A 144179-nucleotide genomic window follows, 5' to 3' on the forward strand; every position below is an offset into this window, starting at 1 on the left:
AAAGCCAATAGTTGCCTAGGTCAATCAGAGTATGTAGTCTAACAATGTCGAGGTCATGGTTTTGTCCCTCTGTGGAATATTCTTTCAATGAATATTTATTGAATACTTGCTGTTTATAAGGCATTCTTTTCTTAACTTCAGACCATCCCTTTTACCATTGTCATATTTATATTTTGGAAACCTGTGTCAGTGATCTATGCTAAATTATGGTTGAATTGGCTCCAACCCATTCCCACAAATGGGGGGAAAAATCAAAGCAAATACACAACTGACTGTATTTTAGTAACATCATTTCCACACATATAAAAAGAAAATTCCCATTGTTATTGTAGAAAAAAAAAAAGCTTTGCCTGAAAAATAAATACAAATTCTAAATGACAGTGATTGAAAACTGAAATTCTTTCTGATCCTTCTGGTAATTTCCAAGAGATCATGTATCATCCACAAATATCCCATGTGATATAACTAATCATCATTTGAGTTTGGTATGGAAGGAGTCCCCAGCAGCTTATGTATTAATAGCCTGAAGCAGATCTTGTGATGGAGAATAATTTCTATTGCAATCTAATGAACTAGAAAGCAAGAAAAAATAGCATCAAGCACATGCAGTCACTTAATAAGCTAGAGAAGAAATTGGCAATCCTTTTTGATTTATAGGCTATTTAGAAGAGGCAAATGTAGATTGTTTTGTCTATACATATACATATAGTAAGATATCTTAAACTGTCATACACAAAAGTGCTGTTTTAATCTTCATGCATGAGAGGGCAGTTAAATTCTCCTCCCCAATCCCAAACCTAGACCAGATTCCTTATGATTCTACTAATATTTTTCACTGATAGCCCAGAGCCACAAAATAAAAGACAATACTTTAGAGTATCTTTGCTTCATTTATTTTGGCTCTAAAATGACGCATGCACTACTTTAAATATTATAATGTATCGCAATATTTACAACATTTTACATGTGCTCTTTAAAGGATGATATTTTGTTCTTCTATTATTACCTTGGGAGTATAGGAGGATAAGTTGCCTAGGATATTTAACACTTATTTGAAGTGAGAGATGACACTTCTCAAAATGAAAAGAAGATCCTAAAGAGTAAAGACTGACTATATCTCTACCCCAAGCAAACACATTGTACATTTCTTATAAATGTCATGTATATGCGTACTATATATATGATTATGTATGTCTATACATAGATATATATATATATAGATATGTAATCTGTTCAATGAAAGGAAAAGGTATCCCACCACTTCAATTCCACACCCCCTCCATTTCTGTTACAGCTGCCATAGCTATATCATATTTAATTTGTTTTCAACTTTCTCATTTTCCATCAGCATAACAGTTTTCATATGTTCGATCAGTAATATCCAAATCACAGTAACCAAAGGAAGTTGAGGACAAATGACATAGCATGATTAGGATATTCTTGATTATGGCACAAATGAATTGAGACCGATATAAAGTAAATGAGAGATTATAGTAAGTGAACTTTTAAAGGGAACATTTAAATCATCTCCCCATGGGAATCATTGAGTAAGATTCTTATAATCGCTCCATTCTTGTTTAAAGGTAAAGATAGGAAACCCAGTAGACCAGGTTGAATAAGCAGAAGGCAGTGGGAAAGAAGATCCGAGCATAGGAGTCCATTTTCGCAATGCGGATGTGTATTCTTCCATGACGCCATGCCCCCGTTCGGCAGTCTTCAAAGCAGCAGAAAAAACTGGCACAATCCTTACCATCAAGACACTCATAACCATACTCTTCATCTCGCTCCTGAAGGTGTGTGGCATTGTTCATTTGAATAGTGGCTGATCTTGGTCGAATATCAATGGTTGGTGCCTAAGAATATAATAAAAGGGAAGGAAAGAATTGATCAGAATCAGCAGAGTCTGAATTTTTTGTCTACAGCATGGTCAATGGGAATGATGATTCAGCAAATGGGGACTCAGGAAATTGCTATGACATCGTGATCTACAATGATAAAATTTAAATTATGAAGAGAGCACATTTGCATACTTCAAATTTCGAGCTAAGCAATGCAGCTGAAAATAATATTATCAAGCTAATAGCTATAGCAAGGAAATTGAACATCAAATGAACTCAAAGATCTAAAGGGTTAGACCACACAACTACATGAGACTTTATTCCACTAACTATCAGAGGTGATGTTGGAGACATGAAGGCATTGGATGGAATGGAGAATTATTTTTAATGAATACTTTCTTTGAAACCAAGGCATCTGACATGCTTATATATATGCAAATAGCCTGTTAAAATGAACAAAGATGGTGCTAATGGTAAATTCTGTTTTAACTGTATGGCAATATAGACTATCCTCAGGTTTTAACTCCATTGGATGGCTAATGCCTTAGAGAGATGAAGTATCACATTAATTAATCACTTAAGAAATATGAAAATGTTAGCCAAGTTCACCTACATGTGAATAAGAAATTTCAATGAATTTCACCATCTAGAATGGCAAAATTTTGTAAGTTTTGGTGAACAAAAATTAGTATTCCTTTCAATCCAGGATAATTGAATCCTTGCCCTTCTATTACTAATGAAAAATGAATTAGAGGACAAAGGAGTTTCTTAGCATTACCAATTCAGTTGTAGGCTTAGGAAAATTAATTGTATTGACATTTAGGAATAAACTTCCAAAAATCAAATGGAAATAGATAACTATCATCATTTACTATCTTGAATAATGGCAGTGTATTCAGAGCCAGTTACATTTTGTTGGTTGGTTGTTCAATTATAAAACCCTGAAAATTCCAGGACTTTTCTCAAAGGACTTTAATATAATTTTTATTTGCATGAAAAACATTCAAATATCTCTTAGGAGGAAAAAGTCTACGTCTTGAAATAGAATTTTCAAAGATTTCAGGGGTCCATTTGAGCTTTAAAACACCGTGTGTTGAATAGCACTGGTGGAACGGAGATTTCTAAGAAAGGAGGTCAAAGCATGGTTTAAACTACTTTAGAAAGTTTCACTTTGTTCAAGGTGTTGGCTGCTCTTAAGTTACAAATGAATTCAAAACATCTGTGACTTGGATATGGGAGCTGCTGAATCAACTCTACAAATTTATTTCTAAATCTGTAGAACTTTCTACTTCTTAGATGTATTACCTGGAGTAGAATGCTTAAATGTCTACTTAAAAAAAATCTCATTTAAGCGTTAATAGTTAAATTCAGCAGTGGCATGCAGTGAATTTCCATTCCAAAAACATTATACCTTGAAGGAAAACATCCGAAGAAGCTTTGGTTTTGTAGACAGAAAAGAGAATAACATTTTTTTTTTACAAAGAAAGGAAAACAAAGAAGAGGAAGAGACAAAATAAGATAAATTAAAGATACATACCCAAAACATAGTAAGTAAAAAAAGAACTGAAATTATAAACAAAGAAGGACAGTCCTGAACTATAATAAAACCTATGACTGATGAGAAAGAAAAATTTTTTAAATATTTTGATTGCTAGTAGATTTTCAATTGTCAGTATTATTCTAATATAATATTATCTGGATTTTAAACTACAAAACCCAGTGCACTGCAAGCTAACTTCCTCCTGCCTTTCTATCCAGCACGGAAGCAAATTTTATAATTATTTTTCTAAACCTTTTCATCAGCAAGATCTGATTTTACACAATTAGCATCAGTATAGCATCATAGGAGAATTAAATACTTCATTTACTCATTTAAAGGGTCTGGTACTTGTCAGCTCTTTTCACTAGATAACGAATTACATCATCTACTTCATTTAAAGGATAAAAAATATATTCAATAATCTCAGCAATTTATATTTTCTGTGATGGATTTTGTGAATCCTCTTCTTTTCCTGCTCATCTTTGCCCATCCTCTCTTCATCTGATCTCTCCTATTATCCAGATTTTAGAATATAAGTATTTCTTATCATTGACACAAAATTTATCATCATAGAAACTAGGATATTTCTTAGGGACTCTTTAATGACTGTTAGCACAACTTTATTGTTTTGGGAGTAATACTGAAAGGTGTTAAATAAACTAACTTATTAGGAAAAAGAAATGTAAAAGGGAAGAAGTCAGGTAAGAAACAGGACAAAGGTAAAATTGAATCAAGGAGAGAAAATGGAAAAGTAAAAAGGCAGAAGTTAAAAAAAGAAAATAAAGAATGGAGGGATAGACCTGCAAAGAGTAAGCACATTACATATCTTGGAAAGGAAAGATAAGCATTTTCTAAAGTTAATAATAGCTCTACAAGCAGTAGTACTTAATAGAAAATTAGCCTCAAAATCAGAAAGGCCTGGGTTTTAGTTCTAACTATGACATCTGCCATTTGACCCTGGGAAAGTTACTGAATCAACCAGTAATCTAGATAGCTCTTGGAAACTATAAATTCCAAAGAAGGTGCCAATTTGCATTAGTTAGATAGGAGAGAGGTAGGTATTTTCTCAGTTGAGAGTTCTCAATACTAATGATATCACAGGCCAAATCCCTTTTTCTAGTACTAGTGCTATAGCTGTCTTTTGCCCATTATATTATAATACTGAATTTTATATTTCCTCCTTGCAATGATTTCTTTAGGGTTACCTAGTGTGGCCTTAAAGAAACAATAATAAGTTAGAGAATCTCAAAGAGATTCAGTCATTGTATTAGATGGCTCAAATAGCTGCCAAAATGTCATTCTTCCCTTAATTTGGCCTTTTAGAACAAAATAGGGAGTAGGTCACACTATCTTCCTATCCTAATATGTATATTTCCATCTCTTTTCTCTCTCTTCCCTTTTTCCCCATCATGAAAATTTTTGTGTATAGTATAAGAAATTTTCATGGGTATTCATCAGCAAGTTGTCCTTGGTGATAAAAAAAAAGTTAATAAATGGAACTATTCAATAGGAATGTAGCCTTTCCTAAAAACAAACAAACAAACAAACAAAAAAAAAACCCAACCAAAACACTTAAACACAGTTGGTAGTCAAAGAACTACTTTATCAAATAAATACCTATTCCCAGGAGGTCCAGAATATAAAGTTAATGTCCAAATCAGCTATATTTCCTATGTGAAACTGTGTCGTTTCTCAAAAACAAAAAATTTATTATTTTTTTTTAAATTGACCACAGAACATTACCTTTGTTATTCTGGTCGCATTTTAAATTTGAAAAACCTACCTGGAAAGTTGACTAGGATGTGATTTGGTCCTGAAATATCAATAATTTCAAAAAAAGGTTGGGAAGGTTGGGAAGGGTTAGAGGAAGGTATATAGGTAAAATCTAATGGTCTAGCCTATTAATCACTGCACAATAGATAAATCCCTCTTAAGCGAATATACTTCTCATAAAATGAAGAAAGCATAAAATTGCTCCATTTTGTGTAACTATTAGAACTCACAGAATGCATCAATTATGTAGTCTATTCCTGAGAAAGACATATCTCTGTTGTCCCTAATGACCATAATAGATCAGTTACTTATTCTTTATGGCTGGATAAACTTAAATTATTGTTTCCATCTTTGAGTCAAGTAACCCAAGATCATCTATCTGAAGATTAACAAAAGCCCCAGTTTAGATGTGCTCTTAAAAGTGCCCTGGAGGTCTAGCTACACCAATAATGCCAATAGTCTCAAAAGAAAACTATACATACTGGGTTTTTCTTCTTTTTGTCTTTATCCTTGCTTGGCTTCCGATTGCTGACAAAGTAATGCAGGGTTCCATACTCCACCAAGGCAGAAAAGACAAAAATAAAGCAGACAGACACAAAGAGATCCATGGCTGTCACATAGGAGACCTTGGGGAGAGATTTACGGGCAATCGTGCTAAGAGTAGTCATCGTCAGGACAGTGGTAATACCTAGGAAAGAAACATGGTAAAAGAGAATAAAAAATTATTACTGTACCAATTGGTCAGTATGAGAGATCAGGATGAGATTCTGAGACATCATAATAAAACTCTATCTCTAATAAGAAGGGAGAGACACAAAGAAGTTCCTCTCTAAGCTAGAACATATTAGATGCTAATTCCCAAGAGTGGATCTGTAATTGATTCTCATCTATATATATACCAGAGGCAACTAAACATATTTAATGTGACAGAATCATAGAAACAAAATTTAGAGCTAGATGTAACTTAGAGGACGTGGTCCAATTTTTCACTTTGTAGAAAATGAAACTGAGACTCAGAGAGATTACAAGACCCATTTTTAAACTATCTAGGTCAGTGATGGGCAAACTATTCCCCTTGGTCCAGATCCAGGCTGTAGTTTGCCCATCACTGCCTTTTTGCTTAAGGCTGTAGTTTGCCCATCACTGCCTTTTTGCTTAAGGCAGTGATGGGCAAACTACAGCCTGGATCTGGACCAAGGGGAATAGTTTGCCCATCACTGACCTAGGTCATAAGAGAATTGAGATGAGAACACATTTCTTGTGACTTTAAGTTCATTGTTTATTTATTAAAGAAAAAAATTGTCTCATCCTAGAAAATAAAACTAATTCAATGAATAATGCCAGAGTAGCTTAGGGCAGTTATATTTAGCATATTTCAATTAATTAATGAATGCATGTGTAAATGAATGAATAAGGGAATGAAAAATATTAAATGCTTACTATGTGTGAGACTCTATGCTGAATTCTGGAGAACATGAAATTACGAAAGAAAAATGCTGCCCTTACAGATCCGATATTCTCAAAGAGAGACAATACTTACAGGGGAAGATGTCAGGGTAGGGTGAAGTTATAGAGATTGTAAGCTGTTTTTCAGAACAACTGACGAAGAGTACTGTACTAGGAATCAGGAGTCTTAAATGAGTCGACATATGACACTATCCAAGGGACCTAGAATAAGCTGCTTAACTTTTCTCAAACATTTCATCATTTGTAGATTAAAAGATTTGTTCTTAATCTATAAAGTTCCTACTGGCTATCAACAATTTTATTTTTGTTTTGCTTAACTTAGCCAAAATTTTGAAGTTAAGTTGGTTCTTAAGAAGCCATAGTTGGAAAGTCTCAATAATGCAAGGGTTTATTATGCTGAGACTTGTGACTCACTGTCCCAAAGGAAACAAAACAAAAACAAACAACCTCATCACCTAAAGATATGTTGCATTGTGCCCACCAGAATTGCTTCTAGCCATAGAGATAGCCAGGAGGCAATTAACTCCACCAGACACTCAAACATATGAACTAGTCTCTGCTGGGAAGACTTCTGAAGCAAATTTTGTAGTTGATTTCAGTGAAGACTAAGGCAAAAGGAGAGAATAATGGATAGATTTCTGAGGGTGAAGGGCAGGGGAGAGTGTTGGAGCAGTTTCATGAATCTAGAAAGAAAAAATATTATCTTTTTTCATAACTAGATGAGTATTACATTTCTGGTCAATGTCTAGAGAAATCAAAGTGTCTTCTCATTGATTAGGGAACAATCCTAAGATCTCTATATTTTTTCCTGCAACATACTTTCTTCTCCAATTATCTTTCTCCTTTTATAACCTGTTACAACATGTAAACCACATGTTTGCTTTTATCACTTAATTCAGATTAGAATTCAAGATTGGAGTTGTGTTTAGGAATTTAAGTCCACAAGGCTTTTAGAGTTTTCATAAAATTCAGGTATAAGATACCTTAAAAATCAGCTACACCAAGTTTCTAATTTTACAAAAGAGAAGTTTGAGTGCCAGGGAGGATAAATGACCCTCCCAAGAATACACCTATAATGAAAAAATGAAGGCAAGTTTCAAAATAAAATTTTCTGATTCAAATTTATTTTTTTCCCTCTGTTATCCTGCCACAATGTTGACTGAACTGGGGCAAAATTCATTAAGGGTAAGAATTTTGAATTAGTGCTTAAAATAAATATGGAAAATCTGGTAAACGATAGGATGAACTGAGTTCAAATTCCTTCACCAGCATTAATCAGATGTGTGACCATAAGCAAGACACAAGTCACAAATCAGTCTAATCTGTAAAAGGGAACATAAAAAGTAAATACCTTTAAGGTTGTTGTGAGCATCAAATGAAAAAAAAAACCATATAAAGCATTCTGGAAAACTGGCAGAGTGCTATGTAAACATTATTTCTTATTTTTTTGTTATCTGTGTAAGTTTGTATATATCCAGAACCACAGAAACTCAGACTTGGAATGAAGGTCAGAGGTTATATAGTCTAACATGTGTTTGAATAAAAAAATCTCCTTCATAGAATTTCTGACCATTAGCCATTTAGGCTTTTTCAGATGACCTTCAGTATATACATATATATATATATATATATATATATATTGGTATATGTATACATATATTTGTGTATATGCCTATGAATATATAAATATATACATAAACACATGTAATAGAGTGTTTTAATCCCCTAGGGAATTTTTAGTAAATATTGAGTTGTCCAGATTTCATTAACATTAAGACCTGAAAAGGAAGATGATAATGTTTGGGGTGGTCATGGTCATTTTGCTCATTAAAAATAACAAAAATAAGTCTTCTAGATAGAATGGAACTAAGAAAAGAGGTGGAACCAATATTTTTAACATTGCATGATGGTCTTCTGTTATCAATTCATTCCTCACCATTTCCAGTCTATGAAGCTTTGACAAATAAATTATTTCTTATTAAAACTATTTCCATATTCTTGTGATGAAAGTTAATACTTTTAGCTATGAAACAAAGGAAATCGTATTTGTTTTCTCATTTTCTGTTGTAATGTGGATTTGTTAATGCATATTTATATATTTAGGCAAAGTTTTTGAAAAATTATCATAGGTGGGCAGTTTCGTATTCAGCCTAACAAATTTTCATCATTTGACATTATGATCCACACATATATGAATGAAAGGAAAGGAACTCACCTAAAGAGGTTCTGGCTGGAACAGCATCCTTATTGATCCAGAAGGACACCCAAGATAAGACAACAATGAGTGTGCAGGGAATGTAAGTCTGAATGGTGAAATACCCCATTCTTCTACTCAGGTCAAAGTACACAGACATTACAACATAATCTCCTGGAAAAGAACATAAAGCAATTTGTTTTTGAACCCCACTTATTCATGGACTAGTCAAGCAATTTACATGAATATACTACACAGCATTCAAATGTTAAAGTTCTATGGATATCCTCCATCCATATGCTACATTTATCTTTCTTTATGTTGGTAGGCATATTGGCTACTAGCATTTTTTTTTCCTACATGGACAACACTAAGAGAATGACTCAAGTAATTTTTTAAATTACTTTTTTTCCTTTTCCTCATCTGAATTGTGTTTTAGTCCAAACTGGATTAACAAATTAGTCCAAATTCTGCTTATCACTGATTTCCCTGAATCTGATTCTCATTTTTCTATTCTAATTTGTGGATTTAGGCTTCACTGAAAAGTAAAGTCATTTGGGATCCTTGTAAAAAACTTTTTTTCATTGATCTTAATAATACACTAACTAGATCTGACAGCTTATGCAATGTTTTACATCCATAGACCGTAACCTTTTCAAAGAAGAATAGGAAGGTATATTTCCTCAACTCTTCTTTTGGACAAACCTTGGAAATTATGCTTATAAAGAGTTTAGTTTGATATTTTTAACTATATTGTTACTGATCTTTTCCAGTCATTGTGTGTACTTCTTTCTTGGCTCTGTTTACTCTGTTTGGCATCTATTTAAAAAATCTTCCCATATTTCTTTGAATTCTTTTTATTCATCATTTCTTATAGTGCAGTAATATTCCATTTTATCCATAAACTATACTATGTTTGGTCATTTTCTAAAATAGGTGTTTATCCAAATCTATTTCTTTTAAACATCTTCAATTCATTTTTTACTCTAAAGTTGTCAAATGCCAAATACACACAAATCACAAAATATTTCTGTATTGAATCAGGAATCTCCCCAAAATAATTACAGACAGACAACTTTGTGATCTTATCTAAATTTGTGATCTTACAAGACTATCAGCATCTTATTAGTTTATTCACAGGGTATAGTTTGTTAGCAAACATTGGGGAGTATCATAAAAATGGAAATCAGTGATTTCTAGTGCATGAAAAATGGACTTTGGTCAATTCTATGGCGTTATTATTTATCCTTAATCAGTAATTAAATGTTCAAAAGCACTTACAGTGTGCAAGGCACTGTGCTAAGCTCAGAGAATGAATGATCATTTTTAACTGAGGATGTGATATGCTATCAATAAATCAATCAACAAATACATAAGAACTTAATATATTAAGCAATGCACTAGGCATACAAATATAAGCAGAAAAATACTCTGCTCTCAAGTAGTTTACATTCTAATGGAAGAGGAAATAAAAAGAAAAAGGAAGGGGATAAGCATTTACAGTATCTATTATATGTTAGGCACTATGATAAGTGCTTTATAAATATCAAAATTTATCCTCATGATAACCCTTTTAGGTAGTACCTATTTATTCTCATTTTACAGATGAGGAAACTGAGGCAAGCATCAGTTAAGTAATTTGCTCTAGTCCACACATATATAAAGTATTTGACAGATTTGGATTCACTTCTTACTGACTTCAGCCCCAGTGCTCTATTAACTATATCAAAAAGAAAAAGGGGGAACCAACACAGGGGCATGATTTAAAAAAATCCAGTTAGAAATGTTTTGGATGGGAATGAGGACGTGACTTGTCTGAACAATACTAATATTTAGAGGGAATAAAAAAAAAGACTTCATATTGGTGGTTCTTAATCTGTCTTGAAATAAAGCATACTGTGGGCCAGAGGAACAGGGAATTTATTAGTCATGAGGGACAGAAGAGCAATGCAATTATTCAGTCAGGAGAGTGAGCACCATGTATTAGTAACAAAGAAACTACTAATGGGATTGCAATTTATGGATTTAGAAAGCTGCCTAGAGCACTTTGAGTTTAAAAAACTTGCCTAAAGCTTGCAAATCCAATATGTGGAAGAATAAGAACTTGTACCTAGATATTCCAAACAGATAGTATTTCTCTATTCACTGTACTATACTGCCCCATTCCATTTCCGAAATTTCTAATCTAGACCTGGGGAAAAAAAAATTAGGAAAAAGAAAGGCTTATGATGTTAACTTTCTCTGGGTTTTTAAGATACTTGTTCTAAAAATAAAGGACCCTTAGAAGTTAAAAGTCATTGAAATTCTTGTTTATGATGGCTAGAAATCTATTGAGATCAAGAGATCTATAGAGGATTTTGGTGCTATGTGATAAAATCAATTATTTTGTAACTTTTGGGAAATGACCTAATCTTTCTGTGTTTTCTTGTCTTCTTAGTTATTTAAAATGAAACCCACTGTTCTTTGTCCTCTTTGCATCATGGAGAACCTTTGACCAAATTGAATTCTTTGCTCACATTAAACTCCCCAATCTGAGACTCCATTCTATTGCATAAACATAATCTTTTTTTCCTTATACTAGGCCAGAGAATATTATCTGTGCCCGTCCACATAAATATATGTCTCCAGCAACAGGCTTTGAAAAGGAGTAGATATTTAATAAGATATCTGCCCAGCTGCTTTGGTTCTCTTTTGCACTAAACTAACAATGAAAATCCTTACAAAAGAATCAGCTTCATTTCAACATATTTCATTGCTACAGTTACTGATCTGATCCCTCCTGACCCTCCACCTGCTTCCCATCATCACAAACACCTTTGATCCTTGCTACACTTCTCACTTCCTAAGAGACCTTGCTGAGCAGCCCTGTGAGCATCATAAGGCAGCAGTGGGGGCCACCTTGTTTTCTCACTCACCAATCTGTGACACACACACACACAAATCATCAAAATGGTAAACAGTCTTTAGATTACCTAAGAGGCTTCAAGGTGAACCTGCTATTTTTACACATTGCCATTCAGATATGTAAAACAGGTCCAGGCTTTGGAACAAGCTGGCAGGAAATTATGCATAAAGTTGAGCTGCATGGGGCCATGTGCTTGAGCAGCACTCAGGGTGAGATTGGATTTCCCCAAAGAATACAGAGAAAAAACTCAATTTTGAAAACTTGCTGTTAAGATGGCACTTTACAATTCTATCCCAACTAAGGTCACAGGGATCACTTATTAAAACATACACACACACACACACACACACACACACACACACACACATATACACACACACATCCCTCCACAATTATTAGAGCTAAAAATAAAAAATTTGTTTCCTATCCTGCTTGTTCCTCACGGCTTCATGTATGTTCTCATGCAAATAATTTCACTTTTCTGGGATCCTATGTTTTCTATAAAATTTTTTTAAGTTAGCATTCTTTCAAGCTGTCCCTACCTTTCCTCCTCCCTTCCAATTATTGATAATTTTGGGTTTCATTTAGCCCCAACTAAAATCCCACTTTCTAGAGGAAGCCTTCCCTGACCCTGCTTACCTCCATTATCTTCCCTCTGTTAATTATTTTCTATTTAACCTATTTTCAGTTTATTTTGTATATATTTGTTTATATGTTAGCAGCCCCATTATACTGTTAGCTCTTCGAAGACAGAGATTGTCTTTTACATCTTTTTTGTATCTTTAGAACTTTGCACAGTCCTTAACAAAATATTATGTTAATATAGGTGATTAATAAATGTTTATATTGATTATAAATCTATCTTTCCTTCATCACTCAATTGATTATCCTATGATGTTATAGTTTTGTAGAAAAGAAAACTCAGGACTGAAATAAAAAGCAATAGAATTTCCAAGCTTAAAAGCCAATTTAAAATCATCTTTTAATAAAAGCATGTGATTTTCACTTTAGTTTAACTGGGGTTTTTATCTTAGGGTTTTAGTTTTATATAAGTATTCTCTTTTTTAAATGAACAATATGGCAATATTTTGCATGATGATATTCATATTGAAGAGGAGTCCTAGGAAAGAGTATTCCCTAGATAAGAAAAAAAATCTTTGAGCAACCAGGAAAAGAAGCAGAGATTTGATCCTGAAATCAATGGAGAACCACTGTACATTCTTTAGCAGGAGAAGTAACTTGGAGAAAATTGTTAAGGGAAAGATTAGAAATATAAAATTTAGTTATTGAGATATGTTCAGAGTACAGTGGTAATATCCAACATAGGCTTTAGGGAACAGAAATTGATTTTTGTTAGACAAATGGAAGATGATATTATTCTCTGAAAAATAAAATAAAATTGATTCCCAGGGGAGGTATATGATACAACATAATTTTGCATAATATTATTTCTTTGTATTTTCCCAAGTAGAAACAATATAGAAGAGTAAGTATATTAAATAAGCAACATTTTGCTCATGAAAGAATAAAACAAAAGTGTAAAAATACTAGTAAATATCAAATTAGTAACAATGGAGAACAGAGAAATAATTTTGGCTTGCACTAGAATTATAAGACTTTGAAGTTGCATTGCTTATTATATGTTTCTCTCTCTCTCTCTCTCTCTCTCTCTCTCTCTCTCTCCCTTATGAGAATGTTTCCTGTTTGTTTGTTTATTTGTTTTGGGCCATGCCCATTATTTTATTGGTTTAGGGCAGTGATGGGCAAACTTCTTAAAGAGGGGACCAAAGGAAAGGAAATGCTCATCTATCAGTCTGTTTCTAAGGCAACTCTCTCGAAGTTTCATTGTATTGTATCCTACTCATTGTATTCATCGGATTAGGAATAATGTAGTGGTTGGATAGAACATTTCAGGGGGCCACATCTGGCCCATGGGCTGTAGTTTGCCCATCACTGGTTTAGGGAACTCCTGTTACAGAAACTCTTTCCACTAATGGAGTTGGCATTTGGGAGATTAAGCATCTTGTCCATTATCATGCATCTAATATTCTTTGATTTTATAATTCTAAAGGTGAGAAATAGGATCTAAAACCAGGTCTTCTGAAATACAAAGCTGGAGATCAACTTAATGTTGTATCTTTGAATAGAATTAATTGTTGGAATGAAGTAGAGGTTGAATATGAGTTGGGAATATAGCAAAAGTAATAGCATTAAGGTATCATAATTTAAGGTTGTGTCTCTAGAATATAAACAATAGTCCTGACAATTGGGTTATTCTAGCCAAAAGGAAAAGACTAAAGTGGAAATGTTTTGGCCTGGAACTCAGGAAAATTGAGCCTTAATACCAGTTCTGCCCCGCACTAATTGTGTGGCACTGAGGAATTCACTCTCCCTCTTAGTTAAATCTTAGTTTCTTGTCTATAAAATAAAGGAGTAGGATGATGGTCCCATTCTAAATATCAATAAAAAAATAAACATAAGACAAGAGGTTTCTAAGAGTGAAAGAATAGGTACTGGATCTGTGCTTTCATTTGGGCAAATAATTCCCAGATAGGGAAACTCCCTCTCCTAAAACAGGTCCGTCTCTCTAATTTAGTCCTAGATAGTTGTTTAGAGACATGATAGGCTAAATAACTTGTCATACAGGAAATATATGCCAGAGGCAGTACTTGATTTTAGCTCTTTCTGATTCCAAGGCTGTCTCTATCCACTATACTACACTGTGGATATCTAGAACAAAAATAACTCACAGGGGAAACCTGTTACTGTTCAGTAAATGTTAAATCTGTACACGGTCCAGACTCTTGCAGATAGTACCTGCTAGAATGGTTGCTTAATTGGATTGAAAACAAGCAGACGCCAAAGAAGAAGGATGTAAGATAATGATGATAAGAGCTGATATTTATATAGTATGTTATAGTCTATGCTGAGTTTTAATCCATTATCTCATTTGAGTCTCCCCACATCTCTGAGAGGTAGGATTTACAAATATTATTATTGCCATTTTGTAAATGGATTCAGAAAAAGTAAATGGCATGTCCAAGGTTAAGAAATCAGCAATTGACAGAGCTCTGATTCTAGGCCACATTATTCATTCCCTTATGCTGCAGCTGCTTCTAGTTGTGCCCATTGACAAAACATGTTAAATCAGTCAGATACCTTGTATAGCCTGGGAAACAACTAAGGAAAAACATTCCATCAGCTACAAGTTAAGTTTAATCCCCCAGAATTATGTGCCTGGCACATAGCAGGTTCTTAATAAATGTTTATTGATGGACTGATTTAAGTATGTCATATTGCTTCTCTTTTTTCTCTTTTCCCTCCACATACCTTCCTTCTGCTACTCTTCTTAATATCTGCCTTTCTTAAATTGGAATTTAAAATGACAAAGGAAATCTAACATGACCATTATTTTTGAAGTCTCAAACTTTGGCTCTTGGCTTCCTCAAGAGGAAAACCATCAAACTGCATATCTAGCACAACTCTGCCCTGAAAGAATTGAAAATTTTCACTTGGCATGTTATTTTTTAAATCTAGGTGCAGAGCAGTTCTATCCTGTGACCAAGAATTCCCAGTGCCACTGCTATAGGCACTAGTATATTCACTCCTAAATTATAGTCCCATCTTTGCCTAGACAGGGTCAAGGTTAGACAATAGCTATGAATGTGTTCATCTATTCTAAAGGCAGAATGAATATGGGGAAAGTCATTACTGAGAGATGCAGAATGGGGAGGGGGAAGGTAGATATCAAATGAAAGGATGGGTTGAATGAAGACTCTGGTTTCTTGCTCAGTGGCTTCCAGGTCTTTGCCTTGGTCATAGGAAGGGATGGTTTGATAGTCAAATGTATTTGCACAGCCATTCTTCAACATGCATTGATGGAAATAAGATAAAAATAATGTCTAGTGAAGGACCAGTTGAGAAATACATTAATACTCATCAAATTACATTTAAAAATAATTTGGAGTTATTCAGTTTTGAATGCACAGCTTTCTTGCCCCCATACATGTATTGGAATTGGGGAAATTTTTAAGTGAAATACAACCTTAAGAAGGCAGTAGTATGTCAAAATTGAAGAAGTCACTGCCCTAAATGTGTCCTTGGAAAATGGTATCTTAAAGTAGTACCAGCATACTCTCCCCAGGAATCTCCCAGATCTTATCGTTACTGTAAGGAGAGTATGCAAACATCTGGAAATTAAAAAAATCCACTGGGCAGGAGTTAAGCATTCATGAGTCAGGAGACCTAGGTCCTAGCTTTAGTCCTGCCCTTGACAAGTTGGTTTAAGTTAAGGCAAACGACTACTATCTCTGGACCTGTTTTCTCATCTACCTCACAAGATGAAGGAAGGGGGAAATGAGGTAACACATTCATACACACAAAAACAAAACACACAACACTCACTTATAGCTATCTATCTATATGTGTATGTGTGTGAATAGATACATACATGCATATAATAAGTACATTAGAGTCAATAAGTAAACATATAATATAGTGATACAATAATATAATAATAAATAAAAAGATGATTAATAAAATAAAAATGAAATTAAAATAGATAAAAGCCTATATGTAAATATATTCATAAGAGTATGTAGATATCATCTATGTGTATGTGTGCATATATATCTCCATATTGTTTTATATTTGTTTAACTTTTATAAAAATGAAAGCTATAAGTATACTACTTACAGAATGCATATGATTTATAAATGTAAAAGATTGTTATTAAAATAATGAAAGATGGATGCAAATGTTGTTATGCGGAAATCTTAAAGTGGTCAGCTTCTGGTATAGAGACTTGATAAACCAGAAAAGTTTGGGGCAGCTGGGTAGCTTAGTGGATTGAGAGTCAGGCCTAGAGACGGGAAGTCCTAGATTCAAATCTGACCTCAGACACTTCCTAGCTGTGTGACCCTGGGCAAGTCACTTGACCCCCATTGCCCACCCTTACCACTCTTCCACAAAGGAGCCAATACACAGAAGGTAAGGGTTAAAAAAAACAAAACCAGAAAAGTTTAATGAACTTTTGGAAGGAAGGAAGTTTAGAAATGAAGGTAGTCTTGAGAGGATGTTTTTTTGTGGGAGTGAGTGTTCTAAATCATGTATGCAAGTGTGCATGTTAATTCTTTCACAGGACTTAGGGTTGATTTTAGTTTGAAACGAATTTCACTTGTCTAGCTGCAGCACTGATATTTTCTGAGAGAGGGTGGGGTAGAGGGGATTTTCCAAAGAAATTAAGAAATGTAATGCCACCTGTGTGAAATTAATTAAAAAAATATAATTCATAGTTGGCACATGCACATTAAGGTAAGACACAGAGTGACAGAAGAGTTCCTGACTTTGGGAATAGGCTGATTGAAGCCACCCTGTGCAACGCAGCATGATTAAATTCCCAAATGTCAAAACACATCGCCTAGACTGTACGATCAATAGCCAACTAGGTGTAATATCATGGGAGATATAAGAGCCAGGACAAGTGGGAACTTGGGTTTCTTTGGCTCTGGCTCCTTCCTGAATTGAAGCAGGCTCCTTGGTTGGCCTTTATTTATCTGGCTTGATCTGTGGTTGGCTGGACCCCCTTAAGGCCTCTTATAAAATGGGCCAGGCCTGTTAGGAATCTAGGACCTGAAGAAACAGCAACTGGGCTGGAGACTTTGACTAGTTAAACTGGTAAAACCTTCTTTTTCCCTTTTTGTCCTTACTAATAAATACTTATGCATCTTATATAAAGTTTGCAAGATCAATTTTTATTTATTACATACCAAAATACTGAGAAGCTCACAACCATTCAGAGAAGGAGTTGGAAGATCAATCTTAAAATTTTGTTTGACACTTGAGAGGAATGGTTAATGAAAGGCCAGTTTAGAAAAAGACTAAAACCTCATAAAATAACATAGTCCTAAGGAGATACTTTGGAAACTCATGAGTCTTGAAAGAGTTCTTATTCTTGACTAGAACATTAATTTCTGGAGGCCTGGTTGTTGTTGCCTGTTAGAATTGTTCTAACCAACTTTATATTGCCATTTATGAAATCTAGAGATGCTCCTATAGGCCTGTGCACTGCCCCATCATTGTACAAAGCGATTTTAAAAACACACCACATTTTATTATAGCTCTATTTTCTTAAGTTAAAAAAAAGATATCCATCTGACTGAATCCACAGGTTTTTCTTAAACTTTACACACACACAAACAGATATACACATATGCAAATGTTTTAACTGAAAGACTCTGTTCTAGAGCTATGTCCCAGTTCCCTGATGATTGAACTCTTCTAAAAATCATTATTCCTATCACCAGAAGATTATCAAAGTGTTACATGATTGAAATTGGATGGAAATCTCAAGTGTTTCGACAATTGTTGTTTGTCTCTGGGTGCTTATGTATGAGAAAAACCACTGACTCTGGAGTCAGAGGAACTGGTTAATATTCCATTTCTGATGCATCTTATCTGTGTGACTTTGAGCAAGGCATTTAGTCTCACCGAGTCTCAATTTTCTCCTTTTTAAAATGAGGTAGTTGAACAGGATGATCTCTGAAACCCTTAGCAGTTCTAGCTAACCAACCCATTAATGTCTTTGGTTTTTATGTTACTGTCATTTTATATCTTTTTCTCCCAGGTTCCATTTGGGAATTGAATTCTTTTAAATTTTATTCAAAATTTCATTTACTTATAAATATTTTACTTCAAATATTTTAATTTAATTTAATTTTAAATTAAATAAATAATAACAATGAACAGTTAAACAAAAAAAAAATAGGTAATAATGAAAGCAACCTCTGCCTCCATAGTGGCCCAGTTCTTTGCCAGTGAGAGTAGCATCTGTCATTAAGAATAACCATTAACTTGCTAGATTGTAGACATTTTACCCTCTTGAGCTAACCCTTTTCTCTAATCTATCTAGAAGAGATAATTGTATCCATCCACCCCCCAAAAAGAAAAAGGTTGGGAGAAAGGACATTTTTTCCCAATATTTTCAGATATCGCAGGGTGGTCTCTGTAACTATAATTATATCATTTGCAGAGTTAGCTCTTAATTTTCTTTTATTGAAGTTTAATAATTGTCTTCTTAACAATACCTGAGAAAGGCAGAATCATATAGTGGATCGAAGATTATCCTCACTGTCAAAAAGACTGTAGTCAAGTCTAGCCTCAGAGTCATCTTGGCTGTGTGAGCCACAGTGCTCTGAAACAATTCCCTAAATCTTTTAAGTTGCACATCATTAATGGTACAGAAAGTTTCTACATTTTGGAGGTCCTTATAACAGTGAAATAAAACACTCAGTCCTTTTTTTACTAACCTATTCCTATTTCTTATAATCTTTTTTCTCTAATTAATTTGCATATAAGTGATTCTGAAAGTGTCCAGGTAGCAGGGCAGGCCTCACACTCCCTTAGCACACTTGCCATTGACAAAAATCTGAATATCTTCCTTTTTTCCATTAAGACCCTTCTACTGTTGGCCCTGTGAGCAAAGGAATCTGCTCCAGAAATAGGGCCATTTGGGAGGAAGAAGCTGGCTGGGTGATGCAAAGAAGGCTCTCTTTCTCTTTCCTTTTCGTCTGCCTGTCTGCCCACCCATCAGACAGTAGGAGTTATATGCTCAATATTGTGTCTATTTGGAGACAGAGAAAGAGGCCAAAAGTACTAATGGAATGACAGCTGTACTGTCTCAGCTCTAATGCTGGGCTCCGTCTCCTCCTAACATCCATTTCTAAGCCCCAATTGTGGCTTGATTATGTAATGAAGTAAAGCAATGTGAAGGCTTTGGGAAAAGCTTGCATTGGAGTCTATTTTCACAAGATTATCTTTGGGATTCAGATTTCAGTGAGGTTGGTTTTCAATTTGCATGTCAAAGAATGAATTCCAATTATGACTGGCCTGTTATGTGTATGGGGAACCATTTTTCTTTTTCTATCTTTTTTTTTTAAAGGACTGACTTGTGTGCAGGTCTGAAATTAAGCACGTTCTAACCATAGGAAAAAGAAATATGAAGTGCCAGGTCCGGCACAGAATCTGGGAGAAAAACATTTGAGATGCCTTTTATTGAGATATATTTGCTTGCAGATTATCATCTCTCCTATTGACTCTGTTACATGGAATTCACAGAAAAGATTAAAAATGGGTCCCATAAATTATATCTCATGGTTCGTTGTTGTTGGTTTATTACACAGATGGTATTTCATCTTTTATTAGAACTCTTAATGTTGTCATGACATAGGCTAGATGCTTCTGGCCTCCTTATTAGAGAGGCATAAGCATTTAATCCTTTTACATTTCAAATTATAATTTGGTTTTCTGGTTTTAAATAACAGCCTTAACAATACAAGATAATGTTGGGTCATGTTGACTCCCATTTTGTAGACAATGAAACTGAGGCTCAGATAGGAGAAATAATTTTCATAAAGGCAAATAGATAGGACTAGAATTGAAGTTCCTTTACTTTCTATCTTCTCCCTACTATTACTCCCCACCCCACCTCACTTTACATTCTTCCATTTAAAAACCTATTGGGAGTTCCAAATTGAAACTAGATTAGAGAAGCTCTGATGTAGTAATAGATTTTTCTTACATTTTTTCCTTTCATAATATTTTTCTAAGGGGAAAAATGCCTAATTTTTGTTGTAAGCTTATTGTATTTGCTATTTTGCAAGGAGAAATAATGAAAAAACAAAAGTATCATTTTATCCAGTGAAAATCATCATCTCCCAGCATCTCTAGGAAGAACTTGCTAGGCTGGGTATTAGGAGGATTTTCTAAGGGCTAGATTGTGCTCCTATATGAGGAAGGCATTAATTTAAGTGATAGTTACCACTTAGAAGGAATCTGGTGTGTAAATAATGTGCAAATAAAAGTCTTATTTCTCCTGCCCTACAGCCTGGCTTGTAAGGAAATAAAATCTTACAGTTTTAGTTTCAAGTTCTTTAGAGGAAAACTGGGCCTTTCAGAGCTCATCCTGATCCCTCAATATCTATTTTGCCCCCACAATGTACAATCCTTGGTAGTGGTGGAGGATATTAATGGATACATGGTGAAGAATGATTCACTAGCTGTAGTATTTCATAGGGTGTAAAGGAAATAGCAAATAAGGGTTACTAATTTTAAGCAGCATGTTCTTGTGACTGATGTAGTGCTTAAATTAGGTTGAGGGGGTAAAAAAAAAAACAACTTTCCCTCTGGCCTTCTGGATATTTGCATTCCTGTTTCTAAATGTCTGATTCACCAAACTCACATAGCCCATCCCTTTTTAAAAGGTCATAGGAGGTTTTTGAGGACTAGTCTTTTCGAGAATCCCTATCAAAAGCAACAACCTCTGTAGGTAACCCTGGGTAGAAGGAGATCAGAAACAAAATGTTCTAGATTAGTATGACCCAACTTGATTTGGAGGTTGTTATGAGAAAATCTTGGGTCTTTCTAGGGGTAAAAGAATATGAGACAAAGATAGTTGGGCTTGGAAAGAAAGGCAAAATTAGGAAAAGACAGGGAAACCACTTTTGACCTGTTTTTTTTTAAACCCTTACCTTCCATCTTGGAGTCAATATTGTGTATTGGTTCCAAGGCAGGTGAGAGGTAAGGACTAAGCAATGGGGGTTAAATGACTTTCCCAGGGTCATACAGCTTGGAGTATCTGAGGTCATATTGAACCTAGCACCTCCTATCTCTAGGCCTGGATCTCAATCCACTGAGCCACCCAGCTGAGTCCCCTGTTTGTTTGTTTGTTTGTTTGTTTGTTTGTTTGTTTGTTTGTTTGTTTGTTTTTAATGGAAAAAGTAATCCAAGACTAGAGATATCCTCTGAGCAAACACTGCTTACTTACTCAAAATATTCACGATTATTCCAGTGTGCACATTTCTTTGACTCACCTAGATTCCAACTCCACTGTGCCCTATTAAACTATCCTAATGAGTTGTAGTTCATGCAACTTCACTTTCAAGTTTTTGTTAGGCTGGTTCTCAGATGACAGACACATATTGCCATATGTCTGATGGTAGAAAGTGCCAAAGTAAACCCTTTTACATATGCCCTTGATTCCATACTTTCTCATCTCTATCCAAATGCAACCTCCTTCCCTTTTACTTTTCTTCTTTTTGTTCTTTCTCTTCTTCCATCTTTTTCTTTTTTCTCTCACTTTAAATTTCAAAATCTATCTTTTCATTTACCTTCCTTCCTTCCTTCCTTCCTTCCTTCCTTCCTTCCTTCCTTCCTTCCTTCCTTCCTTCCTTCCTTCCTTCCTTCCTCTTCCTAGTAGAATGTAGTAAATCATTGGCATTAAGAGAAAACTATGGGTGGAGCAGTAGAAAGGAGGCAAAAGAAATGAACATTCAACAACCATAGAAGTGTCACTAGCCTTCTGAGAAACAGAAAGGGTAAGATAGGGTGGTTCTGGCCATGTACAAAAAGAGGAAGAGAGAATCCAATAATCTGTTTGCCAGCTTAAAAGATTTTCCTTTTCTTCATGTCTTATTATGAACTTCAAAACAGTGACAAAATCAAGTAAACATACTTTATAATTAAATTATATTTGATTAAAAATCTTTTATAGAAGAGAATAGTGGGCAATTATGGGTAGTATCACCTCATAAAACAGCAGGAAGCAGTAAAAACTGAGCTTACGCAAAATTTCACAAGAGACTTACAAATGAAGGATCATTACAAATATATTGAAGAATGGAATTTCATTTTCACTGAGTCAAATTTAGTCTTGGTATAAAGAAAAACAAATCTTCCTAACAATTATAGCTACACACAAGGGAACGTGTTTTCAAGCAAAGACTGGCAATTACTCACTGGATATATAATAATGATTATATTTCTGGTACAGACAAGTATGGTAGGGTACTATAATATCTTACAAACATATTTTTATTCTGCTTAGGAACTTTCAATAGATTCACATAGCTATTGACATATAGTTCATTCACTGACATTCAATATTTGTAATAGTCCAAATTTTTGACTCTTCTTTTACTGTATTATCTCTAGAGACAGTTACATTCCTTTTGGAGATTAATCATGGCACATTTGTCATATTATATTGAATTGTTATTATCTTTATACCTTGAATATGAGATCAGAGACTTTAAAAGGACTTTTGACATTGCTCAATCCAACCCCTTCACTTTAAAAGGAAGAAACTAAATTCCAGAGAGGGTCAGTAGATAACCTAACATTATTTTTTTTTCTATCTCCAGCCCAGGGGAAGAAAAATTCAATGTGAACATGTTTGAATTTTTGTTTGTTTTGTTTTGTTTTTTAGAAGAAAGAATCTCAGATGTACTAGTATTGTTTTCCATCTCTCAATTTACCATGTGGAATAGTAGGAGGGGGGAGAGAGAAAGAAGGGGAATTGGCATTTAGACAAATTGATTGACTGGTTGCCAGAAGAGAATATGCAAGAAACAAATTTCTCAAATGCTGACTCCAGACTTCTAGATGTCAGGAAAAGTGGAGCCTGGGCAGTTTCCAATATCACTTTTTAAAGTGTTGTGGCATATTGTTATATAAAACAAACCGATACATGGGGGAAAGCCACAACAGACAATTTCACCACACTTAAGTCTTAGTACTCCATGAAGGGATTAATTGTGTCTTTTTCCTTAGCCCAGGATGAAGACTACATGTTGAGTTTAGGTTGAGTAACCTAGATGAATATCTGAGCTGAAATCAATCCATCCCCTCTGTGTATCTCAGACATAGAATAAAACTCTGAATGACAGAGCAGGGAAGTGCCTTATTTGTTACATAGCCAAATCCTTCACCCTTCACAAAAGGAGGAAATTGGACTTGTAATTACGAACAAATACAATGCTCTCCCCTTTTCTGCAGTGGCATTTATTTATAGCCCAAGGCAAAAGTAACTTGTTTTTGATGTCCTCTCACCATTCCTTTAAAGATATTATCCTTGGTAGCAGCTAGGTTGCTCTGTGACCTAGAGAGCCAAGCCTAGAGATGGGAGATTCTGGGTTTAAATCTGTCCTTAGATACTTCCTGGCTGTGTGATCCTGGGTGAATCATTTAAACCCCATTGCCTATCTACCTTTTATCACTCTTCTGCCTTAGAACCAATGACATAAGGTAAGGTTTTTTTTTTTTGTTTGTTTGTTTGTTCGTTTTTTGTTTTTTTAGTGTCCAAATCTTGCTGCCAATTGTTTCCTCCAGGTGTGAAAAGTCCTTGCCCTAATTTCAGCAGTTCACCCAAAGTATGTCCCAAAGAAAGCTTTAATCCTTCCCAAAATTCAGAGTCCCTGCTCTGTCGCCTTTTCTCCCATTGAACTATCCTTTGAGAGAGGATTCTAACAAATGCCTTTGGAGAGAAGAGCTGATGAATGATACACTACAGGGGCAATAATGTTCTAATAAGGGACTCTTGAAGACACAATGTTTCAAAACATGACAATCGGAAAAGAATCTCTACTGAGGCAATTTTAATCAGTATGGTAAGTCAACAGCAGCAAGTTTTTGATAGGGTAAAAGCACATTTCCATTGAATAACAATCATGGTATTAATTAACAATTTGAATAGCTTTCTGAGATTTACAAAACTCTTTCATTATGAGGACCCAGCGAGGCAAAGTAATATAAAGTAATAGTATATTCATTTGCAGATAAGGAAACAGGTTCCACATGTAGGACTATGCTACCCTTCCATACTTGATGTGACTTCCATTACCTATAGGAACAAATATAAAATTCCCTCTTTGGCTTTTAAAGCCTTTTCTAACCATGTTCCTTCCTACCTTTCCAGTCTTCTTACACATTAACTTCTTACTTATTCTATAACAGTGATAATGGATTTCACCTGGATAAACAAACTCCTTTGCATTTCTCTATCATGTCCCAAGAAATATTTTAACCTATAAGAACATAACTTGGAAACTCACAGATCATTAGTTACTTCTGCTCTGAGGGTCCCTCTTATTGGCAGGCAGAGCAGAGAGCTCTTTCCAGACTCTCCATTTAGAGAGGGCTCCCACGCCAGCCACCTCCTTTCCTTTTCATCCAATTGCATTCCTTTGAACTTTATTTTTTCCCATAAGCCAGTTACTTTCCACTAACAACCTGCTGTGTTGTCCTTCCCATTTGATTTTAAGCTCCTTGAGGCCATTGAATTCTTCTGTTTTTTTTGTTTTGTTTTGGGTATTTATTTCACCTCTGTTTAGCACAGTGCCTGGCACATAGTAGACAAAGGAATAAAAGTTTGTTGACACTGCCCTCCTTGATGTTCTTTGAACATTATCTCACAGTTCAAAACTGAAAAAAAAAGTCATTTAATTGGTAGACCCTCATTCTTAGAATTTTCCCTCTCCTCATATTCTGCCTGCTGATTCTGAAATCTTGGGTAAAACTTTTTTTTTTCCATCAAGCCTTTCTTGAGCTCTTTTAATGATAGTGCCTCTCTCCTCAGTATTTCCAATTTACCCTCTCTTTATCATGTTTATACATAATTGTTTGCACGTTGTTTTCTCCTCTTAACCTGGTCACCTGCCATATTAGAATATGAGCTTTTCAGGGTTTGCTTTTACCTTTCTTTCTATTGTATTTCCTGAACTAATAAGGCATAGGACTGGTAGATAGTAGCTCTAAATAAACATTTGTTGACTTAGAACAGAAACTGACTTCAACTATTTAGTGAATATTCATGCATATATGTGTGTCTGTTAACTATATACATATACACATAATATATATGGGTCTATACATACTACAGTTTGTCAGCTAGACACATATCATTTTGATCTATACACACATATGTATATTTATATGTAATTATACCCACATGTGTGTATATTTATATATGCATATTTGTGGAGAAAGAGAGTAGAAGAAAATTTAATATACTGAGTTGACAAACTGTAAGCCACTAAGAGATTGTATTTTGGAGAGCAAAGAATAATAAATTATTATTTATATATATTTATTACTATATTTTAATAAATCTATACATATTTAAATACTTATATATATTTATATAAAGAATAATAAACAAATGAAAAAAGAATGTAAATAAGTCTTCAGTTTATGCAGAACATATTTAGATCTCTGACCTTATCAATATTAGAATTCCTTCTATCATTGTAGAAAAGAAGGCTGACATATTTTCTCAAGCCTATGCAATTCTCATTTGTAAATCTTTCCCATAAATTATCTTTCACAAATCCACCAGCAGGGGTCATGGAGCATATTGGAGGTCTACCTCCAGTAATTTAAAAGAAATAATTTATGAATATCAAATCACAACTCACACTCCAAATGTTATGTCTTTTTTTTTTAAACCCTTGTACTTCGGTGTATTGTCTCATAGGTGGAAGATTGGTAAGGGTGGGCAATGGGAGTCAAGTGACTTGCCCAGGGTCACACAGCTGGGAAGTGGCTGAGGCCGGGTTTTGAACCTAGGACCTCCTGTCTCTAGGTCTGACTCTCACTCCACTGAGCTACTCAGTTGCCCCTCAAATGTTATGTCTTATCTTCTCTGACTGATCCATTTTTTTTCCTATTCATATTTATCCTTAATGTATTTTTTTTGCTACGTTTCATAGGCAAGTCAAAATTGGTAATAGAACTGCCATCATGGAATCAAAGAGCTAGAAGAAATCTTAGAAGTCAAATACTTCCTCCACTGTATTTTGGTCAAGTAGATGGGAACACTGTTGTGAGAGTGGAGAGCATCTCAAAAATTTGGTCAAACCTGGGACTCTGGTAGCTATTCTCTGAATCTGCTTCTGTCTCTCTCTTTCTCTCTGTTTCTCTTTCTCCCTTCTACAGAATTATTGCACAGAAAATTATATTTGAAAATTCCTCTGCAGATGAAATTCAATCATTTTATGTTGATTTAAGATGAGACAGAATGATGAAATTTACAAATTCAAATGAAAAACTGACCTCAAGGAATAAAGAAAAAGGAGAGTAATCGGCAAGATCATGATGAGTGTCTGGTCAAATAAAAATGATGCCTTGAAATATTTGAACTGTAGACCTTTAACACCAAACATATATTGTCCCAGGATTCAACAAAAAATAAGGTGATAAATACAGTTTGTTTTTTTAAAAGCTGTCCAATACATATTTCTAGATTCATTTCTGATAGAAAAAACAGCATCTTTATCCCAAGGTCTTATCTAATACAGCTTAAGTACTTAAGTTGCTGAACACACGCAAAAATAATATGGCTCTACATTAAGAGAATTTTTTACTCCTTAGCTTTTCATGGGCTTAAGTGCAAACACTCACACAGATACCTATTCATTCCAGAGAGAACCATATACTTTTTATCTTTCAAGACTATACTCTAAAATTAATAGTCTTTTTTATATACTAGATTACTTTTTAGGAACTTCAATTTGCACTTAAATTTTCAGTTTTTAGATTTCCAATGGCTAGTGAAAAAATGTTGGGAATATATTTGAGAAGTGGTAATTTTCAATCACTTCCTCTTCTGAATGATGGAATGGTGATTTAAAGGTAAATAATTATGCAAGTTATCCATTCATCTCAACTAGTAGTACTAGAGATATAGGGTAAGCTTTTTTTTTAAACACACCCCCAAATACCTCTTACTATGTCATACCTCCTTGATTTCACTCAAATTATTCCCCTTCCCTCCATTGCTTTTTCTTTTTTCATAGGCTAATTTAAACCTATCCCTTAAGATCTAGTTCAAGATGACTTACCCTATAAAATCATTTTATAATTTTTGTCAGGTTATAAGCATTTATTTTCTCTCATACATCCTCGAATGAAAGAAAAAAATGAAACGCATATACATAATCTAGCAAATATAAATCTTCACATTGGTGATGTCCAGAAACGTAAATCCCATTCTGCATCTTGAATTCAATAGTTCTCTTTTAAGATGTAAGTATAATTTTTCACCATTGGTCCTTAGAGATTGTGATTGGACATTGCATTAATCAGATTTCTTAACTTTTTAAAGGTTATTTTCTTTGTGATTTATTGTCATTACACAAATTGTTCTCTTACTTCTATTTAATTCACACTGATCATTTCACGTATGATCCCTCCCTCAATTCATCTTCATCAGCATAATAATGTATTTCCATACACTATTTTTCAGCCATTCTGCAGTTATTTGGGACCACCTTAGTTTCCAGTTCTTTATCACTACAAAAATGTCACTACAAATATTTCTGTATATATGGATGATTTTCCTCTTTCTTTGATGTATTTGGGACATAATGCAAGTAGTGACATCAGTGAGTCAAATGATAAGCAAAACTTTGGGGTCACAGATCTAAATATTTTCAAGAATATATGGAAGAATACTCAACATGTTAACTCAGATAATCCCAAGAAGAGTTTTAGAGTGAATTGTAAGGAATACAACAACTAGTTTTGAAATGGTCCAGATCTGCCCCATTTTCCAGAGTGATATCTTTTTATGAGTGAGAAAAGTAGAATTGCCACATTTGGATTCTAACACGAGTATCACAGAAAACAAACAAAGAAATAAACAGAATAGGTCTTAAAAGATGAAATGGAGTTCCTACTCTTGATTAAATACATCCAAATATATAATACGGTTTAAAAGTCACTCCACGTATTTTAAGATAATTTTGTTGAAGAAAGAAAGGATATTTCTAAAAACAAATGGAAAAACACACAGATAAAGAATTTTTTAACATTAGAACTATGATTTCATTGGTGTAGGAAGTTCCTGGCAAGGAAGTTCTGCTGTCAGTACGGTTTAGTACCTGATTTGCAATTTATAATTTAGAGATTTTGATGAGGTACTGGGAGGCTTAACAACTTGCTTCAATTGAGTTTCATAGTCAGTCTATTATATATCAGTTAGGCAGACCTGAACTTACATCTTCCAGTGGAGAAAAGAATTAAAGATAGAAGGAAAAAAGGGGAAAATGAAGGGAAAAATGAAAAAGAAAGAGAAAGAGAAAGAAAGAAGGAGGGAGGGAGAAAGGGAGTCAGAAAGGAAGAAAGGAAGGAAAGGAAGGAGAGGACAAAATAAAATAAATAGTTATCAACTATTGATCCATATGATTATTTCACCATCTCTAAAATCATTATGAAAATTGTCTGAAATAACTGAGACTATACAAGAGATGGAAACAGCTTTTTTTTTATTGAGTGTTTTCTATAACAGACTTCGTCTTCACAGTTGCTCAACTAAATGAGATGTTTAGAGGCAAATAAAATGTTGCTGGATCTATTGTTTGTCTGTTAGTGGATAATGTAACCCAGTAAAACAAAATGAAAATATAACTTTCACAATATTATAAAATCACATCTCCATGGCTGATGTGATAATGGTGACAACATTATTCTAAGATCCCCTGACTATCCGTATCAACACAAATAGCCATCCCTAGAGAATTAATTCCTAAGAAAAGGGGGCCAGCCAGTCCCACAAACTGACAAATACTGCCACTTTAATGGCAGACAAGCCAGCCTAGCTGATGCCACAAGGTACCTAGAGGGAGAGACAAGAAACACCCTGTGCTAGGCAAGTCAAATCCCCACCAACACCCTGACTCTGATAAACACAGGTCAGGATGCTGAAACTAGAGCCTCAAAAATCACAATGCTTCTGCTCCAGTGCCCTTGGGAAGTAACCCAGGTGAATATGTGGCCTGGCAATTGCTCCTGAAGATGTTACAGGCATAGATACTAATGGCAAAGAAAAGAAAGTTTCTGCCACTGAAGTCAAGAGTTACAGCATCACTGATTTACATATAGTTAAGTGCTTGATAAAGGCTTTATCACTGCATTTATTTCAATTGTCATAAAACAGAGAGACATATTTCCATCAAAAGAATGTTCACTGTCACACAGGAATCTTTCACGAAGTTAAAATAAAAAGGTATTCCTTATTGATGGAAAGGGTCTCAGAGTCTCATATTTTGGATTATGTTGTGCTGCTTGCTTAATACATCAGAATGGTCTTCTCAAAGGGATCTATTTTTTTAAAATCCAAAATGGAGAGTTGAAATGTATGAAAATGAACATTATACGTAACCTTTCATTAAATGGGCCTCATATTGGATTATTCCATTAATTTATATATCATTAGATAGTTGCTGCATAAAGATATTGAACTGGGCCTAGATTTGAATAAGAAGAATAGATTTGGCTGGATCACTTTGGAAAACTATAGGAAAAATGAAGCAATAAAACATTCACAAGAAGGACAGGATATGCATTTAGTTTGCTCTATTTCTATTGTTATTTTTTCACTTTCTTCTAATACAAATAATTATTTTCTCTTTTTAAGATTAGTCAAACAAATCTGGTTGAACATGAATCAGAACTTGATGAAAATACCAGTCATTCAAAAAGGATTAAGTAATAAAATAAACAAGGGTATTTAAATTTCACCTACAACATCTATAGAAGCCTTAAATAAAAGGAAAAGACTATGTAACCTTCACAATGTTTAATTTTCATAAAAGCTTAAGTAAAATTCACCCATTTTTAGGGGTGACAAGAAGGAGGTGGGGAAAATATGCACACGAGGATAAAAGGGATAACATTTCATGGAAAATGGAATGGGACCAGGCATAACGCACTATAGGCTTCTGGGGGAGATAGCAATATTCTATCATCTGAATGCAATTTTGTCCATAGCCTATACATGTGTGTTGTGGAGGAGGGAGACTTTCACATTAGGAACAGGACTGGTTTAGGTCCTTTGGTCCTAGGGATTATAGTACCATATGCATCCCCTACATAAAAAGAAATTAACCAGTTATTCTCGCCATTTAGCTTGAGCCCTATACCTAGAAGTACCTATAGATGTAGATAAGTGCCCATGGCCTTCTAGGGAACCTCCCAAGATGAAGGAAAAGACAAAGTAAGGTCAGTAATTCCTCTTAGGATGCCAGGGACTTGGCAACAGAGCCATTCTCTTCATCCCACCCCCACCAGATGGAATAATTTGACACATCAGATTCAACTTGAACTTGAGCTTTTGCTTGAAAATATCTAGAAATTATTTTCGTGCACCTCCCCCAAGGTCATATCCATCATTTTTTGCCCCATGTGCTTTGCTATTTGAGAAATATTTCCTTAAACAAGTGAGCAATGTGAACTTGATCTCTAGGTAGTATGAAAAATGCTAAAATGAGAATGTGAACAAGGCTTCAAGAATATAATTAGCTACTTTACATACTCTTACTACTTTTGGCTTTAAAACATCCAAATAACCCCTTTTTGTTACACACAGATGCCAACCTGGATCACTTGGGAGAAATTTTGTATCAGGAATGTGCTGGCCTAAAGAAGCCTATTTCATTTGCCAGCTGTACTGCCTATTATCCTATTTGCAAATTGTGAGTCTCTGCCATTAAGTAGGCTATCTCTGAAAGGTTTGGAAACTTTATATATTGAGTACAATTCCAGGTATAGTTGGACCACCACCAAATGACCTATATCTTATTCAAGTGACAAATTGGATGCTATTAAATAGAGATGGATAACTGCCCTTGTTAATTAGGAGATCAGTGTATATCATAGATCAAGAAGTTATTTGGCTGCAGGGGACAGCTATGTGGATTGAGAGCCAGACCTAGAGATGGGAGATCCTGGGTTCAAATCTGGCCTCAGATATTTCCCAGCTGTGTGACCCTGGGCAAGTCACTTAACCCCCATTGCCAAGCCCTTACCACTCCTGCCTTGGAATCAATACACAGTTTTGATTCTAAGATGGAAGGTAAGGGTTTAAAAAAAAGTTACCTGGCTGCAAACATCCTTTCCTAAGGACCTCATATCCAAAGAAAAGGGTGATCATTACAGAACTGGTAAAGAGAGGCCTCTAACATAGCAACAAATAGGAACAAGTCTTACTTAGCCTTTCCTAGAAAGATCACCAGTGGTGTAAATAAACTACATCTTTAATTTTTTTCCTGTAGAATGCAAACTCTTAATGAGAAGAGACTGTCATTTTGTTGTTATCATTGTATTATTGCTGTCTTTTAAGTGTAGCATAGCATAATAAATGTTTATTCTTCCATACCCAGAAAAATAGGAATGATTCTGTGTAAGTCTATTTGCAAGATGATCACAAAGAAGTTGGATTATTGGTCAAAAGAAAAGGATTTCATTACTTTAAAAATGCCAAAACATTGTTACAGCAGAGATTAAAATATAATATAATATATTATATAAATATAATTTAATAATATAATAAAATATAATAATGAAAAAATAATGTAACAAGAAAGCATATGCATAGTACTTAAAAGGAATATCAACCAGAATCATGTCACAATATTTATAGTAGTTTTTATATCTGTGAAAAATGTATTTGCCCATTGTTCTATGCTTTAGATTGTCAGAGGATGGAGATGTAAGGAACCACAGACAGTATGCCATGAGACTGAGAGGATGAGAAAGGCTGACTGTCCAATTTTAATTTCAGGATGGAAGAACACCAAGAAGAACAAATGGCATCAATGAGACCTGCATTCTTTGCCAGGAATTGCAGCCATGAGATGAATTCCTACTATTGTAATGATGGTGTCATTGAAAAAAAAACACAAAATAACTGACTAATGGACAATTATAATAAGTAGTTATAATTCTAAGAAGATTTCTAGTCTATGGAATAGCACCAGGAAGTGGCCAAGGCCCTAAAAAGATAGCAAATCTCCATTATTGGCAGCCTAGAGGAAAAATAGTTGGATCACTAAGCAAACAGAAGAAAATTAATAGAGGAGTTTAAACCATTGAAGATTCCAGGACATTACCTAATGCTTAATAATTGTTTACGAATTAGTTGATTGTTTATATTCATAGGTTGCAATCAACCAGCTGTTTCCAGAGGGAATCTAATGGGGATGTGGAACTGTTGAACATAAGACTGAATCTGGGCCTTTAACTAGGGAATGTGGAAAGCCACTAACCATACAAAAATATGAAGGGAGGAGAATACCTTAGCAGAGTAGAGAAGCTAAATTCCTAGGCGTAGAGATCACATCTTTCATACTTACTATGCCTATATTGGAAATTGTAGAGAAACAGAAGCCAAAATACCTTCTCACATCTCAAGTGTGACAGAGAGCCCAGATCTCCCTTGGGTGTTTATTTATGGGAGAATTTAGGCTGCTGGGCAAGAATGTCCTCACTTTCCTAAAAAAATCTGAAGCATAGGAAATTGAGGCAGATCTTTCAGAATTAGTACAACGTTTTGGCAGAATTTTTTGTCTTAGAGAGCTATTGATTGTTTTAATATGGGATATTTTTTACAGAGTGAGGAGTGAGGATCATACTATGTAGATTTCTACAAGTATACAACAGCATGCTGCATTCTAAAATGGGTGGTTAGGGGTTGGCAGAATGAATGTAAAATGGGATGTGGATTTATAAGGCATCAAAGCTGGACATTATATATTATGTTTTATACACAATGGAAGAATAAAACAATGAATGTATTCTATTCAGTTGAGTATATAAATAAAGTGTTCAAGGCTAGGACTGTTATCCCCTTCTTCTTCTCTCAAAACAAGAGCTGCTCTTCCCAGAGGAATGCATGCATGGTAAAGGTTGGAGATTTTAACTGATAAAAATCTAAAAACAAAAGTATATCTATGGAATATAAATTCTCTGAGGGTAGGGACTTTTTTGTTTGTGTCACTGTATCCTCAGTGGCTAGTACAGAACTTTGAACATAGCAATATCTTAATAAATGTGTGTCAAATTAAATTGAATGAAATGGAATGGAAAGCAAGAGAATTGGAGCCATAACAGCTGGGGAAAAGATAAATCCAAAGGTTTTTTCCTTTATCTTGCACTATGAAAATTTCATCTAAAACTTTAGAGGTTCAAATTTATCTGAATTTCCCTTGAGAAAATACTTGACCAGATGGCCTTGCAAGGGAGTCAGGAGACAATAGCAGCAAGCTAGAGATAAATATGGAGAGAGAACTTCTACCTGACCCATTTTTGTAGGATAAAATATACTCAAATAATACTTGGTGGGAAGGGGCCCATACCATAGGACAAAAAATGAAAATGGACATTTATGTGCATCCTTGGGAATGACAGCTACTAATTGGAGTTCTTCTGGTATCTTATTTATTAAATTTATTCTGTATCTGTAGCACTGAAGACTGTTTAGTTGTTGAAAGCATCAATCTTAGTGTGCTGGGGTAGGTAGTACAACTCTGACCATTTTCTACAACTATAAAATCATTAATGGCTCCATTTTCTATATTCTACATCCCTGCAGGCAATGTCCTCTAGAAAAGAGGTTATTGCCTTTTATTTTTAATTTATTATCATTATTTTATCATGTACTTCTTTAGCAATCTGTTAGAGCCTATGATCTTTTCCAGAATAATGTTCTTAAAGGTATAAAATAAAAATTCACAAGATTTCAAAGGAATCTAATTCTATTAAATGTGGCTATCATTTTTTTAAGATTTCATTGAAACCAAGGTAAGAATCCCTGCTATACTCTACTTCTAACCCATCTTTCCATTCTTATCTTGCACTCTTCTCCTTTATACTCAATTGAAATGGATGTGGGAGTATAGGCTTCCTCCAGACAGCCCAACACCCCAGATTGTATCCCAGTCAGAAGAGTATATAAAAGACTCATTTTTTCCTTGAATTTCTGAAGTGCTAGGAAGGTGCCTTTGAGGCTCTCTGGCTTCTCCCTTCATTCTTGATGAGCACAGTTAGGCATATCCCAGCTTGCTTCTGATAAACCTCTACTTTATATCCCAGATATCTGATTATGCTCTAAATTGGACAGTCCATCCCTTTTGGCTTTGAGGCATAGGACATAACCACATGACCCATCTTGGGTTCCAGAGACCCAGAACATGCCATCATCATCCTTTCTCTAGTCATATAGACCCTGTTATCAAAAAGGTATATAAAGCCCAGAACACATCTCCTGTAGGAGGCAGTCTCCACCTGCACACTGTCTCCCCAGCCATTTCAACACAACTTCTAAATTAATAAATTTCTCTTTAATTTTAAGTTGAGTTTTGGAGTCTTACATTATTGCAAAGGGTAACCTGTCACAAACTTTGTTTTTATTTTATTTTATTTTATTTTATTTTATTTTATTTTATTTTATTTTATTTTTACCATAAAGCTCTCCCATAACAAAACTAGACTAATTCCTATCTCATAACCCATCACACCTTTCCTGTCCTCTGTGCTGGGATCTTTCCATTCCCTATTCCTAGAATGTCTTTTGCCAAATGGGTCTTCCAGCCATTCTGCAGAGCCTAGCTCAAATGCTGCCTTGCCTCCATAAAGAACTGCCTGCTCTTCATCTCTATTGAGGTTATGTTCAAGGAGGCATTGTGGAAATCAGTGGACAGAGCACTAATTTGAAAAATCCCTGAATCAAAATATGAACTTTGCTCTTTGCCTACCTCTATGACCTTGGACAATGACAACTTACAGCTCAATGGTACTGTATTAGGACATCAATTAAATGCATTCTCTCACTTTGGTCTCATAAGAATCCTATGACATAAATATAATAGGCACTTAATCTCCATTTTACACTCGAGAAAGCTGTCTCAGAGATGTTCATACTTGACATTCTTATTTCACATATGAGGAAATAGACTCAGAAATTTTTACATTTCCATGGTTAATATTAATAATAAGCATCAGAGGAAGGATTTAAAGCCATGTCTTCCTGATTCCAGGTCTCTCAGTCTATTTACTTTGTCACATGGTTTCTTCACTGTTATATGACTCAATTTCTTCTAGAAAATGAGAGGACTAGATCAGCTCTAAGGCCTCTTCCATGAATGCTTGTGCCCTTTCTTCCTCCCACTGTGCCTAAAACAGAATAGTCACTTGAAAAATGTGTTTATTTTCTTAGATATTAATTGTGCTTCTACAGAGAATTTGTAGAAAAACTTATAAATGACACACAGTGCAAGATGACTTCAAATAGTTAAAAATCACACTGGTTGAGGGATATATTGTTGAGATCCGTTACAGGAAAAATTTGGCAGACATTTAAACTGGATGTTACTTTAGAAGATAGAAAGCAATGTCTTGAGTGAATGAAACAAAACAAGGACAAACTTGATGTAAATAAACTTGATAAAATAAATTCTATGACTCTTTGACTTTCCTATATCATTGAGTCCTTTATAATAATTCTGTTGGACTCTAGGGAAGAAGTCAATGTCAATGAGAAATGAATATGGATAGCAAATTTCTTATCTAACATCTGTTCCTTTTACCAATGATACCATCTGCAAGACTAGGAAATGAGACAAATTCAACTTTAACAATACTTAGAATTTCCACAACAACAGAGGAGTTCATGACACTTTTCTCACTACCATCCCTTTTATCCTCATAGTTTTCTTGGTTGGGGCATTATATAATTAGACTTATTATACAGACGGAGAAATCAAGGCTTGAAGAACAAGGTCACAGAGATTAGCTCTCTCATTTTCCTAAAATCCAGTCTCTAGTCTGGCCTTTGGCAAAGCTAAGTAAATAGACTCTGAAAAACAAAATAAACAAACAAACAGAAACAACAATAAAGCCTTCTGGAAAAATACAATTTTAAATTGAAAAGGATATTAGAGATCACCATACCAACCCCTTCTTATAGTTGAGGAGACAAAATCAGAACATGCTGAATGTTTTGCCCAAAGTCAAGCAAAAGTAATTAATAGTGCCAAGATCAGAACCCAAGTCCTCTGACTACAAATTTAGCAGTCTTTCAACTATAGGATAAGTATCCCCATATCTTTCCTGCCTTTTCTCTCATTTGTTCTTTCAATTTTTTCTCTCCAAGTGTTCATTTTTTTTATTCTCTGAGTTCCCACTAAAATAACTCATCTAAATCTACCAATACCAAAACAAAACTAATTGCACTCATCATTTTTGTTCCTCACAACAAATTTTTCTATCTTTTGTCTCCATAATGTTGAACCTTGCCTTCTTTTTTTTCTAAAGTAAAAAACAATTTAATTGTCTGCTAAGTCATTCCTCCCCTGCGTCTGAATGGTTTAATAGCCCCTGACCAGTATAATAGGTAACTATTCTATGCCATTTTATACCATGTGTGTCTTTGTAATTCGTTCCATAATTAATTCCTCAATCAATAAGGATTTATTAAATTACTGCTCTCTGTTAGGCAAGGAGGTAAAGGAGGGAATGAGCATTCATTAAGTATTTTCTATATAACAGGCACTGCACTAAGCTTTTTAATATGATCTCACTTGATGCTCACAAAAATCTTGAAAGATAGATATTATTATTGGTCCTATTTCAGTTGAGGAAACTGAGGAAGGCAGAGGCTAGGTGACTGCCCCAGGGTCATATAACTAATAAGCAACTTGAGATGGAAATGTGAATTTAGGTCTTCCAAAACCCTGGCCCAGCATTCTATCCATTTGATCATCTATCTGCCTCAAAAGTGCTAGGTATTTAAAAATGAAAAAACAAAAACATTACCATCATCAACAGAATGAAACAGTCCTTGCCCTCATGAAAATTACATTTGATTATATATAGAATCTCCTTTAAGTCCTGCCAGCCTACTCCTGGCCTTTTTAAATAGTTTTCTTTTTAAATAAACATTTAAAACCTTTAAGCATTTAAACATATAATTGTTTAAAATATACACATTTACTATGAATGTTATGCAGTTCTTAGGCTTCTATAATCCTTTTCTTTCACTATATGACTAGACTCTTTTTTGTCCAGGCATAAACATATGTATTTTTCTTTCGCTTTTAATGAAAATTTTCATTTGTTGTATATTTTGTAGCTTAGCCATTTTCACCAACCTTTGTTGGTTATCCTTCAGATCTTACCACAATTTTATGTTTTCTGATAATGTGACATTCTATGATTTCAAAGCACATACCATCACTAGGAGAATATTAGTGACAAAACAATAAGCTTTTGTGACAGTGAAAACCCTGAGAATAGAGATAGCATTCTACTCTTTCTCAAATATGACACAGCCCCATTTCTATTATCAATTCAATTGAATACTTTGTTTATTGGCTAATTACAGTCCAAACTTGTCCAAAGTTCATCTATTCTACTGGACCTATCTTACCTATCCAAATTGAAAACATTAAAATGGATATTCTGTCTTCTTTATGATCAAATGATTAGAGAACAGTTTAGTACTAAAATGTGTAATATATGCTAGGAACAATATGGTTGGGATTTTGAAGAAAACAATGTAAACTTTTAAAAAAGGAGAAATTTAAGGAAATGATTAGATTCAAACTAGGTTTGCAGTAGGGATAATTTTAGATTGGTAGACATAGAGTGAGAACATCTGAGAAAGTGTAAACAACATGAATAAATGCGAGACTCTACTTGACCTATTTATGGGATTATTAAATGTAGTCTAGTCAGTCAGTCAACAAACATTTATTAAGCATTTACTATGTATAAGGCATCTTGCCAAGCATTGAGGATCCAAAGAAAGTCCCCTGCCCCCCTTAAAAAAAATAACATCTGCTGTGATGGACTGTACATTTTAATAGAACATGTGCCAATAACTAGGTACATACAAGATACATACAAGACATGGAAAGTCATCTGAGAGGGGAAAATGTTAGCAATTGGTTGGGTTGAAGGTAATGGGCTTAAAGGTCTCTTTCAGAAGGTGACATTTTAACTGATTTTTGAAAGAAGCCAAAGAAACTAAGCAGCAAAAGTGAGATTCTAGGCATGGAGGAGAGCCAGTGTAAATATATAAAACTAGAGATCATGTGGAATACTTAAAGAATTGAAAATAGGCCATTGTAAAATATGTGGATGGAGTAAGGTGAAAGAAGATGGAAAGAGAGGAAGAGACCAGGTCATGAAGTGCTTAAAATCTTCAACAGGGCGTCATTTGATCTGGGAAGTAATAGGGAGCTATAAGACCTCATTAAAAAGGGGAAAGAGGGGAGGGTAAGCCATCATCAGCCTAGGTCTTAGGAAAATCATCTTGGCAGCTGAGTGGAAGATAGATGTGTGACAAGAGAATTTCTGGCTCAGGCTTCTTGCTGTCACTATGATTTAAGAAAGATTGTGATGGAAAGGATACTCTTGGTCAGACTTCTTGCCATCACTATAAGAAGAAGACACTGTCCCAATCTCTATTTTGAGCTTCTCGAAATTGTTCCTGGAAGCTCCAAGGTCATAACACCTGCAAAAATCAAGGCTGGGAAAGAAGCCACAGCTCTCGTTTTGACCAGCTGGCAGGTGTCCTTATCTTCTCCCTTCTGTTATTTATTTCCAGACATGTATAACCCTCATCTTTCCCTCTTGCTTTCTGTAAAATTCCATTTTTCTATCTTGCTTATGTACTAACGTTCTATGTAAAGTTGTTGAAAACAATGCTCCAGGGCTCTTTGATATTTCCTATAGCTTATTACCCATTCAGAGCTTAAGTGAAATTTGTAGATAACAAACCATTTGTTTATTTGGTAACCATCTCTAATCAAAGGACATATTACATAATATTTTTATGTCATATTGGAATTTGGAAAGAGACTTGAGGCAGAGAAAAAAATTGAAAGGCTAATACCATAGTTAAGGCTAGAGAGGATTAGAACCTGAACTAGAGTTGTAGCTATCTATGAGTGAAAGGAAATATAGCAATATAAGACATAAATTTATTAAGAGCACAATTTGGGAATATATAGGATGTGTGAGGAGGGAGTAAGGAAAAAAAGAATGATACAAAGGTTTTGAGGCTGAATGATGTGAAGATGGGATTAATCCTACCCTGCTTATTTTTAGATTAAATCACCAAAAGTGTAAACACCCCACTTAATTCTCAAGTGGGGGAGGTCTGTGACCCATCTGTGCAAGAGTGGATGACGAATTGGAATCAACTGACTGCCTCCTGGGCAGTCCTAAGCAAAGCCTTTGTTGTGATTGGTACATGTAAAATGGGAGGAATGCACAGGAAGTGATGCAAAAGAAGTGCCTTTAAAAGGGAATTACAACTTCCTGTGGCACTACTTCGTTTTTCAGAGTTCGGAGTTCGAGTTGGAGGTTGGTGAAGAATATGCTTACTGGGTATGTGACCATAGATTTGGTGAGACTGTTCTTAAATCTCTCCCTTTGAACTACCACGTGGTGAATGAAAAGGACTGACTCTTTCCTGGATTCCTCTAAAGGGACTCTCCTATTAAGATAGGCTTTGTGACCAAAGCCTTTGCTTTATTCATCCCCAGACCCTCGGCCCACAGCCCATCGCTCAAGGCTAAGGCCCCTCTGGTTGAGGACTAATTAGCCCTACCTGGGTTGAGCAAGGGGCCGGAGCAATATCCTTAAGAGTGTTAGATTAGAAATCTTGCCCTATCCTCTCTCTGATTTTCTTACCTTCACTCTCTCTTCCTGTTTGTAAATAAACTACTATAAAAGTCATTCTGACTTCAATCTTTCATTAGGAATTGAATCAATTCCTTGGCAACCACCCTCTTGTATATTCATTCAAACCATAAATTTTTTCCCTTTACAGTGACTGGATGAATTGCCAAAAATAATAGGGAATTTCTGGAGGAGAAGGAAGGTTTGGAAGAAAATAGAAATGGTTTTGCTTTGGACCTGTTAAGTGTGAGATGCCTCTAAGATACCCAGTTTGAGAGGTCTAAGAGGCAGCTGGAAATTCTGCAACTCAGAACAGAGACTAGGTCAGGATGGATAAAACTGGGAATGATTTGCATTGAATCATGAACTCAATCAGGATCAATCAAAACTGATTATTTCACTAAGTGAAAAAATATAAAAGTTTTAAAGGAGAAGGCAGCCCAGGAAAGAGCATTGGGGACAGTCACATTAAGTGGATGTGATATAAATTAAGAATCAGCAATAGATGCTGAGGAGCATACAGAACTTGGAAATTCAAGAAAGAAAAGCACACAAAAAACTAAAAGAGAGTATCCAGAAGGATAATATGATGTGCAATGTCAAAAGTTTCAGAGAGATCAATTTCAATTAGGATTGGCACAATCCCATTGGATCTGGCAGTTAAAAGATCACTGCTAATTTTGTAGAGGGAAGTTTCCATTCAATGAAAACTTTAGAAGCCAGATTGAAGAGGGTTTAGCAGAAAGTAAAGAGGGACAAAACAGAGTCACCAAATAAAAACTGCTTTATCAGTTAAAGCAAGGAGGGTATATTGGGGAATAGGGAGCTGAAGTTAGACAGGTAAGACTACGGAATGTCTAAAATGAAATTTGTTGCCAGTGATAGAAAACATAAGCACCCTCTTCAAGAACCTCCTGAACATCTGGGGTAAAGTCACATAGCTTGAGACTAGAATGTGAAATTAATTTCCTAAATTTCAGGATCAAAATTGATTTTCCCATATCTGTTTCAGAGCTGCTGCCAACAAAACTGACTGTGCTACTTCTAGTAACACATATACTCAAGTAATTTTAAAAGAACAGCATGGAGTAGGAAGTAGATAAATTGTAAAGGGGCAAGGCATTAGTTGGCTCTTCCCCATCAACAACTTTCATTCAGGAAGCGATTCCAGGTAGTATCTTTTAGCAAAAAGGTGAGAAGAGGAAATTAGTAAACTAGTAGTCCAGATTTAAAAAATTGTATTTAGCCAGCACTTAACATTAGATAGATTTAATACCTGGGATTATTCTTTGGTTTTAGTGAGATATTGTGCTAGAAGTAACACAAAGTACTTTTAACCTTTGTATATGCTGACTTAAAAACAATTGTTTTCAGAATTCACACTAAAGGTCTGTGTGGTAGACAGGTACTAAGGAAGTTCAAAGACATTTATTGCTGTTCTTGTCCTGGTGATTCTGTAAACAAGGTAAAGAAATTCTTGGAAATAAAATATGAAGCAAGACAAACTACTTCAAAGCAGCAGTGAAACCAGCCAACATTTAACATGTTTTATTTCATTAGATCATCAAAAAAAATCCAAAATTGTGAAGTAGGTGTTATTATTTTCTCTATTTTAGAGATATATTTTGAGGTTGAGAATGATTAAAATGATGTGCAGGCTCACACCTTAAAATGTTTTTTGATGGCCAGGCACCTCTGAGAAATATAAGGCTGGTCATGTTCCAGGCAGTTAAGTGGATTGCGGATATGGTGTTTGGATTAAAATCAAAAAGACTCTGCTGCCCTCAGACGCACACTAAATCCCACTTGCATCAGTTTCCCAAAATAAGCTTTAGAAGAAAATGGATAACTTGCCTGATGTCTCCCAATTCCAGTATCTGCCAAGAAAATCTCAAATGGAGGCATGAACTCTCAGACACTACTAACAAAATGACTGAATAACAACATGTCAAGTCAAGTCCAAACTCACAAAGCCTATTAAATGGGACTGATCATGTAGTGAACTTGCAAGGAACAGTCATCATTTGTATCTCCAGTATTCAGCACAGTGCTTAAAACATAAATGCCTGACAGGTATTTTTCATTTATTCACTTTTTTTTGCCAAATTTTACTTGCTAAAGGATAAGGCAACATTTTAAGAGTGGACAAATTTGATTATATGTAAACTGTGAACTAAGGAAGACCAACAAGCTGATGAAGAACTAAATGAATTTTTCAGCATTTCTGAGACAATGAAAACCATCACATTTAGACTCTAACACCTCAGTTCCTAATGTTGTATTTGAAGAAGCAGGAATATCAATTAAGAAGATGAAATTCAGTAGAGTGGCAGTACCTGAACAAATATAGAGGAAAACTTTTACTTTTGGATGCAGAAAAATCTAGAAAACATTCTGGAATATTTTAGAAGGAAATGTTTTATAATGTATCCCAGAAGGATATATATCACATAATTTATTACTACCCAAAAAAACAACCAAGAGAGCAGCAATAATCAGTGATACATGTGGCTACCTAATAATTACTGGGTGTCCCAAAATCATATTGTAATTGACTTCCTTTATATTTTATTTTAGGCAAATAAAAGATTATTCTGAAAAAAAGGCTCCATAGATATTATCATACTACCAAAGAGCTCAATGATACAAAAAAAAAAAAAAAAAAGAACCTCAGGCCTAATTTGTTAAGTTCAGCTAGAGTGACATTCTTCTATATTCTTTGATCATTTTTATAGTGGAATTCTGACCTTAAATAAAGGACTCATTAAAACATCATTTGCTAGTTGGATGGGATGTATTTATAGGGCAGGGAACTCTTTCCCGGGTTTCTTCAAGTTATATCATATAATTGAGTGCTTATACATATAAGTGAGGACCTAATTTAGGAGATGATTCTCATGAAGTACCTTATTGGAGCTAAACTTAGCATTATTAGTATTACAGACAATAGACACATTTTTAGTGAAAGTAAGCCCTCACTTGATGACCATAGAAAAAAATAGATACATATTTCTTAGTCATTAATGAGCTTTGTGAAATGAACCAAATGTTTAAGACTTGATCCCTGATATTATCATATCTTTTTTATTGATTGTGAGATCCAGCAGGTCAGAATCCTTGTCATACTCATTTCTGAAACTTCTAGGAACAAGCTAGCAAACTAGTAATAAATTTTGTGGTTGTTGAATAATTATTAGGTGACAACAGTTTTTTCTGAGACAAAGAGAGCAAAAATAATGGAAGGAGAAGCAACCCTCCCAAAATCTCTTCATATCATTTTGAGAACTTTTGGAAAAGAGAGACCCAAATTGAATCTTTTTTACTCTCACTCATCTTTTATTTTTGGAAAATGCAACAGTTGGAAAATCACCTTTCACTGATCTCTTTCTCTTGTTTTACATTTGTGTTCTTTTTGATCATTTCAGTTTTGTGCAACTCCTTAAGCCTCCATTTGGTGTTTTCTTGGCAAAGAGACTTGTGTGGTTTTAAATATTTCCTTCTTTAGCTCATTTTATAGATAAGAAAATGTAGGCAAACAGGGTTAAGTGACTTGCCCTGGATAATACAGCTAGTGGTGGAGGTTAGATTTGAATTTGGGACTGACTTCAGACCTAGCTGTCCATCCACTACATTTCCTAGCTTCCTTTAATTTGTGTAACTTGTTTTATTTTCCCGGATTTACCCTACTTCAGGAATGCCCTAGATTAGTGATGGTGAACCTTTTAGAGATGGAGTGCCACACCCTGCCCCACAAGAGATCAACTATCATGTTCTACCTTCCACCCCTAGAGGCTGAGTGCTGTTCCCACACCCTCTCCATAGCCTTTCCCTAGACAGGGGAATGAGAAAACACTCCCACTAGGCTGCTGGGCAAAGTAGTGAGTGATATGAAAAATGTCCTCAGGCTGTGAAGAGGGGAGTGGAGTAGCCAGGGCTCTCTGCTCCCCTCTACCTCTGTTCCTCTCCAGCTAAGTGCCACACTGTGAGCTATGCTCCCCTCAAACCCAAATCCTGGTCTTCTTTCCCACCATGTGAATCACCTTGACCACAGACTCAACAGGTTGCTGTCTGTTTCTTTATGTCGTATTTGAGCCACCCACCTTATCCCAGATAATGAAGGGAGGATGTGCTCCCAGTGGGCTGCTGGGCAGAGGGGTGGGTGATTTCCTCAGGTGCTTATGGAGAGGGGTAGAAGATTAGCCTAGCCCTGCCTCCTTCTGCATTTCTATAACAAACTCTAGTGAACTCTGTGCTGAGTCAATTGGTAGGCATGTGTGCCTGCAGAGAGGTATTTGTGTGCTACTTGTGGCACATGTGCAGTAGGTTTGCCACTATGGTTCTAGATGATAATAAAATTACAGAATGGATTTCCAGATGTAGTTTTTAGTGATGTACAATAACTGAGAGTAAAGGCATGTAAGGAGATGGTCAGCCTCTCTCTCTATCCCTCTATCATGAGATATTCTAATTAAGCAGTGAAGAAGAGAACATTGTAGAGATTGAAATTTCAACTTTACAACATACATCCAGAGGATCTGCAAGCAAATAGCATGCTTTTCTCTTGGGCTTTATCTTAGGAGAGTCAGGTGAGGTAGGTTATAGTGTCCAATCTAAGAATGATCTTAGGGAGAGACAGAGCCAATATGGCAGCTTAGTAGTAGCAAAAGCTAAAAATACTCTGAGAATCATTCCAAAATTCCTAGGAAATTTCTTTGGAGACAAAGGACAAAGCACAGAATCATTAGAGGACTGTGAGATACAAACAACCACATACAAAACTTCAAAGAAAAATAGAAATTGGTTTCAAGCACTGGAAGAACTCAAAAAGGAATTCAAAAGTCAAATAAGACAGGTTGAAGAAAAATGAGAAAAAGAAATTAAACTAATTCAAAATGAAAATAATAGCTTAAAAAGTAAAATTGGTCAATTGGAAAAAGAGGCACAAAAATCCAATGGAGAAAAGAGTTTTTTGAAAAGTAGAAAAGACCAAAGGGACAAAGAAGATCAAAAAGTCATGGAAAAAATGTCAGTTTTTTAAAAATTAATTGGGCAAATAGAAGATAATGATTTCATGGGACATCAAGAAACAATAAAACAGAACAAAAAGAATGAAAAATGAAATATGAAATATCATTAAAAAACTGACATGGAAAAGAGATCTAGGAAAGACAATTTAAGAATAATTGGACTACTTGAAAGTCATGACCAAGAAAAAAAAGCCTAGACATCATATTACAAGAAATTATTGTAATAAACTGCTCTGATATTCTTGAACAAGAGGGTAAAATAGCAAATGAAAGAATTCACCAATCATTACCTGTAATAAATCTTCAAATCACAACTCCCAGGAATGTTATAGCCAAGTTCAAAAGCTCTCAAGTCAAGGAGAAAATACTTCAAGCAGCTAGCAAGAAACAATTCAAATATTATACACAGCAAGAGAACTTGGTTTACAACCAAGAATTACCTACCCATCAAAACTATTATTTTCAATGGAAAGTATGGTCATTAAATAAAATAGAAGATTTCCAAGCATTCCTGAAGAAAAGACCAGACTTAAACAGAAACTTTGATGTTCAAATGCAAAATACATGTGAAGAATAAAAAGGTAAATAAGGAAGAGAAAGAAAATTAAGGAATTCAATAAAGTTGAATTGTTTTTATTCCTATATGGAAAGGTGATATCTATAACTCTTAAAAATTGCTATCATTATCATAATGGAAGAAGTATACAATGGCAGAGGGTGGAGTCATAAGTTGTTTAGGATGATATGTAAAAAATATCTAGGGGTGAAAAAGAGATTGGTACTAACGGAAATAGAAAGAGAGAAGTAAAAGGGATAAATTATATTACATAAAGAAGCAGAGGGGGTGGGGAACTATTACATTGGAGAGGAGGATGAGGGTGGTGATGGGGAATACTTAAACCCTACTCTCTTTGGAATTGGTTCAGAGAGTGAAGAACAGCCAGATTCACTGGAGTATTGAATCCTATCATAACCTATGGAGAAGTAGAGGTGGAATAAGATAAAGGATGGTAGTTGGGAGAAGTTGGGAGGGTGATTAAAAGGCCCTATAGAGAAGTAGGAGTGGAATAAGAAGGGTGGACATGGAAAAGTGCATAAAATAAGAAGGGGAAATGGGGGGAGTGGTTAAAGGGAAAACACTGGTGTTGGTGAAAGAGTGAAAGGAGAAAGGGAAGGATTAAAAGAGGAAATCAAGATGGAGGGGAAAATAAAGATGGAAATCATAACTGGGACTATAAAAGGATAAACTCACCCATAAAATTGAAGCAGAAAGTACAATGGATTAAAAACGAGAATCTTATCATATGTTGTTTTCAAGAAACACAATTGAGACAGGTAGACACATATATTAAAAGTGAGATGCTGGAGCAGAATCTATTGAGCTTCAACTGAGTAGCAATCATGATCACAAACAAAGTTAAACAAAGAAGAGATCTGATAAAAGAGATAAGGAGGGTAATTATATCTTGATAAATGGTAGTATAAAAAGGAATTCTTTAATTTCTTTATTTCAGTGGGGAACCTGGAAGTCCTCTTACCATAGAGATGTGTAGAGATTAAAAAGCCCACAGTGACAGGAAGTAGTAACCAGGAAGCCCCATGCTGAGCCAGCATCAGTTGCAGGTTGTCAGTTGCTAACAGTTAGGAGGATTGGTTGCTGACTGTTAGGACTGGCAGTTGTGGGGAAGTTGGCTGCTGGGAATGAGTTGGTTATTGGGGGTTGATTGCTGGTAGTGTGGGTTAGTGTTTAGTTACAGGAATATAAAGGTGGGCCTGATCTTACTGAGAGGGCTTTTGGCTTTAGCATTTAAAGGTTTTTTGTTTTGTTTTGTTTTGTTTTGTTTTGTTTTTTGCCTCTGGGATCACTAGAGAGCAGGTTGCCTGTCTCATAGGCAAGAATCAGCTGTCAGTTGGTTACTGACAGTTTAGGCTGCTATGGAAAACTGATTGAAGGAGTGAGTGAGTGGTAGCTGTCTATTATTTTAGGGAGTTAGGTGTTAGTGAATCATTTATAGATAGTGTAGGTTAGATAGGCCTGGTGATTGCCAGGCAAGAAGAAGATGTCCTCAGAAGAAAGTTAGAGGTAGTTATTAGAAATTTTAGGTATTATTAGGAATTTTAGGTATATTTATAGTTCATAACATTAGTAATCTCTCTTTCCTCTTTTCTGTCTTTCCCTCCTTTACAATATTCTTTTACTATCTCTATTTTAATTAAACTAAATTGTTAATTGTTAAAAGCTGCTAGAAGTTTTCCTTTCTCTGGCTTAAAGGGATACTATTAATCTACAACTCTACTATATTCTCATTAAAACTTAAATTATTAAAAGCTGCTCTCTTATTTTGTCAAAATCCCTATTTTAACCCTTACAGTAGTATAGACAATGAAGTAATGTAAGTACTTAACATATATGCACTAAATGGTATAACATCCAGACTTTTAAAAGAAAAATTAAGGAGATTAAAGAGGAAATAGACAGTAAAACTATTCTAGTGGGGGGCCTCACATTTCCCCATCAGAACTAAAAGAATCTAATTGAAAAATAAATAACAAAATAAAGGAAGTGAATGAACTTTTTGAATAGTTAGATTTAATAGATATCTGTAGAAAATTAAATATGGATAAAAAAGAATAAATTTTCTTTTTAGTAGCACATGGAATATATGCAAAGATTCACCATGTACTAGGGCATAAAAGTTTCACAACCAATGCAGAAAAAACAGAAGTAAAAATGCATCTTTTTTAGATAACAATGCAATAAAATTATAATCAAGATAGGTTCATGGAAAGTCAAATTAAAAATTAATGGGGGGCAGCTGGGTGGCTCAGTGGATTGAGAGCCAGGCCTAGAGATGGGAGGTCCTAGGTTCAAATCTGGCCTCAGACATTTCCCAACTGTGTGACCCTGGGCAAGTCACTTGACCCCCATTGCCTACCCTTACCACTCTTCTGCCTTGGAGCCAATACTCAGTATTGACTCCAAGACGGAAGGTAAGGGTTTAAAAAAAAACTAATGGGAAAATAAATAATCTAATTCTTCAAAACAAAAACCAGAAACAATCACTGATTTCATTAGGGAATGACAAAGAGGAGCTAACACCTCAAAACTTATGGGATACAGCCAAAGCGGTACTCAGGGAAAATTAATATCACTGATTTATTAAATCAATAAAATAGAGAAAAAGCAGATCTATGAATTGGGTAAGTATCATCTGCAATGGGAATATGTTAGAAGCCTTCCAAATAAGATCAGGAGTGAAGCAAGGATTTCCAATGTCACCACTATTATTTAATATTGTATCAGATATGCTAGCTTTAGCGATTAGAGAAGAAGAAAGAAATTGAAGAAATTGAAGTAGGCAATAAGGAAACTAAACTATCACTCTTTGCAGATGATATGATGCTACACAAAGAGAATCCTAGAAAATCAGCTAAAATAGATTAAATAGTTAATAACCTTAGAATAGTTGCAGGATACAAAATAAACCCACATAAATCATCAGCATTTTTATATATTTCCAACAAAACTCAGAAGCAAGAATTAGAAGGAGAAATTCCATTTAAAATCACTCAACAATATAAAATACTTTGGAATCTATTTGCTAATACAAATGCAGGAATTATATGAACACAATTATAAAACACTTCATACAAATGAGGTTAGATCTAAAGAATATGAAAATCATTAATTGCCCATGGGTAACAGAAGCTAATTTAAAAAATTACAATCCTACCTAAATTATTTACTTATTTAGTGCCATATCAAACTACCAAAAATATTTTGTAGAACTAGAAAAAATATCAAAATTAATTCATATGGAAGAACGAAAGGTCAAGAAGATTAAGGGAACTAGGGAAAAAACATGAAAGATGGTAGCCTCGCAATACCAAATCTTAAATTGTACTATGAAGCAATAATCTTTAAAACAATCTGGAACTGGCTAAGAAATAGAAGGGTGGATCAATGGAATAGATTAGGGATAAATGAACTCAGGCATCCAGTTTTGATAAACCCAAAGATCCCATTTTTGGATAAGAATTCACCATTCAACAAAAACTGGGGGAAAATGGAAAAGAATATGGCAAAAATTAGGCCTAGACCAGTATCTAACACCCTATACCAAGATAAGGCCAAAATGGGTATATGTTTTAAACATAAAGATTGATATTATAAATGAATTAGGGCAATGTAGAATAGTTTACCTGTAAGATCTATGGAGAACAGAGGAATTTATGACCAAATAAGAAATAGAGAACATTACAAGTTATGAAATGAATACTTTTTATTATATTAAATTAAAAAGTTTTTGTGGAAACAAAACCAATATCACCAAGATTAGAAGGGAAAAACCAAACTGAGAAAAAAAAATTTATAATGCATTTCTCTGATCGAGGCCTTATTTCTCAAATACATAAAGAACTTAATCAAAATGATAAGACTCTAAGTCATTTCCTAATTGACAAATGGTCAAGGCATAGAAATAGTGAGTTTTCATATGATGAAATCAAAGCTATCAATAATCATGAAAAAATGTTCTAAATCTCTCTTGATTAGAGAACTGCAAACTAAAAGAACTCTGAAGTACCACCTCATACCTATGAGATTGGCCAATATAGCAGTAAAGGAAAATGATAAATGGTGGAGGGAATGTGACAAAATTGGAACAAAACTAATGCATTATTAGTGCAGTTGTGAACTGATCCAAACATTCTGGAGGGCAATTTGGAATTATGTCCAAAGTACTATGAAAGAATGCATATCTCTTGATCCAGTAATACCACTACTCAATCTCTATATAGACAAGAGATAGATAAAAAAAAAAAGGAAAGGACCTGTTTTTATGAAAAAAATTATAGCTTCTTTCTTTGCAGTGGCAATGAATTAGAATCTAAAGAGATGTCCCTCAATTGGGGAATGGTTGAACAAATTGTAGTATATAATGGTGATGGAATACTATTCTGCTATGATGAACAGGATGTTTTCAGAAAGAGCTAGAAAGACCTCTGTAAACTGATGCAGAGTGAAATAAGTAGAACCCAAGAGCACAGTAATTGCAGTATTTTGGAATAATCAAATACAATAGACTTTGCTACTAACAGCAATACAATGATCCAGTACAATTCTGAGGGACCTCTGAAAAAGAATCCTATATATCTCCAGAGAAAGAATTGCTAGTATAAAAATGCAGATGAAAAAATATGCCTTGTCATTTAACTTATTTGGATATATGTTTTGGGTTTTGGTTTTTATAAGACTACTCACAAAAATGAACAATATGGAAATATATTTTGTATGATAATACATGTATAAACTAGACTGAATTGTTTGTCAACTCTGGGAAGGGGGAGGGAATAAAGAAGGGAGACAATATGGATCATATAATTTCAGAAAACATCAAAATTTGTTATTAAAACTAAACAAAAAGTAAAAAGTATGTAATCAGGAACTTCTAGTGCCAAGATGGCAGAATGAGCAAGGAACTTGTCTCTCTCAAATTTCCCTTTGAACCTCTTTAAAACAAAGAGTCTTATCAAATTTTGGAGTAATTAAGAGGTTCTCTTAATCCAAAGATCTGAGAGAACCAGAAAAAAATTGTCTCCCTAGTTTGGGAGGAAGCTCAGTAAGGACAGGGAAGGCAACACAAAAGCTGGGGAAGTGTGAAGCCCCTCAGCTATAATATAGAAGTCTCAATCCAAAATAAACCAGCAGTAAGTTATGGAGAGGAGAGGAGAACCAGGAGCTATCAACTGGCTATTGACCTATAGCAAGGCCCCACCCCTGGAGCAAACCAACAGTGAAGTTTCACTTTCAGGGCAAACCAAAAGCCGGGCAGAATTCCTGGAGCAGCAGAGCCTAAATTTTGTGTAAACTACAAGCAAGGTTACACCCCAGGGAAGATCAGGAATAAGGTCTCACCCCCTGGCTAATCAGGCAAGGAAGACCCACCCCCACAGCATCAGGCCTTCATCCTTACATAGCTATCAGCAAGCCCTTCACTCCAATGCAAGCCAGTAGCAAGACCTTACCCCCAGGACAAGGCAGCAGTGAGGCACCTCAATGCAAGCCATCAGTGAGGACTCCCACCCCATTTCAAGACAGAAATTGGACCTTGATGATCTTATAAACCAGAAGAAAAACCACAAGTCCCACAAGAAGTAAGGACAGTGCCTTCTCCAACAAAGAGTAGAGCACAATGTTAGTATACAATGAATAAGAAAATGAGCAAAAAAGAGGCTAATTATAGAAAGTTACTATGGTGATAGTGAAGATGATGGCACAAATCTAAAGGAGAATAATATTAAAAAGGCTAGAAATGAAATACCAAAGAAAATGTAAATTGGAGTCAGATGGAAAAAAAAACTTCTCGAATAGATTTTTTAAACAGACTTTAAAAATAAGTTAGAAGAAAAATTGGGAAGAGAAGTAAGAGTAATATATATGCAAAAATTAACTGAAAAAACCCAACTATTTAAAAGTAGAGTTGGCCAAATGAAAAAGGAAGTAGTATAGAATCTCATTGAAGAAAACAATTACTTTAAAATTAGAATCGAGCAAATGGACACTAATAACTCCAAGAGACATCAAGAAACAATCAAAGAAAATGACAACAATGAAAAAATAGAAGAAATGTGAAAAATCTTATTAAAAAAGACAATTGATCTAGAAAACAAATTGAGGAGAGGAGAATTACTGAACTAGTGGCAGCTAGGTAGTTCAGTGAATTTAGAGCCATGCCTAGAGATGAAAAGTCCTGGGTTCAATTCTAACCTCAGGTACTTGTTAGTTGTGTGACCTGGACAAGTCACTTAACCTCATTGCCTAACCCTTACCACTCTTCTGCCTTGGAATCAATACTCAGTATTGCTTATAAGATGGAAGGTAAGAGTTTTAAAAAATAATTATTGAACTACTTGAAATCCATGATGAAAAAAAAACCTCTAGATATCATATTTCAAGAAATTGTTAAGGAAAATTGCCCTGATATTCTAGAATCAGAGGGAACAATAGAGATTGAAAGAATCCAACAATCATCTCCAGGAAGAGGCTCCCAAAATATGTACAAAATTATATAGCATCCAAATATTTAAAGGAGAAGATAAATGATTAATAGGAGGAAATAATAGGTGATACTGTAAACAAATGAGAGGAGTATCAAATAGTTTTATCAGATCTACAGATAAGGTAATAATTTAGGATGAAACAAGAGATGGAGAACATTATAAAATATGAAATGAATATTTTTATGATAAATTAAAAAATATACAAACAAAACAAGTGCAAGCAAATAGGAAAGTTGAGAATTTTATTGTATCATATCTTTGATAAAGTACCAATTTTCAAATATTAGAGAAACCACATCTACTTCATAAAAATAATTCATTCTCCAATTGATAAATGTTCAAAGAATATTGAACAGGCAGTTTTCAGATGAAGAAAGTAAAGTTCTTTCTTGTCATATGGAAAAATGCTCTAAATCACTCTTCATTAGAGAAATGGAATTAAAACATCTCTGAGGAATCACCTCATACCTATCAGATTAGCTAATATGACAGAAAAAGAAAATGATAAATATTGGAGGGAATGGAGAAAATCAGGACACAAAAACACTGTTGGAGGAGTTACAGTCTGATCCAACCATTCTGGGGAGCACTTTGTAACTATATTCAAAGGACTCTAAAACTGTGTACCCTTTGGTCCAACAATATAATTATTAGGACTGCAACACAAAGAGATAAAAAAAAATGGAAAATGACCCATTTGTACAAAAATATATTTGCAGCTCTTTTTGTGGTAGCAAAGAATTAGAAATTGAATGGTTGTCCATCAATTGGGGAATTATTAAACAAGTTGTGGTATATGATAGTAATGGAATATTATTGTGCTATAAGAAATGACAAGCAGGATCATTCCAGAAAAATCTGGAAAGACTTACATGGATTGATGGAAAGTGAAGTGAGCAGAACCAGAAGAACATTGTACACAGTAAGAGCAATATTTCTTGATAAATAATTGTGAATGACCTAGTTATTCACAGCAATGCAGTGATCCAAAACAATTGCAGAGACTAATGATGCTTTGTGAGAAAAAACTGATGGTCTGAATGCAGATTGAAACATATTTCATTTATTCTTTCATTTCTCCTTCTCCTTCTCCTTCTCCTTCTCCTTCTGCTGCTGCTGGTACTACTATCCACAATTGACTTAAGTGGAAACTAAGAGAGAATTGTGTTAAGATCACATTAAAAGTTACTTCTATAGTGGACATTAGAACTCTAGCCACAATGCTTATTTTTTCAATAAAATTTAGTTCCCACTTTCTCTTAGTGACTCTCTTTGACTTCTTATTGTAACATCAACTATATTATCACTTCTCATTTATAAATTTCTTCAGGGATAGGTATTGTATAAGAATATTTGAATGAAAATTTTTTCTTAAATATTGAATTAGAGGAAAGAGACCTCTATCACTGAATTGAAGTGTAGCTGATGGTAAGGTATAAGAAAAAAGGAATCATAGGAACACTTTAGGCTTTGAAGTGTTTTGAAAAGAAAGTGGAGGGTCTTGTATTTGATATGGGATATGACAGTGAGAACCACTGAAATTTTCTGAATAGGGAGGTGATATGTTTAGACATATGCTTTAGCAAAATCATAGGGTTGGCTAAATGGGGGATGGACTAGAGTGGGGAGAAACTTGAGGTAAGCTGACCTACAACAAGTCCAGGTATGAGGTAGTGAGCATCTCCATATGAGCAATAGTAGTGTCTGGCAAGAGAAGGGGATATATTTTAGCATATTTTAGAGATGTTATAAAGGTGAAATCAATAGAGGGGTGGCAATGAATTGTATCTGAGAAAGTGGGAGATAGTAAAGAATCAAGGATGATTCTCAGAATGAAAGCTCGAGCTATGAAAACAATTTCTACTTTCACACAGTTAACTCATAAATCTATAAATACAATGTCCTTCTAATGAAATGTTGTCCTAGGTTTCCACATATGTGGGATGTATTTACCTGATGTTTAATTCATACTTCAAAATCAACAATCATTTTCTCCACTAAGCCCAACTTTTATTTGAACTTCCATATTTCTTTTGCTGGCACCTCAATTCTCCTAAGCCACCAAGATTTAAAACTTTAATATCATGTTTAACTTTTTCCCTCTTTACCCAAACATCTATCTCATTGTTTTGGTCTTATTTAGTCACATTTTAAAATCACTTGAATGGGGTACTATTGCAATATGCCAAAGAACTGAAAATTGAGGAGATGCCCATTAATTGTGAAATGCAAGTTGGATATTGTTGTGATAGAATATTATTGTGCTATGAGGGATGATGTGCAGAATGATTTCAGGAAAAAAAAACTTGGAAAAAGCTATACAAATTGATAAGAACGAAGTGAGAAGAACAAAGAGATGATTGTACATAGTAACAGCATTATTTCAGTGATTACCAAGTGTTAAAGACTTAGCTACTTTGATCAATATAGCAACCCAAGACAGTTCTGAAGGACTCAAGATGAAAAAATGCAAAGAAAAAAAGATGACCTCTGAGTACAAATTGAAATATAATTTTCTCACTTTATTTTTCTTGTTTTCTTTTCTTTTTTGCAACATGGCTGATATGGAAATGAATTTTGAATGATTTTGCAGATATAGTTGCCTGTCATATTGCTTGCCTTCTCAATGGTTATGGGAGGGGATGAATGGAAGGAGAGACTTGTAAATCAAAATTTAAAAAAGAATGTTAAAAATAAATGAAAACTTATTTAAAAGACAAAGAAAAAATAAAATTCCACTATACCAAAATGCCAGCAGCACAAGCATTCATCATTTCTTAGATTCTTTAAATATTCCCTAATTAATTTCTCTGACTTGAATCTGCTCCCTACATTATCCCTCAGACAGCTGCCAAAATAATTTTATTAATATATAGAAATTACCATACTACCTTCTTGCTTCAAAATATTCATTTGCCCGTTATTGCTTGCAAGATAGAATGCAAACTCCTTAGATTTAGCAGGCAACTAGGAAATGCAGTGGAAAAAGCATTTGATCTGATACCAAGAATTAATTCAAATCCAGGCACATACAATTGCTAGCATATTATTTAACCCCTTCAGCTTCAGTTTACTTATCTGCAAAATAGGAAAAATAATAACACCTACCTCTAAGGGTTGTTTCAAGGATAAAATATGATAATATTTTTAAAACTTAGCAAACCTTATGCAAATGATAATTATTATTAATAGCCTTTCACAGTCTGACTACAACTTACTTTTCTATTCTTATTTTCTATTGCTCCCCTTTTTTACACTCAAAGCAGGCTACTACCTATTCCCAAATCTCACCACTTACTTCCATGACTTAGGATAAGCTGTTTCCAATGCCATCAGGATGTCCATTTAAAAGTTTCTCTTTCTTCAGTGCTCAGCCCAGGTATTACCTTTCCTGATTTCCTCTAGCTAAATGTTTTTTTTTTCCTCCCTCTTCAAATTTTATAGATATTTACATTTGTAATTTTCTTTATCTCTTATCATACTCTACCATACTCTTTATCACATTTAATATATGTGAGAAGAAATATGCTCAGTTCTGGCCATTATATTTTATGAATGGCAGCATTGTATATAGATAAACAGACCTATAATCAAGAAGATCTGTATACAAAAATAGCCTCTGATACTTACTAGGTATGTGACCTTGGGTGAGTTGCTTAACCCCTTTCAAATTTAGTTTCTTATCTATAAAATAATAGCATCTTCCTCTAAAGGTTGTTGTGAGGTTAAAATGAGTCAATATTTGTAAAATCTTTTGTAAACCCTAAAGCACAATACTTATTATTATAAATTAGAGACCGTCTGAAGGAGGATAATGAAGGGTCACAAAATTATATCAAAGAATAGAATCTGAAGAAACTAGTAATTTTTAATCTGAAGGAAGGGAAGACAAGAGCTTTCTTGAAGTATATGAAAGCCATCACAGGGAAGAGAGATAATGTATTACTTTTTTGGCCTCAGATATCAAACTAGAAAAAATGCGTAGAAATTGAAGAGAGGGAAATTTTGTTTTTGCTTGAGAAAAATTAACAAACTTTATGATAGTTTTATCTGAAAGTGAAATGGAATATCTAATGTGGTAATAGTTTTTAGCTCACTAGGGAACTTTAGACTAAGTATGAATGACTACATTGGGGGAATGTTAGAGAAAGAATTATAACTCGGTTATAAGCTAGACTGGATCCCCTCTAAATCTCAGTTTCTGTGATTCTATAAATTGCCTATGCAATTTATATAGCTATCTGGAAAAGAGTATTATTAAGAACAATCACCATATGGCTGAGTATGGTAGTGCCTGTCTTTATTTCTTACTAATATTGAGTATGATGCTGGTGAATTGCTAGGAGTTCTGAGTTTTTATGGACATAAAATCAAATGTTGTTTGTACTAAGTCTAACATCAATAATAAATACCCCCTGGAGAGAAAAAGGAGGCCAGATTCCCTAAGGAAGGGTGAAATGTCTTGAACCAAAATTGTAACTTGTCATAATTTCTGTGCTGACAGTAATGGTATTGGTTCCATGATAATTTGTTGCTATTCCAGTGTGGGAGAGGTAGGATATTTAGTTTTGAAAGAAAATAAGGAAGCAAAAGAAAAGGAGAGAGAGAGAGAGAGAGAGAGAGAGAGAGAGAGAGAGAGAGAGAGAGAGCGCTAAAGGAAGGAAGGAAGGAAGGAAGGAAGCACTGGAAATTCAAGACAGGGAATTTCAGCTTTGTTTCTGAAAACTGAAAAGTTATTTTTTACTTAGTTGTAAGGTCTATATAGTCCAAAGTTTAAGATCTGCATCTCGTCATTTCTGAAAAACAGCCAATTTTTAATGAGAGACATGGTACATGTAGTACCACATGAATAGTTGTCAAATAGATTGGCCATTGTGGATGTTGGAGATAGACATTCATAGAGAACAATGGCAATCTTACAATATTTCTTTTCCATAATATGAACAACTAATCTAGTATCTGCTCTCTCTTTGGTGAATGTTTGGCAACAGCAGGTGGGCATGGTGATAGAAAGAGACACAATCCCCTATTATTTTGACATCTTGATGCCACAATAAATATAGGGATCCCTAATGACTTTCTGTTTATCATTTCTGGGACAGAAAATTGCCAGAGTGTAGGCTTAGAGAGATACTTCAGCAAACTCTTTTACTATGTTCTTTACATTTTTTCTCTCTTTTTCAACTGAATGACCTGGAATTCTCCCCACCTAGTGAGGATTTTTTATAGTGTGGAGTAGGCAGATGGCTGCTAAGATTGCTTCTAATCTGGAAACTTTGTGTTTCAATGACCTTAGAGAAAGTTAATGTACAGTTGCAAATAGGGAAGATGTGACATTTATGTGTACAGCTACAAAACAGATTCATCTATATTCCAATTTGATAAGGGTAACTGACTATAGATATCAAGCAAGCATAAATAACAGCAACAATAACAAAAAAGATATAGGGAGAAGTGAATGTAAATAATGCAACAATCTCTATTAGAGGAATCATCCAGTGAAGCAAAAGAAAAATGTCTTTACCACTCTAATAAAGGTGATATTTCAAGAAAGACAGCCCAAGCTGAACAGACTGCTGGGCTGACAGCTGGTCTCTGCATACATCGCCCTTTAAGTCCCCAGTGGCACTATTCTACCAAACAATGTTTATAAGCTCTTTGAAATCACAGGACACATTCATGTGTGTGCACATACACATAAATACACACATATTGGAAAGGGAAAGGTGAAGTAGGGTAGGAGAAGGGATGGGGAGGGGAAGTTAACTGAAATGATCATCTTTTAGTAGTCACAATTCAAAATGAACAATAGTTTTTTAACTGGGTAATGGTTTCACCAATACTCTCAAATTATTTTCCTGAATAAACCCTATGCTAAGTTATTTTAAGAATTTGTGTTATTTTTAGGAAAATGGTCCCTCAATTCAGATGAAATTGGAGATGACACTCTTTGAAGCAGAAAATACATTAATGTATTTTAGTAGATTTAAGCTAAGAAGACCCTTTTTAAAAAGTCATAATACTAGTCATAAAAATATGTCATGAAAAACATTAAAACCTTACTCATATCTGGATTTTTGTCACTGTGATAAACCACTACCCTTATAATCATCATCCAACTAAATAAGGCCTAACAGAAGTGCTTCTTAATACTCACTGGAGGGTAATAACTCAGCACTGTAATGAAGTCTTGAACTCTCATTACTCTCCACAGTATAGTATCAAACACCCACTTTGCAATGGTGAAAGATTTTAAACCAGTAAGACTGGCAAAAACCCAATCAACAAAGCACTCTGTTATCTTTATTATCCTCTGTAAAGTGTTTATCTACCCACTAATTTTCATGCCTCTGTAATCCACAATGGATCTCAGACCATTCATAAAGTTAGTTAAATTCAATAGTAACATGGATAAGAAATGGAAATTCTCAAGCCTGTATAAATTCTCTTTTGCCTATAATAAAAAGGGAATCATTTAATTTACTTTTCCTCTCACTTCTTCCATTCTTTCTTACCCCAATACTCTTCCTTTCTCCTTAATTTTCTTCCTTCATTCCTCCCTTCCTCTATTCTTTCCTTTGTCCCTTCCTTCTTTCTCTCACTCCCTCTCTCCTTAACTCCCTTTCTTCCTTCCTTTTCCTTCCTCCCTCCCTCCCTCCCTTCCTTCCTTCCTCCCTCCCTTCCTTCCTTCCTTTCTTCCTTCCTTCCTTCCTTCCTTCCTTCCTCAAGCATAGAGTATAGCTGATCTAACAATAAAGCTTAGTAATACCTGCTCAAATCAGAATCACTGAAGAAAGAAGTTCTCTGGGAGAATAGCAGCTTGCTGACATTTTACCATAACCAAAAGGGTCAGGGCCCCTGAATTGCAGAAATAGCAAGGCAGCAGCTGTCATCAATTGCCCTAATCAGCACAACAGCCTCTCTCATTCTTAGACTGCCTGCAGATAGTAAAAAAAAGAAGTAAAACTAAAAATTTCTGCAATAAATTGACCTTTACATTGTGGACGCTGAGTTACATTGATTGAGTATCCAAGCTCAACAAACCAGAACATTAGACTGAATATTACAAAGTAAGTGTAATAGGGATAAATGTAGTCTCACATGTAAGTCTAAGAAAGTCATTTTTTAAGTATTGGATAGAGAAAATGTGGCCAGACAAGAAATGTGCTCAATATTGAGTCAACAGCTTTATCTCTTTGCCCCCGAAATGTAATGAATATAAAGCTATAGACTGAATTAAGATTGTTTCTTTGTACTCTGAACAATTCATATGACATTTGGAGTATTGTGCTTAATCCTGGTCATGACATTTAAGAGATATTAATAAACTGGAAAAAAATTAGGAATCAATCAGAATGATAGAGGACTTCACAATCATACTATAGGAGGATAGGTTAAAGCAACTTGTGTTACTTAGCCTAAACAATAGACTCAGGGGAGCCATGATCTTTACCTCTAACTATATGAAGAAGCTTCATATTGAAGAGAGATTATTAGATTTGCTCTGCATGACTCCAGTGGGTAGAAATGGAAACATGGGTAAAATCTGCAGAGGCACAGTTTAGTTTCCTTTTAGGGAAGGAAAAATGAAGAAAGAAAAGCCAAAACAAATAACAAATAAATTTCCTGATGTTTAGAGCTATCACCTCTACCCTGAAAACTTTAAACAAAACCAGGACACACATGTATTAGCTATGATATAAAGTGGACTCTTGTACAGATTGGAATATATGGGATCTGTTGTCTCAGAAATTTAAATTATATCTGAATGTGTTACTAGAAAAGAGAGTTAGGTGATAACTTGTTTTGGTGGAACATTGCCCCTTCAGGGAGTTTGCTTACTTAGATGTGTGTGTGTATATCTTTGTGTGATGTGTTTCTGGAAGTTTTCTGAGTTGTTTATATCCTTAAACTCAAAGAACATCAAAGACTAGAAAATGCTGATTATTTCATAAGTTCAATAATAGCTGGTTCCTTGACAAAATCCTGTTTTATCAGGTGAGCTTGTATGAAAAGACATAAGATTCTGTGATAGGTTACAGGCCCCTGACACCAAATGTGTTTTCTATTCTTCTACACCTACACATATGAAGGAAATTGAAAAGTTGAGCATAGATCTTATTTCAGTAAAGATAAATTACTGATATCAAATATAGCCATGTAAATAAATGTAAAAGTACTCCAGTTTTTCAGTGTTCTAAATGTTTGATGCATTTCCACATCACTTTCAAATGTTGAAATGTAGCCTTGACTCCAGTGTTACTTAAAAGACAACTAAGTTTCTTGAGAGGAAAGGAGAGGAGAGGAAGTGAAAGGGGAGGGGATGAGAGAGAGAGGAAGAAAGGAAGGAAGGAAAGAAGGAAGAAAGCAAGAAAGAAAAAAGAAGGAAAGAAGAAAGTTCATATGTATATTATTGCAATGCAGACTTACAATTATTCATGAAAGTAAAGTACATAAACAGGTAAGAAGAGAGAAAGGGTGTGGTTACTGATGGAAATTTTCATTCACTTTCCTTGCTATTTAAACCAAAATTTAAAATTTTACCCAGTTTTCCTCCCTTTTTACTGTTTCCCATGCAGACATTTCCTTGCCACAAATATAATGAGAAAATTGATATTGGTCGATGTAACATTTGTGCTCAAACCATTTCACATTCCAAGGGAGCTCATGATTCTGTAATTTTTTTGGAAGAAAAATTGATTTTAGGTGAAAATAAGTTCATGATACACCACACAAATTCAGACCATTTTTTTTTACTCTACAGTGATCACCAATTCCTTATTCCTCTATTTCATACATTAAACCTTCATCTGTTAATAGATACATCAGAAAAAATGTGTCTTTTGTATCACATATATGAGTATATTCATATAGGAATATGTATTTCTGCATATACATAAATATATGTATGTATATACATATATACACATATACACATGATCTTTGACATCAAAGCTAATGTAGTACTCTCCACAGAGAATAAAATATCTTAATGTTTTATCTCTGCTACTACTGGTAGACTTGGAACAAGTCGTTTCTCTGTAAAATCCCTGTTCCAAAATTAGATAGTAAATGAAGTCCCACTAAGCAAAACATTTTTTAATTTTAATTTTAAAAATATTTTCCCCCTCCCAGAGCTGACAAGCAATTTCACTTGGTTATACAAATGTTATCAATTGATATCTAGTTCCATATTATTCATTTGTGTAACAGATAAGCAAAACATATGAGGCATGGCAAGGGAAATACCTTTTCAAAAAGTCATATAAATAAATATAAATTTCAAATGTCATATAAATAAGTCAAGGGAAGTATTCAGTCTAGAACTCAGATCTCTTGACTTACAATTCAATATTCTTCATGAAAATGTGTTTTAAAGGTAATGTTCTTATATAAAAACCTCCAGAAAGATGAAATTATTTGTTTCCCAGAGAGCTCTAAAATACTTGAGCCATTTAACTAAGTCCCATAATTATGGAATCATAGTATTTAAGTTGGAAGGGACCTCAGAAAAATATGTAATTCAACTTTGATAGTCTGCAAATTCCTCAAGGGAAGAAAAATTATTTTTAATCATCCAATGTTTACCATAGCACCTAATGTATAGGTTGTTTAATCTTTTTTGAGGGGGGGATTTGGTTGAAATGAATGACTACTATAACATGAGTCTCCTCCATAATAATTGGCAAATGGCAGGCTTTATTTGTCCTCTAGGGAGCCCAGGGTATCTAATACCTCCTGAAGTAGGCTATTGATTCTACATTTAAAACCTCAAAAATTTAGGAAGGTCTTCCAGGCTTCAATCTGAAATCTGCCTGTTTTTTTCTCTTTCCACTGTCCTTTGGCTACTTTTCCTTAATTTTGTTGACTTCAAGTAAATCTTTGGAAATTTAGACCTCTTGGCTAATTAGGTTATCATAATACTTAATGCCAACATTACATTGAATAATGCTCAGGCTTACTGAGTGATCATATTTCATTTAAAATAATTATTCTGGAGGCAATCTGTTTATTTAGGACTAGAATTTGTCAGAGGCAAAATCAGTTTATGTGAGAAGAGCAGTCATATCAACCAAACTTACTATATTAAATCACTAATGCCTGGTAACAAAAGCTAAATCTTTGCATATTACAATTAATCTCATTTATCCAAATGAATTGGTGGCCTGGCCCTACACTAATATTAACAAGAATACTCATTTCTTAATTCTATGCTTCCTATTTTTATTAACAAGGTAGTATGAAGTCATGGAATGCCAATTTAGCCCCAAAGTATGATTTTAGTGTAGAAAACTCTAGATAAAGTGTTAAGAAAACAGAAGATAATTATAATTCCACTATTAGCTAACTAATAGATAAATAAGCCAACTTCTCTGTGCCTCAGTTTCTCTCTTCATATGAAGGAAATAATAATAATTCATAGGAATAACATTAACAAAAAAATGAAAACACAATTCTAGTTAGAAAGCACTCAGAAAAAAATACATATTTTAGTTTGCAAAAAGATGTGTCACTGAACCATCTGTTAGCATTCAGAAAATCTTCCTAAACTAAATATAAATAATTTGGGAGTTATTCAGAGTTTTAAAATATCCATGGCATGGTTTTTCTCAAGAAACACATTTAATCATAGGTTAGTTTATAATTAGTGTGTCAATATTATTGCATAACCTATGTTTGTAATTTTCAGTGATAGTATGATGATGATACAGTGGTACAGGCCTTGTAATAAGGAGATTTAAGTTCAAATCCTGATTTCAGCACTGGCTAAATATATAAACTTGGATAAGTCACTCTATGTCCTTGATTTTCAGATTTCTCACCTATAAAGCAGGAATAATCATATTTATGATAATAAACACCAGGGTTGTTTCTAGGAACATCAACTCTTAATAGTTTAAGATCAGAAGTTAAAGAGACCATAGAGATTATCAAGTCTAAACCCTTCGTTTTAAAGGTGAAAATATTTAAGCTCAGGAAGTTAAGTAACATGGCCAAGGTTACAGAGATGTAAGTGGCAGGGAGAAGATTCAAGCCCACCTTCTGACCCAAGATTCAGGACTCTTTTAAGTTGCTAGAGAAATGGGAAATGCTATTAATTCTATTAATTTCTTGGATTTAGACATGTCTCTTCCAAACTAGCTAGCATAAAGCAAAATTCTTTTCTTAAAAAGATAATGAGTTATGTTATTCTTCTGATATGGAAAAAAAAGATTTCCTTTATACTTTGTCTGAGGTTTAATTTTAACACAGTAAATGAGTCCATTATTCTCAGTACTGACAAAGTGATTTAGGGGAAAATTCCTTTTGGATGCAAGGGGATTTAAAAACCTATTCATATCCTAATATTGTCTGACACTTCCCAAGCACTTTGCCATCTAATATCTCTTGTCTTCTCAAAAATCCCATGACACAATTGTGGAAAATATTCTCTTTGTTTGGTGGATAAGGAAACTGAGGTAGAGAAATATCAAGGAACTTGTTTGAGTTTATGCAGAATGCAGGGAACACAATAATTTATAGGGGTGACACAAGGGAAAAGACCTTCAGAAAGAGATGCTTTGTAAATTAGGTCTTAAAGCCAGCTAAGTATTCTAGGTCTCAGAGGCATAGAGACAGAGCATTACAGGCAATGAGGACAGAAACTGTAAAGGTAAAAATGTGAAAGAGGCAACATCATTCAACTGTAGGAACAGTAGGTAGGTGAGTTTGGAATAGATTTGAGATACTTGAAAAAAAAGACCAAATAAAAAGTCATCATAATAGTCAAAGTGAGAAATAGTGGGGGAGATTGTGTTAGTAGAAAGGGCATATCCCCCTCTACTCAGCAAACTCTTCCCTATCATATCTAAGATATCTATACAATTCTGTCATTCAAAAGTCTCCATAACAAAGCACTCCCTTACCCTTTCAGTCTCCTTATACTCCTTATACCACTCCTCTTTTTTGATCCAATGACATGGGACTCTTCTAGTCCTTGAAAAAGAAACTCCATCTCATTTCTGCTTCCTGACTTTTCTAGCTTCCTTTAAGATCTACCTAAAATCTCACTTTCTATAGATGTTTGCCATCCTTCTTGATTCTGGGACCTTCACTCTGTTTATTATTTACAATTTATCTTATATATCCCACATTCATACATAGTTTACATATTGTTCCCACCATTAGGCTGAGCACCATGAAAAAAAGAACTCATTTTTGTCTTTCTTTGTATCTCTAGCACTCAGCACATTGCCTCATACTTAATAGGTGCTTAATAACTATTAATTTGTCAACTGACTGAGATATCAAAGAGAAAGACATCAAAAGATTAGGCAACTTGGGGATGTGGCAAAATAGGGACATTAATGCATTGCTTGTGGAGTAGTGAATTGATCCAGCCATTCCATATGACAATTTGGAACTATTCCCAAAAGGCTTTAAAAGACTGCCTACCCTTTGATACAGCCATACCACTGCTGGGTTTATACCCCAAAGAGATCATAAGGAGAAAAACTTGTACAAAAATATTTATAAATGCACTCTTTATGGTGGCAAAAATTGGAAAATGAAGGGATGCCCTTCAATTGGGGAATGGCTAAACAAATCGTGGTGTCTGTGCTGATGGAATACTATTGTGCTAAAAGGAATAATGAACTGGAGGAATTCCATGTGAACTGTAATGACCTCCAGGAATTGATGCAGAGTGAAAGGAGCAGAACCAGGAGAATATTGTACACAGAGACTGATACACTGTGATAAAATTGAATGTAATAGACTTCTGTACTAGCAGCAATGCAATGATCCAGGACATTTATGAGGGACTTATGAGAAAGAATGCTATTCACATCCAGAGAAAGAACTGCGGGAGCAGAAACACAGAAGAAAAACAACTGCTTGATCACATGGATTGATGGGGATATGATTGGGGATGTAGAGAATAAATGATCATCCTAGTGCAAATATCAATAATTTGGAAATTGGTCTTGATCAGTGACACATGTAAAACCCAGTGGAATTGCACATCAGCTATGGGAGGGGGGTGGGAGGAAGGGAGGGAAAGACCATGAATCATGTAACCATGGAACATTTTTCTTAATTAATTAATAAAAAATTAAAAAAGATTAGGCAACTGATTGAATATTGAATAAAATGAGTAAAAGAACAGAGTAGAGGATGATGTAAAGGATGTAAGGTTGTGTACATTCCAGTACATACCCTCCTGTTAAAATGTTTTTAATTATCGGGGGCCTCCATTTTGGAAAGATCTCAATGAAGTAAATAGAAGTAAAACAAAGATAAATTAAATTTTATTTAATTAAAAACCTACCAACTTACGGTCTTTGACCAAGACCTCAATATTTTAGAGATACTAAAGATACTAAAATGATGGTACATTGTGAGTCATTTTAACTTTAACAAATTTCTGATATGGTTGGGATACTGGAAATTCAGATTATAATGTCTCTCCCACACACTCCTTTGAACAACAAAAGCAATCAACCAAGCTAGTCTAACTTTTCATTACTATTTTTATTCATTATTCAATATCAATCAATTATTTCTCCTATTTCTAAGATAATTATTTTTTCTATATCTTAGAAATTCTTTATCGCTAATATCTGGAAAATTGATTTTTGTATTGGACCAATATTTTTTCCTTTTTTTTGTTAATCAAGCCATTTCAAAAGCAGGACAAGAAAAACCTTCCAAATAATTCTATTGTTTTTCATAGGGTCTCTCATCTTATAAGGCTATATATCTATATCTATGTATCTCCATTGCTATAGATACATACATGTATATGTACACACACATATACATGTAATATGTTACACAGAGAAGTGTACTGGATTTGATATAAGAAAATCTGACCTCAAATAATGCCTTTTCCACCTAATTGGCAAGTTACTAAACTGACTCTATGCCTCAGTTTCCTTATCAATAATTTGTGTGGTTGGACTAAATGATCTATGAGTTGTATATTTACCCTAAATCTATGACATTACAATATTGTCTCCTTTCCTGCTCTTTCTAAATCCAATTTTCAGATGCTGAGGAGACAGGAAAACAAAGTAGATAAAGTCCTGGACATAGAGTTAGGAAGTATTGGCTTCAAACCTTGACTCTAGTTCTTACTAGTCATGTGACCATGTACAAATTGCTTCTCTGACTTTACCACATTCCTTAAATGAACATAAAAATTACTGTAATATCCATCTACAATGCTTAGACAGGGGTCTGTACACTTGAAAGAAATCACTATTTTGCCTAAATCTAATTGGTTTCTTTTACAATCCTGTGTATTTTGCTTTCTGTATTTAATATTATTTGGAGAAATGTTTCACAGGATTACCAATTGGGTCTATGACAAAAAAAAGGTTAAGGAGCTCTGAAAAAAGCTTTCCAAATTTAAAGTGCCTTTTAAATGTCAGTTATTGTTATAAGAAATCATAGCTAAAGGGCAAGGCCACAAAGAGACCAACTCAAACTGAAGGAGATCATATTTAAGAGGGCAGTTCTCAGTGAGTCATTCCACTATTTCAGGTGCTTTTATGCTTTAGGGTAAGTTACTTTTCTCCAGAGGAGGTTATTCATTCTGACATATGACCATAAAATATCAAGATTGACTGAATGGATAAATTAGATTAGATTAGAATATTCAGCCCTTATATTATTAGGAAGCAAGTCCTTTAACATTCTTTAATCAGATAATTTTTTGAAAATGAAAGACAGTGTTAAGAAGTCACCATGATCACCATAAATTTTAGATACACTGATATAATCTACAATGACACTTATTTATAGGTTTACTCACAGAGCTTTGCATACAATAGAATCTTTAAATTATAGAGATAATTGACTAGTAAATTAAAAAGGGTTTGCACAAAGAAAATCAATGCAACCAAGATGAAAAGGTAAACAACAAAATTATTTATAGCAAATATCTCTGTCCAAAACCTCATTTCTCAAATATATAAAAAACTGAGTTAAATTTATAAGAACAAAAATCATTTCCCTGTTGACAAATGGTCAAAAAATATAAGCAGGCAATTCTGAGATGAAGAAATGAAAACTCTCTTTAGGCATATAGAAAAATGGTCCAAATCATTATTAATCAGATAAATGAAAATTAAAACAATTCTGAACTACTACTACAGATCAGACTGGTTAACATGACAAAAAGAAAATTCTAAATGTCAAAGGAGATGTGGAAAAATTGGGACTACTACATGCTTATGGGACTGTGAATTGATACAATCATTCTGGACACCAATCTGGAACCATGTACAGAAGGCCATAAAATTGTTCATGCTCTTTGACCCAGCAATACCACTATCAGATTTGCATCCCAATGAGATTAAAGATAGATAAAGAGAAGAAAAATATAAAGATAAGAAAATAAATCACCAATGCAAAAATGTTTATAGTAACTTTGTGATGACAAAGAACTGGAAATTGAATCAATTGGGGAATGGCTGAATGAACTTGTGGTATATGATTGTAATGGAATACTATTATGTCATAAGAAATGACAAACAAAATGATCACAAAAAACTGAAAAAATATATGAAGTGATGCCAAGTGAAATGAACAGGACCAGAACACTGTACACAGTGACATCAATGGTGTATGATGACCAAATGTGAATAACTTAACTGTTATAGTCAATGATCCAGGAAAACTCCAATTTACTAATGACAAAAAAAAAAAAGACTATACACTGTGATAGAAAGAACAGATGAAGTCTGAATGTAGATTGTAGCATGACATTTAATTGTTTTTCCTCCATGAATTTTTCTCTCTGTTTCATAACATGATGAACATGAAAATGTGTACCATATGGTAACACAGAAATAACCTAATCATATTGCCTGGCTTCTTAGGGAAAGGAGAAGAGTGTTCTTAACTGCCCCAATTGCCCCCTCTCCTGGAGTTCTGGGGAGTACTGTGGAATTCTGTGAGGCAGTTTGCCCCACTTAAGATCATGCATATTACAAGAGTGAAATGGAAGTAGAGAACGTGGATGCCAAAATGTCAGAAATTGAGTATTAAAAATTGTATTGTCACATAATCTGGAAAAAAAATCATAGCTTCCACTTTTTTTTTTAAAAAAGAAACCACATTTGAGGGTAAAGAAAAACTTCTTAACTTGCCATTTAGAACCTTACACAATCTAGTTACTCCAATCTTTCCATACTTTTCCACACTTCACAAAACCAAATAATTGTTTCTTCCCCAGACCATAAGTTACTATCCTATTTACATCCTTTTTGTCAGATCCTCCTGTAAGACTGGATGGATTACACTAATGGCACATTTCCACTTGTTGAAATCATTCCCTTCCTCTAAGGCTCATCCTAACTATTACCTTTTTCAATATCTCTTTTTTATTTCCCCACACTACAGAGGATCTCTCTTCTCAAATTTTCCTTAAGGGGCCAAGATCTTTGCTTCACTTGTCTTATTATTTGTCTTATTATTATACACGTCGAATCCCCTCTATTATACTATAAATTTTTTGAGGGCAGAGAAAGTGAAACGTTATATTCTTGAGTCCCCAATACCTAGCATAAATACCTTTCTGTACTGCAGCAGGAAACCATCAACTCACTGAGTAAGCCTTGTGCCAGTGGAATCTGGAACATGTATAAACAAATTCCTTCAGCTTGTTGCAGAAACCCACAATCACTCTAAGAACCTTGTTTCTGGGAGAATCATGATGAAGTATAAGAGACATACCTTGGAGAGACTACAGCGTACATAGACACAGTATATCTAGTTCTAAATGACTAATCCCATAGTGAGGGAGAGATTCTGATTGATTTAGAAGTAATTAAAAAAGGCACATAAGCAATTATCTTCTCTTTTTGCCTCAACCACTTTTTGGGAAATTTAATTTTTTCCCAAATTATATGTTGATATAATTATAACATATTTAAATTAATATTTACTTTTAGTAGATTATGTGTGGTATTTTAAATATTTATTTTTCAATCTATATTCTCTCCTGTCCTCCTACTTCTCCCTACTCCCCAAGAAGGCTGATAATATAATATCTATGTTATCATGTAAAACATTCTCACATTCATCATGTACTGAAACAGGACATAATGCTTACACTAGAGAAAAATAGAGGAAATAAAATGAAGAATGGTATAATTAAATCTGTGCTTGGACTCATACTGTTTCTTCTTTTGAAGTGGAGGCCCATTTGAGTTATTCTGGAACTATGCTTTGTTGATAATAGTTAAGTCATTCACAGTAAATCATTGTATATTATTATTGTTACATACAACATGCTCCTGATTCTGTTTGCTGTAGTTTGTATCATTTCATATAAGTCCTTCTAGGTTTATTTTTATGGTCATCTTGTTTGTCCTTTCTTATTGCACAATAGTATTCCATTATAAATATATATCACAATTTCTTCAACTATTTCTTAATTGATAGAAATCCCTTCAGTTTCCAGTTCTTTGCCACTACAAAAAAGCTACTATAAATGTTTTTGCACCAGCAACTTCTTTTCCCCTATCTTTAATCTTTTTGTGATACAGACCTAATAGTTGTATTGCTGGGTCAAAGGATATGAACAATTTTATATTCCCAATTTTTTCAAATCCACTCCAACATTTATTATTTTCCTTTTTTCCATGCTAGCTAGTCTGATAGGCATGAAGTAGTAACTCAGAGTTATTTTAATTTGCATTTTTTTCTGATAATTGCTATTTGGAACATTTCCCCATATGATAAATAATAGTTTTAATTCCTTTATCTGAGAATTGCCTCTTTGTGCTTTCTGACCATTTGTCAATTGAGGAATGCTTTGTATTCTTTTAAATTTGACTCAGTTCTCCATATATTTGAGAAATGAGATCTTGGTCAGAGATTTTTTCCCAGTTCGTTGTTTGCCTTTTAATCTAAGTTGCATTGATTTTCTTTATGCAAAAATATTTTAATTAAATATAGTCAAAGTTATTTATTTTACAACTTATAATATTCTCTGTTTTACTTTAATCTAAACTGTCCACTTATACTGAGGTCTGGCAAGTAACACATTTTCTGCTCCCCTAATTTGTTTGGGTATCACCATTTATTTCTAAATTATATATCCACTTTGACTTTCTTTGACATATAGTTTGAGGTGTTGATCTATACCTTATTTCTGCAATATTATTTTCCAGTTTTCCCAACAGTTTTGTCAAATTATTTTTTTCTTCCTAAAGCTTTGATCATTGGATTTCTCTAATACTAGGTTACTATGATTGGTCATTTACAATTACATGTTGAGTGTCTAATCTACTCCACTGGTTCACTGTTTTATTTCTTAGCCAGTACCAGATTATTTCATTTTTTTGCCACTTTATAATATAGTTTGAGATCTAGCTCTATGAAATATTTTTACATACTCTGATTGGCATAGCAATAAGTAAATTATTTTAGGTAGAATTGTCATTTTTATTATATTGTCTCAGACTCCCCATGAGTAATTAATGTTTTTCCAGTTATGCAGATTTGACTTTATTTGCATGAAAAGTATTTCATAACTGTATTTTAGTCACTCTTGAGGAATCTCAATGATTTTCACTCATGACATTGGGTGAGATACAATGCAGAATCTATTCCTTGAGTAGGTACTAGTGACCTACAAATGATTTTCAGGACACTAATGCCATAGTGGTTGAAATGAGGATTTTCCAGGGCTCATGTTGCTTTTTCTCATGAATTTGGTGGTACCAAAACTCAGTAGGAACTGAGCCAAGTCTCTTTAGAGACTCAGGAGTTTTAGGAGAAAATGTATACCCTTAAAATATTAGAGAAAATATATGTTTGCCCTTGTTATACTTTTGCAATAAATAACCTTTTTAAAATGCTATTCGATTTGAAGTAGTTGAATGGATCTGGGGCAATAGTTACTAGTCCCTACCAACATCATAGGAACATAAAAGTTGTGCAAGTTAAATTAACAATTTAAGAAAAATGATTCTATAAACTCATTAGGATTATTACCTAGAACCCTGAGGGCCAGGCATAATAGGCTAGGTTCCAGGAGAGTGAGCCAGAGTATAAATGCAACACTTGAATGGAATTATCTTAAGCAGTCAGGATTTGGCACAGAGGCCAGATTTCCAAAGCCATCATTTTTCTTTGTAGAGAGCTGCTTTAGTGGAATTTGCCTAGTATTGACATCAAGAAACCTATCAATCAGTTCCAGTCTCTAGTCAAACAAATAAGCAGCCTAGCAATTTAATCCATGAGGAAAAATCTACTCAAGTGCATTTGAATGTCAAAACTTCTCTGAAATATAGTGGTTAGTGTATTTAATTGCACTTTTTCCTGAATGTCTTAGTTATTTAAAAGAATATGGAATAATACCAATAATTCACATTTATTTGGTGCTTTAGCATTTATGAAAAAAATGTTTTCTAGAAATGCCATGTGTACTTTTTTGTCCCCTATCATGACTTACTATGAATTTCTAAGATTTGCTTCATTATAGTCAGAGAGTAATGTTAATATGAAAACAATAAACTCTTCCATCTTTTGCAATTTCAAAACATTTGCAATTGTGAAATAAATATAGGCCTTCCTACTTAGGCAGCTGGCTAAAGAGAAATATCATTCCCTTGAGTTAGTTACCCACTCTACACATTCTTACTTAAGTTTTCAGTTACTTGCATCTCTTAGGATACTCTACATGAATTTCCTCAGGCCACAGAGAGGGAAAGAGATTTGCTCAATGCCAAACTACAAATTATCAGAATAACACTCCAACTGTAGTAAATTTTAGTAACTTGGTCACCAATGAGTCAATGATTCAGCCACATTTTTCTAGGGTCAATCTAAAATGACGGTGTATATATACACAGTCATGCATATGCATATATGCACATATAAAATCATATGTATACATATACAATTATATATGTGCCAATATAAATATTTGCATACTTCATATCTATATATATTTACTTATCTGTATAGTGAAAGGGGAGGCAAACTGTCAATCAGCAGGGAATATGCCAAAGAACATTGTTTAGAAGATTGATGCCCATGGGTCTGTTTTGGTTGAAGGAAAAAACAAAACAAAACAAAACACTGAATTGAGATTGATCATACCAACACAGACATAGACAATATGTCACTGTGGAAAGTGTACTGAATTTAAAGACAGAGAATCTGGGTTCAAATCATGACTGAAATTTTTGGCCTTTGTGACCTTAAAGAAGTTACATCATGACTCTTGATTCATTTTCTTCCTTTATAAAAAGGGAAGGTCAACCTAGATGTTTTCCAAGGTACCTTCTAGCTCAACATCTCTGATTCTCACCTCACCTTGCTCAGATTTAAGTTCATGAATTTATAGATTTAGAGTTAAAAGAACCATCAGAAGTCATCTGGGTCAACACACTCTGGAAAGTCTTCATATCACCAGGCCTTAGTGGCCTTCTCTACTGTAAAAACCATTATCCTGTATATTCTCTCAAGTCCTTTCTCACAGGGAAGTTCACTTTGTGAAATATTTCATTTCTTGATGATAATGAATCATTGCGGAGTCATTATATATCCACCTGTCCAATAAACATCAACAACCTTAACCAAAAACCTGTGATTCCAAAACAGAAAAAAGGATTTTCCATAATGCCTCCTGATAATCAATGACCTTTGGCAAGAACACACATAAACACACACACATATATACATATATACACACAACAGGCAGGGAACCCTGGAAATCAAAACCTGTTCATCTTAATGGGAAACACAATGATAATTAAAAAAATTCTAATATGCTATCATCCTCCTTATTATCAAGCCACTATTCTATGGAGCTTCCATTAACACAGCCAAGCCATTCTGGCAACAACTTCTGCCAATGTAGTTGCCATGCCTGATATCTATGCGATAGAGAAGCCCATTTAAGATATAAACTCTAATTCTGGAACCATTTTAATTCTTAAATCTCTGATTGGTTCAGTAGAAAGAGTTTAGATGAGTGATCTGGAGTTATAGGAAACGGGTTAAAATCCTGACTCCAATTTTATCTGCTTATATGATACCAAGTAAAGTTTTGCACTTTTGTAAGCTTAATTTCCCTCAACTCTAAAATGAAGACATTGAATTCAGTGGTCATAAGGGGTCTTTTAAGTTCTAAATATATAGTCCTACAGCTTTACCTTTCCATCTGCCAATGACATAAATATCAAAGAAATTGTTTATTAAATTGCAAGCCTAGCTGGTTTGAATATGATTTAATTAAAGGTATTTTACAAAGGAGCTTACAAATTGATTTCCAAAATACAAGGTCTATTCTATTGATTTTCAATGTTCTCTCTCTCTTATTCTTTCTTCCAAATCCTTTGTTATTATTGCAAGTCTAAGATTATCAATTAAATTCTCCACATTCTTTTAATATTCTGTCTCTTTCTTACCCTTTTTTATACTTTTTTTGTCCTCAGAAGGAATTAAGGGTGTGTATGTACTCGTGTGTGTGTGTGTGTGTGTGTGTGTGTGACCATACATAATGTGCCAACCATCATTATGGTAACAAAATGGTAACACTCCCCTAAAATTTCTCATTAGGGAACTTTACATATGGCATATATAATGTAATTGCTATTTTTATGATTTACTTTAATTTTTAAAATGGATATAATGCTGTTTAGAATTCTTAGGGACATATAAGGCCTGATTACTTGCCAGATATTTGTTTCATTTCATTAGTGGAATAAAATTTGCTCTATTTATATAAAAACAGAATAATAGAAACTGATTCGTTGAAGATACCTTCAAACTCATTTCGCCCATACACTTCATATTGCAGAGAGAGATTCGGAGGCCGAAGAAAGTGAAGTGCGTTGTCCTACATAACACAACTGATTATAAATCATGAAATATTTGAGAAAGACTACTGAACTCTGAGTCATAAAATTATAGAATCTTAGAGTTAGAGCAAGTTTTAGAGATCATCTGGCCCAACCTCTATCTAAGAAGGAAGGCTCTAGAAAGCATTCCCCAAAAGATGTCATCTATCTTCTATTTGAGGAACTATAGTAATAGAATTCAATATCTGTAGGTAATATACTCAGTTTTTTGAAGAGAAAATATTTCCTTGTATCAAGCAGTTATTATAATTTTGTAATCTAGATCTTACCACTGGGACATCACAGAATAAATCTGATGACTCTTCACAGCTAATATATCCTTTCCCCTGAACAAAATTTTCTTCTATAGGCTAAACATTTCTAGTTCCTTCAACAAAACGTTATTTGTCATGCTTTGGTTACCCTCATTGCACTCCCATGACTAGAGCTGATCTAATGAATGGCCTTCCATAAAATACAACCTTCAGAACAGATCATGTTACTTTTGATTTATCCTCACCAGAGGAAAAAACTGTAACATGGTTACATATCTTATTTTGTGTAATATGCTTCAATCCAACATGAAATTAAATTAGTTTTTCTGGGTCTCATTAAATACTTTTTTATTAATATTGCCCTTATAGCCATTATGACATTAATCTTGAATTCTTCCTCAACTTACTATATATTTACTTGTATCTTATTAATAAATATTTGCTTTTAAAATTTATTTAAAATAATTACATCCATGCAGGATGTAACGAGGGTTAGACCTACCAGGGTGGTAACAACATTAGAGAAGAGAAGGGGACACTCATGAAAGATGAGACAAATGTAGAGAGAACAAGGCTTAACCAATGTTAGAATATGGTGGATGAGAGAGAGTGAACAATTAAGTATCAAATCTATGTTGTAAGCCTGAGTGGCTAGAAAAAGAGTGACACCATAGAAAATAATACAGAAGTTAAGAAGGGGTTTTTTGGGGACAAAAATCATGAACTGAGTTTTGGGCATATTGAATTTAATATGTCAAAAAAGAAGTTACAAATATGAGAATAGAGGTCTGAGAGGTAATCTTTTTCTGTTCCCCTATTTGTTTGTTTTTGGTAACCCCTTTATTTCTAGATCAAGTATTCATTTAGATTTTATCTTAGTGTATAGTATGAAATATTGGTCTATGCCTAGTTTCTGCCATTTATTTTTCCAGCATTTTTTGCCAAATGACGACTTCTTTCCCAAATAGCTTGGACCTTTGGGTTTTTGTTGATTACCTAAGCTACTTACTCTGTTTCTTTTTATTTCATGTCCAACATTGTTGTTTTTTTTTTTTTTTTTAATTTTTTTAACCAGTACCACATTGCTTTAAAGATTAGAACACTATAGTATAGTTTGAGATCTGCTATACATTAACTCCTATTTCGTGTGAATAGGTTACTATCCACCTTGGAAAAATAAATACTTTTATATGCTCAAAGAATATCCTGTCTTTTTTCACTGGTTTGGCTTCTATGTTCTTTACTCTTTCACTAATCTTCAATTACTCCTTTCTACTTACTTCTTTTTACCTGTCTACAAATATGCTATGTCTTTCCCATTCTCAACCCACACCCCCTCACATGACCCATCTATATATGCCAGCTATCATCCTACTACTCTTCATGGTTAAACTGAGGTCATTTACAGTAGGTGCCTCTACTTCCTTATCTCTCTCTGTCCTTAACTCTACAGTATGCCTTCTGACCTTATTATTCAAACAGGATGGCTTTCCTTAATGTTATCAAGGACCCTTTAACTACAAAATTTAATTCCCTATTCTTTTGCTTCATCTTTTGATCTCTCCACAGTCTATGACACTTTTAATCAACTTCTACACTTTGATACTCTCTTCTCTATGGATTTTCATAACATTTCTTTTTTTTTCACCTGTAAGATCATTCCTCAGTCTTACGTACTCTGTCATCACTATTAATTCTAGATATCCCCAAAGGTTTTTGCTTTCCCCTGGGTCTTTTTCTCTTTTCCTTCTACATACTATTAGCACTAATTGGTTCAACTATTATCTCAACAAAGGAATTTCAAATTTCTTTCTTGATTAAGAAAGACTTCGAGAACATAACAAAAAATGAAACGGATAATTGTGAGTGCATTAAATTAAAAATATTTTTAATAAACAAAAACAATGCAATCAAGATTAGGAGGAAAACAACAAATCATGAAAACTTTAAGGGATGATGTCTTAAAAAGAACTCATTTCTCAAATTTATAAGAACACAAAGCATTCCTCAATTGACAAACGATCAAAAGATATGAATAGGCAGTTCTCAGATGAAGAAATTAAAATTATCTATAGTCATAGGAACAACAAAAAAGTAAGCTCCAAATGACCATTGATTCTTAAAATGCAAGTTCAAACAATTCTGAGATACCATCTCATATTTATCAGACTAACATGTCCAAAAAGGAAGATGCCAAGTGTTGGAGGAAATGTGGGAAAATTGGAATTCTAATATGCTCTTAGTGGAACTGTGAACTTATATAACCATTCTGGGGAGCAATATGGACCAAAAGGTCCATAAAACTATTAATAGCTTTTGATCAAACAATACCACATCTGTCTGTATGCCAAAGAGGAAATAGGAGGAAAAGACCTACTCTAACAAAAATATTTTAGCAACTCTTTTTGTAGTGGCATAGAATTGGAAACTGATGGGGTGTTGATCAATTGGAAAATTGCTGAACAAATGTCATGTATGATTAGTATAGAATACTATCGCACCATAAGAAATGAGGAACAGGGTGATATAACTGATACAAAGCAAGCAGAACCAAGAGAACAGTGCATATAGTAACAGAAAATATTGTATGATCTTTGAAGGCCTAAATTTTTATAAGCAAAGCAAGTTTCCAAAATAAATCCAAGGGATTTGTGATTTTAAAAAATGCTATTGACAGGCAAAGAAGGAACTATTAGAGTCTGATTCCAGAATAAAGCATGCTGTCTTGCACTTTATTTCCTTCATGAGTTTTTTTTTCATTATTATTGTGTGAGTGATATGTATCTTCTGTCATGGGGCATGAGGAATATGAAAATATATAATTTATGAAAGCACTAATATAATGTATGTCAGACTATATACCACCTCAGGAAGAGGGAAAGGTAGAAGAAGAGAATTTTAATAAAACAATGTCAAACAATTGTGAAAAAAATTTTAAGTTAAATTTAAAAAAGAAAGAGGGATTAATAAAGGAGATGGTAATGCAAGTCATCTGAGCAATTTGAGATTAGGAAGATGGAGTCTTGAAAAATGCTCTCAAATTTTTCAGTCAAATATGAGAAGAGACAAATTTATCAACTGAGAGGATAGGGACAAAGGAAAATATGGGATGTATGAGGAGGGATGAAATATGTCCTAAAAGTTGCTCTAGTTAGTGAGATAGGGAATTGATTAAGTATATAAAGGATTACTTGTCTCAGAAAGGACCTAATTTATATTATGTGACATAAATTGATAGTAGACCTAATCAGAATAGGTTAATGATTTTCTTCAGTTTCCTTCAGAAGCATTTGAGTATGAAAGGAGACATTTGGTTGTGGGAATAATATAAGAATAGGAATTAGCAAAACAAGAACTACAATAGGATAAGAAGGCAAAGGATTTGAAAAGAGAGGATAGTGTAGAATTGAACTGGTTTACTATGAGGTCAAAAAGGAGAGGAAGTGAGTTTAGCCAATTCAGGAGTGAAAAGCCTATGAAAGAAATGAGGATTGGATTGATTGGAGGTTGTAAAGTGGATGAAGAAGAACATTTGAATTGCAAGCAGAGTTATCGGCAAAGTGAAAATTAAATATATTAAAGGAAGAGATTTCAGAATTAATGAATATAGAGGTAGAATATTTGTGAGGCAAGGATAAGGATATGACTGATATGAGCAACTAAGTGGTATTGTCCTAGACCTGGTTGTTAGGAAGATCAGAGTTCAAATCTGACCTCTAACATTTATGAGTTTTGTGATACTTGGGCAACTCATTAAACCCTGCTTGTCTTATTTTCCTCATCGATAAATCTGGAAAAAATATTAACATCTACCTTCTAGCACACTGTCTGGTATGTAATAATTATTATATAAAATTACTTATACTCATCATTATTATCTGTGGTGGGATGGAAGTATACAGTCAGGAGAAATGAATCATTGTGAAGAATTGAAGGCAGGCATTCTGGAGGAGATAAAGCTTGTGAACCACATGTACATTAAGGGAAAAAATGGGCCTGTCCCAAGCTTTGGGATACAATAGCCATTAAAATCTTCTTTTAATATGGGAGAGATTAGGTCTAGATCAACATCTCACAACCTACACCAAGATAAATTCAGAATGGGTGAACGACTTGAATATAAAGAGGGAAACTATAAACAAGTTAAGTGAACACAGAATAGTTTACTTGTCAGATCTGTGGGAAAGGAAAGATTTTAAAACCAAGCAAGAGTTAGAGAAAATTACAAAATATAAATTAAATGGTTTTGATTATATTAAACTAAAAAGTTTTTGTACAAACAAAAACAATGTAGTCAAAATCAGAAGGGAAACAACAAATTGGGGAAAAATCTTTATAATGAAAAACTCTGACAGGGGTCTAATTACTCAAATAAACAAGGAGTTAAAGCAATTGTATAAAAAATCAAGCCATTCCCCAATCAATAAATGGGCAAGAGACATGAATAGGCAATTTTCAGGTAAAGAAATCAAAAGTATCAATAAGCACATGAGAAAGTGTTCCAAATCTCTAATAATTAGAGAAATGCAAATCAAAACAACTCTGAGGTATCACCTCACACCTAGCAGATTGGCTTAAATGAAAGAAGAGGAGAGTAATGAATGTTGGAGGGGATGTGGCAAAATTGGGACATTAATGCATTGCTGGTGGAGTTGTGAACTGATACAACCATTCTGGCTGGCAATTTGGAATCATGCTCGAAGGGCTATAAAAGAATGCCTGCCCTTTGATCCAGCCATACCATTGCTGGCTTTGTACCCCAAAGAGATCATAGATAAACAGACTTGTATGAAAATATTTATAACTGGGCTTTTTGTGGTGGCAAAGGACTGGAAAAGGACGGTATGCCCTTCAATTTGGGAATGGCTGAACAAATTGTGGTATATGCTGGTGATGGAATACTATTGTGCTCAGAGGAATAATAAACTAGAGGAATTCCATGGGAACTGGAAAGACCTCCAGGAATTGATGCAGAGTGAAAGGAGCAGAGCCAGAAGAACATTGTACACAGAGACTGATATACTATGGTTAAATCGAATGCAATGGACTTCTATACCAGCCACAATGCAATGACATGGGACAGCTCTGAGGGATTTATGGTAAAGAATGCTACCCACGTTCAGAGGAAGGACTGCAGGAGAGGAAACATATAAGAAAAACAACTGCTTGAAGGCATGGATTGAGGTGGACATGATTGGGGATGTAGACTTCGAAACTACCACACCAATGCAACTATCAACAATTTGGAAATTGGTCTTGATCAAGGACACATGACAAAACTAGTGGAAATGTGCATCGGCCATGGGTGGGGGGAGTGCGGGGGGGCGAAGGGGAAAGGAGGAGCATGAATCATGTAACCATGTTAAAAATGAATATTAATAAATGTTTGGGGAAAAAATAAATAAAAAAAATATATAAAAAAATCTTCTTTTAAAAGAACACTTACATTCTGTCTTAGAATTGATACAAGTATTGGTTCCAGGGCAGAAGAGCAATAAAGGCTAGGGAGCTGGGGTTAAGTGACTTGCCCAGAGTCACCCAGTCTGAGGCCAAATTAAAACCCAGGTCCTTGGTCCTCCTGACTCTAAATCTGGGACTCTATTGCTGAGAGACCTAGCTGCCTCAAGCTGCTATAATCTTAATTGGGTGATGTATAAAGTTAGTTAAATTAACCTGTGAAAAGGAAAGGTTATTAAATGATGGTGAGCCTGGAAGGGAAGAGGAAGAGGTTGGAAGTGATAATAAAGAAAAAGTATTCAAACTCTCTGTTCATGGCGAATAAGATGTCTATGAGTTTTTATGACCAAAATGGAAATAGAAGAATCTCTAGATTCTAATTTAAGTATTTTTTTCTATTACTTGAGTGTATCTCCTTTTCTAAGACAAAAGCAAATCTTCAACTTTTGGGTCTGAAATTGAATTCCCCACAACTGATGTATTTTCTCAGTTCTGCATATATTCACAAAACCATAGCAAAAACAAACCATTAATTAGCAATGTGGCACTGGTAATCAGTGACAGGCAGGAGAACAAAAGCAAAGCTTTAGGTATATAGTTCTGAAGAATGGAAAAGGTATTAAAAACACACACACACAAAGTGGTCTTTAGACACTGATAGCCTTGTCTAATATTTAATTGGTAAAACTTTCTTTTTTTTTTCTTTTAAAATTTATCTTCAATGAAAGTTGTGTTAGGAAGATAGTATATAAAAGTTAGTTTAATTGAACTATCTGTGTCATATGATTTTCAAAAATAATATAGCCAATTGAAAGAACCAATTGTACCAATTAAAAGAGCATTGTATAGGATGCCAAGATGTCTGTATTTTATTCTCAACTTTGGCAATATTCTCTTAAATCCCATGACCTTGGGGATTCACTTCTCAGCCCTTCATTTTCCTCATTTGGAAAACTGGGAGATTAAACAGGATCTTTATGTTCTACACAGCTTCAAATTTATATGATTGAACATTCCAGTTTCAGTTTTAAACTGTGAACTGCACAATGTAATAATACCAACTAAGGATATGGAATCATAAGATTATATCAATCAGTATTGTTACAAGATCACAGGATCTCTTTAAATGGTAACTTAAACAGAAGAATAATTACATTTTCCACATTTTGAATTCTTTCCCATTCAGAAGTGAAGCCATGGTGGATTTTTTGATGCCCAATAATGTGCTCATGGATTTTGTCATATAAGGACAATCAGTCCATTCCCAAGTAGAGAACAATTCATGCAAATTCAGTTATTCTAAATTTAGAATTTTATTCTTCTTTATTCGGGCTTTAAGCATTCTTATAAGACTTTTATTTCCTCAAAACAGAAAATTCTTAAACATTTTGGGGTGTCATCTCAAAATAATATTTTTAAAACTATAAAATAGAATTGAAAAATACACCTATTAAATTAAAATGCCTATGAAAAAATTTTAAAGTTCATACAAATTCAATTAAATTGAGTTTACTAATGTTGAAGTCTAAAAGGGGGAAGAGAAGTGAGTGGAACAGAGCAGGAGGAAGTAAAGAACAAATGGCTCATGGTTATTAGCACCACTAAAATGATTGTTTTTAGCAGCAACTAAATTGGACACATTAAATTGAATTAGTAGGCATAAGCAATTCGGAAAAGAATTATTTTATTTTGCTCCTTCTATTTCTATTTTTAGCAAAGAAATATTAGTCTGATAAATTATAGTCAGTGGTAGTTAAGCAAATCTCTTTCAAGTAAGATTGTTTCATCTTGCAGTAGAAGAAAATTAAGTATAGAACTTTGAGCTGACATTGTGAAAATTATGAGGCAAAGGAATCATTTATCTATGATGTGAATGAATGACAATGAAGTGCTAAGCCCTAAATTTGCAATGGTTCATGGTCAGGAGGTAGCAGAATTAGGAGAGCAAGTGCAGGTTCTCAGAGTCCAAATTGGCTGCACTTCTCATCAAATAAAAATGAATTGCCCAAGATCTCACAACTTTTTCTTGAAAAACTCAGATGAAAGGACAGTTCTCTTGCCCAATGTTCACTACCTTCTGCAGTTCACATGTGTGATTTCTGCACTACTCCGATATTCAAAAAAAGTATTATTTCTTATTTCTGTGCAAAAAATGGAAACTCCTTAAGAAAATTAAGACCCACTTTTACTTCAGCTATTTCTTGATTTATTTATAATACATAATGTAGCTTTTTCAGTAAATTAGCTTCCGTTTAAAAATTTCAGTATTGTCTAAAATAGATTCACAACTCATAATGACTCAAGGGATAGCTGTAGACCTTTTCATTGATTGTGGCTCTTCTTTTCTTCTTTTCTTTCCAATGCATACTGTGAACAATTTAATTCTCTTTCAAACTCTTCAAAGAACAATATCATTAACTTGAGTCTTTATAATAACCCACTCAAATGATGAGTCAAGTGTGATGGGCTTTTTCATAGGGCAACACATGCATTTTGGCTTTTCAGAGATAGCTAATTTATTGCTGTTTGAAAGAATCAAATTGCTTTCTTTTCTTTTTTATTAAACAATTATTAATATTCATTTTTAACATGGTTACATGATTCATGCTCCTACTTTCCCCTTCACCCCCTCCACTCCTCCCACCCATGGCCGATGCACATTTCCACTGGTTTTAACATGTGTCATTGATCAAGACCTATTTCCAAATTGTTGATAGTTGCATTGGTGTGGTAGTTTCGAAGTCTACATCCCCAATCATGTCCACCTCAATCCATGCCTTCAAGCAGTTGTTTTTCTTATATGTTTCCTCTCCTGCAGTCCTTCCTCTGAACGTGGGTAGCATTCTTTACCATAAATCCCTCAGAGCTGTCCCATGTCATTGCATTGTGGCTGGTATAGAAGTCCATTGCATTCGATTTAACCATAGTATATCAGTCTCTGTGTACAATGTTCTTCTGGCTCTGCTCCTTTCACTCTGCATCAATTCCTGGAGGTCTTTCCAGTTCCCATGGAATTCCTCTAGTTTATTATTCCTCTGAGCACAATAGTATTCCATCACCAGCATATACCACAATTTGTTCAGCCATTCCCAAATTGAAGGGCATACCGTCCTTTTCCAGTCCTTTGCCACCACAAAAAGCCCAGTTATAAATATTTTCGTACAAGTCTGTTTATCTATGATCTCTTTGGGGTACAAAGCCAGCAATGGTATGGCTGGATCAAAGGGCAGGCATTCTTTTATAGCCCTTCGAGCATGATTCCAAATTGCCAGCCAGAATGGTTGTATCAGTTCACAACTCCACCAGCAATGCATTAATGTCCCAATTTTGCCACATCCCCTCCAACATTCATTACTCTCCCCTTCTTTCATTTAAGCCAATCTGCTAGGTGTGAGGTGATACCTCAGAGTTGTTTTGATTTGCATTTCTCTAATTATTAGAGATTTGGAACACTTCCTCATGTGCTTATTGATACTTTTGATTTCTTTACCTGAAAATTGCCTATTCATGTCTCTTGCCCATTTATCAATTGGGGAATGGCTTTATTTTTTATACAATTGATTTAACTCCTTGTATATTTGAGTAATTAGACCCCTGTCAGAGTTTTTTGTTATTAAGATTTTTCCCCAATTTGTTGTTTCCCTTCTGATTTTGACTACATTGTTTTTGTTTGTACAAAAGCTTTTTAGTTTTGTATAATCAAAACCATTTTATTTACTTTTGTAATTTTCTCTAACACTTGCTTGGTTTTAAAATCTTTCCTTTCCCAGAATCTGACAAGTAGACTATTCTGTGTTCACTTAACTTATTTATAGTTTCCCTCTTAATATTCAAGTCGTTCACCCATTCTGAATTTATCTTGGTGTAGGTTGTGAGATGTTGATCTAAACCTAATCTCTCCCATATTGTTTTCCAAATTTCCCAGCAGGTGGATTCATGTCCCAAAAGTTGGGCTCTTTGGGGTTGTCATACACTGTCTTGCTGATGTCATATACCCCAAGTTAATTCCACTGATCCTCCCTTCTGTCTCTTAGCCAGTACCATATTGTTTTGATGACCACTGCTTAATAGTACAGTTTAATATCTTGTACTTCTAGGGCCCCTTCCTTCACATTTTTTTTTCATTATTTCCCTTGATATTCTTGACCTTTTGTTCTTCCAAATGAAATTCGTTATAGTTTTTCCTAATTCAGTAAAGAAGTTTTTTTGGTAGTTTGATAGGTATGGTGCAAAATAGGTAAATTAATTTGAGTAGAATGGTCATTTTTATTATGTTAGCTCATCCTACCCATGAACAATCAATGGCTTTCCAATTGTTGAGACCCAGTTTTATTTGTTTGGAAAGTGTTTTGTAGTCGTTTTCATATAATTGCTGTGTTTGTTTTGGTAGATAGATTCCCAAGTGTTTTATATTGTCTAGTGTGATTTTAAATGGTGTTTCTCTTTCTACCTCTTGCTGCTCTAATGTGTTGGAAATATATAGAAATGCTGATGATTTATGTGCATTTATTTTGTATCCTGCAACTTTGCTAAAGTTGTTGATTATTTCTACACACTTCTTAGTTGATTCTCTAGGATTTTTAAAGTAGACCATCATAGCATCTGCAAAGAGTGATAGCTTAGTCTCCTCATTGCCTATTTTGATACAATTTCATTTTCTTCTCTAATTGCTACTCCTAGTGTTTCTGGTACTATGGTGAATAATAGAGGTGATAATGGGCATCCTTATTTCACTCCTGATGTTATTGGGAAGGTTTCTAATTTATCCCCATTGCATATGATGCTTGTTGATGGTTTTATGTATATACTGTTTATTATTTTTAGGAAAAGTCCTTCTATTCCTATAGTTTTTAGTGTTTTAAATAGGAATGGGTGCTGTATTTTGTCAAAGGCTTTTTCAGCATCTTTTGAGATAATCATGTGATTTTTGTTTGTTAGACTGTTGATAAGGTCAATTATGTGGATGGTTTTCCTAATGTTGAACCGTGCTTGCATTCCTGGTATAAATCCCACCTGATCATGGTGGATGATCCTCTTGATCACTTGCTGGAGTCTCTTTGCTAGTATTCTATTTAAAAATTTTGCATCTGTGTTCATTAGGGAGATTGGTCTGTAGTTTTCTTTCTCTGTTTTTGATCTACCTGGCTTTGGAATCAGTACCATATTTGTGCCATGAAAGGAATTTGGTAGGACTCCTTCTTTGCTTATTATATCAAATAATTTGTAACGTATTGAGATTAGATTCTCTTTGAATGTCTGATAGAATTCACTTGTAAATCCATCAGGCCCCTGTGATTTTTTCTTAGGCAGTTCTTTGATGGCTTGTTCAATTTCCTTTTCTGATATGGGATTATTTAGGTATTCTATTTCTTCTGCTGTTAATTTAGGTAATTTGTATTTTTGCAAATATTCATCCATATCTCCTAGATTGCTATATTTATTGCCATATAATTGGGCAAAATAGTTTTTAATGATTGCCTTAATTTCCCCTTCATTAGAGGTGAGGTCTCCCTTTTCATCTTTGATGCTCTTAATTTGGTTTTCTTCTTTCCTTTTTTTTATTAGATTGACCAATACTTTGTCTATTTTATCTGTTTTTTCAAAATACCAGCTTTTAGTCTTATTTATTAATTCAATAGTTCTTTTACTTAAGATTTTATTAATTTCTCCCTTAATTTTTAGTATTTCTAATTTAGTTTTCATCTGGGGATTTTTAATTTGCTCACCTTCTAGTTTTTAAGTTGCATGCCCAATTCACTAATCTCTGCCCTCCTTAATTTGTTAATATATGCACTCAAAGATATAAATTTCCCCCTGAGTACTGCCTTGAGTGTATCCCACAGAGTTTGGTAGGATGTCTCATCATTGTCATTCTCTTCAATGAAATTGTTGAATGTTTCTATGATTTCTTCTTTGACTAGCTGATTTTGGAGAATCTTATTATTTAATTTCCAATTAGTTTTTGATTTGCCAGTCCAGGTGCCCTTACTAATTATTATTTTTATTGAATTATGATCTGAGAAGGTTACATTCATTATTTCTGCTCTTTTGCATTTGTTTGCAATGTTTCTATGCCCTATTAAATGGTCAATATTTGTGAATGTACCATGTGCAGCTGAAAAGAAGGGGGATTCTTTTTTGTCCCTATTTATTTTTCTCCATATATCAATTAAATCTAATTTTTCTAGGACTTCATTCACCTCTCTTACCTCTTTCTTATTTATTTTTTGGTTTGATTTATCTAGATCTGAAAGAAGAATATTTAGATCTCCCACTAGTATGGTTTTACTATCTATTTCCTTGTTGAGCTCTACCAGTTTCTCCTTTATGAATTTGGGTGCTATGCCACTTGGTGCATACATATTGAGCAGTGTTATTTCCTCATTGTCTATACTGCCTTTTATCAGGATGTAATGACCTTTCCTGTCTTTTTTAATCATATCTATTTTTACTTTGGCTTTATCAGAAATCATGATTGCCTTATTACTCGCCTCTTTTTATTTTTAAACGCCTAATGAATTCCCTCCCCCTTCTTTTCCCCTCCCTTTTTTGACCTCCCCACTCCCCTGCTCTCTTTGGTTTATCCTTTCTGACTTTCTCAGTAGGGTTAGATAGAGTTTTATATCCCAATGGATAATATAGCTACTCTTCCCTCTCTGGGTTGATTACACTGAGAGTAAGGTTTACATATTACCCCTTAATGCTCTCTTCCTCTCCTTCTTATAATAGTATTTGTCCCCTCCCCTTCCCTTGCCTACTTTGTGTGTAATAGAATATCCTATTTTTCTTATTCATTTAAGTTTCTCTTGGTGTCCCCTACTATTCACTCCCTTCTTTTCCACCCCCCATATCATCTTAGACCATTTAGTATTCCACCCTCTCCCTATGAATTATTCTTCTGATTACTATAATAGTTAATAGAGTTCACTACAGAGAATTATACATAGCATTTCTCCACATAGGAATACAGATAATTAGATCTTATTGAAGCCCTTAAAGAGGCAAATTTTAAAATTAGGAATGTTCTTTCTTTCCCCTCTGTTTCTTATTTACATTTTCATGTTTCTCTTGATTTTTGTGGTTGGATATCAAACTTTCCATTTAGTCCTGGTGTTTTCTGTGCAAATACTTGGAAATCTTCTATCTTGTTGAAAGCCCAAACTTTCCCCTGGAAATATACAGTCAGTTTTGATGGGTAGTTGATCCGTGGTTGAAGACCCAGTTCTCTTGCCATTCTGAATATCATATTCCAAGCCTTGAGGTCTTTTAGCGTTGAGGCTGCCAGATCCTGTGTGATCCTGATTGGTGCTCATTGATATTTGAATTTTCTCTTTCTGGAGTCTTGTAAGATTTTTTTTCTTTGACTTGGGAGCTCTTGAATTTGGCTATTATATTCCTGGGGGTTGTCTTTTCTGGGTCTAGTGTAGAGGGTGATCTATGGATCCTTTCAATGTCTGTATTGTCCTCTTGTTGTAGAACTTCAGGGTGATTTTGCTGAATAATTTCCTTTAGTATGAAGTCCAAATTTCTATTAATTTTTGCTTTTTCAGGAAGAACAATGATTCTCAAATTGAGTCTTCTAGCCCTGTTTTCTTGATCTGGCAATTTCTCATTGAGATATTTCATGTTTCCTTCTATTTTATCAGTCCTTTGTGTTTTATTTGTTCTTGCTGTCTTGAGAAATCATTAGCTTCTAATTGCTCAATTCTAGCCTTTAGGGACTGGTTTATGGTTATAGTCTTTTGGTTTTCCTTTTCAATCTGGTCATTTCATGTCTTCAGTTGACTTGTCTCACTTTCCAATTGTGAAATTCTGCCTTTTAAACTGTTATTTTCTTGCCAGATCTCTTCCATCTTTCTCATCATCTCAGATTTGAACTCTTCAATAGCTTGTGACCAGTTTTCATTATTTTGGGAAGGTTTGGATGTGTTTACTTGTTTGTTCTCCTCTGTTGTTTGCTCTGCTGTCTGGACTTTCTCTGTGTAAAAGTTGTCCAGTGTTAACAGATTTCTTCTTTATGATCTTTCTCTTTTGGAGTTCTTGAGAATGGCTTGCCATTGTTAGCCCTGTGCCCTCTCAGGTTTTTCCTCACACCCAGAGTCTGTTTGAGCTCTCTAGGCTCCTGAAGTCTCAGATCTCGTTGTTCTCAGGGTCAAGCCTCCTGGTGGCCCCCTTGTTTGTTCCTCTGTCTGAAGTTCCTTTAATAGTTTCAGGGCTCTGTTTCCACAGTTGTGCACCCCTCTGTACTGAGTCTTCACTCAAGGTCCACTACTGAGCTCAGGATCCGAGTTCGCTCCTGTCCTCAGGATCCGTGGACTCAAGGTCTGAGTTCAAAGTCCACGCGCATTCTTTATCCTCTTTGGGTCTTAAGTCTTGCTGCTCTCAGAGGCAGGCCCTTGGTGACCCAACATAGCTGCCAAGGACTTAATGGGTGCCCCAAGCTTGCTCTAGCTCTTGTGCACTGTCTTTGGTACTGTAGGTGGTGTGGGGTAGGGGAGGGGGTTGCTCAACTTGCATTTTTGTGAGAGCTATTTCACCCCCTTATAGCATGGAAATGCCCCAATTCCACATACCTTCAATGCTGCACCCTGTTGTGGAGTCCCTTCGTTCTTCTGGATTTGTTTTTATGTCTTCTTGAGGAGTCCTATATGTTTTGGTTAGGAGTGGTTAAGCAGCTGCTTTTTACTCAGTTGCCATCTTAACCATGAAGTCAGGTAGAAGTTCAAGTTGCTTTCTTATGACAACAAACCAGTATGAGAGTTGGAAAGGGCTTTCTAAGTTATGTCATGATTATAAGATTGTTATGAGAAAAGGATTACATACGTAAATCATTGTTAGGATTCCTATCATTTTTTTTCTTCCTAAATAATATAACTAAAGCTAAAGTGGATAAAATGTTGGATTCTGAGGAAGGAAGATCTGAGTTCAGATTCTGCATCTACAGATCTGCATATACTTTATACCTGTGAAAACCAGGGAAAGAAACTTCACTATTCTATACCTCAGTTTGTCATCTGTTAAATAAGAAGATAGGATTTCCTGTTCTCTTGAATATCTTTTGCCTTCTAGATATGTGACCCTTTAAATCCTTGTAGGCATTTTTTTCTGTAGGATATAAGATGTCCCAAAACTTGTGGGGCAGTTTTTTAACTATTAAAGGTTGAAACTGAGTAAAGACTTTTAATATCACTTGTGTGTGATAGAGGAACAATAGTTCACATCTCTTTGGTAGTTCATCATCTCATGAAATACTCCATTTCTTTATTGGACAATTTTAATTGTTAGAGTCTCCTATTACATTCCTATATATATTCCTTTATAGTCTTCAACTGTTTTAGTTTTTTGCCTTCTGGACCTACATAGGGAGTGTAATTTTCACTTCAGATGGCACATCCTTAAATTTGCTACAGACAGGAAATATGTTTTCCTTCAAATTTTAAATACAGGAAAATGAACTCCTCCCCTTCTTTAAAAATGTGTTGGATTATGAATGCTGAATATGGAATAATCATGAGAAAATTAATAGAATAGTTGGACTTGGCTAATGTGTTGGACAATTTTGCTGAACTATTTTTTCTATAAATTTTTAATTCTCTCATAAAGGATGACCTTTTGGATTTATGGCAAAGGAAAGACATTTTGGAAAATAAGGGTGATATAAAAATATATTAATAGAAATGAGAAACTAATATACATATACACATATAAATATGTAAGCATATCTAAAGGAAAAATGCCTTCTCTTCTCTCAGATACATATTCCAAGGAGTTCTTTAATAATTCCTTATATGGAATGTTTTCTGGTTTCCATGACATCTTTCAATATGTATTCAGATGTTAATAAACAACTCAAATCAATCTGTAATCTCATCAATCTGAAAGTGGTTTCCAATAAAACAGGTCACAACCTCCCCTCTAGATCCATATAATATCCAAATTTCTTACCATTCCTAATTATTTTTCTTTAAGTCTTGTGATTTAATTTTTATAGGGAACTTTTAGTGAGAGATTTCCCCTGACACTGTAAAACAGGACCTGCAATGCAACTTAATGTCTTAGTGAGTTGCTTGGGGGCACTGAGAGATTAAACAATTTTTCTAAAGTCACACAGTCACTGCATGAGAAAAGCAGCATTTGAACCTAGATCTTCCCAAATTTGAGGCATGCCTTCTTTCTAGTATGCCATAATGCACATATTAGAGATAGAGATGGAAGCCAAATATGTGCTTTCACTTGTACCAGGAAATCATGGATGAAGAAATACCCCAAACCAATATAGGTTAGCACTTTTCCCTGAAACTTAGGATCTTAAAGAGAGTTATCTAGAGTTCAAAGTGAAAGTTCATTCTGCCAATAATACATATTAGACACTAAATAAATATTTCTTACATTGGGTTGAATTTCACCATAATATAATAGTAAAATAATTTTAGAGCTAGGAGGGGTGTTTACTCAATTTACTCAAACTCATAAATTTTATTTATGGAGAAAATGAGACTCTAATATGATAAGAATTTGTTCAGTCATGTAGACAGTAAGTGGTACAAAAAGGATCTTAAAAAGATCCAGTGATTTCAAATTCAGTGTATTTCCTACTCTAAGACATACTGCTAATGCACTGACTGTCTCTCACCTTCTATGTTCTGGGTTCTTTACTTTTGACAATATAGTCCAAAAACATAAAGATGCCATAGAGGAAAGAGCACCTAGTCTGGAGTTGGAGTAAAATACTTATGGATTTTGTGAAGTACTTAAATGCTTGAATAACTGATCTTGGACCAGTAATTTTACCTCCTTAATCTCAGCTTTCTCACTTATAAAATGTATCAGTGGGACCTCTACAGTCCCTTCCAACTCCAAAACTATGATCCTAAGATTTAATTTTTATCCTTAAAAGTGGTTAGATGAAATAGAGAGTTTGTACAACTTATCCAATGCCATAATTAAGGTTTGACCCTCACTTCAGCAATCTGTTCTATAGGAAATATAAGTAAAGGTAATGGGGTCACCAGGGATATTAAAATAAAACTATGTGATTGTGAGTACACACACTGGGGTTTATGATAGACTAGACGTGGACATGGGGATAAGAACAGCCAAGCTGCTCCTAACTGAAAAAGGAACACTTGTCCAACTGTCACCCTGGGCCAGAGGCTTTGAATCCAACAGACAAGGTAACAAGATATAACTGGGTTTAATTATGAACAACTAAAAGGTGGGATAAGGATGTCTACTCTAAAACCTTAAATCTAATGATTAAATCCACAGGGAAAGGAAAGACTTATTTCTACACCAATTTAGTAATCTAAACTGACAGGACCCAACGAGCTGTAACGGAGTCTCTGGGAGACTGCCTCAGACCTGGAACCTGCCAGGCTTGAGTGCAGCTAAGACTTAGTGGCTTTGAGATTCTCACTGAAATCCACTGATGATCTCTGGATGCCAAGCGCCAAGGTGGTCTCAGGTACCAAGTAGGGAGGGTTTGCTTGAAACGCTGTCCACCAGATCTCAAACTTCTCCTCTTCCTTGGCACAGGACTGTTGATCTCTCTTTGCTAGATGCTACCACTCAGGATCCCAGGGGAAAATCAGGATACAGGATGTCCTTTTACTCTGAGTGCTCCCAGAGCTAAATACAGTTTGTGTTAACCTCCAATGGAGTCCTTCCCAGAGCACAAGCCACTTCTTCCTCCTCCCTCATTCCATCCTGGAATTCCCAGCTCCAGCTCCTTCCTGCTAGATACATCCTTAATACTTAATTAACTAACTAATCTAATCTTCCTCACAACAGTTCTCCATTTCACCTATCTGACCCTGACTCAGAATCCTCTAAACTTGCTTTAAGTTTTTAAAATGAAATTATTTGCTAATGATATTTCATAAATTTGTCATGAATTTGGCTTATCTCTCTCTTTACTTTAAAATTTGGGTTTAATCTCCAAATAAGACTTATGCAATAATTTCATGGCAATATTTTATTTCCTTCCCAGTTTCTCATGATCTAGTTAAAACACACACACAAGCACACACACACACACACACAAACACACACACACACACTTATTATAGTTTAAATGCATTAACAGAAAGAAATGGAAACATAATAGAAAATTTCTTTTCCCTTTTAAATCCAGTGAGGTTGAGAGAAGGTTGAAGAAAAAGGAGACATTTGTTTTGTTTTGTTTTGTTTTTTTAATAGAGAGGTAGGAGTCTGGCATGTACTTCTAGATGAGGTTACTGTATTATTAATTACACATTATTAGTTTGACTTAACTGCTTTCTTTGTGATAAGAAGCCTTCCATGAAGTGGGAGTAATTTGTAAATGTTTATAATGTAAAAGCAAAACACATCAATAAGTCTTAAATATAGAGCAAAATATTGAGACTTCCCAAATGACTGCTCAGAGATCTGGCAAAAGAATCAGCTACCAGCAAGCCTACCTAACAGCAGTCCTGTGTTAATGGCTAAGTGCTGGCGGCTGTGCTTCCCGAGAGAACTGACCATGTGTCCTGGATTTCTCCCAAAGGAAGCAGCCTTCTGGAAGTTGTTGGCAAAAGAGGACAATTAGTCATTCTTCGATTTCCATTACCTCTCATGCCATAGTAATATAAAAAAAGGGGGAAAGATTATCTTTTCCCCACAGAACAAGTGAGAATTTTCCATGTGCTTTTATTTCTTTATATTTTAAAGACTCTAATGAAACTGCTCCTTCATCACTCAAATTCCCATAAACTATTGTAGATACATATGTACTCTAATCCTAATTCCTATTAAGATGCATTCAATGAAGTCTAATCTACCCAGAATCCTCAAATCTTGGGGAATTTCCCTAAGAATTCAAATACCCCTGATGTAGAAGCATATAGTGAGTTGGCTATAGGCAAAGTAAATTTTACTACCCTACACAGTGTGTCTCCTTTCTCGAAGATCCCATATGATCCTTTCTTGTTTTCTATTCCCAGCAGCAAAACAGTTAAGTGTTGCAGTTTTTTTTTTCATTTTGCAGTTTATTTTTTTTTTAACCCTTGTACTTTGGTGTATTGTCTCATAGGTGGAAGAGTAGTAAGGGTGGGCAATGGGGGTCAAGTGACTTGCCCAGGGTCACACAGCTGGGAAGTGGCTGAGGCCGGGTTTGAACCTAGGACCTCCTGTCTCTAGGCCTGACTCTCACTCCACTGAGCTACCCAGCTGCCCTTTGCAGTTTATTTTTAAAACATTTGTATTCAATGAAAATACTTTATGATTTTTGGTCATTGTTTTTCAACTGCAGATATCCTCTCCATGCTTTAGTTTCCTTGCTATATTATGCAGACTCAGATGAACCACAGAATATTAAATTTCCTCCTAAGTCTAAGTTTGCTTTAACCTCTCATAGTAGTTTTTTAATTTGAGAAAGTATATATATATATATATAACATTTGATCTCATGATCATATATTTGATGTTGATGTTCAGATATCAAATATTTGACAGTACTTTCTGTACCTTCCCTTTCTAGAGAGTTTCCTGGAGGAAAATTTAAAGAAATTATTCAACCCTAATTAAAGCTCAGAACATGTTGTAGACTTTGTCCATGTTTAAAGCCAAGTATCATAAAAAGAACAACATGCCTGCCTGGTGAGCATGCCATAGGTAAAACAAAAAAGAACTAGTTTCTTTACATAAAGCAAGGGTGAGAGGTGACATAGGTTTTCTAGTAAATTGGAATTTTTTTCATCACCTATGGCCTTCTTAGCCCAGAACACATCTCTTTGACCCTCTTCTACCATTAGTGAACTTTTCCTTTTTTGGGGAGAAGGTCAGATCAGATTGTTTTCATTCTTCTTTTGAATTTGTTTTTGGTACTCTAGATTTTGCTACCATATCATGATCTGGAATATTCTCAGTTCTGCTTTATGTGCTATTTCCCCATATTAGAATACAATATCCTTGAAGCTAGATACTGTCTTTTTGCTTATATTTTGATACCCAGCACTTAGGAGAGTACCTGGAAATAGTAGGTGTTAATAAATGATTTTTGCCTTTCTCTTTCCTAACAGTATAACTTTTCACAATAACCACTGGCAGTACATATAAAAGAGGTAGGAATGTAGCAATGATTTCAAATCAGAAATATCAAGGGTGGATAAACTATCTGAATAGTGAATACAAGAGGAATGAAATTAATTCATAGAATCACTTCTATTAAATTAGCTAACAATTAAAATATCAATTGAGGACATTCACTTTCTATTTCAAATTGAAACTCTGCCTTTCTAACAAAAAGAATCAAACAAATGTTACCACAGTGCATAGAATTGTACCAAATTTTTAGGAGTGCAAAGTATAAAGGAATGCTCAATTTAGGGATTTTACATATCTTTACTCTTAGAAATGGCTTCATCATATTAAGTAAATGAAACTACTCAATGTACACATGAAATGGAATAAGAAATCTAATGTCTGCCACATTAGAGCATCTCTGTAATTTCTCAGCAAAGATTAATTGTCTTCAGATAGCATAGTGACTCTTCATTATATTTTAAGTTTATCACTTTCTTCCTGGACAAATTATTTCTGAGAGTAAATGGCCTGTCTCCAGAGATAAGAAATTTGGGGACTCTAGGATTGCAATCCATTTTAATTTATCTATTTGATCCTGATGGCATTATTAGGATCACTCTGGGCTTTCACCCTTTAAGTAAAAGATGTGTCTTTTCTGTTGAAATACTATGAATATGATGTCCATAAGCTGATAGGTGCTGCAGATTTTTCTTTTAAAAGAAATATAATTGTGAATGAGAATAATGCTAGATTTCTCTGAGACACCATTTAGAACAGGTGACATTTTTATTTTAATGTTCCTTTTTCTCCAGAAGTAAAGACTTCTGATTCTTTTTTTGAGATGAAAGATTAGAATGCATAAGTAATACAACCAGTCTCATCCCCTCCCGTTGCTCATTTGTCATTACAACCAGCCACCCCAACCAATTCAACCTTTTTTTATTAACTTCCCACTGTGTCCCAAGAACTGTGCTAGACCTAGGGAGAGACATAATGTGTAGCATTATTATCTCTTTGTGAGGAAGAACTATGATCATTTTAGAAAGGCCTTCAGAAAGAACTTTCTGAGTAGCATGTTAGTGCTAAAATCAGGTCAGATCGACCAAAAGCTATATTACATTTTGTTTTATTTCATTTCAATTTACATTTATTTTACATGTATATTATAGAAACTTAAGACCATAAGAAGGCTGAGAGGGAAATAACAGATAGAATATAGAAGCATCATACCCATATCCACAAAAGCAGAAAAAAGGAAAGCCTTTAAAACATTGTTTACATCCTATACAGAGACCTATACTCTCTGAAGTCTAACTCCAAGTCTTATCATTTAAGCAAAATTTCCAATAATCTTTGTCTTCACCAATGATCTATTAATTATGAAATGCAATAGCTTTTCATCAATTCTTATCATCTTTGACCTCTTTGAAACTCTCACTCACATTCTTCTACATAATAAATTATTTTTCTAGGTCTTCATTATTTTACTCACTCCTTGGATCTCTTTCTGCCTCTCTGACTGCTTCTTCTCAGTCTTCTTTGCTGGATCTTCTTTCAAGTCTTTCCCATTAAACATGGGGATCTCCCAAGATTCTGACTTGTGCCTTCTCTTCTCTTTCTCTAGTATTCCTCTTTGGTGACCTCATCAGTTTCAATGTGTTCTAATATCATCTCTTTGCCATTGATTCTCAGATCTACTTATCCAGTCCTAATCTCTATAACATATGAATTTAATGTTTCTTAGTTATTAAACTCAACGTGTGGCAAACTGAATTCATCATTCTTTCCCCAGAACCTCCCTTCTTCCTAATCTCCCTATTACTGTCATGGTTACTGTCATCCTCTAAATCAACCAGGACCATAACGTAAGTAAGTAAATAGTGTTCTAAACTTCTCACTTTCTCTCACTTACCTCAACCTGACCTCATATCCAATTAGTTGCCAAATCTTGTCAATTCTTTTTATAACATCTCTTGAATTCTTTTCTGAAAGTGACATCTGCCTATTCCAGACCTACAGACCCTTATCCTTTCTCACCTGGATTATTGCAAAAGTTTCTTGGTTGATCCCCTTGCTTCAAGTCTCTTTCCACTTCAATCTATCTCCATTGAACTGTTAAACTGATTTTTCTGAAGTTCAAGTCTCACCATGCCACTCCATACCACTATTCAATATAGTCCAAAGGCTTCCCATAACCTAAGCATCAAATATGCCACTCCCCACCACCATTCAGAACAGTCCAATGACTTCCCATAATCTAAGCATCAAATATTACATCCATCGTTTGGCATTTACAATCCATCATAACCTAGTCCCTTAGTTTTCCAGTTTTGATACAATTTATTCTCCTCCATGCACTCTGTAATCCAGTGACATCTCTTGACAAAGGGCATTTTCACTGGTTGTCCTTCATCCCTGGAAATCTGTCCCTTATCTCTACCTTCTGATTTCTCTATCTTTCTTCAAGACCAAGCTAAAATATCGAATTTTGCAATAAAATAGTTGTTTGCATATTATTTCCTCTGTTTTAGTGTTAGATCATTGGAAACAAGGACCTTTTTTACCTTTTTTGGTATTCCTAGAGTTTATCACATAACCTGAAACATTGTAGGTAAAAATGCTTTTTGCCTTATTCTTGTTGACATATGGAAAGAAATAGAGAAGAATAAATAGAATAAGAAGGATAGAAGTTTTCTGTATATACTAGTGAAAGGAACATATGAGATCATGAATTCATTTAAATAATAAAGAAGTTACATTTATGACCTACTTTTCTACCATGTCACATTCTTATAGTCACTGTGAGCTTTTGTGTACTTTGAGTAGCACCCTAAGGATATAGTATTTCACCTTCTAGAAAGTGATAGCCTTTAGAAATGAAGTCATTAAAATGTTTACTTACCAGCAGACTTGTTGTACCATTCTGTCTAAATTTGTATTAACCAGAAGCTTACTCATTAATCTTAAATCTACCCAATTATTCAGAGCAACATACTGATGACAACCATATCATGAATTCCATTTTTCAATATCTCAATTAGGTTCACTCTACTATGGAAATACCTCAATATTATATTCCTAAGCTCATCTAGTCTTCTCACAAATATCTACTATTATACTTGTAGAAACACGGTATTAATCAACACATCTATCATTTTTCCTGGAAAAATTAAAATAAAGCTTTTCCTTGAGTTAATGATGGTTAGAGTAACATAAGTCCTGTGGAACTTAGGTTCCTCTGATAATAGTATAGCAATACCATCACTTTTGTAAAAGAGTAATTGAACAAAACTCTCCAACAACCTTTAGGTTAACAAAATTCAGAAAGATCTTATTAGAAAATATTCCGTATTTCTAGCTTATCTCATTTAACATAAAATTGTGAATCCTTTCATATGCAGAACCATGTATGTGTTTCTAGTTTGGCTGAAAGATTATTTTAAGTGTTATAGCTAACTTTTGATAAAGATCTTTTTGGTTAGTATAGATAGATGAATAATAACCATGGTAGTTTCTAATCAATTACACAATACTGTTGAATAACTGGATTGCAACATGTAATTATAAGAAATGATGCTAACAGCACTTTTTCAAAGCACACATAATATCAATCTCCTTCATCCTGAATCGCTCAAATCCCAATGACAATTATCTCTAGGAAATTAGAATTATTTTGTTTAGCCTGGATTTATAACTTCATAGTTTAGGCTGAGATATATGTATATACATATATTTATAAAGATATAGAACACATGATAAACTCTAACATGCAATAAATATCATGCTATCAATAGTAACATTTTCTTTCCTGTTATATCTTTCTGAAAGAGAAGGATTTTCCTATCTTACCTGAAGTTGTCTTGACCACCTCAGTAGTATTTCTCAGTCCAACGAATGAAAACTGATAAAGCCTCCAAGACCTTGTGTCACCTACTTCAACAGAGCTGCGTTTCCATTGATAAACAATTTCTTCCTGTGGGTAGCCATCTTTGATACAATGAAGTAGAGAAGGTTTATAATGGTTATTTAGATCACTTATTATATAGTTTTAAAAACATTATTATAAAAGAACACTTTAAAGTTTGCACAAAGTTTTAAAATATATTGCTTCATTTGATGTTCACAACCTTGTGTAAGCTCTCAAACATTAGTGTCAAGTTTTTTTTTTTTTGTCTTCAAAAAAAGTCCTACACAATGTAGTTAAAAAACCTATAGATGAGGAAAATGAATCCCATCAAAGTTATGTGATTTGCTCAATACTTGACAGCAAAGTTACATGTGTTGGATATGTCTAATTTTTAAAATTATTATTTTGAACACTGTCATTCTTCTACTTATACAATTTTGGATTGCGTCTTTTATTTTTCTTTATCTTATGTTTTACTTACAATATGGATGACAATTTATTATAAAAATAATTATCTGTTCGCTTTGAAAAGAGTCCACCACTGGGACAATTCATAGTTGCTTAAGAACTAATTAACTAATTGTTCAAAGAAAATTGTATAATCTTGTTGAGTTTTGTTTTTAATCTAGCCTTTTGATCATATTCTACCTTCTACATGATCCTACCAGAAAATTCAGGAAGGAGATAAAATGAAAGAGAGAAATCACTTCAATGTAAAGAGGGGGAAATTGACAACACAAATCAGATTAAGGAATTATTTATATGCTAGTTTGACCTGGCAGCACTAGTTTAGAGTAGGAATAGCTTTGAGGTTAACACTTGAAGGGCAGAAAGAAGTTTAGAGAATGAAGAGTGGACAAGTATAAAGAAGCCTTAAGATTCTCTTCTACTCTGGTCAAAAGGATTAGCTTTCTTAACTTCAACCATATGGAAATGGTGGGGAAAGAGTTCTAATACAAGGCAATGAGAACCTGTACATTTGTTATTAAATACATTAAGATTCTGGCTGAGTATAATGAGTAAAACAAATTAAGACAGATGCAACAGATAAAAATGCAAATTTATACAATTGCATGGTGACATAATTTCTTCTTGATTTTCTGATCTATTAGTGGATTAAAATTTATCTTTTGAAAGCTTTAGAGAAACATATTATTCAGTGTTTTAATATAAGGTTAACTGTGTTTACTTAATTCAAGTCAGAATAATATTGTACATTACTATCTCTATACTGTTCTATACTATCTCTAAATGTTTGGATTGCATGCTCTTCTCAGTAATCCTAGAATTATCCATAACCTAAAAATACTTTCTATTATATTAGCCAAGTTCTCATCTAGCCCTAAATTTTGCTCATTACTTGTTAACCAGAATTCTATGACTTAGTGAGCTAAAAAAAGTTGTCTATATTAAATATTTATTAAGTGGTTACAATGCATGAGACACCATTTTGGCATTGGGATATACAGCAAAAAACTAAATCACCTTGCACTTAAGGAATTTTAATTTAATTTGGGTTGGTAGTTTTGGTAGAATGAAATGATGTACAGGTAAGTGAATATTAAAAAAAATTCAAGAAAGCAAGGGTACAAATAAAGAAGAAAATATTAAGGCTTTACAGGGGATGATAATAGCTGTTGTAGAAGATAAAGATTCCCTAAGGTAGATTCTAAAGTTTACTTTTATATATGCCATTGTACTAATAGTTCAATAACCATCTGTCTCCACTATACTTGGCTAAGAAGAATAATATGACCTTCATGATTAGCATAATTAAAATCTAGTGAAGAGATGTGTAACTTACTTTACACAATTTTGACTTTCTTCTTCTATAGGAATGCAAGGATCACATGCTATATGGAGCACTTATTTCTGAAATGTCTTACAATTGTAAAAAATGAAATGTGGCTAAAAATTAGTTTTTTGTTTGTTTTCCGGTGCTGTGTAATTTAGGAAACCTGGATTTTCAAATGGCAGAGATTGTTCTTCTGTTTTTTAAATATAAATTGTTGTAGCTGGGAAAAATTAATTTGATGCAAAAGAACAAAATAATGGAACATATAAGTTATAGTAATTAAATAAAGAATAAATACTTGGAATATGATAATTGGATTTCATATTTGGAAGAGAAATAAAAAAGTTATGTAGTCCAATGAATAGTGGTTTTCCAGCTTTTGATATTAAAAGAACAAATATATTTCAAGTATTTTAGTACAATCATTGTTTATTGTCAAATAAAGTCCAAACTATTAATACCGATATTTGTGGAAAACCTTTAAACACTGAATTCTTTATTTCATTTCATTTTATACCCATGTCATTTTAGAAGAGTTCTAATAGTAAGAATGATATTTTAAAGTCTTCTTTAAATTTAAATTAATTTGTGCTTCCATTTCTATACAAGAATACAGATGCCCACTATTCTCTTCTAAATAATTGACTTTTATCAGCTTTCTTAACAAAAGAGATGAATAAATGATCATGGAGACATATAAAGGGAAACATTACTTACAGCTGGAAAATTCCAGGGGACATGAATGTTCATCCATTGGGAAGTTATGCAACTGTAACTGGCATTCAGCATCTATTGTCAGTCTATAGAAAGACAATGTCTAATGTTTAAACTAGTCAAAATGAACATTTATTGGTGTTTATTTTTTTAATCCTTATTTTCTGTTTAAGAATTGATACTAAGAATTGATTCCAAGGTAAAAGAGTGGTTAAGGTTGGGCAATTGTGGTTAAGTGATTTGCCCAGCATCACACAGCTGGGAAGTATCTGAAACCAGATTTCAACCATGTTCTCCCATCTTGAGACCTATCCATTGAGCTATCTAGCTGTCCCTTATTGGAATTTCTATTGAATTAACAGTCAGCCATGAATCAAGGAGAGTGGATCTCCTGTAAACTGAAAAGAATAAAATCCGAAGGGAAAAATAATGCCCATCTTAAGAGTTATTCAATACAGCATTACATTTCTCATTTACAGAAACCAAATAGTAAAAACTCATTCATTTCAAACCAAAATTTAAGAATTTAGGATTGATTAACCAGGAAAGTATTTGAAATTACTTTTCCCCATTCAAGTAGTTATTGGTAAATTAATGTAGAGAAAGATAACAGAAGGGAATAATTACCCTGCTTAAGACAACAAATAAGTTTCAAGTCCTTTAGCACACTCTCACTCTTTAGATGCAAATAAAGTTTTATCTATTAATTAATGAAAACATTCTACTTAAAATTCCATTGTTATTGATTAGCACAAGTGAATTAAAAGTATTTTTTAAAGCTGATTGGCTTTTAAAATCTCCAAATCATGCTCCTCTCTGACTCCCTGTTGGTGAGGTTTTACCATTCCCCAGAAAGAGTTGGCCTATTTGCCAGCTTTTGGATTATTTCTTTTCTTAAAAAAAAAAAAAGATCATTAATGCCACACTAAGATAATATATTACTCAACATGATGTTCCATCCTTAATTTAACTTTATCCATGGGAAACTGAAATGAAAACACGGAAAGAGAAAAGGATAAAGCAGGACAGAAATAAATGTTACTATATAAAATGAAACTAAATAAATTAAATATGTATAGATTTTTTTACCAAGTTTTGATTGGCAAGTGCATAGGAGTCACATTTTAGTGACTGCCCTAATAGCATGAATGCCTGATTGATAAGAAGAGTAGCTTGGGATACAGACAGCAAAATTAATTTAATATTTAGTATTTCAAAAACTCTGCACTACTTTTTTGATATATCAAACAGATTTTGATCTCCAATAAATTTTAATCTCTCTAGTCTACTCTTCAAATGCTTTGCTTAATATAAAATAACCACTAACAATCTTCTTTGTAAATGAGATTATTTTTCTAAAAACAAAAGATCTATATGACTAAGATTTGAGAGTCACTTTTAAGGGATTGTGTTTTAGAAAATATTTTAAGAGTGCACAAAATATACAACCTAAATTAATGGACATTTATTTTGTAAATATTATGCCAAGATCTTAAACAAACAAATTTGAAAGCATGTGTATAACAACACTCATCCAGCATTCCAGAGTTTTTGGATTAGATGTGGTTATCTAGTGACTAGCATTTATGACAGAAAAGCTACAAAGTAATTTTTTAAAACTCTTATCTTCTGCCTTATTGGTTCCAAGGCAGAAGAGCAGTAAGTGTTAGTAGACAATGGGGATTAAGTGACTTGCCCAGGGTCACACAGCTAGGCAGTAACTGAGGCCAGATTTGAACCTAGGACATACCTAGGCCTGCCTCTCAATCCACAGAGCCATCCAGCTACCCCCAGACTACAAAGTAATTGAGGTATTTGAGTTTCAAATAATCTTAACAGTCAAATGATCCAATATAGGAAACTAAGAATTCACATAAATATGAGAGAGTAACAAAATTATTTAGAGATAATTTACTTAGGACTTTTTAAAAATGGTTTTTTAATACAAATATTCTTTGGTGGATAATTCATGAGTTAATCATATATCTTTCAAAAGTTATATAGGGAGGGGTAGCTAGATGGCACAATGGATAGAATACAAAGCCTGGAGTCTGGGGCAACTAGATTTAAATCTGCACTCAGACACTCTCTTCTTAGTGAACCTGAGCAAATCACTTAATCCTGTTTATTTAGCCTTTGTCTTTCTGTCTTAGAGTCTTTACTCTGAGTTTCTCTAAAAACAAAAAACAAAAAACAAAGCCACTATGTACACATGACATCAAATTAATAAATCAAATAAATAGATAAAGTAATTAGTCAAGCTTGATATTTGTCACTGTGCAGGCCTACTACAAATTAGGTTGAAGAGAATTTTTTTTTATCATTTTTCAACCAGCCATGTTAGTCATGTAGACATGGTCAAGGCTATGTATTTTTAAGTATTCAAAAATACCTCTATAACAATGGTTACCATGCAAACCAAGGCTTTTAAAAATATATCAACCTTATTTGACTCTAGAAATGATTTATTAAATCCATTCTTTCCTAGCTCTCACTTAATAGAACCCATTAGAAAATTATTAGTATCGAAAATATACATATTCTAATAATGGCAAAAAGGCAATGAGAAATACATCAAGACATGATAGAACATCCTACTATTAATTCATATTAGGGCTACTGCCAACCACCCTATTCATATTTAAATGTCTACAGGAACATGCTAAAAATGGACTGGGGTGGAGGGAGGAGGGATAATTCATGTTACAAGATTGCAATACTTTAGTGTCTTTCTGAAATGCACTGAAAAATTCCCATTCTGGATCAAAGTACTGAGAACAATATTCTCTCCTTTTTTCCCCTAATGTCAGCCCAGATGTTAATAGAAGAAAAAGCACCTGAGAGTGTATAGTACCCGGCCATCATTCCAGATTCGGAGCATGCGATTGGGTGTCGTGATCCAGTGGGCATCAGCTTTTTTGGAATTCCGGAAAAAGGTGTCTGGAATCCAAATCTTCCCAACCATGTTGCTATTGAGCCTGAGGACCTTTATGGTACTGTTAAATTTCAGTCGTCTGTCATACCAGGTTTGTGCAAAAAAGATGTCAATTGTATACTCCTGTGGTTTTAAAGACAAACATGAAGTCAGTCAATTTCAGATCATTAGAAGGATATTTTGATATCGTCTGTCGTCTAGCTTACTGAATTCAGAAGGATAATTTGTTGTTGTTGTTGTTATTCCTGTAAACTAATTTAAACTACAATGAAATTTTGCTTTTAGGTCTTGAGTAGCAAAGGAAGACTCCCTAAGATCAATAGAAGAATGCAATTACAAAGAGACATTAATAAGTGAATTTTGTCACAAGAATCCAGCACTAACATAAGCCAGACAATTCCATACCCTATGGTGCTAATCAAAGCTCAAGGTTCTTTTTAAAGTAACAGTTTCGCCTTTACTCCCACTGGAGTTGTTTTCCATATAAATTGGGAAATGAACTCAATTAAATAGCCATATGCAAATACTACCTACTTTTCTCAAAATCCTATGGACATAAAGGTTCCTTCTTGTGTATGCCCTGCTTCTTCCTTATGTGATTATATATGTAGTATATAGCATCACAGCCCTTATAAAAATGGAGATTGGATTTAGAATCATAGGACTAAAAATGTTTTCCTGTTTCTATCACTAGCTATCTATGAGACCTTGGACACAGATGCAGAAACAACATATAACCACATAAGAAGAATAGTAATAGGACAATTTGGTTGTGATGCAGAAGGCATAAGAGAGCTAATATTTTGTCACAAAATTCACTATCCCTATATTTATATGTATGTAATTTTTATTTAAATATCAAATGACATAAATAACAGGAAAAATAGATATTGGAGGAATGTTGCAATATCAGAGATAAACCTCCACTCATTTTGCTTTGTGTTGGCATGTACTTATCATAAAAATGAGAAATAAACTCATTTTCTATAATCTTCAATCAAATAATTATCATTTGGTTCACTAAATAGTAAGATTTAATTCATTACATGACATAGTCCAGAACCAGATGTTTATAATATAATAATAGGAACTGGCATATAATTTATTATATTTTATCCTGTATCTCTATAAACATACAATCGCAGTTGTTTTAGAGAACCCAGTATATGGGTTAAACATATATCTTACTATTGTTAATCCATTCAAAGCAGAATTTATTGAGAAAATTTCCAATTTGAACCTAACTAGTTCTTCCCCATTTAAAATTTCCTTTCATAACCCATCACAGTGACTTGAAAATATTTTTAAATCATGAGAGAATTTTAGATAATTGCAAAGCATAAACACAAAACCCAGATGGAAGTTAATATATTGATAGTTCAAAAATATAGTCCAAATACCTGAAACTCACCATGTTAATAGCATTCACTGGTCCAATGCTATTCACATACATGTCAGTGTGAATTAATGTTGGTTTTACTGTCAAGAAATCAAAAGAAGAGGTGTGTGAATAAGTAAAAGTCACAAACATTAATTGTATTATATGCTTTAGGTTTACTGATTTAAATAATTTCCATCTAAGATGGTATAAATATGCCTAAAATTTGAATCCAATGAACAAAATAAGATAATAACTTGTATAAATATAACTTTCACCTAAAATCTCCTTTGAAAATTTCCAGTGTTGCATATATATTTGATTATTCCCTCTCTTGAAAAATTATATTTGTTCAAAATGAACAACTTGGAAACTTTCCTAGTTTCCTACATTCTTCTTTGGACTGTCTCTTCTACACTGAACATCAGAAGAAAATTTGTTCAGCATAGTTTCCTTGGAAGCAGAAGGTTAATAAACATCTCATATAATTAGAAGTTGAGTTAAAATTATAGAGTAGAATATAATGCAATAGTTGAATGAGTCTATGAGGAATTTCAATTCAGCTTCCTTGCTTTAACTAGCTTTGCTACACCTCCGCCTTTTCTTCTTCCTATCTGTAAATCAAGAAGAATTTAACTAAATGCTCACTAAGACTTTTGGGGGAGGACTATTGAGACATGATATCATTGGTATGCACAACTGTTGAAACTTATTAATGCTTTATGTCTGGAAACTCACATGTCACTTATACTTTTAGTGTTTCCTGTGAGAAATTACATTCCTTGTCTAAGATCTGATAGCTAGCATGTATCAGATGGATGAATACATCAATAACCCGATTCCAAGCACAGGCTCTTGTCCCCTCTATTGCAATGACTCTCAGGCTTCTACAAACCTGAAAAATTCTATGATTCTTTCCATACAGCTTTGAGGAATGTGATTCTTCTTTCATAGTGATGTTTGAGAAATTGAAATTCCATAATGCTAGAATATCATATAGAGCACATAGCATATGTGAGTGGGTACTGACATTGAGTAAATTTGCTGTATTTGCATTTAAAATAATTATCATGAGTGTGTGGGAGCCATGTCTAACCAACTTTTAAGAACTCATTAAAATTTTTCACTGCATTTGCTACAAATTAAGATTTAACTTATTGTGTTGCTGATTGTTTGGACTTAAGAACGTGTTAATAATTTATATTAAACATAAAAGTGAATAAGCATACACTTTTCCCCCAGAAAGCTTAATTTTGCTAGTAGTTATAATAATAATGTGTTTCAAGAGCTTTAAGGTTTGTAAAATGCCTTATTTCTGTTTTCTTACTCGAGCCTCACACTCCCACTTGCCTGGTCACTTTTCCAGTTTCCCGGAAATTTCAAATATCAGAAGACACTTCACCAATATGTGGTTCTAAGGCTTTCCTTGAGAGCATGTCTTTTTCCCTTTTCTTTGTCTTCTGCCACGTATTCCTTGTATATATTGCTTCGTTAACTTCAAAATCACACTAAAATATTATTGTTCTCCATTATTTCCATTAATGGTTACTTGCTACTATTCATTATCCCTTCCCCATAGTTCTAAGTTATTGAGTACCCTAGATTTTCTGACATAGCTTAAAGTGATTGCTATAAAAGGGAATAGGGAACATCTATTACATGAGTTGGATTCCTAAATTCTTCTGATCTCTGCTCTCTATATAGATACCTTCATATGAACCATTAGAAAAGGAGTTGAGAACAAACCTCCTATATCAGGTCTCAACTTGTTATCATATCCTTCCAGTAAGCCATTTAAGATGAAAGTGACATCTCCTTCTGGGACTTTTGGAGTTAAAACCCATGTTTTGTTTGAAGCATAATCTTCATAGTCATCATCAGATTTTTGGCTACTGAGGCTAAAAGAACAAAAGATAGACAATCAAATAATAAAAAAGGCCAGATCATTTTTAGCATCCCCATAAACAGACAACAAACAGAGCAAGCTCATTGAAAATCAGCACAATATCCATCAATAGACTCTTTGTAATGTTGCATATACAGTGGTTACAGCCAATTTAAGTGCATTCTCCTGTTATCTGAAATATTCTCTACCTCTATATGCCTGGCCACACATAAGTAGCTCAGGCTTTATCAGTCTTCTTTGTCTTTAACATTTATTTCTCTTCTCTTTCCTCCACCTATCCAAAGTTGAGAGGGGAGTATTAAAAAAATCCCATTGTCATTTATTAAGGTGGAAATGATGCATAAATAAATGCACCATTTGAGAGTTCAGTCATAACATTCACATTTCTCTCTCCTTTGAGAGTTTAACTTGATCCAGTCTATTAATGATAATAAAAGCCTCCTAATTAGATTTACTTCCACAAACTGTCAAGCAGTCATTCTGGTCTGAGATAAAGTACTAGGAAAAGATTTGTTCTTTGACACATTTTTTTTGGCACACAAACATGCAAATATATGCATACAAACATATACAAATACACATGAACTATGTTCATATTTTTGCTTTCTTGCTTTGGTAAAAATAATTTCATTCCTCTTTTATTATGTACAATAGGAAACCATTAAAAAACCTATCATTTAGCTTTTGGCTGAACAGAAGACAATGCATGTCACAGGAAACATATTGTAATGAAAACTCAAACCTAGAGGTTCAAGATACCTTTTATGTGACAAACTCCTTAATGTTGGATTTCTAAATGAGTAATTTCAATCCTTTGTATATAGTTCTTGAATGCTACTATAAAAATCCTTTATATTCATTTATTTCTCTTTAAAAATACCTCCAAGCACTGTAATAGTGTCAATACCAATTTAACCCAATATTTTCTTTCTTTATTCACAGCAATGAAAATACAAATCAATGTTCATAGTGATGAGTAGGGTATTAACATGACCTTGATCAGAGTATTAAAGTAACAAAAAGCACTGAAATAATGTTTTCAGATAAAAAGGAATTGATGGCTAACCAGCTTAGCCTGCAGTTCCACACAGATCTCATGTTCACCTAGTCTCCTTTATGTGTAGACCCCATTAGCTATATTAAAAATGAAATGAGGTACCATTTTTTCACTGCTATCTGCTATTCAATACTATATATCTCAAATTTTGAAATCTAAAAATACATGGGTTCTCCCCAAACCCTAACTAAGGAATATGTAAAGAGACTTTTAATAATATAGACTTTATTATAGCACTTTAAAGTCTACCAATATTTTGCATAAAGTGTATCATCTTATTTATGTACCACAATAACCTAGTAAAATATATATTTTGAGTATTATTATCTCCATTTTTATAATGAGGATATTAAAATGGAAAGAAATATTTTTGTCCTTGTCACATAGCTACAAGGGATCAGAGGTGGTTTTTAAAGCTAGGTCTTCAAGATTCCAAGTTCAGTACTCTATCTACTTTGCTGCACTAGCTGTATTAAGAATTCAACCCTTCAGTTCAAACAGATTGTTGGCAATTCTATTAGTTTTTATAATGCATTTCACCTCTAACGAAAGAAATTATAAGTCTGAAATCTATACTGGATATATAAGCAGGCATATCCACATTCAATTAAATGAATATATATGGCATCTACTACATATGCAAGACTACCAAAGATTCAAAGATGAAATAGGACTTTACTTTTGGTATATCATAGTGTTATAAATTTCCAGTTGGAAGAGATCTTAAAATCCAGAAAATTCAACCCCTTCATTTTAAATATGAGGAAACTGAGGCAGAAAGAAGTTAACTTGATTGTCCATCATCAAATAGGTAATAAGGATCTGAGGTGTTTCAAATACAAGAGTTTCTCCTTCCTAACATAATACTGTGCCCACTATGCTGTGCTACTATTCAAATATCAATTGTCAAGAAATTTGTTGTCTTAAGGGAGATTTTCACTTAGATTAGTACTTGGCATATAGCAGGCACTTAATAAGTATTACTGATTTATTGATTGATATCATGCAATTCTATATGTAAATATATATGAAAAAAAAGCAAATGGGGTGGCCTGACAACCCATCTCCACCATGCCAGAATAATTCAACAGAGATGTTATCAAAAGTGAGAATTTTAGATTATCTCATATGAAATAAGAACAAACACTCCTCTCTAGCTCCATTGAATTCCTACAGGGGAGATGGCACTGTGCTAGATATCTTTTTAGACTTGGTTAATCCCCAAATCCTGTTGTGTGCTGGGTCTTGATCAAAGCTTCCTCACCTTCAGGAAAAAGCCATTACTTCACACAGAGAAAGTCTATTTTGCCAGACAGAGAAACAGCACATTAGCCAAGAAAAATACCTTTCCTATAATTTTGGCCTCAGTTCATCAACCTTCCAGAGGATCTGTCTACAAGCACGTTATAGAAATAACATCTTATGATAAATCTCAATGCAATGAAAATATCTCTAATACAAAAGAGAAAAAATTAAGTCCCAGCCAAAATATTTGGTTCATAAAGAGTGGCTTTGGATATGTCTTAAAATACCTTATATAAGTACCTGCCCTATTCCTTCCATTACATTGACCCCTTGTAAGGTAGTTGGAAGGGAGCTTATTGAAGGCTTTCAATCTTTCAGATGTTTAACTTGACTTCACTAGATTTCCTCTCATTTTCTTTTATACCTTTCTAGGATTCACTCAGTACCATATATCCAATGGTGCTTGATTAATGGTATAAATCAGCAATGGGCAAACTACAGCCCGCAGGCCATATGAAATGTTCTATCCAGTAGCACAACATTATTCCTAATCTGATGAATACAATGAGTAGGATACAATACAATGAAACTTGGAAAGAGTTGCCTTAGAAACAGATTGACAGAGGAACGTTTCCTTTCCTTTGGCCCCCTCTTTAAAATTTTGCCCATCACTGGTATAAACCATTTGGCATAATGAACTTGTAATATGTTGAAACCTTTTAAATTGAGAAATGATATGTTAATCACTTGAAAGAACATTGCTTTCCCAGAATTTCAGTAAAATTTCTATTTCATGCAGACATACACTTTAGGATCTACTCCATAATCTGATAAAACAATGGGCAAAAAGCATATGGACAACAAAAGTTCTGGCTATCAATTAACTACTACTTTTTTTTAAACCTTTTCTAAACCCTTACCTTCCATCTTGGAGTCAATACTGTGTATTGGCTCTAAGGCAGAAGAGTGGTAAGGGTAGGTAATGGGGGTCAAGTGACTTGCCCAGGGTCACACAGCTGGGAAATGTCTGAGGTCAAATTTGAACCTAGGACTTCCTATCTGTAGGCCTGGTTCTCAATACACTGGGTTACTCAGCTGCCCCCAATTCACTACTACTTTAAAAAATTACTTTACAAGTACAATTCACTTTACTTTTGTTAAAGTGAAACCCTAGTTAATACTGTTGCTCTCCACAAGAACAAACCCATTTACTATTCTGAGATCCCTAGATGATGCCTCCAGGCCTTCATCCAAGGTAGGCAGGGCAGAACTATACACAGATGTTTTCCAGGAAGAAAAATAATGGACTCTTCCCTATAAATATACTAAGCTATTCTTCCCCAGTGTTTTCTCCTTTGAGGTCTAAATTAGTGGGGCAGATGCATAATCTGGGATATTTTCCAGGAATTTTTTTATTCTACAAAGAAAAAAAAATCTTCTCTCTCATTCAGCTTTGGTTTTTTGCATTCTTTAAGAATTCTCTTTGAGCGGCAGTGTTCTCACCACAACTGGTGTAAGCCTGTACAAAAATTATAGATCAGACAGTCCTGCTTGAAATAAAGATGTCATTTTCATTCGCATTGACAGTAGATTTATAGGCTCTGATTACCTGAACATTAGTTTTGATTCTGAAGAACATCATACACAATTCCATAAGACAAATAGTGAAGAATGCTAACTACTATTTGATAGAGAAGTGATGAATACAAAAGGGTTAAAATGAAAAAAAATTTTAACACAACCAATGAGAGAATTAGTTTTCCTGTGATGGTGCATATGTCTTTTTCTTTTTCTTTTTTCACTAGCATATTGAAGCATGAGAGAGAGAGAGAGAGAGAGAGAGAGAGAGAGAGAGAGAGAGAGAGAGAGAGACGGAGACAGAGACAGAGACAGACAGAGACAGAGACAGAGAGAGAGAGAAAGAGGAGAGACAGAGAGAGAAATTTTTTCTAATTAAAATAAACATTTTAAAAGATCATAACATTAACTAAATTAGTCCTTTTAAAAATAGAACTCTTGAAAAATGTAATATATTACTTATTCTTTTGTTCCTTGCCAAAAATTTGCTACCTAATATATAGTAACTTTAATAGAAGATATATTTTGGCATGTGACAAGAATATTCATCTTGTAGTAAAGAAAACCGTATTCAAACTTGTTCTGACACTTAGCCATATAATCCTGGACAATTCACTCAATTTTCAGTGCTTCAAGCAATCCTCTAGGATTTATCTTTTAAGTCAGAATAGATATTGTACGACTTTTTGGGGGAAGATTACTGATAAAAGTACATCTCTTTTGTATTTTCAAATTAATTTCTAAATCAAAGACCAATAAAGTCAAACCATTTCATAGCAACATTTCCCAAGACTAGGAAAATATGTTTGTGCAATATGAAGCTGACTTGGTTTTGACTTTACCATTCCAGGGAGTGATAATGTGAAAAAAAGAAAAGAAAACAGTGTCAACAAAACATTTAAAAATACACAAAAGAGAGTATAAGGCAGTTCAAAAAGGGACACAAAAAAATGGAAGTGTTGGAACTATTTTGTCAAATGCAATGCTTAAATAAATGTTGTACGTGGTAGAATTTTAGTTTAATATGTGACCCTCTCTTTCTATCCTTCTTATTTAGATATATTGGTGTTAGTTACTGTCAAGTTCAGAATTTGAAAAATACATATATAATAGGGCAGCTCAAAATAGTCTCCTATATTCTTAGACTCCCTCTGAGGATAAATGTCCAATTTTGGGCTACCGTGTTGTTTTTTTTCCCCCCCTGTGCCTAAGATAATGAAACAAAAATTCCTTGTGAACACAAATTGAAGGACATTCTTAACTTGCATTTCTTTCTGCTTTGGAAGCTGTATGAATCATTTTTGAAAACTGACCTTTGGTGATGATGCATCTTAATTTTTTACTGCTTGCCTAGAATGTCTTCTTTTTTAAAGCTTTTTCCCCCATTGTCTTTTGAGGAAAAATTACTCTGACTTTCCCAAAGTAAAGAATTTTTATTGTGATATTCTTTGTTACCAAAATGTTTTGAGGATTTTGGATAACACAAAGATCTTGGTGCCCGAAACTGGCTGATTACCAGTTGGTTTTGAACCAATAGTCACTTATGGTGAATGTAAATCACTGAGCTGTCACTCTGGCATAGAATAGTGAGGCCATGGTACCACAGGCAGGCCTTATAAACTGGGATTTCCTCATCGATAGAGGAAATCTAACTCTAAGTCAGATACTCAGAATCTTTTTTTGAGATGTGAATTTAGAAGGATACATAATAATAGTTTCTTCTTGCTTTTTTAGCTGCTGTCATCCATTGACCAATTATTCAGAAACACAGAGTATATCTAAAATGCTTCCTCTAAAGGACATTATGAGTACACAAAAAGACAATAAACTTTCTAATAATGTCCAAATTGAAAAACAAGAAAAGTAATTAAAATGTACAGAGAAGCTTCTGCAGAGGTTCTCCTCAACTTTAATTGTCAGAACAATATTATGGATAGAGAGAAGAAATTGGAGTAAGAGAGACCCAGGTTCAAATTATGCATCTTACACTTCTTAGCAGAAAGGTCAAAGACAAGTCATTTAGCTTACTTGAGTTTTACTTGCTTCATCAATGATATGAATAAAAATATCTGTCAATGATCTTGTTAGATTTTTTGAGACATAGGAAATCACACTAGTAAAACAATAAAATATTAATAGCTTCATCTTTTCCTGAAAGTAGGCATTTCTATAGATGGAGATAAGAGTTCTTAAGTTCTTGTGGTCCTACACAAACCTAAAGTTACTAAGCCTGTACTGAAATGCTTTGTTATCAAATGAAAATTCAAAGGAGAACTTTGAATAGGATCCTATCAAAAGGAATCTTAAGGATTGGTGAGACTATGTTTTGTCTTTTATGATGGCAGTTGTTGTGTGCAGATGCAAAGCATGGAATCCTTGCAAAGGTACAGGGAGAGCCTCACCCAGAATTCCAGGGGACCCCCCTGGAGAACTTTGGGTGAGGGGCAGTTGAGAAGGGTTGAAAACAGTTAATTGGTGGCATTGGATGTGAGGAGAGACTCAGCTTGTTTCTCCTGACTTGGGGTTTCTCCTGAGAAACCATTGTAGCTTAAGCCAGTAGTTTCTACTCATAGAGTTAGCCTATTTGTCATTTCTATTCTTCATGAATATAGTTATATAATTATTTAGTAATTAGAGAGTAAGATATTTATCTATAGCAATAGAGCCAGTTTTAGTTAAGTGCTTCATCTTCTCCAGTGAGGAGGAAGAAGGGGGCATCAATTTAGCAGTTTAGGGTCACCTTTCATTTATCCTAAACCCTTCCTGGATTTATATAATTTTCCTTGTTAATTCCTAATATAACTTTTTGCCTTCAAAGCTGTGCCTGATAATCATTTGGAAGATACTTACAATTCAGTCTGAACTTCTTGATTGAATCCTGTTGGCTGCCAGTTTAAGATCTCTTCTGTCCTCAATAGTTTGATAAATAATTTCTATATATCTCCTCTAACTGACCTGAGAGGAATATATATTTAAGAAAGGAACATTATTGGGGTTTCAGCCAAAAGAGAAACTTACCAGAAGGATCCTATTGCTGTCTTCATTACCAACTGAATCAGAAGCAGTTAGAGGGGGAGGGGTTTGAGAATCAGGAGTGTTTTACCCTCTCCTTTCCTCACTGTAACCTGTCAATCTCTGGCTCTTAACTTAAAGCAGCTATCTGGCCCTGAACATTTTATCTGCTTCTCCAAACTATCTGTTATAATCATAACACAGTATATTAGTTTTCCTCCATTCCTGTTCCATAGGTTTGACACTACCATTATTCAAGATATCACAGTCCTTTCCAATGACAGAGATGTGAGACAGAATAATTATAAACTATGGTTTGGAAAAATAACTCTTAACAGTTTTTATCAAGCTAAAAATGACTTGTCTTATGGGCCCAGAAGTAGACCATCTGCTTATCATTCATGAACTAGCCTAATTAAAGTTATAGAAGCTTTTCTTTTAAAATCCAAAGATGTGAAATTTTCCTATTTTTTCAAACCATTCTAATCTCTAGACTATTATAGAGCCAAAAGAAAACATGATATTTCATATATTTCATCAGTCACCCTAAAAATGTCCGGCAAGCTCAAAGAAATAGGAAACTATTAACACCTCAAAATTTTCTTTCAAACTCCTTACATAAAGATTATGTCTTCATGACACCAAAATAGTGGGAAAAGTCTACCTTTTAGAATATTCCATCTAAATCACATTATCTGGTTCAAATTTCTGGATATTTCCAAACAGCCAAATGTCAGCTAATATTCCAGATAGTAGAGCTCATATAAGGACTTCACTAAAATCTAATTTATTTCAAATTCTAACACTCTATACAAAATATTTGGGACTGCATATTTGTGGCTAATTATCAGGTGGCTAGTTATCAGGATTTAAATGAAAGATATTTTTTTTGATCAGTGTTAGAAACCAGATGACCTGTGGACTCAAGAAAGAATTATCTAGGTAAGCAAATCTAAGAATGAGAAAGGGAGGCCCAAGTACAGGAGACAAAAGTTAGAAGTCAGAACAGAATTTTGGAAAGCACTCTATTAAATGGTGTGGTAAGCACGAGTGGGAGGATATTTTGTCTTTTATGATGGCCTATATTTTTATGATGAAGTATATTCCCTCATAGGTCAAGGTATTCTGATTCTTCCTCATATGAATGCAACACAGGATTCTCAAAAGTTGTATCATGGGAATATAAGGTCTAGGTATTACAAAATTAGGATGACTTGGATTATGGAACTGAAAATAGAGCATATACTTCTCATCCAAGGACTAGCATTGCTAAATTTAAAAGAAGTTTGGAAGTTAGTTGTGAGATTCTGTATTTTTTTGGCCAGAGCAACTGTTTACTCTAGTTTACTCTAGTGCCAAAGGGTGAAGTTTGCACTCTGATAAAATCATAGATCTGTAAAAGTATTGAAGTAAATATATGCAATGCATCAACACTGTTTCTTATACCTATTATCAAGATGTTCTAACATTGTTCAAACATAACTACAATTTACCATAGAGAGAAGTACTGATTGTTGTTTCACTGATAATAGGATTATCTGATTATATTTTAAGATGTACTGAAAAATCTCATTTTGGTGGAGAATTGTCTGCATATATAGATGTTGCATATAATTCACATGAGTTGAATGTAACTTGTTTCTCTAATCTCATGGCAAGAAGCCCCATTTAAAAATGTTCAAAAATTCAGGGTCTGCATTTTATCCCCTGTAAATCCTTGATAAGTATTCCCAATGCTTTCTCATTTTGGCTTTTAATACTTAGCTAACTAGGTGAAGCAGTAGATGCAGTGCTGAGCTTAGAGACAAGAAGACCTGAGTTTAAACCTCTTCTTAAATATTTACTACCCAACTCTTTATGAGTCATTTAACCTCTCTCATATTCTTTACTGTTGTTTATAGCATCCACACCAATAAAATCATGAATTCCTTAAAGTATGATCACTTACAAAGTTTCATCCATTATATAGTTTTAATTTAGAGAGTAAAAATAATTTGGAAATCAATTCAATCATTCTAAAGCATTTATTCAACAGTTATGCTTAAATAGTACATGCACTCTGCATAGATTGAAAAAACAAATAAAATGGATGTTTTCTTTGCTAGATCTTTATCATTGTCGGGCCAGTCATCTGTATGATTCCCCTAAGGTTCTGTCTTATACCTTCTCTTTTCCCTCTATACTACTTCACTTGGTGATTTATCAGGTACCAGGGATTAGATTATCATTTTTAAACCTTTTTTTTTCATTTTTTTTCTTTTTTTCATTTGCATGTAGATACAATTCTTGATCATTGTTTTCTGACATATTGCTACACAGATTATCTCCTGTCCTCCCACCATCTCCTTCCTGAGGTGGTAAATAATCTGAAAAATGTTAAACCAATGGCTTCGTGCAATACAAATTTCCATATTTCTCCTTCTGTGACAGAAAACACATATTACACATATTACATATAAAAATTCATCAAGGAAATAAAGTAAAAGCTGGTATGCTTTGATCTGCAACATATTCCAATAATTCTTTCTTGGACTGTGGAAAGCATTTTTTATCATGAATCCATTGAGATTACCTTGGAACTTTGTTTTTCTGATAATAGTTTAGGCCATCATATCTGATCATTTTATGATATTTCTATTACTATAAAGGATGTTCTCATGGTTCTGCTCACTTCACTTTGCATCAGTTCATAGAAGTCATTCCAGGTTTTTTCTGAAATCATCCTGTACCTCATTTCTTATGGTGCAATAGTATTCCATTACAATCATACACCACAAGTTGTTCAGTCATTTTTCAATTGATAGACACTCCCTCTGTTTCCAATTCTATGACTATAAAGAAAGAGCTACCAAAATATTTTTGTACAAGTCTATCTCTTTCCCATACCTCTAATGTCTTTAGTATACAGACTTAGTAGGAGTATGGCTGGGTAAAAAGGTATATGTATTTTATGGTTCTTTGAGCATGGTTCCATATTGCTCTCCAGAATGGTTATATCAGTTCACAGTTTTACCAACAGGGTATTAATTTCCCAATTTTCACACATCCTCTCCAACATTTATCATTTCACTTTTTGCTCAAATAATCCAGTCTGAAAGGTGTGAAGGTGTTATATCAGAGTGGTTTTAATTTGCATTTCTCTATTCATTAATGATTTGGAGTATTTTATCATATGACTATAAATGATTTAATTTCTTCAGTTGAGAATTGCTTGTTCATATTCTTTGACTATTTATCATTGGGATAATTCTTTTTATTCATATAAATTTATTTCAGTTCTCTATATATTTTATACTTTCTGTAATTGTTCACTTGGTTTTTTTTCTGAGAAGAAGATCTATTCTTTTCTATTCCCATTCAGTTTTCTCCAAAGGACATTTATCTCCTTAATTTGTTTTTTATTTATTTTTGGTTCAGCTTATCTACTTCAAAAAGAGGGAGGTTGAGATTCCCTTCTAATGCTTTATTGACTCTTTACTGCTGTAATTCATGTAACTTCTTTAGATATTTGGATGCTATGCCACTTGTTGTATATGTGTTTAGATTGATATTTTGTTGCTGTTGTTGTCTGTGGCATATTTTATCAATATGGAATTACCTTCCTTGTCTCTTTTGATTATATCAATTTTTAGTTTTGCTTCATCTGAGATCATTTTTTCACTTTAGCTGAAGTATAAAGATTCTGGTCCAGCCCATTACTTTACCCTATGAGTGTGTCTCTGCTTTTAATGTGTTTCTTGTACATAGCATATTATAAGATTTTGATTTTAAATCACTGTGCTATCCTTTTCCACCATTTTATTAGTGTATTCATTCCATTTATACTTACAACTATGATTACTAACTGTTTCCCTCTATTTTATTTTCTCCTTTTACTCTCATCTCTCTCTCTCTCTTTCTCTCTCTTTCCCTTTTCAGCCTTTCCCAGTGTTTTGCTTTAGAGCATTGACTCCCCCAGTTTTCCCTCCCTTTTGTCAATCCCCCTTCTCTCAATTCACTTTCACTCCTATTTCCCTAAAAGATAAGGCAGATTTCTAGAGGTGGCTGAGTTTGACAGTTTCCACTTTGAGCTAATTCTGAGGAGACAAACTTTCTTTCATTGGCTGCCACATTCCCACATTTTTTTCCCTACACTGTATTGACTCTTATTAGAGATAGTTTGTTCCTTGCATTCTCTCTTTCTGTTCTTCCCATGTGTCATCTTTCCTGTTCCTCAATTTCCTTTTTTCTTTTTGATACCAACCCATCCTATACTATTTACTCCCTTTCTAAATATATTCCTTCTTTTTGTCCTATTACTGATAAAGTTCTTAAGCATTCTAAATACTTTAGATACCTTGAATACTTTAAGTACCTTAAGTATCTCAATTATTATAGATCTGAAATCTCTCAATGATCATCTTCCCAGGTATGAAGATATTCAATTGAACTGAATCCCTTAAATTTTACCTTTTTTTACCTTTTTGTGTTCTATTTTTTGGGGGTCAGGAATGCCTAGAAGTCCTCTATTTTATTAAATATCATTTTATCCTGTAGAAGATTATGCTCAGTTTTTCTGGATATGTGATTCTTGGTTGTAGGGCTAGATCTTTTGCCTTTCAGAAAATCATCTTCCATGACTTCTAGGACTTTAATACAGAAGCTACCAGTTCTTCTGTAATCCTGACTATAGCTCCACAATATTTGAATAATTTCCTTCTGACTGCTTTTAGTACTTTTCCTTGATCTCAAAGTTTTTTTGCTATAATCATTATGGAATGATTTATTTTAAAATATTTTGTTTTATTTATCTATCAGAGGCCTTTTTGTTACCTCTCAACATGTGAAATCAAACAGTGATATATGTATTCTTTCAATTTATATTTCTTTTCATTCCTTGAGGATATCAGGATAATTTTCCTCAATGTTTTCTTATAATATAATGTCCAGGTTCTTTTTTTTGACCATAGGTTTCAGTATTCCAGTGATTGTTAGATTGTCTCTTATGGATTTTTTTTCATGGCAGTTCTTCCTGTGAGGTATTTATCTTTCTATTTTTATTTTTTTTGATTTTGTCTTATTGTTTCCTGATGCCTTAGGGAGTCTTTGATCTGGTTAATTCTAATTTGGAGGAAGTTATTTTCTTCCTTGAGCTTTTGCTTTTCCTTTCCATTTGGCCTATTCCACTCTTTAATGAGTTGTTAACAATCCATTTTTTGGCCTCCATTTCATTTTCCCCTTTCTAATTTTTAGGGAGTTGTCTTCATCAATGACTTCCCCAAAATGTTTTTTAATCTTTCTATTGCTTCTTTTATTATTTGATTTTCAACTACTTTTCAAGTTCTCCCTAGAATTTTTTGAGGACTGATATCTTTTTTTACTGTCCTCTGGGGCTTCACATTTTTACTTTTTGCTATTGTTGTCCTCTTTTGAGTTTATTTTTTAACTTTCCTTGTCACTAAAATAACTTTCTAAAGTTGGGTTTTTTCTTTGTTATTTTTTTTTTGTTTATTTTTTTTTCTTATTTTCCCCCTTGTTTCTTTGAATATCTGTTGACATTCTACTCTGTTCCTGGGGCAGAGGAAATATTGTTCCAAGCTTGAAATGTAACCTTCTCTGGTACTCGGGGTAGGCCAAGATGGGGTCTCTCAGAATGTAAGGTGAGGAGGTGGTCCATTTGGGTTCTTGTGGAAAGGCTTGTTGTATCATTGTATCCATTTTGTCCAAATGAATTCTTCGCCTCTTCTAGTCTTCTCCTCTTTTGTCTCCTGTGCTGGTCTATTCATAGCACTGCTAAATCATAGCCTCAGGCAACTAGTTTAGCAGCATGTAGTGTTGTGGTCCCCACCATTCTGCCTTTTTGTTACCTCTCAACATGTGAAATCAAACAGGACTATTCCTCACTATTCCTTACCTCAGTCCACATGGAAACATTTTGGGCTGGTTCACATTCTGCTGTTTTCTCCTGATGCCACAGCCCAATGTTGTACTTGCTGAGATTGTCTCCCTTCTCACTCCAGGAAAACATGTCCCTCCTTATTTCCTTTGTTTTAAGATGCCTTATTTTCTCTTTTTGTGTGTTTGGAGAGTTTGTGAGAGCTGATTAGCTCTTACTCTGCCATCTTATATCTCAGAATATAACTCCTTTGCTTTTCTTTAAATTTGGTATCATGTATATGAACATTAATTTCAGATTTATTTATCCAAAACTAACCTCTCTATTGTTCTCCATTCTCATATCTCTAAATGAATATTGAATATTTTAAACTTAATGCCTTATGCACATCTTAAATTAAACCTAACCCAAACTGAATTCACCATCTTTTCCCCCAAACCTCCTGTCTCCCACTTTCCTATTACAATCTAGGGTACCATCATCCTCCTAATTACTCAGACCTGCAAATTAACATTTCATTCTTGACTCCTTGCTTTCTTACTCTCCAAACAAGTCCTGCCATTTCTACAACCCTTTTCAAACATTACTACTGTCCCTTTTCAAATATCACTACCACACCAAAACAAGTCTCCATCACCTCATACTTAGACTATTGTAAGAGTCTGCTCATTAATCTGTGCTTCAATTACTTCTACACTCCAATCCATCCTCCACTCAAATGTCAAATTTATTTCAAATTTATTTCCCTAAAGAGCAAGTCTAACCAAATCATTCCTCTAGTCTAGTGATGGGCAAGCTATGGCCCGAGGGCCAGATGCGGTCCCCTGAAATGTTCTATCTGGCCTAGCGATGTTATTCCTAATCTGACAAATACAATGAATAGGATACAATTCAATGAAACTTCAAAAGAGTTGCCTTAGAAACAGACTGACAGATTAGCATTTCCTTTCCTCTGGTCCCCTCTTTAAAAAGTTTGCCCATCACTGCTCTAGTCCATCAATTCCAGTGGCTCCTAGTTGTTTCCAAGATCCAATATAAACTGCTCTGTGTGGCTTTTAAATAAAATCTATAACCTGATCCCTTTCCAAATTTCCAATCTTCTTGTTTTCTGGCATCTTACAGGCCTCCACCATACCCCATTCTCTAATATGCAAATTTTTTGATCTAGTGACACTAATCTACATTTCATCACACAGGACACTGGGATTAATTGTCAATAATTACTGGAATGATCTTTCCCTCCTCCTAAAATTATGCCTCCTAACATCCTTGACTTGATTTAATTTTCAGCTAAAGAGACACCTGCAAAAAGTATTTCCTAGTCACTTTTTGTGTTGGTACCTTATATTAAGGGATTACCTTCAATTTATCCTGTATAAATCATGTTAGTAAATAGTTGTCTTCATGTTACCTCCTCATTAATACTTTAAGCCTTTTGATAGCAGGAGCTATCTCATGCTTATCTTTGCTTATCTAGTGTTTAGTACGTTGCCTGCTATATAATAAGGACTTAATAAATTTTTGACTGACTCTTAATTGAATGAATCTATTTGTACTTATTAATACTTGCATTCTAGTAGTTAGTCATTTCCCTAAAATTACTTACAGGATTCATTTATCCCAAGAGTAGTATTACCTAGATATTTTATCCTCAGATCCAGGTTTTTAAAATAGGGACAACTGGTCAATAATCATAATTAATAGAATTCATCTTGTGTTCAAATGTTTAAAACCTCAGGTAACTGCACTGAGACACTAAGTATGATAAGCTCCATTTCTTTTGTTTATAAGATGGAATGAGAATCAAATGAAAAACTATTTTAATAGTTTATACAATCAATTATTTATGATTATGAACTGAAATAGATTTGTGTTTCCAAGACTCATTCCCTAAAAAAAGGTTTTCTATGTAACCATCATGTTTTTCCCAGACAAAATTTGTCTATTTTGGTTACATGTTGCTATAAACCAGGGGTTGGCAACCTTTTTGGCCATGAGAGCCATAAACGCCACATTTTTTAAAAATGTAATTTCATGAGAGCCGTACAGTACTCACAGTGAGCGCTCCTGTAACAGCGCCAGGAAAAAAATGGACTTTATGGCTCCTGCAGAAAGAGCCATATCGGACCCTCAAAAGAGCCAGATATGACCCAAGAGCCATACATTGCTGACCCCTGCTATAAACTAAGGTTAAGGGGGCTGGCAATTATTTTTTCTACAAAATTTGAAAAAATAAGTCCTTTGAGGGAAAGGAGAACTTACACTATTTATTTATTTTCTGCAGAGTGGGTAATATGGTTTAAGCTTACACATTTTTGTGCCCAGTAATAAAACGTGTACATGTTTAAATGGGCCAACTCAATCAGATGGAGTATGACATAATTAATTGATTTCTGTACTTGAAATTGGGAATATTTGGATTCAAATTTCTCTTTTGTCTGTTAACAGCCTATAGCTCTAAGCAAATCACAAGGTAATGCTGAAAAAAACAGTAGATTGTGCATGTCAAGCTAGAAGGGCCTTTATTGGCAATATATAGCCCAAGCCCCTCATCTTTCATATGAGGAAACGAAGACCTGGGGAGATTAGGTGACTTATCCAAGGTCATACAAGCAACACCAGTTCTCTGAATAAAGCATTTTAAAGACAGCGACAATCATACTGCAGAATGATTTCTGCTGTACCATTAAAATGACCAAGTTATAAACAGACTGCAGTCTGAAATGAAAGGACAGTTAATATAACAGGGGTTACCTATGATGACAAATACACTGAATAACTACTAAAATCCCAGCTTTCAATAACATAGACCTTCTTTGCATGGATTTCAGCAATTGTAAAGTAGGTCACTTAATCAGACTTAGATTTAACCCTCAATATTATATGAAAAATTAGCCTAAATTTCAGTCTGAGAAGTTTGTCCTTTAATGACTTTATCATTAACAAGAATAATAATAATAAAATCATTTATATAGTGCTTTAAAGTCTATAATGCATATTACAAATATCATGTCATTTAATCCTCAAAACAGCCAGAGATATAGATGTTATTTTTATGACCATTTTATAGATGAGGGGAATGAGGGAGATGAAGTGAGGCTACTTTTTCAGGGTCCTACAACTACTTTATTTCTAAGGCTAGATTTGAATTCAAGTTTTCTTGGCCCTTAGAATTGGCAATCTATCCACTGTTCCATATAATTGCATAATGCCATTTTGGATATCACTTATGTTAAAACAAAACCTGGGAAGCAGCTGGGTAGCTCAGTGGATTGAAAGCCAGCCCTAGAGACAGGAGGTCCTAGGTTCAAATTTGTCCTCAGACACTTCCCAGCTGTGTGACCATGGGCAAGTCACTTAACCTCATTTGCCTATCCCTTACCGCCTTGGAACCAATACACAGCAATGATTCCAAGATAGAAGGTAAGAGTTTAAAAAAAACACCTCCTGTTTAAGGGAAAGTCATATAATGTAAGTCTTACTCTACTTTTATGTCTTGCTGTGTTTATAAAATGAACTCCTTTCCCTTGATAACGTTGAAAAACCCAATGATTTCATCTAAAAGGCCATTACCAATTTTTCTCCATTTTCCATTTTCAAATGAATTCTTGTTAGGAAATGTGTTCCTTGTATCCTCCAAGTTGAAATTTTATGAAATCTTCTGACTGTAGTTTTATGTTATTAACTACTAACAATCTAAAAGATACCAGGGAAGAAAAATTGTTTTGTTACTAAAATGCTATTAAAGTCATTTTAAAAAATGATAAGCAGATTTTTGCATCAGTTCTAGACTGTAAGAAGAAGTACTATTTTTCCCAGGGATGTTGTGAGGGAAAATGAGATGCAGAATTGTAAGTGAATCTTCTTGAGCTTCAAGATTAATGTACTATTTCTCTCTGGCATTATTACTACTTTTATTTATGGACAAGCCATGCTTTACACAGATGAAAACAAACAAAGGCTTAGAAGGGAAAATGTTCTTTTCGTTAACATTTGTCATTTGAGGATCTTTTGGACACTTTTAGTGACATCTTTAAAACACTGAGGTGATAAGAATACTCTACCTGCACAACTATTCTAAACTGTAAGAATTATTCCTCTATATTTTGAATATATTCTCTCATTAACTATTTTGTGATATTGAATCCTTTATAGTAACCACCACCACCACCATCCTCAGACTTTGTTGGGTATTCTTTCCCCATCATGAATATAGGACAGTTGAGTGGCACAGTGGAATAGAGGTCATGGAGTCAGGAATACTGTTCCTCATGAGCTCAAATCTGGACACTTATTGTGTGACCTTGGGCAAATTACTTAGCCCTCTTTGCCTCGGTTTCCTCATATTTAAAATGAGCTGGATAAGAAAATATCAAACCATTCCAGTACCTTGCCAAGAAAATTCCAAATAAGGTCATAAAATATCAGAAACTGAAAAAAAAAGGCTGAATATGTACATGACCCTATAACTTCCCTGAAAATGTCATAACCCTAAACCAGGCCATTATTGTCTCATGGATGGAAAATTGCAATGTTTCTCTGTTTGCTCTTTCTGTTTCAAAATTTTCCCCATTTCTTGTATAGCTTTCACTCAGATATCAAATTAATATTCCTAATACAGTGATGTGATGTTAGTATTTTCCCATCTCCCCCTACTCAATGAACCCCAATCCCTCCCTATGATCTTTGAATTCATATGTAAAATTCTGTTTGACTTTCAAATGCCTTTACTGCCTTGCCCTCTCCTATTTGTCTACTCCTTGCTCTTCTTTCCCTCTTTAGGCTTTAATCTAGTAACATTAAACTCCATGCTCTATCTTGATAATGATATTCCATCTTTTGACTATGAAAATGTTAATCAGCGGTTCTGGATGTCTGGAATTATCTCTCTTCTCATCCCCACCTCTTGCGTTCCCTGATTTCCTTTAAGTTTAAGACAAAATTACAGTCTCAAAAAAATGATTATCTCTAATTTATCCTGAATACTTGTTGTTTATGTATAATTGGTTTCATATTGTTTTCCTCTTTAGGCTTTGAGCTTTAGACTGAGGACTCTCTTTTAGCCTTATTTTTTTTTTTTTGGTATCCCATTACTTAGCATAGAGCTTGTGATACAATAGGTGCTAAATAAGTGCATATTAACAGACTGACTAACCTCAATCTAACTGCTTAAATGTCATATTCAAATTCTAATGACTTTCCCCACTCACTAAATCCTGTAAAATTCCCATTCCTTAAATTAAAAAAAATAAACTTCTCTTCTTTTTAGATATCTTCATCTTTTCAGGCACTAATAACTAAAACTGCACTTTTGTCCATCCTTTCCAGAACAGTTTTAATATTCTCTTGTAATCTTCAATGTACTGATTTTGGAGGAATAATCAAAATTCTTATCTCTCCATATTGCTTTTACTTATAAACTCTCTTTCTTCTATCATTTTTCAGTAAACTTTCCACCTCCAAAGTTTACCTACTAACTTCTCATATAATTTAAACTCAGGTATCTATTATCTATTGGGTCTCAGGCTATCTCTTCTCCTTTCTAAAGGAATTCATTAAGTAGCTAATAATACTTCTCCCCCACCAGAATTCCTATTTGTTTACTAGAAGACTGAAACAGAAACTCTGATAATTCTTCGAATACCCTAACCTCTTAGTTCTCCAACAAAATCTATTCCTTTGACCTACTCCTCTACTCTACCTCTGCTCCTCAAAGATATGGTAATACCTTTCATCTTTATATACTATACAACTTAACCAACTTTCATTATCAAATGTAAAGATGGGCCAGGCTTTGGGAGTGGGCTGTGAAACACAAGCCAGCCTTGTGTGGGGGAAGGGAGACAAGCTAATAGAACTCCCCTTCCCCCCTGCCTTGCCAGAGCTGGATCCTGGCTATTGATCTTAACTGATGTAATGGAGGCTTAATGGCTAATGATGCTGATCTGACTAACTTCTTCAAAGCTGTACTTGTTATTAGAAGAGTATATTCACACAAGAAGTTGAAGGCTCTTGATGTTAGGATCAAATTCCCAGTCAAGGATGGATATTATGTTCAAAGATGCCTTCACAGCTGATATCTCTCACAGAGACCCAACTGTCACAGAAGCAGGAAAATGGAGGCTGGCTCTGGGAAATGCATATACATGTCTATGTAGTTTAGACCAGAGCATTTTCACAACAACTGATTTAAATTAAACAAGGGTTTAATAACTAGAAGGGAATAGGAATGAGGGAATATGAAAGGAGAGTGGGATAGGTAATATCTTTCCAATAATGTTGGTTGATTGAAGGATCATGACAGGATGGCTTCTCCCCTAATGGGGCAGAAGCCCAACACAGAAATCTTGTTTATCTTCCTCTTAAGCTATTCTATTTCACTACATTAACTAAAAATTAGTGCAAGATAGTATATAGATGATGTTGCTTGAAGATCTGTTGATAAAGATGGATTTGTTGTTGAAAATTGACAGTAGGATCACTTTGCAGCAGTATTGGATTGGGGTCAGCGTGAGACAATCTTATTTGATTGCCTATAAGGGTAAAGGGTTTGATACCACCAAGCTCTTCTGGTCAGCTAGGCCTCAGTAAGTAGTAGTTCTATCCACTACCCACATTCCTCCCAGCACCCCATACTCAGAAAGAGTGAGTCTCTCAGTTTGGGGTATTCCCTTATATGGCCACATTCTAACTGCCTTTAACTGCCCCTCTCTTGGGGTTCTATAGAAATGTAATCCACTTGAGATTCCTTAAGCTACACAAATACACTTATTTTATTATAACCTCCTGCTTCTCTCCCTGTTCCTTATTCCTAAACCTATCCTCCATTCTCAGCATACCCTCTAATCTTTACATTCCTCAGTACTTTTGAATGCCATGGGAAATTTTTTTCCCAATCCCACTTTTTTTAAACACTTCAAGTCATTATGTTTTATTTCTCCTAAATCAGTCATTCTATTGTCCTATGTTCACTTTAATTTTTCAGAGCTTGAGTTCTTGATGACTTCCACCACTTTGTGCCTATGTTCCAATGAAAGAGTTTCATGAATTAAATTAGAGAAAGTCAAAAAAGTTAAAACACACATGCTAGTTAATTCCACTTTATATTTGTGTTATCAAATCTCAACTGCTTCTTCCATGAAGTAAGTAATGAAGTCCTTTTACACTTTCCTATTTGATTCCTATCATGTTCTCAACACAGCTATTCCCAACCTTCTCTCTTCTCTTCTGGTGACCTATACCAGTCCTCCCCCCGGCCTTTAAAATGAGAATATGACTTCTCTACATGAGCTCTGAATTTGAACATCTCTTCCTTTCTTCTTAAATTATCTCTGCCATCACCCCACCCCACCCCCGCTCTCTCCATTATTTTCAGTCCATTCCTATAAATTGATATTTAATTGTTGATACTTTTGCTTCCTATATGACTGTTTCTCAGTTTTATTGGCTGGATCATTATTCAGTTCCTGAAAATAATATTCTGAGTGATTTATACCAGAACCCTAAGCTTGAAGATAATCTTTATTTCAAATTCTGGGAAGTGGAAAGCTTGATGTTTATTTAGCCTTTGTTGTTTAACATTTTTATTTTTTATCTAAACCATGTGTGTATTAAATAGCTATTTAATGACCCTGTCCTTTAATTTCTCAATATTGTTATTAATGACTTTCATAAATGTTAATAAGGCAGATGGGTAAGAAAATGAACGATACCACTGAAATCATAAGGCACAGATTGATGCATAACAGAAATAAAGATCAAAATTCCCAAAGTGTAAAAAAGGCCAGAAGTTAAGAAAACAGCCCTTAATAAAAGGAGTGAGGGAGAGAGAAATAATTTTGTAAAAACAATTATGAGAAAAAACCCAATTTTTAAAATGTTAGGAAGGAAAAATAAATGTGACACTGCTTCTTGATTTATTTACTAAAATTCTCTTATTTCAAAAGATAAAAGTTTAAATAGACATAAGAAATAGTTAATATGTGGGAGACTTTTAGAAAATAACACACACACACATATGTATCTGCACAAAATGAGCAAATCCTTTCCTTTCCCTTAGAGAAGTATAGTCCGAGGGGATATAATATTATACATGCAGTTTTTCACTGGTTAAATCAATTGATTTTGCTTAACTGTTTTTATTGTTGTTGTTGTTTATTCATATTTCTAAATGTTTACCTTCTGTCTTGGTATCAATTCTAAGTCGGAAGAGCAGCAAATGCTAGGCAATTGGGGTTAAGTGACTTATTCAGTCAGACACCTAGGAAGTACCTGAAGCCAGATTTGAAACCAAATTCTTTCAACTTCAGGCCTTAAACTTTATCTACTGTAAAGACTAAGATACTCCGATTGTTATTATAAGAGAAACTTCACTGAATGGTAAATCAGTGGGCAATGAATTAATGTCTGACCATGATCATGATAGAAAAAGGCATAATTCAATGATTTTGTTTCTAATGAATGAATAATTTTGCTTTGGAGTTTGCAATATTTCTAGGTCAAAGACCTTTGCTTAGATTCAATGACCTAAAATCATTACTTAATGTTTTAAATTTTAAATCTTAAATTTCACATTGATTGCCAATAAAATTTAAATTTACTTACTGTTTCTATTTAAGTTGATTAATTTTTACATATAAACAGCCATATATTTCTTCATTTAGTTTATTTTTTCATCCTCTAAGTGCCCATCAGGATTCTATGCCTATTAATTCACATACTCTTAACATTTTGTCATTATATTTAGTATTTGTTCTATTCTTCCAGTTTTTCTTTAACTAATCTTACAAACTCTAAAGGCCCATTTGACATTGTAGAAAGAGATAAACATATTGCCAATCTAAAAAGTTACTCATTGCTAAGAGCTAAAGAACCAGGAAGAGAAATATCCAATTTTTACTTTAGTGTGTAAACATTTTATTTCTTGAAAAGTGAAAAATGGGAGTTTTGTGTGACAGAAAATAAGCAGCTTGACAGCTATAGGGCTACGTAGGGAGGAGAGTGACAACTCCTGGAAAGATGAACCAGAAGAATAAGAAGTGGTAGAATGAATGGAGGTAGTTATAAGAATGAAGAAGAGGCTTAATTGAATTAAAGTAGAGGGTAAAAAAAAATGTCTAGGAAGTTATGATCTGACAACATTTCAGAGACAGAGAGAAAGTTGCAGTTATTGAAAATAATGACCCCTACATTATGACCTGTAATTGAGGTAGAATTAAGAGGTTTGTAGGCTCATGAATGAATGTTTTTGGATGGAGAAGACTATGTTGTCATTATTAAATCATTTTATTTTGGAAACAGTAAACTATAGACTTAGGATCGACTGAACCTTTCTGAGTAGGAAGATTACTAGCATCTATGTGAAAGAGAGATTAGAGAGGTGAAAGACTAGAAATAAAAAGCCTTAATAGAAGGTAAATACATTACTTTAATCAGAAGATACTGAAGGTCTTAACCAGTGGAAACATTGAGTAGTCAGGGAACAGAATCAAAAAGACTTGGTTATTTAGCTTCTCATTTACACTGTACATATCTCTTATCTACTGTAGTCTACCCCTTTATAAAGAGAAATTACGTCAGTTTTAAGGAAATAAAATCATCTATTCATGGCCAAACTTTATCCAAATTTGTTAACTGCTTTAATATAATACAGACTGATGAATCCTTTCCATCAATTTATTTTATTATCTTTATAAGTTATAAAGTGTTTTCCTCTGCCTTGCAATTTTGGGTAAGGGGGGAAGAAGCCTAAGAGATTGCTTCCAAAATGGAAAAGGGAAAAATCAGTGATCAATAAAGCTACCTTTAACAAGATTTTTATTTTGACTTTGTAAACACATTTTTCAAAAAAGTCATGTGAATATTGAATTGTGATGAAGCTTGATTCATCTGGCCATATTTATACTGATCAAGAAGTTCCATGGGGGGAAACTGGGATAAGGAGTATGGATTAAGTCAATCAATTTCCCTTCTGCAGTTGTATAGGTGCTGCTTTCCTATTTTTCTGACCAGATAAAATGTTTATGTGAAACCATCCTTATTTTGTCTTTTTGTTTCTAAATGAGGCAATCTGAACATAGTACTATTATGGAAGAATAGGGGAAGCTGTTTTGCAAGTAATTTTATCACTTCCAATATGCAGAGAAAACAATAGTGAAAAATGAAATAATAACAACTAAGGATAATAATAATAAAGTATTTAAATGTAAAATGCATTAAAGATTTTGGTAATGTCTCAAAAAAGTGATCACAGTTTCTAGAAGGCTATTCTAGCAGGGATTAGACTCTCCTAAGTCCTACAAGTTTGTAAATCCTTTGGGTATAATCAAACAGTTGGCTGTCCTTATATCTTCATTTTCAGAAAGGTTTCTTAGCAAAAGTTTGGCCATTGAGGAATGATTTTTAGTCTATGGCAACTCATTGAGACTATCTACTATATCATAGAGGAGCTATGATTTGTTCCAGGAGAAAGGAATCTCACATTCATAATAAAATCAAAAGTCTCAAGAGTACTAATTTTTTTCTACAGATATCTAGGTATAAGCTTTCTCTTTTATAGAATGTAAGCTCTTTATGAGAAAGAACTATTTCTTTCTCTTTTCTATACCTAGCAAATCTGAATAACATTGAGTATGTGCCTAATAACTGCTAATTGATTCACCAAATAATGTAAAACTATGACAAAAACCATTACCACTGTTAATGATATTACAATGCTTTTGCATTTGGACATATGTAGATTTATAGTGAGAACTCAACAGACTCAAGTAAATGGAGTGAAGGAAGAGAACAAATACTTTTGTATGGGTTGGTTAACTGATGCCTTCCTGCTGTGGATATTAATGTTTGCTTCAGTTTGTTTCAGGCCCATTTAGAAGGGGATTGGAACTAAATGTGATTTGTTTATGTCTCTATGTTTCATACATTCCTCATATAAGACAGCTATTTCTGGAAAAGTGGGCTTAGTCACCACTCTATCCTTTCTACTGATGTTTCAAAAAGCCCTAGATGTCATACTCAATATGTCACATAGGCAATAAAAATATTATAAGGAAAGTACCTACAATCTTTCAGAACACAACAGTAAGTAAAACTAGAATACATGTATTTTTCTATTTCAAAAAGTATAGTTTTAAGCTAGAAAAGGTATCCAAGAGCAATAATATTTGAGCCTACTCTTTACCTCCTCTCCTATATTTAATCAGGTACCAATTTTGTTAATTTTACACAGATAACATCTCTCAACTTCTTTCACTCTCACAGTTATTGCCCTAATTAAAAACTTTATCATTTAATTCCAATACTACTATTATGTATCAATTGTGATTCCTGCTGAAATTGTTTCTATTTTCCAACTAAACGTTCACATAGCTGTCATAATAATCTTAAGTCAGTTTTAACTGTGTTACTCCTGTATCAAAAATCTTCAATGATCTCTGTGGTCTCTAGGAAAGGGTAGATCATTTAAAGCCTCTCCCAATCTGGCCCCATTGACTTTCCATGACTTATTTCACGCTACTCCACTTATGCAATTCTATATTTCATCCAAACTGTCCTGCCTTTATAGAATTTAGTATTCCATTTCTAACTCATATACGCTTACACTGGCTATCTTTTCATTCTTAGGATACATCTTCTTATGTCCACATTTTGTTAGTCTTCAAGATTCTTCTAAACCTTGAGCATCTTATAAAAAACCTTTTCTTCCTTCCTTCCCTGTCTTTATAAAGTGCTATTTCCCTCCTTTTATTATGTTGGGTCACTAATTTGCATCAATTTTTTTCATTCATTTAAAAAATATTTATTAACTCCTACTATGTGCCAAGTACTGTAAGAGCTAGAAATGTAAAAAGAGGCAAAAGGTAATCCCTGTATTTTTGTACAACATACAAACAAATATATACAAAACAAGTCATGTACAGGAAAAAATACACAATAATTAAAAAAGGAAAGCACTAGAAATTGGAAGTATATAGGAAGGCTTCATGTAGAACATAGAAATCTAATTGGGCCTTACAGAATATCAGGGAAATCAGTAGTGTGAGTGGAGTAGGGAGAGCATTCCAGACATGAGGGACATCTAGAGAAAACATGTCAATCTAAGAAATGTAATGTTTTGTTCATGAAATAGCCAGAAAGCCAGTGTCACTTGTTTAAAGAGTACATGTTGAGATATAGGATATAAGCAGATTAGAATGGTAAGAGGGGAATAATTTATGAAAGACTTTGAATGCCAAAACAGAGCATTTGTATTCACTACACCAGGGGAGACCATAGGAAACCACTAAGGATTATCTAGTAGTGAGGATGGAGGTTCACATAATCTGACTTGTGTTTTAAGGAAATCATTTTAGTGACTGAACGAAGATTCGATTGTAGTGGGATGACACAGGCCAGATAGCTACACCCATATGCCACTGCAATAATCCAGGTATAAGCCATTGAGAACCTGCACTAGAGTGGAGATAGTGTCAGAAGAGAGAAGAGGAATATTAGAGAGATGTTGTAAAATCAATAGGCCTTTGTAAAAGTTTGGATATGTGGAATGTAATATTTTTAGGAATTTAGGATGACTTGTGGTTTGCAAGTGTGAGTGACTGAGAAGATGATATAACAGGGAAGGAAAATAGGAGGGACAATTTAGGGACAAAAAGATAATGGATTCTGTTTGGGATTTATTGATTTTAAGATGACTACTGGATATCCAGAACAAGTCTGAAAATAATTTAAAGATTCGAGACTAGAAATCAGACAAGAAATTGGGGACAAAAGTTAGATTTGAGAATTATTAGCATATTTATGGTAATTAAATCTATGAGAGCTTATAAAATAATCAAGTAAAGAAAAAGGGAAGAGTAAAAATAGAAAGGATTTAGGAAAGAACTCTGGGAGACATCTATTGTTAAGAGAGCATGATCTGGAGCATTATCCAACCAAGGAGAAGGAAAAGGAGTAGTCAAATAGGTTGAAGGTAAATTAGAAAATAGTGGTGTCCCAGTGACTTAGAGAGAAGAGATTGTCAAGGAGGAGAAAGTGATCAAGAGTGTCAAAGTCTGAAATGAAGTCAAGGATCATAAGGATTAAGAAAAGGCCATTTGATTTGGCAATAAGAGATCACTGAACATGTGGTTCAATGGGGACGTGATTGGGGTTTTGGTGTTAAAAATTTACTCTATTGCAAATAAGAATAACATGGAAATAGGTTTTGAAAAATGATACATATATAACCCAGTGGAATTTCTTCTCAGCTCCGGAAGTGGGGAGGGATGGGAAAAATCATGAATCATGTAACCATGGAAAAATATTCTAAATAATTTTTTTTTAAAATGAGAGATCACTGTTAACTTTGGAGGCAGAAGTCTTGATGGAATAAAAAGGTCAGAAGCCACATTGGAAGGGACTAAGAAAGTAATGAGATGAAAGAAAGTGGAGGTTTCTATTAGAGATAACCTTTTGAAAGGATTTTGCTTCAAAGGGCAGAAGAGAAATAGGAAGACATCAGGGATGGTTGGAGAAAGTGAAGGATTTTTTTCAGGATGGAGTGACATGGGTATATTTATAGGTAGTAGGAAATGGGAGAGTGAATGATAAGGAAGGTATTACAAGATTGATTAGTATAAGTGAGGTTTCAGTTGAGCTTATATAATACAAATTTTTATAATGGACTCAATTGGAATAGTTTGATCAATTTCTTGAACATCCCTCTGTAGCATGTGTATAGACAAGAAAGTTATAAATGGTGGGAGGGATCCAAATTTGAGGTTTGACTAGGGGTAATCATTGATATAAGTGAGGTTATGGATTTATTAGAGTAGGACAGTATTCCACTGAATTTGTTCACCAAGAATCAAGATTAGGAGAAAAAGAAAATGACTAGTACAGGTGAAATGGTATGGGAGAGAATCAAGGGATCAGGGGATTGTAAGTCACAACATGGATGAAGAATAGTTATTTAAGGTAAAGCAAATGAGTTAAAAAACCAATTGATTATGGTAGAATAAGTTTTCAGAATTTTTGAGCATGAAAGTGGTACATTTAAAGATGATGGCAAGATTGAGAATATAACCATTTGTGTTTGTGTGACTGATATGGTCTGGAGGACTATGTCATAGGAGTTGAGCAGTTTGAGGAACTGAATGGTTAGAATATTTGAAGGAGAATAAACAAACAAAGAAACAAACAAACAAATAAATCAAGATATATATATATATATATATATGCATATATATATATATATATATGAAATTCCCTAGTATGATGGTAGAAGTTGAGGAGGAGAGAAAAATTGTTAGCCGGGCAGCAAACCTACTAAAGAAAGAAAAGGAATGATCTGGCAGTTTGTAGACAATAGCAACCAGGATTTTGGTTGGATGGTAGATCCGAGTAGCATGAACCTTAAATGAGGAGAGGCTATTGAGTGAAGGGGAGAGGCAAACTGGGAGTGGTAATGGGGAGAAAAGAATATTTTTTGTTCCCCTGCCTTAACCACTGAGCAGAGGAAAATAAGCAAAAGTGCATATAATACTAGAAAGAGTGTCTGGGAGGGCTATTATCATAGGAAAGCCAGATTTCAGAAATAACTTGTAGATAAAAGAATGGGAAAAGAATTACTTGAATGTAAGTTCTTTAAAGAAAGGGGTTATTTTCACTTATATCCAATTCCTAGCAAAATGCCTTGACTATAGTAACCATGATTAATTCAATAATAATTAATTTTAAACAGTTAAGTTGAGAAGAAAATTATTTCTATAGTAACAAACTATTAATTTTTCAATTGTTGATGGACAGCGTCTAATTATTATAATTCAATTACAGGTATACTTAACACTTTTTCATATGTAAATATTTTCTTCCCTGATAGGAATCAGTTTTAAAAGATGTGAAAAGGGGCTTGAAAGATATTGAGAAGCTCACATTTCCTTAGTTTTTCATGATATTGTTTTTTTCTGTTTTCAGCATATATTAGTTTATAGAATGTGAAAATTGAAGAAAATTTTAGGCATCAGAATTTAGTTCAATCTACTAATTTTATAGACAGAGAAAAGAAAACCTAATCAGTGAAGTGACTTGAAAGCTAACATGGCTAGGTTTCAATAGAATGTCAGACTAGTACTCAGGTCTTCTTTCCTCAATAACATAATGACTTCCAGTAACTCTAGGGAAATTAAGTCTCTTTTGACTCAAAAGCGTAAATAAATAAAATGTCTACTAAAATAGGATGATTCTGACCTTCTCAGTCTGTTCATGATTTCTGATTCAAAATCTTATTTACTAGGCTATATCACTTTCATATATTTTATTTAAAATTTTTATGTAATAAAGAGAACTTAAAAATGTTTAGGATCAGAGAGGACAAAAGACTCTGAAGTTCCCTAATTTTTCTTTTATCCTCTTTCTGTATTCAACCTTCCTATTCTCCTCAAATAAATTAATATTGTCACCTTCATCTATCTACTTTTTAAAAATTTTTTAAACCCTTACCTTCCATCCTAGAATCAATATTGTGTATTGGTTCTAAGGCAGAAGAGTGGTAAGGGCTAGGCAATGGGGGTTAAGTGACTTGCCCAGGGTCACACAGCTGGGAAGTGTCTGAGGCCATATTTGAACCTAGGACCTCCCATCTCTAGGTCTAGCTTTCAATCCACTGACCCACTTAGCTGCTGCCCTACTTTGCCTATATTCCAATTCAGAAGCCAAAGCATTATTCCAAACTCAAAGATATGCCAGAAATTTTCTGCACATATGCACCACTTTTTAAATGTTTTCCCTTCAATTATTGTAACATAAACTGCTTAAACTACATCATTTAAAAATAAAATTCCCTTTTCAACTAGTAAAGAAAAAAATCTGTAATCTACTTCAATTGGTAATCCTTAACATCTCTCTCATTGTTTTTAGTACCTACTAAAAATATTTAGCCCTTCCCTTAGGCAATAAAAAAGAGATATCTTTTGTTAATATATAATTCTGACACTTGAAGTCTTAAACTATGTTCTGCTTAGGTGATAAAACAAATAAACATCTGAAGATCCAATGGTCTCAAATTAACATGGTGACACTAAGACTGCCCACACAAAATCAGTGAATTACAGGTCAGAGTGAATATCAATTTAGACACCCATATTCGAAGGATATGTGTGTTTCTATAACCGTCCATCACATTTCATTTTCAACCAGTGAGTTGTCAGGAAAGCATCAGATTTCCTGAGTGGCCAAAATCTCAATGTCACTGTCGTTCATAGAATTGAAACAAGCCCAACTTTCAGTTGTAAAGTAATCTAATCTGAAATATCTGGTTATACATTAAGTACTCCTGAAGAGACCTATCTAATTTAGAGAGCAGGGGAAATTCCACTTAAATACAAACAAAAATAAAGCTGAATTGGTGTCAACTTCTCATTTTCCATTTTGTATTTTAATAAATGATATGCAAAGATATAAATAAAGAAGATAAATTAAGTGAAATATTCATATTCTTAGGCCAGAGTAAGGCTCCGATTCATAATAGTAAATTTAATTGAGTTAATATAAACAGAAAATTTGTGTTTCTCTCTGCCGCTAACCATTCCTACAAAAGTGTCATTTATATGTTTCAATAATTATAAAAGATTTCTCCTTATTGTAACCCCTGTTAAGCATAACTATGCAATTTGGAATTCATATGGTTCCTTATAGATGGGTGGAAAATATGTCAGAAGTAGTTATTTAGCATTTGTATAGTGCTTTAACCATACATAGTTATAGCATAATGTTTATAATAATATACAATTATAAACATATGAATTCCTTTATTATAATAGTATAATAATTCATGTAATTCTAAGAAATTTCATTTCTCTCATATTCTACTAGCATGTGAAACTTAGAGATTTTGTCACTTTTTTAAAAAAATGTATTTGCTCTCAGAACTGTTGGGGAAAATGTGATTAGCAAATTTTCTTATGAAATGGAAGAAGCTTTGAGCAAATTGCATTCAAAATTCAATGGATAAGCTATTTTAAATTATTTTAAAGTATTATTAGAATTAAGGAGAGAGCCACTTATAAGCTGTTTGGTTATCATCATAGAAAAAATATTGAAATAAAATGGAATTAGGAATGAAGCAACAATCTACATACACACGATATTTTGTGTATATAAACATGCATAAACATGCATATATGTGTATATGTTATTGTGTGTGTTCTGGTAATGGTTCTATTATACACTAGCTCTTCAATGATAAGCAAATTAAACATCTGAGGATCAATTTCTTCACCTGTAAAATGAAAATACAAGTACCATAAAATTACAGTTCTCAAAGTAGGAAAATTGATTTTGAAAAATCCAAAATATCATGCAGACTATAGGTACTGTTATCATCAAAACATTAAAGAATTTCAGATAATGTATTATGTAAAATATGATAGCTTTGCTATTCAATCTATTGGATTCTTTTACTGTGCCTGGAAGAATGAAGCAATTACTTACAGGCAAAAGACTTTTACTTTAAATACCAAGATATTTAAGGCAAGAATATAACTTTTTCTTGAATTCTCTTTGTAATTACCTCATTTATTTAAAACCTTCTTTTTGTAAAATAATTGTTGAGTAAGTAATAATCGAGTAAATTTGACCCATCTACATAATTTTCAGGAAAGAATGGAAAATTTTCTTTATTTTATAGACAGATAATACATTATATACTTGCTTATTTATAAAAACCATAATTATTTGAACCACTTTTCATTACTTGACTTAGACTGTATAAATTTGTGTAAGAAAAAATATTTTTGAAAAAACTTTTTTAGATACAAAGGGACTTTTTTGTTGCCTTTTTTGTTAAAAACAATGACAAGAAATAGGAATTCAACCTGTCACTTTTGCTTAGTAGCAAAAGAACACTAGGTACAATTCAGACTTTAACTTTGAAAAAAAGGCATACAATAGGCATATATGAAAAGAAAGTGAAATACTTTATGCAAAGCCCCTAAATTATGAGTCTTTGATCATAAAACGGAACATAGAGACTACTCTGGAATGTCTTTTTCCTAAAGCAACATTGCATATTGCTGAGAAGTCAATTTACCACATCAGAAACAGATTAAAATGCAATTTGGGAAAATAAAAATAAATAACAATACAATAACACATAGTTATTAAGGTTTAATATGGTTGTATAAATTCATCTTTATTTGAGTTTTACATCCTGGTCTAGTGGACTGAGACATTATTATTAATTCTCTGACTAAATTTGGATAAGTCACTTTAATGTCACAGCTATATATTTTCTCTTCATCTGCTATCATTATTTCACCAGGTTAGAAATAATTAAATTCAATTATCATTGACAGACAAAATTTTAAATTACGTCTACCCAAAAGATGCTGACAGTCTACTGGAAAAATGAAACATTTTATAGGTGTAAGGATCAAATGAAATAAGAAATGTAAGTTGATTTCAAAATTTAAGAGCAATTTGGAATTTTTATCTTGAAACTATGCAATGGACAAGTTTAGGAAGTCATTTATACTCTGCACAGTTCAAGATGTAATTCCTTTCTTGCAATACCATAAATGAGAAATCTAGTTTCATTGAAATGATAAATAGACCCAAACTTCAGCAACACATGATTTCTGAAATATTTGATTTATAAAATTTTGATCAAACATTGTGTTCCCTCCAATCAAATCTCTTTTCACAATTCTTGGCTATTCCATTCTTCACACCATAGAGAATAAATATGGGAAAAAAAAACAACTTGTTTTGGAAGAGTCTGAAAACAATTCAGCTACATGGAGTATGATCATAGACCTAAGATCATAACATTTCAAATAACAGAATTTAGAGCTGAAATATCCATTAATTTTAAAAAGACAGTAAATTAGACTTCCTTTTCTTTTATGCATATGTTTTCTCAAGAATAAGCAATGGAAGAGTAATATTAGGGAGAGAATAGATGACAGGGGATAGGAGATTTTGATTTTAATTAAATGATTGATTGAGATCATTTCACATTTTTGGTCAGACTGGAAGTTCATTGGCCACTTATTGGACCAATCCCACTGCAGATCACCATGGAAACATTAATCTGTTTTGTTTCTGACCTGAAAGGCTCTGTCTATCCTTAGGCAGTCTATTTCATTCCCCACCACCACCAACACAGCTGAGGTTCATCATATTGGTGCCAGATAAATTGCATATCTGAATAATTTTAACCCTACTATAGCTCAGAAATTCTTATCTCAAGCTGTCCACCAACCTCATTATTCCTAGTAGCAGTGATTACAGGGATATGACATTATGCTCAGTGAGAGAAGTTTTCTGGAATTCAGTTTTTATATGTTTTGGGGTGGAACATAACATCACAGAAATTTCAACAAGTTAAATTTTCCTCTGGAAAATTTTTATACATCTCAAATGTACAATATTTTGCATATTCTTGCCTCTTTTAGGACCATGATTTGGCCTTTCTTGTCTCCTAAATGATTAACATTTCTGACACATAATAAACAATAAATGCTAGTAACCTGACTGACCAACTTTTAGTGCAAGTCTTCAGTCTAGAGCAAATAAATATATGTGAGATTACAATGCACATTTTAAGTGCCATTTAATTGTCCATTAGCTTCTATATATTCTTCCCTTTAAATTATTATACAATAGCATATATATGACTATGAAGCACATCATTTGAATGAAATATAAAAAGTCCACTAAATAAATAAAGCATTTTTACCCTGTGAAATTAACTAGCTTCAGAGTTGATAGACTGAAGCTTTCAACTTTTATCTTGATATTTGTCAGTTAATCAGAAATTTCAGTTTATATAGGTTTTATATATTTTATTTCCTAAATAATAGAGGATTTTAAATTAATTATATTAATATTAGAAAGTTAGTTTAATCAGTCAACCATTATAAATTAAGCAGCAACAAAGTTTCATTTTGCTCATAACTGCAAAAATGAAAGAAAATGTTAAAATCCACATAAAATATTAGTACATGGCTGTTATATTTACTTAATTCTGAAGTGATGGATAATTACAAAATGTAAATAGTACATTTTGGGGGGTTTCAAATATTTTCCTAAGAATATAAGTTATGTTATAATAAAATTAGAAGAGATTATTTTTTCAAAATATAATGAGTAATTTTGACATGATTTTTAAAATAATTTTAATCAAGTATAGAATCCTTTTGATTCTCATTAGATTTTAAAAATAATCCATTGTATATAAGAAAATTTCTAGAGTGAATGGAGATATCAGTTTCTTTAGATCAAGGGCTGGTAGGCAGGAAAAAGACGGGGAGGGAATTTAATTGCATAGCTTTGAAGCTTATAAAGGATGAGTTTTAACCTTTTGTATTTGTTCCTATAAAATTAGAGATTTGGACTCATTGATCTAAGTTCTCTCTGTCTTTCCTCTCTATCTATCTCTAAATTCCTATCTATCTTCTATGTTGTCTCTCTCTCTCTCTCTCTCTCTCTCTCTCTCTCTCTCTCTCTCTCTCTCTCTCTCTCTCCTTTTTCACATAAAAAATAGGCATTGTTAATTAAGAGATTATCTGTGGTTATTTAAATGACACATTTCTAATGTAACTGTAAATGAACATTCAACATGTTTTCAAATTAGTTTCTTGAAGTCCTAAAACTTCAATGTAAATCAGAAATGCAAATCTGGGTAATTTTGGATTTAGTCATTTCCTGTCCAACCGTTCAAGGAGGTGTCAGCTATGTTTTTCACTCCAATTATATAATTCTCTTAGTTTGTGTTTACACAAAACCAAAACAACCAATATATGGAATCTAATTTACTCTGGTTCATAGTCTTACAAATGTCATAATAGTTTATTATTTTACAATCATAATTTTATTTTTCTCTAAGAATCCCTCCAAAATGAAATCTCTTAAGTGCTGACTGCTTGCTAGTTTTATTAATTAATTTATTAATCTATATTGCTACATCCTGACTTCTTTTTTCTCTTTAACAAAATAAACACTCAGAAGTGGGAAAAATTCATTCATTTATGGCCACATTGTCAGGCACAGAAATTTCAAATGACATCTTATATACATGTTAACAACTATGATTATTTAGGAATAAAAGGAGGCTTTTTTCACCACACCTATATGAAACAGACTAATTTTGTACTCTACAAAAGTAAAGTCAATAAAAACTCAATATAATAAGAGTATTCATTGACATTTATATTTTGTAATAATAAATTTTTAAAAGTTTTTTAGCACTTTCTGGAAGTAAAAAATAAAAGACCATCAGGTTTTCTATTGTATTTGAGAATATGGGGGAGGGAGTAGAAAAGGAAAATAAGAAGACACACACATACACACACACACATATATAGTATATCACAATTACTTTTATTGCCACTGATGGATCAACACAGTCCCACTACATGCACACACACACACACACACACACACACACACACACACACACACACAAATGGATACACACAGTGGTTAAAAACAGACAATTGGAGAGATCTAACTGAAAGAAATTTGAATGGTCCCCCTCCAAAGACTGCAGAAAAGGTAACAAAAATGATTCTACAGGTACCAGAAATGGTAACCTAGAAACCATAACTTGCTATGTCAAAAAAAAGTACAGTTTTCCATTGTGCAAAAGGTTTATCAAAGGCAAACAAATCTTATTCTTTAAAATGAACCAGACTCTTACTCTAAGAACCTAAATGAATGCACTTTGTTTTTGTAGTTAAGAGGGGGAAACTGGTATAGATAAACAGGTGAGATTTCTGCCTGGTATTCCTGGGAAATCATATCCTTGCTTTACAAGGCTCTCCATTCTTACTATAGTTTGGCACTTTCCATTGTCTTCCAAGAGACATGTAAGGGGGTCAACAAAAGAAGCTAGTTCTTTATGGATAATGTCATTCTTTTCCATCACCCTTCCCAGCATTTCTTACAACTTACTCTTACTGTACAATCCTTCCCTCCTAGGAAAAGCTTGGGCCTAGCCTTAGGACCCTTGCTTTCTCTAGCCAGTTCTTCTTTCTAAAACCAAGAAAGATTAGGGCATGACAATATTGAGAAAGGGCCAGAAATGGAAAATTGAGCCACTGGCCTAACAATAAGAGGTTACTGAGGTCCTGCTGAGAGAGTAGTTTAGATGTTAATGAGTAGACTTTTCAGCTGCTACTGATAGTTGACGTATAAATGGGTGGGGGGGGGATCTTTTCAGAATATAGAATTTGCCATTCCCCACACCACAAATATTCCATCAGTTCCTATTTTTCCTCACTTTAATGCATACAAATAGTAATAAGTTCAAAGTATATTATACAATTCTGTTGGAACATATGCCAACTCCAGCATATTCTTTAATACTGCGGCAGAACTCACTCTTCCCAAAAGATGCTTGCATTCAACCAATCAGTTTTACTTTTAACCTGTCCCATATCAGACTGAACATGAACTGGGATTTCAACCTCATATTGCAATAAGAGGTATCAGTATGGCCGGCCAACTACTGCAGTTTTCTCTTGGCGACTAGCTTCCTCCCCTACTCCATGCCCACAACAGTTAGAAAAGAAAGGCTAATTTACAGAGCTGGTTTTGGCCCAGTGACTTGCTGCTGTCCCTGGTGCTGACGGCTTTCGCTCAGTAGGAAATGGTTATAAGGGATGAAAAGGGTCCCAATGCTTGCCCCAAAGAGAAGTAGAATTTACTTAGAGAGGTTAAGGAAATTCGTTGGAGGTCAGGATTAGGTTTCACTTCCATATCCTTTAATGCTTCTAGTCCTTGAACACTGACTTCCTCCACAGACCCCCACCCAAACCTTTCCGTGGCTTCAAAATTCAGACGCGTATAAATCTACTTAACCTCAAATCCAGCTGTAATAATGAGAAAAACATTCTGCAATCCCCTACATTATCCCTTACACAGTGGTCGCATACCGCCCCTCCCCCAACCCTAATATTACAGAGGAAAACTGCAGACCACCCCTCCCCCTCTCCAAACACACACACACACACACACACACACACACACACACACACACACACACCCCACAACCTACAACCTCCAAACCCTTATATCCCGAGTATAGTTTCCTTTACAAACTATATTTCTCTCTCTTTATCGACTCCCACCTTCCTCCCCTGCAACACAAGCCCGAAAGAAACGTATCTTACCCCGGGTGGAGAGCGAGTAGGAGCAGAACCCACACCATCATTTTCAGAGAAAATGCAGGAGACAAGAGTACCCGGCTTCCCATTCTCCTTGCAACTGGAAAACTCATCGTTTGGTGTTTTACTCCTCCTTTCCTCTCGGATGCGGATGGGTCTCTCCTTTATTATTGTTATTAGTATGCTTTTTATTATGTAGTGGCTCCCCCACCACCGCCCTCCCCTACCAGGTCCCGTCAGTGGGAAAATACATTGCTTCCACCCGCGGTAATTAATATTCAGAGTGAAGAAATAAGATCAACAGCATAAACCCTTGCAGATACAATCAAAGCGCCAGCTCAGGCAGCAGCTCCCAAAATCTTGGAGAAAAATATAATAGAGAGTAGAGAAAAAGAGTAAGAGGTGGGGGTGGGGAAAGCACATAGATGTAGTTAAGGGAGAGAACAACGCTCAGACACATTCACACATACACCTGCCCCCCCACACACACACACTCACGCATCACTGTCCAAATCCATCAGCTCAAAAAAAAAAAAAGGAAATAAAATAAATGAAAAGAAAATGACTGGAGCTGCTGCCTGAATGCAGATTAACTCTGAGGTCAAAGTGGAAGTGATGCACGCTGCTGCAGCGCAGATTAACACATGCGTGGTGTCGTCCTGGCTGCTTTTTAATGTCTGGTTACACTCATTGCATGCAAGTCATGGCTTTCTTGGTAAGGGGGTGGTATGCAGGCGTCTCCCAGTTAAGGCCAGAAACAATGTTGCCAGGAACGGAAGGTCTGACTCAGTTGAAATTGCCAAGGATATTCGTTTTGGGTTTTGAAGCCACAGAGGTTGTGATTTAGGTAAAGGGAGGAATGTTGGTTGTTGCTATGTAATCCATCCATCCTCTGGGGGAACAGCATAGGTGGAGTCCTTATGAATGAGGTGATAAATACTGAAATAAGACTAAAAGGAGCTTGTAGAAATTAACTTCTCTCAAGCTTTCCCCCTTCCTCTTATCTCAAATGGAAGTAGGCAATACAGAGAAACAGTGGAGGAAGTTGCAAAACAATATATATGGGAGTGACTATATGACACCCTCCTCATGTTTTAACTGGCAATGATTGGGAGAGGGAATACCATTTGTCTATTGGTAAAAAGTACCTAGGTTGATTTGGAGGTGGTCCTTCACCTAGGGAGTAGAGAGGAAAGAATGAAAATTAACTAGAGTTAAGGAACTTCCAGGAGATAGGCATTTCAAAACTGACTTTTTTCCTTCCTTCTAATTGACCCTTACCTTTAAGATCAGAAAAAGGTTTCTCCTACTTCTTCTTCTCAAGGATATATTGCCTGGATTTTAAGTTAGCCACAGATACTGATATGGCCACTGAAAACCTTCCATTATTTGAAGGTATTTCTAAAACAATAGAGAAGACTACATAAAATGTGTTTACTGTGGCCAGAGTAGTCTTATATTGGACGACTTCCATTTTTCCTTTCCAGTAGCGGCAAGACAGAAGAGTTTTTAAAGGAGGTCCAGTTGAGGATTACAATCCTCACTTCAAGAGGTATTAAAAGATATTTACAGACTGAATAGCCATCTTCCCTCTGAGAATTACTTGTGGTGATACAAAGATCCTTGAGGACCTCAATATCCCACAGGGCATTTGAGTAACAAATGAAACATGCCTCTATCCTTTATGTAACTCAATTATTTTAACCAATCTAAGTATTTTTTTTAAACTGCTAGTGATTGTGTAAATTATTCTTTGTTAAAGCTAATGAAAGAGTTTCAAAAAGGTATCAAGAGAATAGAGTCATAAGTATTTCAGGAAAGTACTTAAAATTGTAGAGGCAGTAAGAATTCAAAGGTGATGGAAATACTTTGATGATTATTGAGCTTTACAATGAAAAAAGAATT

The 144179-nt window shown here is 34.1% G+C and overlaps 1 protein-coding gene across 5 annotated transcripts; it reads right to left on the reverse strand.

Annotated features, from left to right (window-relative positions):
- Positions 1–1577: 1577 nt before the first annotated feature.
- On the reverse strand, positions 1578–106381 carry GABRG2 (gamma-aminobutyric acid type A receptor subunit gamma2). 5 transcript variants are annotated; one of them, XM_044661723.1, is made up of 9 exons: positions 106201–106381; positions 104488–104555; positions 102979–103199; positions 100145–100227; positions 97575–97712; positions 8834–8986; positions 5634–5839; positions 3250–3273; positions 1578–1853 (listed from the first exon to the last, which is right to left on the reverse strand). In XM_044661723.1, exons 2-9 carry the CDS (start codon positions 104527–104529, stop codon positions 1578–1580), a joined length of 1143 nt encoding a protein of 380 aa, XP_044517658.1. In that variant the 5' UTR covers positions 104530–104555; positions 106201–106381. The 5 variants fall into 5 exon arrangements, with proteins under 5 accessions (XP_044517658.1, XP_044517659.1, XP_044517661.1 ...); XM_044661724.1 differs by having other exon boundaries at positions 8834–8983; positions 106201–106342; XM_044661726.1 differs by lacking the exon at positions 3250–3273 and having other exon boundaries at positions 106201–106345.
- Between the last annotated feature and the right edge of the window lie 37798 nt (positions 106382–144179).

This window comes from Gracilinanus agilis, chromosome 2 (genome assembly GCF_016433145.1).
Source record: "Gracilinanus agilis isolate LMUSP501 chromosome 2, AgileGrace, whole genome shotgun sequence".
In the NCBI taxonomy this organism is placed as follows: Eukaryota; Metazoa; Chordata; class Mammalia; order Didelphimorphia; family Didelphidae; genus Gracilinanus; species Gracilinanus agilis.

Bases quoted from the DNA above. Each gene is read 5' to 3' on its own strand.
- GABRG2 (XM_044661723.1), bottom strand. From the start codon at position 104,529: ATGTATGTGAATAGCATTGGACCAGTGAATGCTATTAACATG. The intron at 103,200-104,487 runs GTGAGTTTCAGG...TTAAAACCACAG, and splicing joins CAGTGAATGCTATTAACATG to GAGTATACAATTGACATCTT. The intron at 8,987-97,574 runs GTAAGATAGGAA...GTTCTTTTCCAG, and splicing joins GGTGGTCAAGACAACTTCAG to GAGATTATGTTGTAATGTCT.